We start from the raw sequence: 144,179 nt of genomic DNA, 5'->3' as shown, positions 1-144,179 counted from the left end.
GAACAAGAGAAAGTCGTTTGAACAGAGCAGGGAGATACTGCATGGTTTAAAATCAAGAAAGGTATACAACAAGTTTGCATCATTTCACCATACTTATTCAAACCATATGCTGAATAAATAATCTGAGAAGCTGAACTATATGAAGAAGAATGTGACATCAGGATTGGTGGAAGACTCATTAATAACCCGGGATATTGCAGATGACACAACCTTGCTTACTGAAAGTGAGGAGGACTTGAAGTTCTTACTGATGAAGATCTAAGACCACAGCCTTCAGTATGGATTACACCTCAGCATAAAGAAAACAAAAATCCTCACAGCCGGGCCAACAAGCAACATCATGATAAATGGAGAAAGACTGATGTTGTCAAGGATTTCATTTTATTTGTATCCGCAATCAATACCCATGGAAGCAGCAGTCAGGAAATCAAATAACTTATGGCATTGGGCAAATTTGCTGCAAAAGAACTCTTTAAAGTGTTAAAAAGTAAAGACGTCACCTTGAAGACTAAGGTGCATCTGACCCAAGCAATAATGTTTTCAATTGCTTCACATACTTGTGAAAGCTGCTCAAAAGGAGAATTAATGCCTCTGAAGTATGGTTTCGGTGAAGAATATTGAATATACCATGGACTTCCAGAAGAAGAAACAAGCCTGTTTTAGAAGAAATAGAACTAGAGTGCTCCTTGGAAGCAAAGATCCTGAGACTTTGTCTCAAGTACTTTGGACATGTTATCAGGAGGGGCCAGTCTCTGGAGAAGGACATCATGCTTGATAAAGTAGACAATCAGTGAAAAAGAAGAAGACTCTCAATGAGTTAGATTGACACAGTATCAGCAACACTAGACTGAAACATAACAATCACTGTGAGAATGGTGCAGGACCGGGCGGTGTTTCATTCTGTTCTCCACTATGAGTCTGAGTCAATGTGATGGTACCTAGCAACAAGAACTACAATACGTATTCTACATTTTATGTAATGTATTTTGTGTTATAATTACATACATTATATACATTATATATTTCACGTTATTTTATGTTAGGTTTTATGTTATATATTTCATGTTATAATATACAATCATATATATTATATAATTTATGTTACGTTTATTACAAAACAGACTCGCTATGAGTCAAAATTGGTTCAGTGACAAAAGGTTTGTTTTTGCTTTTTTTAGGTTCTATATATGATTATATATATGTTATATATATATGTTTCATCTTTTTATATATATATGTTGTTATATATATATATATCTGAAATTCATTTTGTTATTGTTGTTGTTAGGTGCTATCCAGTTGGCTCCTACTCATACTGATCCTATGTACAACAGAACGAAACACTGTCTGGTCCTGCACCTCTTCACAATCTTTGCTATGCTTGAGCCGATTGTTGCAGCCACTGTGACAGTCCATCTCATTGAGGGTCTTCCTCTTTTTCACTGACCCTGTATTTTACAAACATGATGTCCTTCTCCAAGGACTGATCCCTCCTAATAACATGTCCAAGGTATGTGAGACGTAAGTCTCGCTATCCGTGCATCTAAGGAGCATTCTTGCACTTTTTCCAAGACAGATTTGTTCATTCTTTTGGCAGTCCATGGTATACTCAATATTCTTCCCCAATACCACAATTCAAAGGCGTCAATTCTTCTTCGGTCTTCCTTATCCATTGTTCAGCTTTCACATGCATATGAGGTGATTGAAAACACCATGGCTCGTGTCAGGCATTCCTTAGTCTTCAGGTAACATCTTTGCTTTTCGACGCTTCAAAGAGGTTTTGTGCAGCAGATTTGCCCAATACAAGGCATCTTTTGATTTTTTGACTGCTGCTTCCATGGGTGTTGATTATGGATCCAAGTAAAATGAAATCCTTGACAACTTCAGTGTTTTCTCCGTTTATTATGATGTTGCATATTGGTTAAGTTGTTAGGATTTTTGTCTTTATGTCAAGGTGTAATCCATACTGAAGGCTGTGGTCTTTGATCTTCATCAGTAAGTACTTCAAGTCATCTTCACTTTGAGCAAGCAAGGCTGTGTCATCTGCATAATGCAGGTTGTTAATGAGTCTTCCTCCAGTCTTGATGTGCAGTTCTTCATGCAGTCCAACTTCTTGGATTATTTATTCAGCTTACAGATTGAATAAGTATGGTGAAATGATACAACCTTGACACAAAGATGTTTTCCTGACTTTAAATCACACGGTATCCTCTTGTTCGGTTCTAAGGACTGCCTCTTGATCTATGTACAGGTTCATTATAAGCTCAGTCAAGTGTTATGGAATTCCCATTCTTTGAAATGTTACACATAATTCGTAATGATCAACACAGTCCAATGCCTTTGCACAGTCAGTACAACACAGGGAAATATCTTTCTGGTATTCTCTGCTTTTAGCCATGATCCTTCTGATATCAGCAACGATATCCCTGGTTCCAAGTGCTCTTCTGAATCTGGCTTGAATTTCTGGCAGTTGCCTGTCGATATTTTGCTGCAACCACTTTTGAATGACCTTCAGCAAAATTTTACTTGCATGTAATATTAATGATATTGTCTGATAATTTCCATGTTTTCCTGGGAATAGGCATAAATATGGATCGCTGCCAGTCAGTTGGCCAAGTAGCTGTCTTCCAAATTTCTTGGCCTAGGTGAGTGAGTGCTTTCAGTGCTGCATCAGTTTGTTGAAACATCTCAATTGGTATTCTATTAATTCCTGGAGCCTTGTTTTTGCCAGTGCCTTCAGTGCAGCTTCCACTTCTTTTTTCAGTACCATCGGTTCCTGATCATATGCTACCTCTTGAAATGGTTGAAGGATGACCAATTCTTTTTGGTATAGTGACTGTGTATTCCTTCCATCCTTTTTAATGGTTCTTGCATCTTGTAATACTTTCCCCATAGAATCCTTCAATATTGCAACTCGAGACTTGAATTTTTTCTTTAGCTCTTTCAGCTTGAGAAAAGTTGAGTGTGTTCTTCCATTTTGGTTTTCTATCTCCAGGTCTTTGCACATGTCCTCATAATACTTTACTTGGTCTTCTTGAACCACCCTTTTAAATCCCCTATTCAGTCGTTTACTTCATCTTTTCTTCCTCTTGCTTTAGCTACTCAGTGTTCAAGAGCAAGTTTCTGATTCTCTTCTGACATCCATTTTAGTCTTTTCTTTCCTTCCTGTATTTTTAATGACATTTTGCTTTCTTCATGTATGATGTCCTTGATGTCATTTCACAACTTGACTGGTCTTTTGCCATTCGTGTCCAACACATCAAATCTATTCTTGAGATGATTTCTAAATTCAGGTGAGATATGCTTTTTTATGCTTAAGGTCATACTTCGGCTCTGGTGGACTTGTTCTAATTTTCTTCATGTTCCACTTGACGTTGCATATAAGCAATTGAGGGTTTGTTCCACAGTTGGCCCCTGGCCTTATTCTGACTGATGATATTGAGCTTTTCCATTGTTTCTTTCCACAGATGTTATCGATTTTATTCCTGTGTATTCCATCTGGTGAGGTCCATGTGTATAGTCACCATTTATGTTAGTGACTAGAGTTGCAACATTGGAGAATTCTGTGGAGACGATGAATAGGAAAGACAAGAGAAGAATTGATGCCTTTGAATTGTGGTGTTGGCACAGAATATTGAATATACCATGGACTGCCAAAAGAAGACCCTCAATGAGATGAACTGACACTGTGGCTACAACAATGGGCTCAAGCTTAAAAACGATTTTGAGGATGGTGCAGGACCTGGCAGTGTTTTGTTCTGTTGTGCATGGGATCACTATGAGTTTGAACCAACTGGACAGCACCTAACAACAACAACAACGTTTGTGAAAAAGGTATTTGCAATAAAGAAGTCGTCGGTCTTGCAAAAATGTATCATGCGATCTCCAGCATGGTTTCTTTTACCAAGGCCATGGTTTTGTTGTTATTCATGTTTTTTAAAATGGTTAGACAATATTTCAAAACCTTTTTTTTTTTTTGAATAATGGATCTTTCCCATCTTCTGAAATGTTGACTTAGAATGTATTAAATTCTTACTTACAGTTGGATCTGTACCTGGGCCTCCCAGAGTTTCCATGAATCCGTTAACCCCATTTAAATTATTGCTTCTTTGTAAGGTTCCTTTTACTCTGTCAGGAACACTGAACAGAGTTTTGTCTTTTCTAATCCTTGTTAGACTACTGGTATAAAGAGAAAAAAATAAAATTTAAAAAGCCAACTCTGTAGACACCTTCAGAGATTAGTTTTATAATACAACATGTTAGAACAATTACACCTCTACATTCCTGAAGATAAAATAAACATGTAATCTTTTATTTTGCTCAATAAAATTGTTTAGAAAATCATAAGTGGTAAAGACAACGTAAAATTTAACATTTTAATACTGATGTTGTACACTGTTTTACTTAACATTTGGGGAGAAACTGCCCCTCACTTCAACTAAAGAAAATAGTTTTTTTTGTTGTTGTTGTTAATGTAATCTGTTTTTGTAATGATATCAGCAAATAAAGGGATGCTTACTATTCAAAAAATATATACTATTTTAAAGTTACAATCTTTTACATATACATTTTTCCAAATAAACTTTAGAGAAGTTTTATAGTATTTTAAGAATATAGATAAAATTAATGCTGAACTAGCACTTAATTTTTAAATTGATTTACGAAATTTAACATACTTATAATACTGAGAGCTTCATTCATAAGATTTTTTTTTTAGGTCTCTTTATTTATTTACAGTCTCCTATCAGCCTTAAAGTTGTGTTATTTTCTTTATGCATACACACACACATGAACACATACACACATGCCTTTACAAATTATATCTATTTTTCCACATATTTTAGCTAACTGCTGATATATAGGTCAGCATATGAATTGTTTGTGTATTTATTCTAACAAGCCCCCTCTCTTATTAGTTGTAATAGTTTTTCAGTTGTGTTTTGAATTTCCAGGTATACTTTTTTATCTTCTGCAAATACTGACAATGTTTCCCCATTGTTCATAAATCATAACTTCTTTTTTGTCTTATTGCATTGGCTTGAAATGATAGGGAAAAAAATGAATGATACAATTGATTGTGAGATCATTTCTGATCCTTAAAGTTAATATGACTTTGTCTCCTTTCAGCTCCGTCTGAACTTAACTGTTTCAAGTAGGTAAATCTTTAAAAAATTATGTTAAGAATTAGAAAATTACTAAGATATTTTTTAAACTAGGGATTAATATTGAATTAAAAAAAACATTTTTTAGCATTTATCAGGAGACTTTATGTTTTATTGCCATTGGCTTACTGCTGTGATGACTTATTTTAATACTTTTCATTATATTACAAATGATTGCATTCCTAGAATGAAGCCAGTTCAGTCATAACGCACCCTTCATTTAGCATCCTATCAACAATTCAGTGTTAACATCAGAACTATAAAAAGTCATTTTATATTCCAATGATTTTGAATTCATGGAAGTAAGTGAAAACTTTAAAAACTTCGTTATCAAATAAAACTCAAAAAACCAAATCCATTGTCTTTGAGTCAATTCTGACTCATAGCAACTTTATAGGACAAAGTAGGACTGCCCTATAGGGTTTTCAAGGAGTGGCTGGTAGATTTGAGCTGCTGACCTTTTGGTCAACAGCCAAACTCTTAACAACTGCAGCAACAGAGCTCCCATTATCAGATAGCGGTAGTCTAATATCTCTATCAGGGTCTCAACACACTCAGGAAATGTGTAGAGTGTGTTTTAAATCGTACTCCTACTCACTTACCCCCACCCTGGGAGGCAGGGCCTGCCCGCTGCCCCAAAGAAGCTCTTGATCCCTTATCACTTAAACTTGCACTCTTTAAAACATTTCGTATTTCCGATTTTCTTTAATTGAAACTTGATTTTTGATCTTTAAATATATGCCATGTCTCTGATTTTCAGCATATTTCCAACTTTTTTTTTTGTTTGCTGCATAGGTCTTTCTTAAATTTTTTTTTTTCTTGAAACCCTTTTTTTTTTTAGTATATATATAGTATGTGGGTCATATAGATTAATTGGATATGTTCAAGTTTATATTAATGTTTAGCAAAAGTCAATCAAGAAAATTGAGATGTTTTGATGAACACAAAATTTTAATTAGCGTTCTTAATTGTACTCCTGATTACTAATTTTTTATAGCGATTTCTTCAGCTTTCACTGAAGAACATAAGTGCCTTATGTCTATCAAGAATCTTCTGATTCACAAAATTAAGCACCTGCAGCTGGTAGTAGCTTTGCTGATTGCTTGACTTGCAAATTCAAGTTGGGCTTCAATTGAATCAGTGTCAAAGAGTGCACAAAAGAAAGGTACTGTCATTGCAAAGCTGAATTGGTAAGGATGCCTAACAACACAAAATAGCGTCTTATATGATCTAAGTGTGTGATTTGGATAGAGTCCATGAATTTGTCCTATGTTTCCACAGTTCCACAGGTGGTTTAAATCTTCATCTTTTCACACAAAATATTTATCAAACGTAGCTTCAATACTATCTAATGTCATTTTAGTAAATATCAAATATCACAGTCTTGATCTCTCCCAGGTATTCACTGTAAGTTTCAGAACAATCTGGTTTTGTGTTTGTTTCTTAAAATCGCCATTTCTTCCCTGGCCCAATGTCTGAGACTAAGCATTGCAGTTTTATGACCCTGGTTGGTCTAATTAAGGTTATTCAGTTTGTTACAAGGCAGATTAGAGGTATTGTAACTTACAAAAGTAATGAATGTAAGCTATACTATGTGAAGTGCCTGTTCCCGTTGCTGCTGAGGCAATTCTGACTCACAGAGGTCTTATAGGACAGAGTACAACTGTCTCAAAGGACTTCCAAGGAGCACCTAGAGGATTCGAACTGGCAACCTTTTGGTTATGCTGAGCTCTTAACCACTGTGCCACCAGGACTCCGTGTGAGGTGCATTACATGTTAATTCATTTTTACAGAACTATTAGGTGACACAAGAATTGCATGTGGTTTTACATCAGCAAAAGTTCCCGAATGGGGCAAATGGTTAAGCGCTTGGCTAACCAAAAAATTGGAGATTCAAGTCCACCCAGAGGACCGTGGAAGAAAGGCCCGGCAATCTAATTCCAAAAGGTCACATCTACTGAAAACTCTATAAGGCACACTTACACTCCGACAGACGTGAGGTCACCAAGAGTTGGCATTGGCTCCATGGCAACTGGTTTGGTTTTGAGTTTTTATACTTGCGGATACACACAGGCTTCAATTTTTAAAATGATCAGCATAGAACTTCAGCATTCTGATCATATGGCCAAGCTAAACATGTGCACAGACAGGAGGGAGATGCTGGATTAAAAAAAAAAAAGTCATCTGGAAGTACTTGTTCATGGGTCACTATCTCCCGGGAGTTTCATTTCATTTACAACGCCTGGGCTTGTGCATTATTTTAAACTTGTTGTTGTTATGTGCTGTCAAGTTGGTTCTGACTCATAGTGACCGTATGTACAACAGAATGAAAACACTGCCCTGTCCTGTGCCATCCTCATAATCGTTGTTTTGCTTGAGCCCATTGTTGGAGCCACTGTATCAATCCATCTAGTTGAGGGTCTTCCTCTTTTTTGCTGACCCTCTATTTTACCAAACATGATGTCCTTCTCCAGGGTCTGATCACTCCTGATAACATGTCCAAAGTATGTGCGTATTTTGAACTTAGAATTTATAAATATTCTTTCTGTGGTAAAATCAGGATCAACCTCAGTGCAGTTCCAGAGAACCCTGGATTTTCTCAGAACTCCAAAGCAGACACATTGATGAAGATGAATTAATGTCTTACCTCTCTCTGGGTATTTGACTGTTAGTTGAATTACTCTCTAATACTGGGATCACGGGCAATGTGGACATCTAATACAAGATTATGGAGCAGGCTAACCTTCCTGTCCTTCTCCAACTTTGTTTCAACAAATAATTTCTTCTGTCACATTAAATTTGTGTTACATTACATTGGAATTGAAATTTTGTTTGTATTTAATTTAAAATTTGTTTTAGTTTTATAGTTACACAGGTGGCCTAAGCATAAGGCACTTATATCCATCTTCACATATATATATATATATGAAACATAATAAAAATCAAATTAAGTCAACATTGGGAGTGTGTAAGAATGTTGAAGGGGTTTAAGAATTACTCACACTTGAGAAACATGGTTGTCTTAATTATCTAATCCTAGAAATACAAGTGAATGGCTTTAACAAACAGAAATCTATTCTCTCATAGTCTAAGGAGGCAGAAAGTCCAAATTCAGTATGCCAGCCCAGGGAATGCTTTTTCTGTCAGTTCTTGGGGAAGGTCCTTGTCACCAAAACTTCACCTGGTCTAGGAGCTTCTCAGCAAAGGGACCCTGTGTCCAAAGGACATGCTCCAATCCTAGCACTTCTTTCTTGGTGCCACAAGGTCTCTCTCTCTACCCAATTCTCTCTTTAATATCTTAAAAGGAATTGCTTCAAGTTACAACCTAATTCTGTAGATTGAGTCCTTCCTCATTAACATAACTGCCTCTAGTCCTGTCTCATTAACATCATAGGATTTACAACACAAGACAATCATATCAGATCACAAAATGGAGGACAACCACCTAATATTGGGAATTATGGCCTCGCCAAGTCGAAACACATTTGGGGGGTGGGGGACGCAATTCAATCCATAACAATAACCGTATATCCTGCCTATAACTCATTTTCTCCATCGGTGCAATAATATTAAGAATAATAACTATCTGGGGTCTTCGTTGCTACACTTGAACATTCTGCAGGGTCTTTTCTTCTTGCAGGAATGGAGCATCATGCAAGGACATTCATGATTGTGTGACTTGAAGTTAGTCAGGGTCATATAGCTTGCTTTGGCTAATAAAATGTGTATGAAAGTGACATGAATCACTTCTGGGGAGAAGCCTTTAATTGCCCATGCTCTATTTTCCAACCTACTGCTCCTCCACCCCTGACATCATGGGGGCATAGTGGACAGGAAGATGTCAAAAGACAGAGCAGCGTGGAGTACTGGGCCAACACTTGGAAGGAGCTAACCTGGGGAGTCATGTAGGCCAACAAAGGAATTTTTTCCAAAAGGAAATAAACCTTTGCTATATTAAATTTTGAGGGCTTGGGGTTGTTTGTTATTGCAGCAAAATCTAGCTTATTCTGACTCATATACCACCATGTTGGATTTATGTAAGAATTAAGAGGTAACATATATAATCACCGCCCATCTGTTAGTTTTTTGTACTATGGGGCTTGTGTGTCTCTATGATGCTAGAAGCTATACCACAGGTATGTCAGATACCAGCAGGGCTACCCATGGTGAAAAGGTTTCATCAGCGATTTCAGACTAAGACAGACTAGGAAGTAAAGCCTGTTGATACATACTTCTGAAAATTAGTCAGTGAAAACCCCACAGATCTCAACAGAATATTGTCTAATATCATGCTGGAAGATGAGCCCCCTTGGTTGGAAGGCACTACACAATAACCTCAACAATGGGCTTAAACATACCAATGATCATGAAGATGGCACAGGAACGGGTGCCACCATATATAAAATCGAGTGAATGGCAGTGTCTTGTTTATGGATGTGGTTGTTATTAGTTACCAATGAGTAGCTCCAACTCAGGGTAAACTTGGGTATAACAGAACAAAATGTCACCCAGTCCTGCGCCATCTCCATGCTCGTGGTTAGCGTGCCATAAATGTTGACCTGTTACTATCTGTTTTATGATATAAACTTTCCCTGTCGGATGGCAAATTCCTAGGCTTGTTATTATAGTCATTTTATACGTGGTAAAGTGCCTGGTATGTAGTAGACTCTCAATAAATGTTGAGCAAAACTAGAAAACCAGTCACATCTGTTTCACTGACAAGTTCAAACCACATATGGAGGAAATTCAGCTCTGCTGGAATGATAGTGCTACAGTAACAATGACTTCTATATAAATTCCTATTTTAAAAAATCAACCCCACGCCAAATGTTGTGCTTCCCTCACACTTGTAACCTATAATAGAACCAACATGGCCAAGGCCCACATAACTAAGGAGTAGAACAACATGGGTAAGTGTGGCTGAAGCAAGTCCCTTGACCTCAGACTTCCAGTCAGATGAATCCTCAGGACCAAAAAGACCTTCCCTTCAAATGCACGGAACTACACTCTACAGAGGTTCCTTAATACCCCAGATGAGGTCTTTCTAGAGAAAAGGGATTACTAGCTGCTTATTTTGCATGTGTCTTATCTGTCTATTCTTAGCTCGACCTTGTCATCAGATAGATTCTGAAAGGCTAACAAGGTGTATATTACTCATTGGCACTGTGTGGCACCTGGGCCTGCCCAGAACTCTGGCTCCTTAGCTTTCATGGCATCGCTTTCAGCCCATCATCGCAGATGCAGAGCAGGAGGGGGCATTTCATAGATGCAGGTGTGTGAGCATTCAGGTGGTGGAGCCCCACTGCTCAACCTCCTCTCTTCCAGGTAGGAGCGTTTTTGTGGGATTCACACTGTGCTCAGCCTAGTTGTTGTGAATATGGGAATATGGGGTTCTTGTGAATATGGGAATATGAGGTTCTTGTGAATATGGGAATATGGGGTTTTCAGCAAGATACATTCCCACATCTCTCAAAGAGCAGCCACAACTTATTTTAAGATAAAAAATGATGAAAAAAGAAAAAGGAGGCTATGCAGTAAAATTTTGCCAAATTGGATTCTTATTTTATATTGACAATGTTCAAATAAATGAATAATAAAGCAATTATATAACCTTCAGAAATGACTTTATTTTCGAAGTCTTCTTTGCAGACTTAGATAGGCACATTCTCTGTGGTATTAAATCCTCTATATATCATAGTGACAGAGAAAAATGTGTACTTAGAGTGTAACTATTATAATGCAAATCACTGCATAGGTCAGAGGGGCTGTCAATGTAAGTGTTTCATGAAAAGGCTCAGATCAAGCCCTTCTAAGTACCTTTCTTCTTTTAAGTCATCGAATCGATTCCTGCTTATTCTATATAGTAGAGGAGACAATGATACTATCCTGAATACCATGCTGGAGAGATGATACTATATAGGTTTTAGTGAGAAGCAAATTCAGAGACACCTATTTAACTACACTTGTATAGAAGGCAAAGACGGGAAGGCTTATAGACTCTCTCTCACACACACACACACACACACACTCACATACACACAGAGACTCACAGACTCACATACACAGACTTACTCACTCACACAGATACACAAACTCACTCACACACAGAAACACACTCACATATATACACACACTCACACACACAGGCCCACTAACATACACACATAGATTCACCCACGCACACAAACACACTCACACTGAATTACACACTCACAGGCAGACACATTCATACACACACATATACATACAGACACACTAACACATAGACTCATTCCTCACACATACTTTCACTCACACAGGCACACTAACACACACAGACATACACATACACATTGTTTCTCACCGGTTCAGACCCAGCGATGTCTTTTCTCTTGGTTTAGCACTTTTGGTGAAAACGAACAATTGTTTTATGGAACAAAGAAGGCTCTATATTAAGCAGGATAACAAAATATGGACAATTAAAATATAGTGTCCTGGTTGAAAAAGAACCCATGATCAACCACAAATTCTTCACTACGAAGTGCATTTAGAGGAAAAATAGAAGCTCAGTTATAATCACCATTACATCATGCCTCAAATGCAGAGGATATTCGTTCTGAATTTTGGAAAAGTAAATTTTTTTAATAGCAAAGCTTTATCAAAAGGGCAAATGCCAAGTCACCGTGCTTCCTTCCGTGATTGCTGCTCAGTCTTGGGTGTTTCATATAATGAGGAGCAAACTGAAAATAAGGTGAGCGTGTTTTAATAAGGACCAAGGAAAAATCAACACTGGGTTCTGGTCTCATTTTGGTCTCCTGACAGGGTGATTATACAAACCTCCTCCAGTGATCTGAGGACTGGGGCAGCATGTCACCCCACACCGGCGTTGTCAAGGCCGCTCCACATCACTGCAGATGGCTCAGCAAAGGCCCTTTCTTTTCACGTGGAGCCTCCATGTGGGCCAGGGGTGCAGACAGGAGGGTTTGACAGGCACACCAGAGCCAGCTGGGCTGCGTACGGCATGGCCTCAGGTTGTTACTTGAGCCAGTCTCCACTCACGGGAGTCGGGAGCACCTTGTAGACATGCATGGGTTCACGTGGATTTCCCAGGCCCAATTTGAGTATGGCAGGCTGATTTTAGAGTTTGTAAAATTTCTACCAAGGTACTGAAGAAGAAGAAACAAAGATTTGTTTGGAAAGCATGGGGTGGTGAACGTAGGAAGAATATTTTCCAAGCCCTGAAAAACTTAAAATAATTACATTGCTATATGTCAGGTTTTCAAGAGTGATATTTGTTACTTCTATTTCTGGTAAAAGTAATTGCATCATGAGAACATGGCAGTACCCCACTTTAGTCTGTAGTTCCTGTCCTACATGTAATAACACTATTTCTAAGAAGAAAAATTAAGAATTTTGAAGAAAAATTAAGAATTTCATGTATAGAAAGTATAAATACTATGGTGTTTCCCTAGAGAAAATCCAAGGTCCCTTCATGTGGCTGTTGTCCCATAGCCAACACTTTTTTTATGAAGACCCATCTGTTTGTTACTTTCTCAAGTAGTCCATAGTGTGTCTTGAGAACTTTCAAAGTACTGTGTCTTTCTTGTTTCCAAGTGTGGAATTCTAGCTAACATTGATGAGACCAAACATTTCAAACAATAACAGATGTGAGGCTCACGGTAGATACCTTTTCCAGGTGGCTGCCCAGAATCATTTGGACGACTTTCGACATTTTGACAGCTTTGCACATTATAAGTTCTGCTACCCCAGTATTTAATAGAGAAAAGAAAAACAAACAAACAAATATTTCCTAGTCTTCCTCACTGCTGGAAGATCGGCATATGTCACAAGAAGGGTATAGATCTGTTGAGACAACAACCAAGACCTTGGTTTCTTCTAGAAGGGCTCTGTGGGGCTCCTAGTCACAGCCAGACATAGCAGTAGGAATGCTTTTCCCAGAAGAATCTTGAGAGTGGTTGGGCATCCCCTCTAACTATGTTAGCCTTGGCACTTACATGTGGGCCCTACTTTGTTCCGAAAACACCAAAACCAAACCTAACCCCTTGCCATCAAGTCTATTCCAACTCATAGTGACCCTACAGGACAGGGTAGAATTGCCCCCATAGGGTTTCCAAGGCTGCAATCTTTACAGGAGCAGATTGTCACATCTTTCTCCCGTGGCATGTTAAAAACACCGACCTTTCAGTTAGCAGTGGAGTGCTTAACTACTGCACCACAAGTGCTACTTTCTGAAGGTACAGGGGGCTACTAAGAATCTTTACTAAATCCTTTCTGCTTTAACCAGTTGGAATAGGTTCTGTTCTTTGCAGCTGAGTGCCCTGGCCTATGTAAAGTCTGTGTTCCTTAATATCCACCACTGAACTCCAGCTAACACTTAGTTTCGGTGGCGGGCTGTAACCTACATATTACCCAGTGTGACTTTCCTGTGAATAGGATACTTATTTAAACAAGTGGGAAGGATGTCAGCTGTTAGCAACACAAGGGGAGGCTCCTAAGGAAGGCACACATTCAGCCCCATGTTAAATTAGAGGCACTTGTTTGCATTTGCCCAAAGATCCTGAACCCAGTCCGAGTCTCAGGCATAGTCACTGGCCCCAGCTATGGTTGAGGACTGGGTAGCCCATGCACAGAGCCCATTGTACCACAGACCTGCAGTTCAGGGCTCTGGAGTCCCCATAACTGCGCTTTGCATCATGCTTTTAGAATGGGTCTTGATGCTTATCGTTGTTGTGTTGTTGTTAGCTGTCATCAGTATGCCCTGACCTCATGGTGACCTCGTGCACAACGGAACCGAACTGTTGCAATCCAGAGGGTTCTCACTGGCTGATTTTCTGAATTAGATCATCAGACCTTTCTTACTAGTCTATCACAGTTTAGAAGCTCTGCTAAAACCTGTTCAGCATCATAGCGACATGCAAGCCTCCGCCAGACGTGGAGTGGCTTTGCCTGAGGTGCATTGGCTAGGAATCGAGCCTGGATCTCCCACATGAAAGGTAAGAATTCTACCACTGGTCCACTAATGCTCTTGGTTCCATGTGCCTTACAACTTTGCTATGATCCTCTTCCTCACAAACTACTCTGGAGAGATGGAGTAAACTGACAGAATACTCTAACAACGAAACACTATGAGCACCTTGCAAATGACCTCACAATGGTTCTGATCTCAGGAACTGAGAGTCCTTGGTCAAGGTCACACAGTCTCACAGGGACCCACCTAGGACTTTGCTTCTATCTCACAACTTTATGAAAGAAAAAAGTAGAGCTCTATGGTTTTCCCCTGGTAGAGTAGAAAGCTCAACAAGTTTAATAAATGAATGACGGTTGAATAATAAGTTAATAAATGGGAGGAAAAAATAAGGACGTGGAGAACAAAGACAAATTGTAAAAATCAACAATAATCAATTCAACAATATGCATTTTAACTGTGATTTGTAGACAAACTCAGTTTTTCAATCAGAAAAAGAATAAGGCTGATGTATGAAAAATGTATAATCTCTGCCCAAGAGACAAAAGATTACAGTGTATTAATCACTGTCTTATGTAAGTCAGTATAAAGCTGTAAATGGAGGCCAGTTTTTTTTTTCCTTATAATTTAGTTTGTTTCGATAAAAGTCAAGCTCAGTCTACCCTATATGGACGTCTAGGAGAAAGTGGACAGACAGCAATTTAGAAACAAATGGCTGTTTTTTCTCCTTGAGTTTATTCAAGCTCCTGGATACCAAGAAACCTGGTATTAAATGCAATCAAAATATAGAACAGCAAATAATCCAAGTGAATAAAAGTGAGCAGACAGGTTTTATTTTTGTACAGCTGATTGCAACTGTTGACATAATGATCTTTTATAGTTTTGTGGCATCGGGACATGCTCAGCCTCTGATAATGAATGCTCATAAAATTACACCCAGGTCAGCATGGCTCATGAAACAGTGTCTACACTAGTAGTGCCGTGTTGACACCATGGGAAGGGAAGACTGCTAGGAGCTGGCAGCCCCCCGGGCTTCACAGCCTTCCTCTGCTCAGCACTCTCTTGCTTTCAGCTCTGAGACCTCACATTGGCAATGAAGACCACACTGAAATGATCTGAAGGGCAGACCACCAGGAGCTTGGATCAGTTTTGGTTCCATTCTTCTCTCAGGTCCTGTCTGAGGTTCAGACCTCTGACTACCCAGGCTCTTTGTCCCCCAGGGCTCTTCTGAGTTACTCATGGCAACCTTGGCAAACTTTTTCCCAGAGCTGGACCCCTGACTCTTCTGGCTTGTGGTCCCCTCGTTACTCCTGCCTTAGCTGACCACCTGGATGGCAATACTCTGCTTTCTGATTTACCATAACCCCTTCTGCCTTCCCTGACCATGGGGCACTTCTGCGTGCCCTCCCCTGGTATCAGAGGCAAGGACAGATTCAGCCTCGGCCTTTGAAGAAATCACATCATCACAATTCACATGTTCAAAGCCATCATTCTCATTCCAATAGACCCCAAAGCCAAGTATGCTTGCATAAAAAAGAGATTTCTTGTTTTAATCAGGTATATCAGAATTGCTATGGTGCTCTCAGGCTGATGGTTCTTGTTCTGCTCAGTGGGATGGAGGCTGGCACTCAACTTTGAGAAGGATAAGTCCTCGATGCTCCTCATTCATTCTCCTTTTCTGAGGGTTTCCATCATGTAGATTGATCTCCATCACTCCCTCCTCCATATCGCCTCACTGATGGCATCAGGATTCATGATTCTCTTTATCTATATCCATGCAAACAGTCTGGTCTTCCCCACCTCATGGGTGCTAATTTATATCTTGTTCTGCAGACCCTATTTTGTAAACCCGTATCCCACCCCTTCCCAACGTTGGAAATCTTTCCCTCTGTACTCTGGAACTCCAGGTCAACCCTTGGCAAATCCCCTCTATCTTCACGTTCTTACCTCAAAGACCTTCCTCACTTGGGCTGACTGAAACCTGGCTCTCTGGGGTGCCCAGCTTCCTCTGAATTCCCCTCCAGTAAAACCAGGGTTTTTTGTTTATTGTTTCTTCCCTCTCTCTCTTCTAACCCTCCTACTTCTGAGCCTGGAGGTGGTGTGCTCCCCATTGCTGCTTCACATTATTCTCTGCCACCTCCCTAAAAGGACCCTCTTTTAATTTTCCTGTGAACACACTACTCCTGCTTATTTTGCTTGTCCCCCTCCCAAAACTCACCCTTCTCCCTTCCTGGGGCTTAGTTCCTGGATCACTGTCACTATCTCCACCCTTCTCTTGCAGGATTCTTCATGATTCGGCAATGACCCTGGTGATCCTTAGAATAACCTGATCTTGACCTTCAGGAGACCTTGTCATCCACTTTGCCTCAATCACTCACCCCTGTGGTCACCATGAATAGGGAAACTGCTCCATGATCTCCAAGTCAAGTACTCTACTTGCCAACCATCATCTCCTATCTTTCTGCCCACTCCCTCCAAACCCTCACTTCAAAACTCCTTAGCCTTGCTCATGTCTTCAGAGGGCTTTTCATTGTTCCTCACCCCTCATGCCCCACTGTTCTCTGCGCCTACCTTATTGATGCTCACATTTTATCATCACTCCCCAGCATATACCTGCAATGCACCTGGATCTCTCAGCTTGTAAAAGTCATGGCTAGACCACCAAAACCAGCTGCTGTCAAGTTGACTCCAACTCATGGAGACCCCATACGTGTCAGAGTAGAGTTATGCTCCATGGGGCTTTCAGGGGCTGATTTTCTGGAAGTAGATCACCAGGCTTTTCTTGCAAGGCACCTCTGAGTGAACTCAAATCACCAGTCTTTAGGGTAGCACCCAAGTGCACTAGCCATTTCCACCACCCAGGTAATCCAGGCTAAACCACAAATGTATTTAGGTCTGCCAACTCCACACCTGCACCTTCGAACCTGGACATGCAATTATGCTTACAGATCTCTCTCACTTTTAATTCGTGACCACATCCTTGAAGTGCTTACTCAGTGCAATGCAGCCCACGGACCCTACTATACTGACCTAATCCATTCATTATCCTGCCCTCCTGGACTCCAGGAACTAGAGAGCCGTTCTGTACCTCCTCCTCCAACACCTATCTGCTTCTCCTCACTCTCAACTTACTATTTCTCTGAGGGAAATGAAGTCCTCAGCAGAGGAAGGTCACCTGCCCCAGTCCACGCACTCCCTAACTGTTCCTGTGCCTGTATTCAAAGCCCTCACTCCCATTACTGCAGATGAACCCTCTCCGCTCCTATTTCTCCTTGCCCTGGCATTTTTGTTTCTGTGTCCAGTGGAATTCCTGTGTCCTTTGTAGTGATTAGAGGATGTTCCTTGGAGGTTGCCCTAATAAAAGGACCATGCCTCAAATAAAATAAGACTTACCATTGTTCCTTAATTCATATGAAAACAAACACAGCTTTTAACTTTGTTTTGCTAGACTTCCTTGAGCTTTAACACAGACATGTGACTCTTTATTTGATGAGCGGTCATACACATCCTGAGGGCCCTGATGTCCCTGCAACTCATTTTAGGGGTTTGTACCCTAATATTTGTTGATGTTTCATTCAACCATCACACTGTGGAAAGATCTATTGTTCATCCTCATGCCCAAGTTCTGGGAGGAGCTAGGGCAGTCCCAACAGAGCCTGGTGGTGACAGATCAATCACTGATACCACTGATGGGAATGTGACCCAATCCAATGGACATTCGTCAGGGGCCTCTTTGAGAAGACTTGTGCTTGGTAATAACATATGGTCCCCTCCCTAGAGTCCTGCATAACCTCACCCGCAGGCCAGACATATACCTCTCCCTCCCCCGCATGCTGCTGCAGGGGCACATGCCAGGTGGCACAAGGACAGAGGGCCAACACATATCCAAGCCAAAGAGATCACAAGAGCCTTTGTGGAGGAGGTGGCACCTCAAGTCACCTTTGAATGGTAAACGCCCATGCCCTCACCACCATCTAGAATCCTTCAGCAGGTGCTTAGATAATGCTTCTCCTGCTCCCCTTCAGAATATTTCAAGCCTCCCCACGCTCCTCTGTGGGAACTCAGGTCTGTCTGAGGCCTCAGTACTGCAGGGGGGGAGACACATCTTCATTTCTCCATTTCTCAGCAAACTCTGGGAGCTTGTTCTGCTGGTTTTGCACTCAACAACATGCAGGTGTGTAACCCATGTTTCCAGAACTTTGGGATAGGAGGGGTCATTCAAGGTAACTCAAATATATGTCCAAGTCTAAGGCTTTCCTAAGGTAGCCCTGTGGAGGTTGCAGACAGACGCCCTGTGCACAGTGGGATGAAGAACGCATGCCTAGTCAGTGATTTTGGCCTCTTCTCTTTGTGCATCCTGATTTCCTACTTTTCCACAATGAGCATGTATTACCCATGCAATCAAAGGCAATAACAACAAAGTTGAGCATCAAGGCAACAGTTGGAATTTCTTTCCAGTCTTATTAAAGTGAAAACAAGAATCTTATTGGACGTAGACCCCAGTCCCAGGAAATATGGGCCACTGCTGGAGGGGTTAATGAAAAACAAGTAGAGGTAAAAAGTTCAGTCTCTGGTACAGGTGGACCGCACCACCTAGCCTGGTCCCCTAAGAAGGAGATTCCCAACTCCTGGGAGTTGCTTCTCAACTTAACTATACCTGGGACCACTTAGGGAGCTCTGGAAAGCAAGATGCCTTGGCCCACCCCAAACCAATCAAATGAGCATGAGTGGGGGTATATACATGTGCTCTCTACAAGCTCACCTGGTAAGATGGCCTCCTGCTCAAAGAACGTAAGGACCTCTGCTCCAGGGTCACCTGCACATTTAATCTCTGGAATTACTCTATTGGGTGGAAATTACCTTTCAGCCATATGGGCATTGAACCACATTTAATGTGATTTCATTAGTGTGCTTTCTGATATGACTCGTCCAAATCCCTCAAAACCAGAGGGGAACTATCTAAACTGGCTTACCTGCCCAGTCATAAGTTACGGAAGAGTAGACCGTATCTGACAGTTAAATTTTTGCCTCTATAATTGTGCTTCAGCTAAGAAATTTGGATTTCCCAAAATATGCTAATACGGCTGTTACTCAAATTAATTTTAAATTTAGGGAAAATAATGAGAAGGAGTCCCTGAGTGGTATAAAGAGTTAATGTGCTCAGCTGCTAACTAAAAAGTTGGAGATTCAAGTCCACCCAAAGGCACCTCAGAAGAAAGGCCTGTCGGTCTAGTTCCAAAAAAAAAAAATCGGCCATTGAAAATCCTATGGAGCACAGAGATATTCTGGCACACATGGGGTCTCCATGAGTCAGAACTGACTTCGTGACAACTGTTTTTATTTATTTAGTTTTTGTCTAATGTGAAAACAGTTCTGATCTACTGTTTTTTGTATTAGATAAAAAATGTGGTTCTGATCTACTATATTAATTTTGAATGTGTATGTGTGTGTGTTAGAGATAATAGCAAAAGACCTCTTTGAGGTTTTCAAAAAAGCAAAGGTGTCACTTTAACAACTAAGGTGCTCCTGACCCAAGCCATGATCTTTTGAATAGTCTTATATGTATGCGAAAGCTGGACAATGAATGAAGAAGACCAAAGAACTGACACCTTTGAATTATGGCGTTGGTGAAGAATATTGAATAGAGAGTGGACTGCTAGAATGAACAAATGAGTCTCAGAAGAAATAAAACCAGAATTCTCCATAGACACTAGGATGGAGGGACTTTGACTTACTCTGGATGCATCATCAGGGGAGACCAATCACTAGTAAAGGAATCATGTTTGGTAAAGTAGAGGATCGTCAGAAGCAAGGGAACCCACAATACCCACAGCAATGGACTCAAACATACCAATGATCATGAAGATGGCACAGAACCAGGCAATGTTTGTTCTGTTTTATACACGGTTGCCATTAGTCAGAGTCAACTCAGTGGCAACAAACCATAACAACATTATACATCCCTCTGGGGCACAGTTCTCTGACATGCAGGGGAGCTCCATGAGTCAGAATCAAGGGCAACTGCTTTTATAATTAATAGGAAAACAGTTTGTAAAATGTGGTTCTGATCTGCCATATTGATTTTGCGTGTGATTGTGTTAGAGATAATAGCAAAATTCTTACTGGTAGTTTTAAAAACAAAAGTATCTTTGCTTAAGCAATACAGGGTATTCACTGGATTTCAGCTGTATTAGAAAAGCTTTGCCCACCTTGGACATCTCTGTTTTTCCAGGTAAGAACTGGGCATCTTTTACTTATTGCAGACCTATTGATTGACAGTGACAAAGTGACTGCAACAGTGGGTTCTTATACAGCACCGATTGTCAGAATAGCTCAGGACAAGGCAGTGTTTCATTCTGCTGTTCATAGGGTTTCTTTGAGTTGGAACCAATGCAAAGGCACCTTACAATGACAACATATGCGTGTGTGTGTGTGTGTGTATACATACATATATATATATATATATATATATATAAATATATAAATATATATATATATATATTTCGAGTCCTGGTAGCACAGTGGTTAAGAGCTATGGCTGCTAACCAAAAGGTCCACAGTTAGAATTCACCAGCTGCTCCTTGGAAACCCTATGGGGCAGTTCTACCCTGTCCTATAAGGTCTCTATGAGTCAGAATCGACTCGACAGCAATGGGTTTGGGTTTTTTGTTATCTGTGTGTGTGTGTGTGTGTGTGTGTGTGTGTGTATACACACACGTATATATGTATATACACATACATATAAAAAAAAATTTTTTTATGTATATATTTAAAACAATCCATTGCTGTGGAGTCAATTTGTACTCATAAAAAAAAAAGTTGTCAAGTCAGTTCCAACTCACAGCCACCTTATATGTATATACATATATATATATATATGCATACATATACATAAAAAAAAAAAAACAGAAACCAAATCCACTGCCATCCAATTGATCCCAACCCATAGTGACCCTATAAGACAGAGTAGGACTGCCCCATAGAGTTTCCAAGGAGCACCTGGTGGATTCGAACTGCCAACCTCTTGGTTAGCAGCCGTAGCTCTTAACCACTATGCCACCTTATACATATGCATATATAAATATATTTATATTAAGATAATTCTTAGTGAAGAAGTCCTCTTGCCTTCTTTCTCCTTGTCCTTACAATGTTTTCAATATGCTCCTATTCCTGACATTTGCTTGTGAGTTTTTACCTTTTCCCTCAATAGCTTCTTGAAATTCAAAGCAAGGTTTATTCATTATTCATTGTTCATTCATTGTTTAACATTTGCTGCTGTTTATTATCAAGCAGCTCACTTTATAGGAAGTGAATAACACAGTGCTTGGTGCTTAGGAGGCATGCAATACACGTTTACTGACTGTGTGAACGGAAGTATAGATTCATCAGAGAGTAGGGGAATCAGAAGTAGAGCACAGGGCTCTCAGCATGGCCAGTTTTTGACCTTGACTGGGTCACTCCTACAATTATTTCCTTATCTCTTAAAAAAGGATAATAATAGTACATAGATTATGAAGTTTTGAGAGGATAAAGTAGGGGATGTGCATCAAGCAGCTGAGAGAATGTCTGGTGACTTGTTAAAAGTCATCAACTGTAGACCCCAGTAGTAAAGAGATGAGACTGACTGCTCTCCACAAAGTATGTGCTTTGTTTGGTTGGTTCTGAGCACATCCTAGCTTACTGACATTGTTGTTCTGGAAACAAACAGAGCTGGAGCATAGCTGGACAGTTCAGAACCTCCATCGTGCCTCACGTTGGGTCTGTGAGTTCCCCGAGCAGTGAGGGTCTCCTTATCACATGTCTACGCCCCATAGGTAATGGGCTGCCTGGAACAAGCACGATGAGTTTGAGTCATGGTTCTCTTTAGAAAGCAGCACAGCACTTTCTATTTCAGGATCTGCCTTTTTCTCAGAGCAGTTTCCCATATTCTTTCCACTCTGTGGGATCATGGGTGGCTCATTAAATCTGAAGAGCTGTGCGACCTTGAGATTTTCTCTTCCTTAGGAAACTCTCTTCTGGCACGCCACGTGATAGGCCTTGGAATCATCTGTGAGGTTAATTGAAAGATTGTCCCAGATGAGACTTCGTGTTGGCTGCGTGGCAGACATCTTTGCAGGAAGGAATTCAAGAAAATAGAAAACAGCATTTGATGGAACATAAAGACCGGGATCGGCAGAATCATAAAGGCTGTGGAGCGGCTGGCCAAGGCTGTGTGCGGCAGGCATGAGGAGGGCTGCGGCTGTGGCCAGCCATTGGGATGAAAAGGCTTGTCTCTAAGCTCACAGAAAGAGGGAGGGAGGGAGACTTTATGTGAAAGGCAGCAGAAGGTGGAAACCTGAAGTTGAATAAGAGAAGGGAAAAATGGGTACTCTATTTTTAAATCCTTGGCAGGGCCACAGATCCTGGTATCAGTGCAAACATGCCTGGTGGTGGACGCTCCCCCCAATTTCAGGTCTCATCTATCGTCTGCTTCCCAGGTGCAGCTGGGTGTCTTTCTGCTGCTGTCTGGGGGATGGAGCTATAGGTGGCTGTCAGATTCAGGTGCCCATTCCCTCCAGGTCAACGGGCCTGGTGTCCAGATTTAGGGGTCAAGGTGATGCTTCAAGGATACCTTCCTGTGCAACTCAGCCTCCAGGAACACTTCTAGTAAAATTGCAGAGAGCTTACCTGCATGGTGTGGAGTTAGGCTACATTATCTAAGCAGACCTCTATAGACCAAGTAACCAGGAAGACCACTGTGAACAGCGCAATAGTAATCATGCCACTGCAGGTTATATTGCAGGGTTTGAACTATCCAGATGGGCATTGTCTTTAAAACCACGAAGTTTGAACAATGGCTGATGATTCAACTCTCTCATATTGCAGAGGACAGCAAGAGGTTTTCAAATCATTATCTCTTAACTTCAAATCCACCCTGCTGCTGGTCTGGGTAGCAGAGACAATTCTGTGGTGTACCCTACTGAAAGATAAGCATCATATGGCTTGTTCACAGGACATGGGCTTTAAAGGTTCTTCTTCCCAGGGAGCTTAATACAAGCGAGCAAAGACGTTCCCCAAACACAGGAGCCCTACAGCAGACATGAAGTCACCGAGTCGCCACGGTGAAATATTTTTCTTGCAGCCACCAAACCCCCCAAACACATCACTGTCAAGTCAATTCTGACTCATAGCAACCCTACAGGATAGAGTAGAACAGCCCCATAGGGTTTCAAAGGCTGTAAATCTTTATGGAAATAGACTGCCACATCTTTCTCCCAAGGAGTGAATGGCTGGTGGGTTCAAACTGCTGACATTTTGATTAGCAGATGAGCGCTTAACCCCTGTGCCACCAGAGCTCCTTTTGTAGCCATAGAGAGGTGAATTATGTGAAATCAGGTTTCTCAGAGACTCAAATGTTTCGCCTTTAAAGAATGACATTTTTGGTGTGTGTCGGTGTGTAAAACATTTCTTATGCATATCTTCCAAAAATGATTACATACTTCCTTTTAACTAGTTCAGGAATATTCAATCACCATTTTGCAATCATGGCTTGCACTGTACTGTAATATAGCAATGCCTGGAAATCTAATGAGCTGTTTAGACATGGTTACCCTGAACTCTCTTTGTTGTTGCTAGTTGCCGACCAGTTGGCTCTAACTCGTGGTGACCACACGTTCGACAGAATGAAACGTTGCCTGGTCCTGCACTCTCTCCATGCGCGCTGGCATGCTGGAAGCCACTGGTGCAGCCTCTGTGTGTTTTGATTGCCTTACAGCCTAGGGAGCTCATCCTCCAGCACCAAACAGTGTTCTGTTGTAACCCACAGGGTTTTCACTGGCTAATTCCTGGAAGTAGAGCACCCGGACTTTCTTCCTGGTCTGTCTTAGTCTGAAAGCTCCACTAAAACCTGTCCACCTTGGGTGACCCTGCTGGTATTTGAAGTGCCGATGGCATAGCTTCCAGCATCACAGCAACATACTAGCTACGACAGTGCTGCAAACTGACAGATGAGTGGTAGGAACTTTTTTAATTAGGTTTATATAGGCATCGTATGGCTTCTACGTCTGCTTTGCTGATAGACTACCCAGCCTTAGTTCTTTCAAGATCAGTGTCCCTGGGACAATTTGTGTGGTCCTCTTTATTTGTCTAATTTTTTACTTTTAGTCTTGTTGGGGTTACTTCTATTGCATGAGTCCGAAGGCTCTCAATGAAGTCTGAGGGCTGTTTCTCTGAGCAAAATGTGCTTCATGCTGTTTCCTCGACACACGATATCCTGTCCCCCACTCTTATGGTCAAACTCCTCATTCTTCAATGTCCAACCCAGCTTTTAGCTCCTCTGTGAAATCACTGCATCAGAGTTAATCCTCTTCTCCTCTGAGCTCCCACTGAATGACCTTGTGTCACTTTATCAGCACATTATTCGTGTACGGTGGTCCATTGTATACACGGCTGCCTAGGTTCTAAGTCCCTTGTGTAGGTTGAGGATTTATTCAGGTTTGAAGTCTACAGTATCTCACCCTTTGCCTTGAGCCCAGTAGGGTCTCAATAACTGTTATACGAATTTGTGACATCTGTTATGAACAGCACATCTGTTGTGACATCTGGGTTTGGAGGTGATCAGCCAAACTTCAGCCTGGAAATCAGAAACCACACTAATTATTTTAACAGAAAGAATTTAATAGAGAGAATTGGTTAAACCGTTACAGGAGAACTGAAAAAGTAACATGGGAGCCCTGAGATAGCACAACCTGAGTAACTGCAGGAAACAGTTCCAGCTTTGCTGCTAGAAGAATAAAGGGAAGAGGTACAGGTTATCAGAATCTGAAAGCTTCAAGCACACCCTGTGGAGACGGGACTCAGACCCTTAAAGAGGGAGCAGGTGTCCTTAAGGGAATGAGATGAGGCTGCTTCTGAATGTATGCGGACTTCAGAAGCTGGACACTGCAGCCAACCACAGACCATTGCTGGGTTGGTGATGTCAGGAGCAGCGGTAACACAAATAGAAGGAAAGATGTTGAAAAGAGTTAATGTGCTTGTCTCTAACCTCCAGGTTAGAGGTTCAGGTCCACTCAGAGGCAACTCAGGAGAAAGGCCTGGCAATCTACTTCCAAAAGAAGTCAGACATTGAAAACCCTATGGAACACAGTTGTACTCTGACATACATGTGGCGGTCATGAGTCAAAGCCAAAGCCACAGCAAATGATTTTTACACATGAATAACCCTGAGCAGGGGTTCAGGTGGGAATATTTACCAGCATATGGATGGCCTTTGGTGATTCTGGTTCAACTGTCTTTCTTCTTTCTTTTCTTTTTTGTTTTCCTCTTACCTCTTTCCCTCTGTTTTACATTTTCTTAGAAGGGATTCCTTTTGACCACAAAATGGTAAGCTACTGGCACAGGCTATCTGCCCATATCTGCAGCTATCTACGGTTGATAAGATGGTGTAGGTTCAATATAACAGCCTTCATCTTAGGTTTGCTTGTTTGTTTTTAACTCCTCATTTCCTCTTGGTCCCAATCCCTGGTACCTGGTAACCCTTCTTTATCTGGTTGGATTTTCCTAGTCTAAATATTTCATGTAAGTGGGCTAATACAATATTTGTTCTTTTGTGTCTAGCTTATTCCACTCGGCACAATGTTGTCAAGTTTATCCATGTGTTAACATGCATAACAAGGGCTTCTCGTTATGTCTCAGTAATACTCCATCTTATAGATGGACCACATTTTCTTTATCCATTCATCTGTTGATGAACACTTAGATTATTTCACCTCTTGGCTTTTGCCCAGCTACTTTGTATTACATGTTTTCCCTTACAAATCAATCGCTTGTTCCAAAGCAGTTTAAAAACTACATGAAAGGGTTGATTCAAAAAACAAACTATAGAAATATAACAGGTAGAAACATCTACTACCTACAGGTCTTTGTATTAGTCCACTTTCTGCCATCATCACAACAACGTGGGTCACAGAGAATCCCAGCCTGCGCTGTTGCCAGAAGTATTGTGTGTACTGCAAACAAGAGGGCCACCTTCGTGAAAGTCAGCCTTTGTGCCTTAATGCTTATGTTATGCCAGTGATGCATTCATTAGATGAAAGTGCCTAAAACAAGGGGTCTGCATCTCACTTCATCCCTCTATGCAGCATCTAACCTAGGGTATACACAAATTGGAGGACTTAACACTTGGATCACGCTTTCCTCTTCTCTTTCTCTTTTTGGCAAAGTTCTCTTGTACTTTATAATCTCATTTGATAGAGGAGAATAAGGTGAGGATTATGTCATTTTAGAGACAAGGAAGCTGGAGTACCAAGAGAGGGCATTCTTGCTTAATACCACACAAGTGGATAGAAAGCCATGCCCAGGTATCTGCGTTCCAGCTTCCTGCCTTCTCCAGGAGATCACAGCTTGGAAGGAAATGGAATGAACAGGGTGGCTCAAGGAATCAAGCCTTCCTGGACTTGAGTCCCATCCATATTCCTCACTGGGACTTGGGGAAAGTTGCTGATCTGCCACCAGCCTCCATCATAAACTTACACTTAGAAAGAGCTAATCAAGGTATGCTAATAGAAATTGTAACCAAAGGATGCCTCTCAAAAACCTATTTCTGGTGGAAGAAGTCCAAAAACAAACAAAAAACTCTTGCCCATTCCTCAATTATGCAAACAATTGAGGAAAAATTAGGACCTTGTATTATTTTTGCATGCTAACTACTTTCTGAAAGGTGGAGTCATTCCTTGTGCTACAAAAACGGCAGCGACTGGACTGATCTCCTTAGGCCCTGACATGGAATGCAAGTTGCTACTAACGGCTCTGAGCCACAAACATCCTTAATGAATACATCGTAGAGCAAGCATCTGGGAAACAAAACACTTTTGTCCTCTTGCCCGTAGCTTGTGTTTAGATGGCCAGTGAAGCGGTCTGTTTGAGAGTTTCTCATTCCAAACAATGCTGGGCTTGTGAATGGCTGCCCAGACAGCACGCCTTGCCAGGGCAGCTTTCCTCCACTTGAGAGCTTCTGATCACAATGGGCACAAGCGACCTCCGATTATTACACACAGTTCCTCAAGAACGTGTGTACTATGCACAGGCAAGAGTGTTCTGTACCTTCTAAGCATAGTAATGCCTGAGATCAAGGTTGTTGCAAGAGCTAACAATTGCTGAGCACTTACCCTGAACCTGGTACCAGGCTACACCACAATGTGTTTTGCTGAGGACCCCAGGAAGTTTTGATGGGTGCACCTCTATCAGAAAGTCAAAGAACAGGTATTACTCTTACCTCAAAAAAAAAAAAAAAGCTCATCGCCACCAAGTCGATTTGGACACATAGTGACCCTATAGGGCAGAGTAGAACTGCCCCATAGGGTTTCCAAGGAACAGCTGCTGGGTCCAAACTGCCAACGTTTTGGTTAGCAGTCGTGCACTTAACCACTGCACCGCCAGGACTCCCAATCTTACCTCAAGCATCTTAAATTCTGCTTCATGCTGCTGTTAATAAAAACTCAAACAAGTTGAAGCATAAGGTTTATTCCTAGCAGTTATTCTTTACCCATATAGGGAGGCCGTTCTGATTCCAGAATCGGCATATGGCTCAAAGAAGCTAGTCACAATGGGACTTATGAAGAGACCCGGGCGGGGGTGGCGGGGGGGGGTTGGCGACAAAGATAGAAGATCAACCTTTGGCTAAACTTGTTATTGATTGAATCCAGCTCTACTCCTTTTACTGAGATCAGCTGATACCTGGTTTCAAGGTGGTCTCTGGTCCTCCACCCACCTGCAGCCAGGAGACTTTTTGACATTTAAATTAAGTAAGCCTGGCTTCCAAAAGGAAAGAAAAAATTAGTAACTTCAGGTGAAAAAGCCACTGGCAGGTTTTGTCAGAATTTGTATGTTAACATTTGGTTTCGCGGATAAGAAAAATATTAATATCAAAGTAAGATGTCTATTATTAATGTTTTTCTTAACACGCATAAGGGTCATAATCAGGTACCCGCCCACAGTCTTAAAATCCAGAGTGAAGGAAAAACCAGCTGAGGTTAAGATGCAGGCTTTAATCAGGAACCCAGGAGCCTGGCTGTGACCAGGAGTTCCCCTACGAGTATGCTGGGGTCTCCTAGGACCTGGAGGAGCAGAGGCTTTCCAGGAGAGGGCATAACCCACAGGCCTTTCCTTACCTTCTAAGAGATTCCTGGTATCAGTAGTCTCCAGCTCATCTTCCTGAACAGAGCAGCTTTGTAAAGATAAGTTAGCATCAGTAATGGGGCACAATTTAGATTCCAGGAAGTGCACAGAGCTTGTCACCAGCTAGAATGTCGAGTAGGATTCCTGGTTCCTGGAGGCAGGCAGCATCTAGTTTTTGTTTGTTTTTTTTTTCCCCCTCTCTTTTTTTTTTTTTTCTGTTTATGGATGACAGGCAGAGATGCGAGGCTCTTCCAACATGGAGTGTTTAAATTTGGTGGATTTTATGACTCTCGTCTGGGAAATAAAAATGAGAAGCGCATCTTTCTTCAGTGTGATGTTATGTAAATTAATTAGCTAGGAGCTCAGCATATGGAAAATTAAACATTTCAATAAATACATTAGTGAGGTCATAAATCTCCATCCAATTAACAAAAAAATCCACCTTCATTTTGGGCTCTAACATTCCCTGCCAGTTCACAAATCATTTTTGTGGATGAGTGTTTAAAAAGAAAAGTCTCAAGTGGGTACATTTACATAACGGCACTGCTATGAGTCGGAATCGACTGGACGGCAGTGGTTTTTTTTTTTTTTTTTTTATTAAGCAGAGGAGGGGGACAGGCTTTATGTTCCTCAGGCCTGAACCTACCGACAGGACCAAGGGGCAGTCCCCTCTCAGAGGCACAGCCACGTTGCCCCTAAAAGCGGGGCCTGCACCATCCACGGGCAGAGTGGCTGTGAGGACAGAGCTGCCGCTTATGAGAGCATGGTGTTTCCAGCAGGTACTCCTCAGCAGCACTGGTCTTCCTTACAGAATGGCTGCTTGCTCATTTTCTCTCAGTCTGGACAGTGGATGTTCTTTGAAAAAGTGAAATGTGCTTTAATATAGCTTGGGACACCACAAAGCCTTGATCGGGAAGTCACCTTCAACTGGGTTCCCATTTTCAGTTCCAGCGCATGGCCCTGCTGTCAGAAAAATAAGATTCATAGGAGCTCGGCACTCTTCCTTTATTTCCCACTGTTGTCGATCTGACCCCACACCCTACTTCTACAGGGCATCCTCGCTCCTCTTTTCAGCATGGGCAGCCCATTCCTCCTTACCTCTGACCAGAGCTGTCCCTCCAATTCACTTGACTATCTCCCTCCCCTGAAGTCCCTTCACATGCGTTGTCTTTATGCTCTGAATTCCAACATGTCCTCCTAATGAACCGTTCCCCAAGTATCCAACTTGCTGTCCTAACTAGAAATGCGTCCTTTGAGAGCAGGGGATGCATCTTCCCTATGAGTGCTGCATTATACACAAGGCGGGAGCTCAGGGAAGACATTTCATTTTCTATTGAACTGATGAGGTGACTGACTAGTGCGTCTCATGGGATCTAACATTACCCTTGGCTGAAATCTTTGAGTAGTTCTTGTTGTTAGTTCTTGTTGACTCAGCCGTGACCTGTAGAAATCTTATACAACAGAACAAAACATTGCTCAGTCCTTCATCATCTTCATGAAAGTTGGTATGTTTGAGTCCACCACTGAGGCTACTGTGCCAATCCATCTCATTGAGGGTTTCCCTCATTTTTGCTGACCCTCTATTTTACCAAACATGGTATCATTTTCTAGTGACTGGTACACACTAGCTCCTCAAAAAAACAGATATTAAAGATGGTAAGGTCTGTCACACAACAACAGATGATTCATTACCTATCAATCCAAGTTTCTGCAGGGACTAACCCCTCCATGTCTAAAAGCTGCCCACCAACTGCCTACACAGGAAGTGAGAAAGGCAGGGCATTTAGACATTTTGGTGAATCTACTTTTTGATTCATATATTTTTTCTCTTCACTTATCTAGAACTGTCCTAGCAAATGGTTTGAACTTCTCAAAGCATGTCTTTGACTCACGTAGCCCTAGGGCACAGCACGTAGATTGGTACCCAGGCTCGGAGCTAGAAGAGGGCATCTCAGAGCCCAGAGGGGTGACTCAGAGGCCTACATATTCAACTGCTGCACTCCCACATCCTCGGAGGTGACTTTGAAAGTCCTTCTCCCTGCTTCTAGAAGGAATGGAAGAGAAGTCATATTCACCAATATAATCAGGCATCGTTTGCTCATTGATTGAGTGGCTATGACTTTGTTTCACCACTTCTGTTATTATACTTTCCGTGCATGTATTTATAACAGAAATATGCTAGTGTCTGTCCCCCTCCCTCCACACAGGACAACAGAGTGGTTCCAGACTCCCTGTGCAGTGTGGCGGCTTTGTGCTTCTCTTTGCAGCAGGCGCTTCCATGCCTGGCACTTCGCACAATGTCTAACAACAAATCAACTATGAAACAAGAAGGAAAGAGTACTTTTGGGGAAAAAAGGAGTCGTGGTCTGACTCTTGTACTTCTTTTCCCTCGACAATTTCAAAGGCACCAAACACCTCTCTTTGCAGACTGCCTAAAAGGGAGTGCTGACTGTTGCGTGGTTTTGTTTTCTGCATGTTGTCGTTTCCCCACAAAGGTGCTGGCAGGCTTCCCCACCCTGGGCCTCCTCTCTTCTCATGCCTTCTGATGTCTTTCCAGGTTGGAGCTCCTGCTTAGATGAAACAGATGACTTTCTGGGCCAGCTTCTGCTCACAGCAGGCAGGAGCAACAGTGACTGATTGGTTGAAACATGAGGATTAATGGGTATTTATATTTCATTAAATTTTATGCTCACTGGAGAATAATGTATCACTCGCAGATATTGAAACATATGTCAACCCTATCCACTTACATATAATTCAATTTGACTTAAATGCATTGATCAAATTTTATTAAAGTCCAATATATCTTCCAAAAAAACCTGCTAACACTGTACCGTCCATCCACAGCCACCAGATGAAAGGAGGCGATTATGCTGTAATTCTATTTATGCCATTTTTCGGGAAAAGAAAGATTATAGTGGATAGAATACTCATTACAAGGTGACCAGGGCTGCCTGAAAGACTTGAGAGGGAGATTATTAAGTAAATTCTCAAGGGAGGGCCATATTGAAGTGGCCCCAGAGGGGGTCAAGCCTGAGTGCCTGGCTGCCAAAGGGCAATGGCATCATGACGAATGGCTCCCAGGAACAAGTCACCAGAAACACAAGGCTGTGTGCACACCTGGTTTGCAAAACACACCTTGAAAGTTCTAATTTATGAAGCGTGGATCTTACACATTGGTTAGATAATTACCTGGATCCTGCTGTCCTGCTGCAGAGCCCAGCTCTCCTGCTCTCTGCCTACCTGTCTTCTCTCTTCCTCTCTCCTGTGCCCATGTCTCCATCATTGCAAGTTTATTTTATGACGTTAATACAGATCTACTTACAAACACAGAAAGAAGCCTTAGTCCATGTAGAACAACACATGCCTTTAACAAATTTAATGAGGCTTTTTTGCTGTTTATTTTAAAATTCTAACCCAAACGTATGCATGTACTCTGACTTAAGCACAGTGTTTTCCAATTAGAAGGATGAGCATTTAATTGGGGATGTAAAGAACATGTAACAGAATATGAGTATTTACTCTTCTAACTTAACTCACTACATTTCTAACAAAATCAGTGAAGTTGGGACTGTATCCATTTAAGGAATTTCTAAGCCGAAGTGCAGGCCAGGACTCAACAGCTGAGATACGTGGAATTCATGAGGCCCTATTCAGGAAGTGTTGAATTAGTAAAAATGAGGGTAGCCCGACCTCCATGCTCACTGACCTCCACATCTCTTCCACAGTCACCCTGGGTCCTTGGGCGCCATTAAGTCAGTTACTACTCATAACGACAACAGAACAAAACACTGTCCAGTCTCTCACCATCCTCACAATCGTATTGCTATGCTTGAGTCCATTGCTGTAGCCACTGTGTCAGTCCATCTTGTTGAGGGTCTTCCTCTTTTTTTCTGCTGACCCTCTACTTTACCAAGCCTGATGTCCTTCTCCAGGGACTGGTCCCTCCTGATAACATATACAAAGTATGTGAGGTGTGGTCTTGCCATCCTGGCTGTACTTCTTCTGAGACAGGTACTTTTTTCTTTTGCTAGTCCCTGGTATATTCGATATTCTTCTCCGACACCATAATTCAAAGACCTCAATTCTTCTTTGGTCTTCCTTATTCATTGTCCAGCTTTTGCATGCATATGACGCCATTGAAAACACCATGTCTTGGGTCAGGCGCACCTGAGTCTTCAAGGTAAGACCTTTGCATTTGAACAGTTTAAAGATGTCTTTTGCAACAGATTTGTCCAATGCAATGCATCCTTTGATTTCCTGACTGCTGGTTCCGGGGATGTTGATTATGGATCCAAGTAAAATGAAATCCTTGACAACGTCAATCTTTTCTTCGTTTATCGTGATGTTACTTACTGGTCCAGTTGTGAGGATTTTTGTTTTCTTTATGTTGAGGTGCAAGCCGTATTGAAGGCTTCAGTCTTTAATCTTCATCAGTAAGTCCCTGAGTCTTCTTCACTTTCAGCAAGCAAGGTTGTGTTATCTGCATATTATAGGTTTTTAATGAGTTTCCCTCCAATCCTGATTCCTGATGCCGTGTTCTTTTTCATTTAACCCAGTTTCTCGGATTATTTGCTCAGTGTACAGAATGAATAAGTAAGGTGAAAGGATACAACCTTGATGCACACATTTCCAGACATTAAACCACACAGTGTCCCCTTGTTCTGTTTGAATAAGTGCCTCTTGATATATGTTCAGGTTCCACATGAGCACAATTAAGTGTTCTGGAACCCCCTTTCTTCCTAATGTTATCCAAAATTTGTTATGATCCACACAGTCGAATGTCTTTGCATAGTCAAGAAAACACAAGTAAACAACTTTTCTAGTATTCTCTGCTTTCAGCCAGGGTCCATCTGACATCAGCAATGATATCCCTGGTTCCATGTCCTCTTCTGAATCCACCCTGAATTTCTGACATTGCTCTGTTGATATATTGCTACAACTGTATTTGAATGATCTTCAGCAAAGTTTTACTTGCATGACATCTTAATGATAATGTTCGATAATTCCCGCATTCAGTTGGATCACCTTTCTTGGAAATAAGCATAAACATGGATCTTTTCCATTTGATTGGCCAGGTAGCTGCTTTCCAAATTTCTTGGCATAAACAAGTGAGCACTTTCAGCACTGCATCCATTTGTCGAAACATCTCAATTGGTATTGCATCAATTCCTGGAACCTTATTTTTCACCAATGTCTTGAGTGCAGCTTGGATTTCTTCCCTCACTACCATCAGTTATTGATCTTATGCTACCTCCTGAAGTGATAGAACACTGACCAATTTTTTCTGGTGAAGTGACTCTGTGTGTTCCTTCCATCTTCTTTTGATGCTTCCTGCATCATTCAGTATTTTGCCCACAGAATCCTTCAGCATTGCAACTCGAGTCTTGAATTTTTTTTCTTTTTTCAGTTCTTTCAGCTTTAGAAATGCCGAGTTTGTTCTTCCCTTTTGGTTTTCTAACTACAAGTCTTTGCACATGTTATTATAAAACTTTATCTTGTCTTCCGGGACCTCCCTTTGAAATCTTCTGTTCAGGTCTTTTACTTCATCATTTCTTCCATTTGCTTTAGCTGCTCTATGTTCAAGAGCAAGTTTCGGAGTCTCTTCTGACATTCATTTGGTCTTTTCTTTCTTTCCTGTCTTTTTAATGATCTCTTGCTTTCTTCATGCATTATGTCCTTGATGTCATTCCACAGCTTGTCTGATCTTGGGTCATTAGTGTTCAATGCATCAAATCTATTCTTGAGATGGTCTCTAAATTCTGGTGGGATATATGCAAGGTCGAACTTTAGTTCTCGTGGCCTTGTTTTTCTTGAGTTTCAACTTGAATTTGTATATGATCTATTGATGGTCTATTCTGTAGTCAACCCCTGGCCTTGCTCTGACTGATAATATTGAGCTTTTCTATTGTCTTTTTCCACAGATGTAGCTGAATACTTGTATTTGAATACAGGTGGTATAGCTTCCAGCCTCGGAACAACACACAAGCCCCCACAGTATGACATACTGACAGACATGTGGGGGAAAGAAAATCGAAACTTGTCAAAAATGAGATAGGATGCTTGAAGACCGATATCCTAGGCATTAAAAAAAAAAAAAAAGGCATTAGTGAGCTATATAATTCGCTGGTATGTGCCATTTTGATTCAGACAATCATATGGTCTACTATGCTGGGAATGTCATATTGAACAGGAATGGCATCACATTCAACGTCAAAAAGAATATTTCAAGATCTATCTTGAAGTACAACACTATCAGTGATAGGACAGTATCCATGCCACCACAAGGAAGAACAGTTAATATGGTTGTTATTAACTGGTAATAGCAACTGTTTAAAAATATCATTGGCTGTACATTGCCTATACATTCATAAAGGAATCAATAACAAAGAAGACTAATTTTACTCAAACTTACCTATATTGGCTGAAAGCAGAGAATACCAGAAAGATATTTACCTTGTTTTATTGACTATGCAAAGACATTCTACTGTGTGGAACACAACAAATTTTGGTTAACATTGTGAAGAATGGAAATTCCAGAACACATAATTTTGCTCATGTGGAACCTGTACGTAGGCCAAGAGGCAGTCATTCAAACAGAACAATGGGATACTGCACGGTTTAAAGTCAGGAAATGTGTGCATCAGGGTTGTATCCTTTTACCATACTTGTCCAATCTCTATGCTAAGCATATAATCCAAGAAGCTCGACTATATGAAGACAAATGGGGCATCGGGATTGGAGGAAGAGTCATTAGCAATCTGTGATATGCAGATAACACAACCTTGCTTGCTGAAGAGTGAAGAGGACTTAAGGCACTTACAGATGAAATCAAAGACTACAGATTTCAGTATGAATTATACCCCAACATAAAGAAAACAATAATCTTTGCAACTGGACCAATAAGCCACATCATGGTAAACAGAGAAAAGATCGAGGTTGTCAAGGATTTCATTTTGCTTGGATCCACAAACAATGCCAATGGAAGCAAATAAGTCACCTTGAGGACTAAGGTGCACCTGACCCAAGCCATGGTGTTTTCAATCACCTCTTATGCATGCAAAAGCTGGCAATGAATAAGGAAGACCAAAGAAGCATTGACACCTTTGAATTGTGGTGTTGGCAAAGAATATTGGATATACTATGAATGCCAGAAGAAAGAACAAATCTGTCTTGGAAGAAATACACCCAGAATTCTCCTTAGAAGCAAGAACCATGAGACTTTGTCTCATGTCATTTAGCCATGTTATCAGAAGGGACCAGTACCTGGAAAAGGACATCAAGCTTGATGAAGTGAAGGGTCAGCAAAAAATAGGAACACCCTCAACGAGATGGATTGGCACAGTGGCTGCAACAATGTGCTCAAATACAGTAATGATTGTGAGGATGGTGCAGGACCGGGCAGTGTTTCATTCTGTTGTACATAGGGACTCTATGTGTCAAAATTGACTCGATGGCACCTAACAACAACAATTCTAAAAATCAAAATATGGCTATAGTTTTGAAAAAGAAAAATTAATTACCCAAGAGACACTTGATGAGTGTTTCTTCGGGAAATAACTCTGACACTTCCAGTGAAGAAACAACCTGGTGTAAGAGTGACTTCATTCTTGAGGACAGCACCAAGGGCTTATTTTCTCATAAACACAATGCTCACTCAAAATTGGGTATACAGTCAAAAAAGTCTTGTGTTCAAACCAGGTCAAGTAATAGCATGTGGAACTTTGCAAGTAGAAGACACAAATACTATCATTCATTAATCAACCAATAATAACTTCTCAGATTCCCGTGCAGAGCTTGGAACAACATTTAGAAATTACAAAGACTAGCTCATTGTGTCAAAATGGCACGATTCCATTGAACGGGTGACCAAAAGGAGCTGTCCATCTACTTCCCCTGAGGTTGCCTATACAGTGATTCAGATGACACTAGCCTATCTGCATGGCAGACATTCTGTTTACATGTACATACAGAAGCCCATTGAGGGGCCTGAAGTTCTCAGATTCAGTGTATCCAAAGTTGCACTTTACAAAGTAATGTAAGAGAGAGAGGTAAGACTGAATGACCAGCAGCAAAAGGGAAGAACTCATTAAAAATAGCCCTGGAGCAGTAGATATACGGGCCACACTTCTTCAAGCCTCCAGGCACTGAAGCAGGTGCCAGGTGAAGATGAGGACCCCAGGTAAAAGACCCCTTCTCTTGCTGGTGACCCTGCCAGCCAGCCAACATTTCATGGCCTGCCATATGCATTCCAGGGAAATGGAGGCACAGGCTGAGTCTTTTTGTCACTGACTCGACTAATGCAACTCCTTTACTAGTTAATCTCACTTTACTACCCATTACGTTGAATTCAAGACCAGGATAGTTTAGTGGAAATACCCGTGTGGTTTCTGTACTCTGTCTTTACATACCACCTCTTCATGTACTATCTGGGAAACAAAACGGTCCACTGAGTGCCACGTCACCTTTCCCTTTGTCCCTTCAGTTAATAATTAGCTTTCATTAACCTCCCAACTTCACTTCAAGGGCCCAAATAGGCCATTATGTCACTCCCTCCAGCCTTTATTATGTCACTCCCTCAGGCTCCTTAAATTTGACCTTCTTTAGGTCACATCTTAAAGACTCCCTTAATCAGCAGGACTTGGTTAAGTCACCAAGGCCCTTGGTAGTCCAGGGTGTAACACACATCAGATGGCATCATAATCATTGACCAGTTTGTTTTTATTCCAGACATTTTGGAGGTCTTTTGACTACCCAGTCGGCAGTGACTAGGATAGGTCCCACCCCAGTGGCTGGTCAGTGTGTGCTCTGGTGCTTTGTTTAGGAGGTAAAAGGTAGTATATGACAGGTGCTGACAAATCAACAAGAGATTCAGCATTCCCTAGAGAAAGGATTATATAAGCTTCTTAAGAAGAATTGAAAAAGTCCATAAAGATTTGAAAAACTATTCAACATACAAAGGATGCAAAGAAAGCAAGGAGAAATGACTAGATAAATTCTAGCAGCCTAGTTTCATGGATACAGAGAAGCAGAGTGCTGAGTCCCTTCTGGCATGAGGAATATTTCCATCCTTCTCCTTCAACGCATACATGAAATAAAGGCCTTGGCTAGTTTGTAAAGACAAAGTAAAAACTTTGACTATGTCTCCTTCAGGACTAGAGACTTGACTGGCACTAACCCTGGTGATGTAGTGGCTAAGTGCTATGGCTGCTAACCAAAAGGTCAGCAGTTTGAATCCACCAGGAGCTCCTTGGAAACCCTACAGGGCAGTTTCTACTCTGTCCTATAGGGTTGCTATGAGTTGGAATTGACTCAGGGTCAATGAGTTCAGTTCAGTTACCTTATCTACAAGATCACTGCTCTTCCCTGAAGGACAGGACATGTAAGGGGATCATTTTTGGAAAAGCTCATTCCAGAGGAAAAACCACCACACCTAGTAGACTTCATGTCTAACAGGAATTTGATTCTTGTCTAGTGAAAATTTACAGTTTGCAGGGAAGGGAAACTCAGCAGGCAGAATTGCTTCTTCCAAGAAACTCAGGTAGGGAAGGGTGCTTATCTCCACCTACCCTGGTCCATCTCTGGCCCCACCGAACCACCCCTCTGTGCCCCACACCGTCCAGTTTCCTGTGGGTGGCAATGGAGTCCAGTATGTTCCTCGGATGTGTTTCCTACAGGATTCTTTCTACTCTTGTTTCAAAGGTTAATTAGACAATAAGGCTTGGAAACACTTGTTGTTGTGTTGTTGTGTGTTGTTGAGTTGATCCTGACCCACAGCGACCCGATAGGACAGAGCAGGACTGCCCCATAGGATTCCAAGGAGTGACCGGTGGATTTAAATTGCTGACCTTTTGATTAGCAGCCTGAGCTCTTGGCCACCTGGCCACCTGGGCTCCAACACTTACGTTAAAATTAAATAAGTTTATTTACTACAGATGAGAACCTTTAATACGTTCATGGGCATTGAGAACATACCCTATGCACAGTGAAACATTCCACAAAGCCAATTTTTCACAAAACACCTACTATGCAGGAGCACTGATATATCACAGAATACAGTTTGAAAAATGCTGAACTAGAATTTAAGTTCCTAAAAGACAGCAATTACGTATTCATCCTGTTATCTCCAATAATATTTAGTATGTCCAGGAAATGATTGTCAGATACAGGAAGGAAAGAACAGAGGAAGAGAGGAAGGGAAAAAAAGCTACTTAAGGACAAAAGCATCCTATGTATTCTTTTCTGCCAGCTCCTCCATATCCCTCTCCAATAACTGGTACAGAGCCTTGTGCTCAGTAAGCCTGTAATAGTTTCCTACTGCATGCATGAATGAATGAATTTTATATTGAAATGATAATACCATATATTGAAAATGCAGAAATTAATCTCATTTTATTTGTTGAAAAATGAGAAAAAATATATGAGCTTGGCCCCGGAGATGAGCCAAGACGCTTTATAGAAAATTACTGTGTGATGTTGATAGTTTTGTTCAAAGTATGCTGTTTAGAGCTGGCCTGAGAGTCAATACACATAGCCAACCAGGAGAAATGGGAAGAGTCTTTAAGGCAGTGTGTGCATGCGTGGTGTGTGTGGTGCGTGCGTGCGTGTGTGTGGAAACAGCGAGAGAAGAGCGAAAACGTACACTACATTATATTCCATCATAATTGGCTACGTTTTTAAAGACACATAATTTGTGGTGATTGGTCTTTATAAAAGAGCAGAAGGAAATCATGGCCATCACTGATAACATATGTGTTAATTACAGTTTTCCACCTTCTTTCCATTTGCAAATAAGGCTCATCTCAGTGTTGACTGCTTGACCTCAAGCAATGTGGATCCATGCCTGTCTTGCTTTCTACCCCATCCCCCATCCCATGTCTCCCAAAGGTCTTCAGGAACAATGTATCCTGAAGGTCAGCCCACTGGCTGGAGATCTGCAGCTGAGTCTTTAAAACAGGCCCTGGCTGCTGCATCCCCAGGTAGAAAAGTCCAGTGGGCACAGGTGGGGGTTCAAGTTGTTTCCTTCTGCTTCTCCTTCTCCACAGAGACTTTAGGTAGGTAGGGCAACTAGACTCCAAGTGTTGGTCACTGAACTTCACAGTCCCACCTCTGCGGTTACCCCTGGACTTTTCTGACCATGGTGCCAAGGGCAGGGTCATGGTATGAGGACAGTGTTCTGCCAGATAGAGCCCAGCACAGAGGAGTACTTGACCCTTGTCTTTTATGAGCCTGCCTCCCTTCAAAGGTGCAACCAATCACAGGTCATCTCACTGCCATCCCATAAAGCCACTCCCCAATACCAACTTCTGCCCCTTTGTGGCTTCTCATGGGCCGACTGGCAGGCAGTGATTTTACCTGTGAAATCACTGAATTAGTCAGAACAGAACTTCAATCACATTAACTCTTTAACTACGATGTGTAAGGCAGGAATCACTCCCATTTTTCATCTCAAATTCTCTATATTTTGTTGCCCAACATGGCCTCTCCCAGGATCTATAAAGAGATCCAATGATGTATACAGGTCCTCTAATAGCAAGATGTCAAATATAAGTTATACAATTATCTTAGTTATCTAGTGCTGCCATAACAGAAATACCACAAGTGGATGGTTTTAACAAAGAGAAATTTATTTTCTCACAGTCTGGTAGGTTACAAGTCCAAATTCAGGGTGTCGGCTCCAGGGGACGGCTTTCTCTCTCTGTTGGCTCTGGAGGAAGGTCCTTGTCCTAAATCTTTTCCTGGACTTGGAGCTTCTCAGGTGTAGGAACCCCAGGCCCAAAGGATGCACTCTGCTCCTGGTGCTACTTTCTTGATGGTATGAAGTCCCCCACTCTCTGCTTGTTTCCCTTTCCTTTTATCTCCTGAGAGATAAATGGTGGTGCAGGCCACATCCCAGGAAAACTCCCTTTTGGATCAGGGAGGTGAACTGAGTAATCCTTTTAACCACAGGCAGAGATTATGATTTATAACACATAAGAAAATCACAAAAAGGCATGGCTTAACCAAGTTGACACATATTTTTGGGGGACACTATTCAATCCATTACAACAATCCCCTGGAAAGGATCAAGGTCTATACATTAAATACTAAATTTATTCTGTCCAAATTTTGCTTCTTCTTCTCTCTGTCTCAGCTAGAGAAGAATCTGAATCGCAGGGTAAAGAGGGATCTTTCTGCAGGTACATCCTAGGCTCTCTGTCTGGAATGAATACAGCTTCTGGGGGCTTCAAGGAGTTCCTGGGTAGTGCAGATGGTTAATGGGCTTGCTGCTAAGTGAAGGGCTGGAGGTTCAAGTCCACCCAGAGGTGCCAGGGATGAAAGGCCTGGCAATCTACTTCTGAAAAATCAGCCATTGTAAACACTACAGAACACAGTTCTACTCTGACACACATGAGGTCACTATGAGTTGAAATTGACTCAGTGGCAACTGGTAGGCCTCACATTGTTTCAGACAAAACCCTATTCCTCGGGCCCCTCACTCTCTCAAGAGCCATTGAGACACACAGTGGCATCGTATCACAGATTTTATGGCCCACAAGTGAAGAACAGCCATTCCTGGAAACTTCCAGAATCCAAAACTTGGGTCTGCTAAATGACAAGACAGAGGCTCCATGGTGTCAAGACCAGTAGCCTGGCATCTGTGACCTGTGAACTTAAACTTGATTATGAATTGTATCCCAGCAAGAGACTAACTATGGCATTTAATTTTCCATATTTGGTGGTGGCGGGGCGGGGGGGGGGGGGAGTCAGAAATAATCCACCTTTCTGAGATACTGATGCCTTCTAACAATGTTTAGAATTGGCAGTGGCAGCTCCCCATGTACCAGCTCTTGTCTAAGGTTTCTTCCTTTCTCATCCAGCCCACACAGAACTTGTAAATTTCCGTTCTCCCCTTGGGTCCCAGGTCTCTGACCTCACTTTCTCTTGCTAAGGGAAGCTCTTCACTTCCTCTTTCAGTACTTTCAGCAGGAGACTCACTCTTTGCAGAGTCCTGAGCAGAAGCTGTTATTAACGCTTGTGTAACTGCATGCCTTTAAAAAAATAGCCTCAAAATATCCTGAGCAAAAATTGTTAGAACAAGGGAAACTAAGATGTAGCCCATTAAGATGGGAGATTTTAACATCTCTCAATTATTGTTGGATCAAGCAGGCAAACAGGTAGTAAAAAAAAAAAAAAAACAGGTAGTAGTGACATAGAAAATCTGAGCATCATAATTAAAAGGTAATCAAATGCTGAGAACTCTATAGAACCTTGAACTCCCAATATCAGAGAACACACCTTCTTCTTAGGCACAAAGAGAGCATTTGCAAAGGCCACACAACATATCAAATACCAAAGGACTCACCCATGGAGCTTGGCCAGGAAAAGCATACACCTGAGCCAGGCTTAACCCAGGCTCTGCCCCTTCTAGAATGTGATATCAGACAAATCCCATCAGTTCTCTGAGCCTTGGCTTATGTGTCTTTAAAGTGGCAAAAATAATAAAAACAGACATACACAGCATTCATACTGTACAGGGATCTGTTTTAAGAATAGAACCTGTTTAATCCTGGTGATAACCAGAGAATTGCTGTTTTATTGATCATAACTCATTCTACAGATGAGACACCCAGGCTGAAGCAGGTGAATGACTCATCCAAGGCAAAATTTAGGAGCACTGAGCCAGGAATGGACCAACATGCCTCCCACAGGCTGCTGGTACCATCACATGCGTTAGGACTGGTGACCTGTTCAGATGGAGACCTGGCAGAGAAGAAGTGCTCTATGAGGGTCCTTGTTTTTCCTCTTCCAGAGTATGAGCCCTTGGGGCTCAGAGAGTCCCTATTTCTCTGGTGTGTGGCACAGGCTCTTTGAAGCCAGAATCTCACAGGACCCTTGTTATACAGGGCTCAGACACCATGGCTGTAAAAACAGCAAATACTGCTCTTCCCCACGACCTCATACCTGAAAGACTTAACCCGGCCTAGTGGCAAAGTGGTTAAGAGCTACAGCTGCTAACCAAAAGTTTGGCAGTTTGAATCCACCAGGGGCTCCTTGGAAACCCTAGGGGGCAGTTCTATTCTGTCCTACAGGGTAACTATGAGTTAGAATCAACTTGATGGCAACGGGTTTGATTTTTGTTTGTTTGTTTCCAGCCTGACCAAAAATCCTCACAACTAGACCAATAAGCAACATCTGAAGTTGTCAAGGATTTCATTTTACTTGGATCCACGATCAACAGCCGTGGAAGCAGCAGTCAAGAAATCAAAAGAAGCATTGCATTGGGCAAATCTGCTGCAAAGGACCTCTTCAAAGTGTTGAAGAGCAAAGACATCCCCTTGAAGACTAAGGCGTGCCTGACCCAAGCCATGGTATTTTCAATCGCATCATATGCATGTGAAAGCTGGACAATGAATAAGGAAGACCAAAGGAGAACTGATGCTTTAAATTGTGGTATTGGCAAAGAATATTGAATATATCATGGACTGCCAAAAGAACGAACAAATCTGTCTTGGAAGAAAAACAACCAGAATGCTCCTTAGAAGCAAGAATGGCGAAACTGCATCTTGTATACCTTGGACATGTTGTCAGAAGGGATCAGTCCCTGGAGAAGGACATCATGCTTGGTAAAGTACAGGGTCAGTGGGAAAGAGGGAGACCCTCAAAGAGATGTATTGACACAGTGGCTGCAACAATGGGCTCAATCATAACAATGATTGTGAGGATGGTGCAGGAAAGGGCAGTGTTTCATTCTGTTGCGTATAGGGTGGCTATGAATCGGAACTGACTCAACGGTACCGAACAACAAGAACAACAACAGGCTGACCACACCTGGGAAGTCCGGGGTCATGCAGCAGCAGTTGCACCAGGACTCCAGTGCAGCCCCCTTCATTTATCCCAGCCATCATCTCTTTACAAAGGAGAAGAAAGGGGAACTCAGAAGGAAATTTTATGCCCTCCATATTTCCTCTAGACCAGAACTTCCCAAACTTGTGTGGGAAGGAAGACCAATATATTCCTAAAACAAAATAAAACTGAGTTACCATAAAAGTGAACTGGGGGGGGGGGAGGGAATAGAAGATATGTAAAATGCAAGCCCTAACCTTTAAGTATTAAATTTAGCAAAGAGGAAATTATTCTATACTATTGCTACATAGGAAACCCTGGTGGTGTAGTGGTTAAGAGCTATGGCTGCTAGCCAAAAAGTTGGCAGTTCAAATGCACCAGGTGCTCCTTGGAAACTCTATGGGGGCAGTTCTACTCTGTCCTATAGGGCAGCTAGGAGTCAGAAGCAACTTGACAGCAGCAGGTTTGGTTTTTTGGTATTGCTACATAAGTTATTCAACATGAACTCTTCTCATCCTGTACTTATCTTGACATGGTCTGGTAACAATTCAAGGACACACCAGCTATGAGGACCATGCTTTGAGTGACCCTGACCTAGGAAACAAGCTTTCTGAAGACAGGAGGGCTTCCATCTTATTCTCCATTAAGTCCTGTCTTCTAGCACCTAGGAGGCATGTAGAAAGTATTGAATTAGTGAATGGATTAACTAATGAATAAATTAATCATCAGTATTATGTGTTCGAACTTTACAAAAGTTTGAGAGATGCAAAGACATTGATAAATTATTATTTGCTAAGAAACTGTGGACTGCCAAAAGAATGAACAGATCAGTCTTAGAAGAAATACAACCGGGATGATCCTTAGAAGTGAGGATAGCAAGACTTTGACTTGACCACTTGCACACGTCATCAGGAAAGACCAGTTGCAAGGAAAGAACACCACCTTTGGTAAAGTAGAGGGTCTGCGAACATGAGGGAGACTTTCTGTAAGATGGGTTGACACAATAACTGCAACAATGGGCTTGAACATACCAAGGATCATGAAGATGGTGCAGGACCAGGCAACAATTTGTTCTGTTATACATAATGTCACCATGAGTCAGAGCCATGTCAATGCCAGCTAACAAGAAGAAACAAAATGTAAAATGTGCTCATGTAAGATCTCATGCAAGGAATTTAGTGTAACTGATTTTCTAAAGAGGACTTGGTTTAAACTAACTTGACTTAAACATAACCTCATGCCATGGACTTCAGGAAAGTATCATAACAAGAGTCCAGCACAACATGTGTGCTACTTCATGTAACACGATTTTATTGTGATTGATTTCCTTTTAAAATGTGTTACCTTTATAAACTTGCATGTAAAAATTCATTCATTCCAAAGGTGTCAGCTAGCTATGGCACAGGTGAACCAAAACCAGACTTGTTGCCATCGAGTTGATTCTGACTCACAGCAACTCTATAGGACAGAGTAGAACTGCCCTATAGGGTTTCCAAGGAGCAGCTGGTGGACTCGAACTGCTGACCTTTTGGTTAGCAGCCAGGCTCTTAACCACTGTCATCAGGGCTCCATGGCACAGATAAAGGTCCCATAAAAGGAACTCTCAGTCCTGGCCACAGTTTTCCTCTGAGCGAAGGTCTGCTGTCCACGAGCAAGGGTGGCGTATGGCTGTAACAGCTGGAGAGCAGGGTGGCCATGCTGATATAATGAGATCCCTTTGAATCATTAAATAGCATTACAAAGAAAAAATCCTTCTACCAGTGGTGCACCATATTTAAGATCATGAATCAATTAATTTTTAAAAGGCAGTGTTTGCCTAGTTAACCAGCACCAGCCAACACTCACTAAATAAGCGGGCAGAAGTCAGGATGACTTCATGTTTCAGACGTAAGCCCTCAGCAAAATTTTTGGCAAGCTATCTTGAGAGAAATAAAATTATGAGAAAGTGAAAGTCACCTCTCCATCATCAAAGGCCGTTTTCTCCCATAACTCACTCTCCTCCCTCTCACCAAAAACAAAACAAAAAAAAGTTTATTTTTATTCATCTAAGGATCCCAAGTGCCTCCACCTCCAGCTCTGTCCCAGGAACTAGAAACATGGAAGGTAAGAAGAAACATCCTGGGGATACAGGACGCTCACAGTCCATCTCAGAACAAGCAGGGAGCAAACCTGCTGACAATTTGTTACTAATGACAGGAGAGGAAACTGTTGGGAAACAAGAGGTGCCGTTGGCTAAAGGAATATTCATGTGTCCATCTTCTCTTGCCCAGCGTGAGATGGAGAATTCACACAATTCCTTTATTTTCATCAGGGGAGGTGGATAACCTTCAATGCTTTCTAATACTTCCTCTCCCATTCCCACAACCCAGTGATAACATGGAATGTAAAAAAAAAAAAAGGTAGGATTGTGTTTCGAGTTGTTGCTGTTTGTCTATGTAGTATGTTTTTTCCTGTCTTTTATTTAGTGCCTCTGTTATCATCACTATATATATACATATATATATATATTTTTTTTTTTTTAATTCTTCTATTATTTTGTCTTGGAAGAAGTACAACCAGAATGCTCCTTAGAAGCAAGGATGGCAAGACAGCATCTTACATACTTTAGACATATTGTCAAAAGGCATCAGTCCCTGGAGAAGGACATCAGGCTTGGGAAGGTAGAGGGTCATTGAAAAAGAGGAAGACCTTCAACGAGATAGATTGACACAGTGGCTGCAACAATGGGCTCAAGCATAACAATGATTGTGAGCATGGCACAGGATGGGGCACTGTTTTGTTCTTGGTACACAAGGTGGCTCTGAGTCAGATCAGACTCGATGGCATCTTAGAACAACAACAACAAACTATTTTGAGGAAAAAGAGAACTGTACTTTATGAATCTCTATATTTATCTGACTGGATGGAATCTGGAGATCTAAGTTGATTGTTATTACCCCTATACCCTTCTCAGAGCCCTCTAGCCCACCCCTCAAACACACACAGGCACACACACGTGTGCCCAGGGAGGGAAGAACACAACAGAATCCAAAAAGGAGGGTGAAGTCAATTGGGTTTCTAAATAAAGGTATGGGGGGAGGGGCATTATGTGCACTTTTTCATTTTATTTTGTTTTTAAATGCATAGCCGAATCAGCAATCTTGAAAGGAAGGCTTTTCTGGTTTCTATGAACCCGGCTGTTTAAATAAAATGTTGTTTTAAGGGAGAGTTAGTTTTTGACGTTGTTTTTTAAATTAGTTGAATACCAAGAGTTAACCCAGAAAAAACGGATTTGGAAGAAAATGTGTCTAGCCAGGAAATAAGATTAGAAACAGCCCTTCTGGACTCTGGGGAGAATAATATTCCTCAGAATTAGAGAAGGCTCCATGTAGTCAAGACAGGTGTGGGCCCCCCTCCCCGCCCTTCACATGGCCCTGCTGTGTAGTCTGGGGCAGGAGGGAAGAAACGGGGAAGCTGTTTTTCACTAGGGATCCTCAAGAAGAGCCGTGCCTGACGGCCTTGCGGGAGCCTCTGGAGACCAGGCCAGCATGGGAGGCCCCAGCATGTAAAAGGTGGTTGGTGGTTGAGGGTGCCAGTTAGAGGGGCTGCAGGGAGTCCAGTGTGTGGGAAGGAGAACACGAGGGAGTTTCCATGCCCAAAGAGGGGGCACACAGGGCTGAGAATGGGCAAGACCCATGGGTGCTCCCTATTGTGACAAGGGTGTGCTAGTCAGGAGAGCCATGGGCAGTGCAGTTGGAAAGCCCAGGAGGACCACGGACTTGGCCGGAAGATGAGCAAGAGAAAAGCTGATGGCCACAGACCCCGATCAGCCAGTGCAGGGGAGAAGCCACCCAGGGCTGGCCCCCCATCAGGACTCCCCAGCATTCCCACGGGAGAGCATGCGGATGCACCTTTGAGGAGAAAGGAGAAGGGAGACTGGGGTTTGACTAGAAATCATGGAGTTTGACTGAATTTACCTGTAAAATAAAACTGTGGAGTCTTTCTTTTTCTTTTTTTGCTGTCATCAAGCAGAAATGGTAGTCAGAAAATTCCAAGTCAATTACTGACAGATGTAGGCGGTGACATAGCTGAAGGCAGACATTTCTGAAAGGTGGCTGTTCCATGAGGCCAACTTCTTTCTCATTGCCAGCCTAGACAAGGGTTCTCAAAAACTCTGACAGGGCCAGATTTCAACAACATTTCAGAATCCTTACAATTATTTTCAACACTTGTGGAAGCAAATAAGGCAAAACTAGCATTTAAAATAAATTAAATTTGCCAAACTTGCATGGGAGAAATTAATTTTCAAACAAGATGATAACGTAGATAACAGTTGCAACTGTGGAGTTGAAAATCCTATAAGGTCGTGTTTTTCAAATGATGGGTGTCAGGACCCTGAAAGGTCACAGCCTTGAGAACCCTACAGAGCAGCTTTATTCTGTACACATGGGGGCACCCTAAGTTGGCATGGACTAGACGGGAACTAACAACAATAACTACCAAGATTTTGGTGGTCCGTGGGTAATGTAAACGGTTTGCTCTCACCTACTAACCTAAAGTTTGGTGGTTCCAACTTGCCCGGCAGCCCTGCGGAAGAAAGACCTGGTGGTTTGCTTCTCTAAAGATTACAGCCAGGAACAACCAATGGAACAGTTAACACATGTGGTCACCATGAGTCATAATCGACTTGAGGCAACTTTTTTTTTTTTTAAAAAAACAGCATTTTAATAATGAAATAAAACAGAAGAGAATAGAAACATTGGATTTTATTTCAGGTAGTAAAACTAAGTATGATTGGGTGGCACCTGTTTGTGTTATGAGTGTGTGTGTTTGTGTGTGTACTAGGTTACAATGTGCCGTGTATTTCTAATTGTGGGTTGTAATCTGAAATCTGAAAGCCACTGAAATAATGTGCCACCCCTGAGATAAATCACTTGTACCTGTTTTTGACCACAGAAACTTTCCATTTGCCATCTTGATTTAGCTTGGTATTTCCATTATTGCTGTATTGCAAACCACCCTAACCCAAGGCTTGGGGCTGAAAACAACACCCATTTCATTATATCCCAAGATCGTATGGGTAAGGAATTGGGCTGGGCTTAGCTGGGTAAGTCTACTCTTCCTTCTGGCATCGACAGAGGCCATTCAGTGGTATTCGGGTGGTGGATCGCTGGTCTGGAGGGTTCAAGAAGACTTTATTCACACATCTGGTGGCTTGATGGGGATGCCTAGAGGCCTGGGGTCAGCTGGGCCTGAGGTATGGTGGCCTCAGGCTAGTTGGATTTCTCATGAGGCAGCTCAGGACTGCAAAGGCCTGTGTTCCCAGTGAACAAGGTGGAAGCTGGGAGAGCTTTCACAATCCCAGCTCAGAAGCCACATCACATCATGTCTGCCCTACTCTGTTGTTGGAAGCAGTCAAAAACCTACCCAGATTCACAGAGAGGGCATCCAGAGTCTCCACCATTTCATGGGAGCTGTGTCAACAAATTTGCCACCATGTCCTCACAAGATGGCCAAACACTCCTGGTAAAATTAGATGTTGTAAGGATGACACGTGCTTTAGTGAGCTACAATCGGTAGGTGGTCACCAAACTGTTCTGGACTTAGAAGACAGCAATGTTGTTGCTGTTAGGCGGCAGAGGTTCCAACCCATAGCGACTCCATGTACAATGGAAAGCACCACTGCCCAATCCTGCTGAATCCTCAGAATTGTTACTATGTTTGAGCCCATTGTTGCAACCACTGTGTCACTCCATCTGGTTGAGGGTCTTCTTCTTTTTTGCTGACCTTCTACTTTACCAAGCATGTTATCCACTTCTTAATTCTGAATTTTTAATCACCAATTCATGGTATGTTAACTTGAATTATTGCGTGACTTGAAAAAGTCTCTTTGAATTGGTAAACACTTCTCCTTTTTGCAAGTCCAGTAACAGAGGTGTGTCCTAAATATCACATCTCACGCAGCTGAGTAAAACTTCGTCAAGGAGGCACAACCTATTGCCATATCCCGACCCCAGACTATTAGGGTACAGCAAGTCCTCTAACCCACGGGGTCTAGATTTGAGCTTGGGAAGATTGGTGAGTCCCTGAAATTCTGTGCATGGTGTTTCAATATATGTGTGGCTTATTCCGTTTTTTAGTACAGCCAACAACTCACACACGATTACTACTAATAATTAATAATAATAGCCATTGTCTGTGTGGGCCGTTGGGTGATTTCTCAGATCTTAACCTCAACATAACCAGGAAAACTGAACTGTCTACAGCTCTGTGTAAACCGCCACCCCACAGCCCCACTTATTTAGAAATTATACTTCCAAACGAGATGACTAAAAACCATGAAAGCTTTTGTGAACAAATTCCATTTTGCTTTGTTTTACATTTTTAAAACAATAGAGGGCAGGAGTTTCAAACTGATTTCAAAAATCTCCTTATATTTGTTTCCCCTAAACTAAGAATGTTCTCCTATTCATAAGATATTAGCAGTGACCATCAAAAAAGCAGTCTGCAGAGGCATCCCTAGTGTCATTTATAATACAATGATATAATTTTTTATAGGGTTTCGTAGATTTTAACAACACAGTTATTTAAAAGCATCTTTCTTATTCTTAATTCCCACCACTTTTTCTTTTTTTGGCTTTGAATGAGGAAAGCTGTCTGAGCTGTTTTGACTCATCTCTTCAAATAGGTAGATGGATGATAGATATTTAGATGGACGATAGATATTTAGATAGATAGGTAGGTAGGTAGAGAGATAGACATTTAGATAGATGGGCAGATAGGCACACAGACATTTAGAAAAACAGATATTTAAATATTTACAAGATATTTAGATAGATAAAACCCACTGCCATTGAGTTGATTCCGACTCATAGCCACCCCATAGGGTTTCCAAGGCTGTTAATTTCTACGGAAGCAGACTGCCACATCTTTCTCCCATGGAGCCACTGGAGGTTTCAAACTGCCGACCTTTCAGTTAGCAGTCAATTGCTTTAACCACTGCACCACCAGGGCTCCTTATTTAGAGAGATAGATAAAAATAAACAGAGCTGAGATCTTGTACTGCATAATTCTTAAAGTGAAGGATTACAGGTTTGTGCTATTTAGCGAAGTAACAGTCCCATAAATTTAACAATAAATTAACATGCATTAAATGCTTCCTGTGTGCCAGCCCAGGGCCCTGTCTGAGCTAACTCCACACCACACTATGAGACAGACACAGTTGTTCTCCTTTTTTAAAGGTGAGAAGGCTGTGACTGAGAGCCTAGGAGACACCCTGGATTAACAGCTGTATGTGGAGGTCTCCAGAGGGCAGAGCTGGCTCCTGTGCAGGAGTTACAGGTGTTGGGAGAAGAACCACCTCCAGCTGAGACATCTGGGTTTCCTTAAAAAACAAAGTGTGCTTCATTTCCTTTTCTATCTACTGCTCCCACCCTCCAAATCAAGGTCTCTCAACCTATGCACTGTTGGCGTTTGGGACCAGAAAATTCTTTGTCCTGGAAGGCTGTCCTTGCATTATAGAACATTTAACAGAATCTCCTGGCTTCTCCCCACCGGTATCACCCTCCCCACTTGTGATACCAAAAAAAAAAAAAAAAAATGGTCGACAGACATAGCCACGTGTCCTCTAGGGGACAAAATCACCCCTGTTGACAGGCTCTATTCCAACTGACCAAAGTGCCTCTTATTAGTATCTATAGTTAAAAACATGCATTTTTCAAAATACAATTTTCATACATGTGGGAAATGAAGAGAATCCACTCATCTGAATTTTCTTTCTTTCTTTTAATTTCCCCAGAAGAAAATATTTCCCCTACAACTGATTCTCACTCTGACGGGAAGTAACCATTGGGTTAAAATCAGGTCACCTTCCTGTCCTGTGTCCCGAGTCCAGAGCCAGGGTTTCCGATGAGCTTGCCCTTGGGGGTTTGCCAACACAGCGCTTGAGTTTGGTAAAGGTGCATGTGGCTGGGCCAAGGAGACAGGACCATTAGCTCAGGGTGCCTCTGTGTGCTCCCCTTCCACCCCCTGAATAGTCCTCAGGGCCACAGGATGCTGTCCCTCTGCTTGAGAACCACACAGAACAATTTCACGACACCGCTCCGCCAGCTGTTGCAGGTACAGGCTGTCTGGATATTTAGATGCTAGAGTATCTAATAGGCCACCATCAATGTTTCATAGTAAGAGACTCCATAAATTATAAACAAATATGTCCTTTCGTCTAGTAGAACAGCATAATGATCAAAGAGACACAATAGAAATGTACTTGCTTCTGCAGTCGGCATATTCCCCCAGCTCAGGGCTGTGGTGATGGACAGCCAGGGAGCTGTCAGTTTTTGTTCCATCTGTCACACTGCACTTACCTCCTGTTGTTTTAAGTAATCAATACGGGGGCTGGAATCACCTACTGCTATGTCCGCTACCTCCTATTTTGTCCACTCATAAATTATGGATCGCTGCACAACATCAAGTCTACAATTTCGATTGCATTTGCTAATCATTGATCAATAATTCAGGAGCCTCTCCTTCTTTCAGGGTCCCTGGTTTCCTGCAGCATATGGCACTGGGCTGACAGCAAGCCGGGGAAGAGTCCCTTACCACAAAGAGCAGCCGCGAAAACAACTTGTTTAAAGTTGTTTTTTCTCCTTCCCCCTCTGGTTTTTTACGAGGTTGACTTTGTATTTTTGTTTTGGGGCTGCCTCTCGCTCCTTACCTTTCAGGACTTCGGGGGACACAGAACAGAGGAGCAGAGTGTTTGTTCAGTTGGGGTAGACATGGAACTTAGCAAAACAGCCTCTTTCTGTCTTACTTGGCTGTTCCCTGTTCTTGCGTTTGTCACTGAATTGAATTTCACTTGGGGGAGCGGTGTTTCCTGCCCCCTGGTTTACATCGCAGGATTCTGTGTCTGTGAGCACACAGCTAGGACACAGGTCACTCCATTGTGCCTGGCAAATTCTCACACACACGCATTGCAAATCTGAACGGTGACACCACACCCTTCCGTGAACTCCTAAAAAAAGGCAGGGTGAATTTGAAAAACTCATCTATTTTAAGGGTTTGCTCTTACTGTTTTTTGATTTTTTTTTTGTTGTTGTTGTTTTTTCTTTTAAATCCATTTCAATCCAGTTCTTTATGTTACTATTTGTGTCTTCTCAAGGAGATGATGAAATTTAAAAATAACAAATCCTTTTACCAATCAGTCTGCAATTGTTATCTCTAATCGTTTTGGCTGGGAAGAATCATTTTGTTACTAACCTCATGAAGAACAGTGAAGGTCAAACCCTCCTCCACTGAAAATGGAGCCTGGAGGAGGTTGTGTATTCATGGAGAAATGGAGAAGGGAGCGGAAGGCAGCTGCTCAGGTCCTGGGCAGAGCACTTGGAGAGAGGTGATCTAGCTTCTGGGAACCATTCAGTGAAATAATTTCGGGAAAACTTTTCCCACAAAAGGCGGCCACTGAGGGCTCTGAGGTTGCCCACGCTCAGGGCACAGCCTACCCGCCACCCTCGGAAACACGGAGCAAAAGGGCAGGAAGGGCTGCTTTGTCATCTGCAAGCCTGCAGGGTCCCCTACCTCGTCCTTCCCTTTGCAGGGAGAGAAGACAGGCCATACAGCTGGCCCTTCCATTGAAGCCTGCTGGGGCCTAGCCCATTGTCACAGCCCAGCGGGAGATTGGCCGCTGGGAGCTTCTCAATAACTTTTAAAATTTAAAAAAAGAAAACAGCGGGAAGGGCCAGAGAGGAGGGAGAGAGGAAAAAGGGTTAAAGCCATCCTGTGGCAAGAAACAGGGCAGAGGAATAGGGGCAAAGGAGAGGGAAACAAAACTTTTATTTCAAGTGGGAAAGAGAAAAGCTAGAACAGAAAATGGCTTTAAAAAAGTAAGTGAGGATGAAGAAAGATTATAACGGGACTGAAAGCAGAGACAGAGATGAGAAACAAAAAACGTTAACCAAAGGTCCAGCAAAGAGTTTAAAAAATACCTGCACCTTTGCGTTTCTGTTTTCACCATTCACCCTCTTCCTTCTCTTCCCACCTCCCTGGTTCTCCAGGCCCCCTGCACCCAGCCACCCTGGTTTCCTTGGGAGACCATGACTGGTGCTTGACTGGAGAGTGCATGAGGCTGGTTTGGAGCTGAAAATAGAGAATAAAATAAAACGTTATGTCCCACACCGAGATACCTTGGCATATGCATCGGTGACCTTCAAGCCCCAGCCTCTAATTAGAGCAGGATTCAGGGCAAACCTCTTTCTGCTGACTTATCAGGGAGAAAGAAGTGGTGAAGTTGCTGGGATGTGTGTATGTGTCTGTGTGCATGCGTGTATATGTATGTTTACATGTGTGTATGTGTGTATGTGTGCATATATGCATGTCTATCCGTGTTTAATTTTTTTAGGACAAAACGAATTTCCCAAGAAAATCAGTAGCTGAAAAACAAAACAAACAACAAAAACTTTCTGTGTGGGGTAGATCTATTTCAATCCTTCCATTTACTTTTAAAGTAAAGCCCAGAGGTCTTCCTATCACTGTTGAATTATTCCAAACGCCTCCATGCCAACTCAGTAGCACAACGATTTCAGTCACTCGAGAGGTCCTCTCAACTTCTGGTACTAAAACCCTTGGAAGACTGTGGGCACTGAGGGCTACTGATCAGGAAAGGTGTGGGCTGACACTTTGCCTCCTGAGATGCGGAATTGGGGTTGCCAAACTTCTCAGGAGGGGGGCCTAGTTCCCCTGAGAGGAGGAGGGCGAATGATTTGACACCATCACGTTTTGAGAAACAAACGTTTCCCCTCTTGGATAGACTTTTCTCTCCACCAGTCTAGGAGCGGTGATGATCACCAACATTGATGTCATCACCAGCCTTGGACCATTGTCTTCAAACTGGACTGAGCAGCATCCGAAGGAAGAGTTCAGAGACACACGGTCTTGTCAGAGGAACATGCCCTGCAGCTGAAAGTCAGTGTTTCCTCAGCCTGGAGACTTGGTCCAGACGAGGGAACTAATTTAAGGGTTGGGAGGGAGAGGCTGCTGTTGAATCCATTGGAAATCCCACATCCTTCCTGATTCCAGGCCATGAGCATTCTATATCAAACAAGATCAACCCCAGAGTGCGCCTCTCACCACTGTGCCTCCTGATTGAGATGTGGACTCCTTGAAAATGCTCATTAGTTAGTTCCACGGTAAGTCCTGTGGTGCGTTGTCAACCCTGATTGTTCCCAAGCCTCACCATCTACATATTTTCTGATTTTTTTCAGTGGCAAATGCCTTTTTCTTTAAATAGGTAAATAATGCACTTTGTGGGATCAAACTAAACATGGGTGATACTACTAGTATCCAGTGACTTTTTAGCTTTTTACTTTCTTTTCAATGATGAAATCCAGATTGTCCCTGGCATACTCCATTTCCCCTTTCAAAAGCAGAAGTTATCAGGAATTTTCGAGATTCTGAAAATATATATATATATATATATATATATATATATATATATATATATATATATATATATATATATATATATATATATATATATATATATATAGGTAGGGTGTCATTTCTTCCAACTAATATAATCAACCAGCTACTTTCAAAATTCAGCCCATCTGGGGAGACTGTTATTCGGGTTGACCAGCCTCCCAAAGGGTAATTGGCCTATGGGATAATATTAACTACTCTAATAACTCCCCCCCAAAATTGGATTGTGCTAGCCTTTAGGTTGTGCATCTCAAATAAGCTCAGAAAACAAAAGAACAAAATTTGTGCTCTTACCTAAATACATCCCAGCCATTCTGGCCTCAAAGCCTTTGCTATTACAAAACTCTAGTCCCAACCTCCACTTGCAAAGTCCAGCCCAATACCACCCACTCCACTAAACCTTTTTAGATTCCAGACCTGTCGTCTGTCATCCCCCAAAGCCTCTTCCCTCCCAGACCTCCCATCATACTTTGCTGAGAAGCTCAAGTTAGCCTTGTGCAACCGAGGGTTGGGTGGGAATGCAACCGTGGGGACAGAGACTAAATGCATTCAGCGCTGTAAACTCCTAGGTCCGTGTGGGCGTCTCACTTACTCTAGGTGCTTCATGCACGGGTCCTGGACTCAACTGACCTCATTAGCTTCACAAAGTCAATTCTTGTGGGGAAATCTCCTCTTTGTCCAGAGAGAAGGACCTGCCCTGCTGTCATGTCCAATGCCATGAAAGCAGACTCAGACTCATTGTGATTACTAATGCTGTTGTCGTTGGGTGCCATCAAGTTGACTTTTGGCTCACAGTGACCCTGCATGACAGAGTAGAACTGCCTCAAACAGTTCTCTAGGCAATAGGGTTGCTTTGAGTCAGAACTGACTCAGTGGCAGTGGATTTGCTCAGGGTTTTCAATCTTTACAGAAGCAGATTGGCCAGGTCTTTCTCCTACAGAGCCTCAGGGCAGGTTAGAATGGCCAGCCTTTGGATTAGCAGCCCAGAGCTTAACCATTGCACCACCAGTGTTCCTTATGACTGCTAACTGATGTGTTTAACTTTAGTCTTTTTTTCTTGTTCAAAAAATACGAAATTTTCTTTTTACTTTGTTAAAGTATTCTATTTCCCTTAGCTTCTCCTGTGTGCGTGTGTATATGTGTGTGTACATATGCATGTGTGTGTGTGTACATGTGGTATGTATGTGTGTGCACATGCTGATGTGTGTCCATATGTGCACATGCGAGTACCAGTGTATACGTGTGATGAAACAGTGTCTTCTGAGTCGAGAAGAGAGAGAAACACCCACGGTCAAGTCCCTAATGCTGCCCATCTCCCAAGCCCTGGATTCTTTCCAACTTCCAGTGAAACACATCCAAGATGTTTTCCCAGGATGGAGGCTCCTTGGCCTGCAGGCCTCCAGACCCAGAAAAGGGTGGGAGCCTGGGGCCTTGGGAGGTTTGAACGAAGTTTTCTGTGAAGCTCAGATGGAGTGGAACCGAATGGCTTTTCTCAGCCAATTTACAATGATTGGTTTTGGCTCCCCCTTGCCCAAGCCTTTTCGTTTCCACTGTGGGTTTTATAACAACAAAAAAGCAGCTGTGGAACTCACAGTGTCAACCTTGCAGATGTTTTCTGAGAGAAGAAAGATGTGTTTATAAGGTACTTTCTACTTCTTGTTACCTTTAAAACTCAGCTCAAGTAAAAAAAAAGGGAAGGTAGTTTTCATCGTATCCCCCATACTCACCTTGGTCTCTGGAATTTCTGCAATCACTAATATGATTACATCATGTCACCATTCACTCCATAAGCCTGGGTGTTGAAGTGCTTCTGGACTCTGAGCTTGGGTTAGCTTCTGGGCAGTCAGCATCGAGGGACCCAGCCCCAGCTCATGAGAATCTCCCAGTCTCACTAGGGAAGGAATCACTAAATCAAGACCAACAACTCTACCGGTCTCACCAGGGCAAGTCTACAGTAAGTTTCAGGCACAGAGGAAAGAGTCCCACTGCACGGCAGAGCTGGGGCAGAGTCCAGAGACGGTGGCATTACAGGAAGGGGGAAAACACGGCTGAGTTGGCTCTGTTCAGGACAGGAGGAAGAGTAATCCAGAGGACAGCTGTCCCCAGGCAGTGGGGAGTACTGGAGGTCTCAAGGTGTCAATGTCTCCTCCTGTGACCCCCCCACCTAGTAGCTATGGCCTGCCTGCTGTCATTCCAGTGATAGTCCACACAGCTCTACAGAGTGTTGCTGTCTTTGTACAAGTGAAAAGTTTCTCCAAAGAGGCACTAGGATATGCACAAAGTAGGTGATTCATTGACCTTCCTGGGGTTTAAATTAATTGTGGAGCCTGGGAAGAAGCAAGTCAAGTTCAAATCCTTCTTAGTTACAAGTCCTACCTTCACATCACCATTATTTATGTCAAGGGGAGAGCGGCTGTGAATAGTCTTTCTAATCTGTAAAGTGTGAAGAAATTGATGACATTACCAAGGTGATTATTTTCTGTCCTGCCCTTTGTCAATCCCTCTCAGTCACTGATAATCCAGCCCTGCACTGTCCAACTATAGCTAGAGGCGCTTGGGCTACTGGGCAGTGGAATGTGGCCAGTGTGACTGAGGATCTGAGCTTCTAATTCTAATTTTAACCAATTTAGATTTTAAAACTGAAGCAGTGTAAAATATTTTCCCACTAAAAACAACTTGATCTTTTTACGAAGGCTACGTATAACTTGAGGATTGAAAAATTGGTGCCCAACTTGAAATGTGATGTGAATGTTATATACTGTATGTTGGAGACTTAGTCCAAAAGAATAAAAAAGAAAAAAAGTGAAGTAACTCAGTAATCATTTTTGTATTAATTACACATTGAAATGATAATATTTTGGATATACTGTGGTCTTTTTCACGTGTTTCTTTTTACTCCTTTTACAAACAGCTACTAGAAAATTTAAAATTAGTTATGTGGTTCACATTATGCTTCTACTGGACAATTCTGATCTAGAAGGAAGGAAGCGAGGTCTGAAGGTCAACAACAGTAAACTTAAAACAGGTCAAGACTGCTGGATTCTCCATGTGGATGACTTACTACAGAGTGAATTGTCCAGTATACACTGTCTCTTTCCTTTGCAGGTACTCAGTTATGAACTAGAAGAGTGCAAAGACTCCAAAAGGCAACAACTCAGGCATGCTTGGGAAAAATCCATTTTCTCATTTTCCCTTCATCTCAGTGGTCTGCTTTCTCTCCCAAGTGCAGAGGTATACAGAACGAGACATAGGAGGCTTCAAAGTCCAGTAAAACCCCGTTATGGGCCACTGATGGTGGTTTGCAGGCCAGCCATGTATACCTAGATTTTCCAGGAACAGCTGTTATGCCTTGATGAATTAACTCTCCCCAAAAACATTTAATATTCAATCATATACTAATAGGATTTAGGTGAAGAGTTGTCGGGGATTGATGAATAAAAGCAGACTATATAGCCAGTAGCACCAGAAAGTTTTGTGAGAGACCTAACACATTTTTAAAGTTTACTTCTTATTTCATATGCCATGGCCTTTGGAAATTTCTGAACAGAAGATATTAAATACAGGATATTATTTATTTATTTATATCCATAAAATAGTAACTGGAAACAAGGGCTCCTGGACAACCATTCTTTTTACTAACATTTTTTAAATAGCTGTTGTCAGTGATTTGTATATGTTTCTGAAGACCCTTTCCAGCACCATCCAAGGATGAAGAACTGGAAGACTGCCCTGCTTTTATCAAAACGTAGCCCAGGGCCTAGGCATACAAATCAAGTGGTTAATCAAGGGATTGATGCTTTAGAAGAATTAGTGGTTGTCCGTATACAGGACTACTGTATTTTTTTAATAACAATTTTATTGAGATATAATTCACATACCATGAAATTCACCCTTTTAAAGTGTATAAAGTAGTGTTTTTTAGTACATTCATGGGGTTATGCAACCATCGTCACTATCTACTTTTAGAGTATTTCACCATCCTCCCCCCCAAAAAACCCATGCCAATTTGCGGCCGCTCCCTATTTTCCCCCACCAGCCTCTGGCAACCACTAATCTACCTTCTAATCTTGAATGTTGTGCATTTTTAAAAGACAGCAGAAAGAGCAGGTTAGCATGTGGGGTTAGTCTTTTGGGATGTAGCACAGGGGGAGCCGCTAAATGTGTTCAAGTACCAGATGTAACATAGGGCAGGTTCAAATAACTATGATGAAATGGAATTAGGATTCACACAATTGCTCTGCCTAAGTCACAGGCTGTTCTTTGAATGGAAATCAAATTTCAGGGACTGCTATGATTCACTTAGGAGTGTATAGTCAGGATTGGGGGCTCCATTTGAACCAAAAAGAGAAGGGAAAATGAAATATTCTAAGTGACGGTCATGCTCTGAGTAAAGAAAACATTGGTTGAAGATGTTGGGGTGAAGATGAAGGCAGGTAGACAAGAGGCTGAAAAGCAACGGTTATCTAAACACACGTGAAGTGGCTGGTACTGAATTTCACAGTGCAAACATGCCTTGGAGTACACAGGGCAGTGCTTCATGATTCTGAAACACTCTTTGGTTGTTGTTTCTGCTTCTGGTATAGTGCAACCACTAACCATGACGACAACAAAAAACATAGTGGGCAGGCAGGATGCTTGTTGAGTTGTCACTGCTGCGTGCCAGGCATTTAACTGCTTCACTCATGAGCCCTATTGATAGTGTTAACATAGAATTTAAAAGTAACATCAGAAGATGTGAGAATGTTTTTATTCAAATAGAGGAGGGAACGATTTGCAGCTAAGATCTCATAGACACCACTGCATGCCACCTAGAACAGTGAAGGTAAAACAACTCAAAACGCCAAGTGTTGGTGAGGATGTAAAACAATTGGAACTCTTATATTTTGATGATGGGAATGAAAAATAGTAGAGCCACTTTGAAAAACAGTATGGCTGTATGTTACTAAATTAAACATTGCTTACCACCCAACAATGCCACATCTAGGTATCTACGCAAGAGAAGTGAAAACACGTGCCTTCTCAAACACTTGCAGGTAAAAAGTCCCTAGCAGCCTTATTTGTTTATAATAGCCCAAACCTGGAAAGGGTCCAAGTGCCCATCAACTGTTGAACGTACAACCACTTTGCGGTACATCCCTACTATGCAGTATCACTCAGCAGTAAAACTGAGTGAACTACAGATGCATGCAACAGCGTGCATGAATCATGAAAGCATTTTACGAAGACAAAAGGCACCAAAGACCCATACCGAATAATTCCATTCATATGAAAATCTAGACAAGGCAAAATAGCAGGACAGAAGGCAGAACACTGGCCAGGCTTTGGGACAGGGGACCCACTGCGAGTGGCAGGAGGAGACATTTTGGAGTGACAGTAATGTTCTATAGGATAGGAGTAGTGGTCACACAACTGTATAAAATTACCAAAACTCATTCAACTGTGTATTTCAAATCAGGGGATTTTGTTGTATGTCAGTAAGGTAAAGGCAAACTCAAAGTCACTTAGCATGACTAGAAGAAGTAAAAAGAAACCAAATAATACTGAAAAAAATCTCATAGATAAGGTCATCTGTGCTGCGTCCTGATTGAAATGTTGCATCTACCGTGGTTACTTTGATTGGGACATTCCTCTAAGTTTGAGGTTTCCATCCCCTGATGATCCTGCTAACTTTGGTTACAGACCCTTCAGAGGGCCCTCCCAGGACACATTGCTAGCCCTTCAGCTGGTCATCAAGGATCACACTCTATGTCCTATGCATCCTCAGCCCCCCATTACAGGGGCTGGACAGCAGCGTGGACACCTGACCAAAGCTAGGCTAATCCCCCAAATGAAAACCAAACCCATTGCCACTGAGTCCCTACCAGCTCATAGCAACCCTATAAGACAGAGTAGAACTGCCCCATAGGGTTTCCAAGGAGCAGCTGGAGGACTCAAACGGCAGACCTTTTGGTTAGCAGTGTCGCTCTCAAACACTGTGCCACCAGGGCTAATGCCCCAGGAATTTAAAATTGGGATCCAAGAGCCTTTGAGGATGTCTACATATGTGACGGACTGAGGTAAGACCTCATTTTCCTGGAGAGAAGCAGAGATGAAAACACAGGATGCAAGAACTCCCTAGGATCCCAAAGGCCTTCCTGAAGCACATTTTTACTGCAACCAACAAACCTTGGCCAAAGAAACTGTGCCATCATCTGGGTGATCCCCCTACCCTGGTGGGGCCTTAAAGTCACCAAAAAAAAAAAAAAAAAAAGGATGGATAGAGACAAACTTATCGCCATCAAGTAAAGAATCTTGATTAAAAAAAAAAAAACAACAACTGTTTCTTTCAAGTCAAGTCCAACTCCTGGTGATCCAACGTATGTAAGAGTAGAACAGCACACATAGGGTTTCCAATGGCTGCTTTTTCAGAAGTTGATCACCAGGCTATTCTTCCTAGGTACTTCTTGGTGAACTCAAAGCTCCAGCCTTTCAGTTTGCAACTGAGCCAGTTAATCATTTGCACCACTGAGGGACTTCTTATCCAGTTGCTGTCCAGTCAACTCCAACTCATGGTGACCACATGTGTAGGTATATCTTGTGGTCACCTGTACCAAAGAGAAGGTGCCTAGCCTGGAATGTGTGTCTCCTGACTCCTGGCCCCACCTTCTTTCCGGGGATCTGCTGCCTCACTGTGCTTCCATTTTTCACTCTCCTGCTTTATAAACAAAATTTAGTACTTGTTACATCAAAGAGGAAACCCTGGTGGTGTAGTGGTTAAGTGCTACAGCTGCTAATCAAGAAGTCAGTAGTTCGAATCTACCAGGTGCTCCTTGGAAATTCTATGGGGCAGTTCTACACTGTCCTATAGGGCCACTATGAGTTGGAATTGACTTGATGGCAGTGGGTTTGGTTTTTTGGGGGGTTTATATCAAAGAGTGAACACAAGTGCCAAAGTCATGATTCTAAAAGTCATTTGAAAGGTCCTTGTTATTCAAAGTCTTCATTATTTGATACTACGGTGTTCATTCAAATTCAGTAATGCCATGAGTGCCCCGGGAGATACATATGTCCCCAGAAGTCTGCATGTCCCAAGTGGAGCTTCCAGATGTGATGGAGGTCTCCCATGGCCTTTCCCTTCATGCTTCACAAGGCAGTTTTTTTTCCTTTGGCTTTCCAATAGCACCTGAGATCTCGTCCACAGCACAGGACCTGTCCTGATGTTTCTGGAAGTTGCTTAAAACCCTACCTACTTCTGTTCAGTTAAGAGAGAAGAACTAAGATAAAAATTCTCAGTCACTTTGATAAAAGCAAAATCAGACCCAGTGCCTTCTAGTTGATTGTGACTCGTGGGGTGTGAAATTTCTCCCATTCCTATGTCTTATCTAAGCATACTTCTTGGTGGTTTGTTTAATGTTCTATTTCTGTCTTGGTTTGTCTTGGCATTCGCTCTCTTGCATGTCCAATACTTTAGTAGAAAGCAAGAAGTTCAGTTCTCCTTGTTCTCTGTGCACTGTCTAGTCAGTGCTTTGCACAATTAAGTGCTTAATAAATGTATTTAAGTGATAATAATGGATAATGATGACTGTATTGATGATAACGATGCTGAACTTCCTCCTGGGAGGAGTTTATACACTCGGAGAATTGGGCTCCCTGGAATTAAATTATGAAATGGAAAATCAGTTACTTTATATCTTTGGTGAACCACAAGATTAGTGGCTTAATGAAGGATAGGATAATTAATGGTGTAGTGGATGAATTTCTGCATTTTTCATGCTAAGTGTTCACCTCTAGTTAAAAAAAAAAAAAACTAGTTTAGGAGAGTTCAATTCTGGCCAGACCGTGTCAATTCTAGCTATGTGCTCCTAGTGTAAATTCAGAACAATTTAGCTCATTTCTGAGCTAAATTAGTACAGAAATGCAATAGTCAAGATGGTGAACTAGCTTTTAGGTTGCTATTAATTTGGCAGTAAAAAGAGAGCTTAATTTCACCAGTGTTAAACTTTTGTATCATTCCTCCTGAAATACATATTTCTGACTATTGTATCACAATGCCTTTCCTGTTACTGCACTCAAACTACTGCATTTATGGCAGAGAGCCTGTGATTCTACAGAGGTCGTAAATGGATTGGCCACAGGTGGGCCCCCACTGATGCCCCGGAGGGAGGGAGAAATGGAATCGCGTGGGCAGGACTGGCCTGGGATTCCAGAGGCCCTCTCTGAAAGTTTGCATAATTCCAATCAGTTCAAATCCACCTAGATGTGGTTCAGAATAAAGTCCTGATGATCTGCTTCTGAAAGATCACAACCACTGAGATCCCTATCGAGCAAAGTTCTACACTGACGCAGGGGCAGACTGACCAGTAAGCGCAGTATGCACCAGATTGCATTGAGCAAGGTACGCATGGGCTTAGTTGTATTTACTTGCTGATCTGTGGTGACCAATTTCACATGATTTTTAAAACATCAGTGGAGGAACGGTAAAATTGTGCACTGCAGATTGGTGGGAAGGTGCAGCTGTGCCCGTGCGAATCTTGCTTTTTGGGTAATCCAGCTCTGACTGACACATGTGGGGTCACCATGAGTCCGTATAGACTGAAGGACAATGGGGTTGTTGTTGTTGTTTTAGTTGTTGGTTTTTTATGCCTTCACTGTTCCTCACCTTTTCCCTCTTCTAAAGCCCGTGCTTGAGTGATCAGCATACAACCAGGACTGGAAAAGAACGAATGCTCACAATGACGGGCCCCTCACTATGTACTCTGCTCTCCCCATGTCTTAGCTGTCACCAGAATCCAGGAGGTTTCTGTCATCAATCCTGAGTACAGATGCAGACACCGGCCAGGACACCTGGCTCCAGAGTCTGTGTGCCCCCAAACACTGCACTCTGCTTCTCTGATAGCAGTGTGTGGAAGGGGACAGTCAACCGGGCAAGTGGTTTTGCATGAGGGACCCCTCTGGGAGGCAGAGATGGCCTGATGTCTGCAATAGAAGACCTGATTTCAACCTGGTACAGGGTAGGCACAAATGCCAATTTTCCGTCTCTTCCAGGAAATGCCCCTTGCCCTACATTTCACAAGGGAGGGAGTTTTTTTGAAACTTTGCCATACATAAGGACTAAATCATTTTGGGGGATCAGTATCATTAATTTTAGCCACTAATCATCTTTCCTCTTTCTGTTACATAGTCAGGTGAAGAGCTTTTAAGGAGGGGAGAGTGGGGGGACTCCCTTTGTGTACCCCCCAATTCTACAAATGGTCAAGATCAATCTTGCCCACCACCCCACTATACAAAAAAAAAAAAAAAAAAACCTTTGCCATCTAGTCGATTCCTACTCATAGCCACCCTATAGGACAGAGTAGAACTGGCCCATAGGGTTTCCAAGGATCAGCTAGTAAATTCCAACTCCCTACAAAAAAAAAAAAAAAATTTTTTTTTTTCATCTTTCGGTCAGCTCTTAACCACTGTACCACCAGGGCTCCCTTCCTTCTAAATATATGTATATATATATGTACACACATATATATACATATATACATAAAACCCCAAACCAAACCCAGTGCCGTCGAGTCGATTCTGACTCATAGCAACACTAAAAGACAGAGTAGAACTGCCCCACAGAGTTTCCAAGGAGCGCCTGGCGGATTTGAACTGCCGACCCTTTGGTTAGCAGCCGTAGCACTTAACCACTACACCACCAGGGTTTCCATATATATATATCTTTTCTCCAAGGAAGCATATTCAATTTTCCTGAATCAATTTCAGGATGGAGAACTGAAGTGAACTCCCTAAAAAAATGTACTATAGGCCTGGTATGTGGTGGTGAAGAAGAATCAAACATCAGTCTCTAATTAAAACTCATAAAAGAAAAATTGAATTCCAACCTTTAACAATGCCATTTATTGCCATGGATAAAAAAAAAAATATATACTGGTGGAAAAACGTTGAGGAAATTTTGACCATGGTGAAAACTAATTTGAAAATCATAACTTGTGAGGAATTTGTACTACAAATGAATTATAGGGATGCAATTCTATTCTGAATATGTGCACTAGCATATTCAAATAGGAAATACATGGTCCAGAATGTGTCTTTTATGTTAAATTTATAGAAAATTCCAGAGGGATTAATTTTGAAACAGCAATAGAGAAATGTGCAGTGCCACACAAACAAAAAAAAAGGTGAAGTTTCTGTAATTAAGATTTTTTTTTAAATGTAAGGATTTTCAAAGCTGGACTTGGGTGGAGTTGAGGAGGTAGGATGAGGAAACACTACGGCCAAGGTGTTGCCACCAAGCCCTTGTTTTAAGCATAGAATAGGAGGTGTGTATTAACCTTCCAGTCTACTCAAATGAAAGAGCCTCCATTGGTTTCGTTAAGAATTAAGTTAATTGGGTTTGGTGTAAGGTTGGTGTCTTTCTGCTGGAAACTTTCCCAGGCTGTCCTCAGAGTTAGTAGCCACCCAACTCCCCTGCCACCCTGTTAGCCCAGACTTTAATTAGCTCTGGCGTCCTCCTCATAATGATAAATGCAGAGATGATGAATGGAAATGCAAATGATGGTGAAGTGGCTCAGCCATCAGCGCTGAATATCATTAATACCTTCCCACTGTTAAATCGATCACTGTCAGGCCTGGATGCCGCGTTCAGCGGGGCACATGGATGCCTGCCAGAGTGCCTTCCAGAACACCGGCAGGCCAGACTTGGTGGGGTTTTCCTCCCCATATGCTTTTATTCATCTTTTGCTGAATATTTGTTTGGCAACCAGAGTTCCAATATATCTCCAGCTGGGATGATAACTATTTTGGGTCAATAAGCAAATAGCTAATTTAGAGCAAAATAAATACCAATAAGAAACTGTTCTCAGAGCATCGAGATCTGAAAGAAAGTCAATACAACGGATATATCCGACCTGTTTGAAACCCAAAAGAGCTACTTTGAAGCTGTGAGCAATGTCGTCTTTCGAGGAAATGGTGATCTATAATCTCCATTTAAGTCACATTTATTTTTTTTTTTACCTTAGCTTTGGAGGGCAAAGTACTGTTATGGTCACAGTTACAGGGTTGTTTCCCATCTGAAACTGGTGATTTCACAAGAATGAAACACCTCTTCTTTAGCTAGGAACCCAGGAAAATGCCTTTCAAATGCACGGTGCTGACAGCCTTGTCACCACTCTCATCACGGCTGGAAAACACTCCCTTGTCCTTGGAAGAAGTCAAGACTCATCTAGCCTCTAAAGTGGGTTCTGCTTTTGTCTTTTTTTTTTTTTTTTTAATTCTGCTTTAAGTAAAAATTTACAGCTCTAGTTAACTTCCCATGCAAACATTTACACACATGTTGTTTTGTGACATTGGTTGCAATCCCCACAACATCACAGCATGCTCCCCCTTTCCACTCCCAGTTTCCCTGTGTCCGTTTGCCCAGTTCCCATCCCCTCCTGCCTTCTCATCCTGCTTTTGGACAGGAGCTGCCCATTTGGTCTCATATATTTGTAAGGCACCATGGTTAGAAAATCTCAACGTGGGAGTAGCATGAGTTGGATTCTATCTGTTCCCTTATGTGTGCTGCCTGAGCTCACACAGGTTTTCTGTCCCTTCCTCCCCCTCACCTAATCATCTCTATGCTGAGATCCAGCTTTCTGTTGGTCAAATCATATGACAGATTCACAAAACGAGGCCCCAGGTCTTCACAGCCAAGTTCCTGAAGACTCTCACAATGAGGACAGTGGCAGACACCAATGTTACCTGCAAACCCTGCCCCCTTTCAAGCCAAAATATGGTTGATTTTTGTTTATATTATCCAAGATTTTCCATATCAGCTGCTGGAGAGGTGGGTATGAGCACACATACAGACTCAAATAGACTCAAAACATATAATCTATTGTGGCTGTATTAGCAATTTCTTCCTGTCTTCAGTGCAGACTTTCAGTAGAGTGAAGCAAGGAAGAAGATCAACAAGCTCTTGGTGGTCTCTTCAGACCTGCCCTTTCTGCAGTGTTCCCCACCTCAGAAACTGGTAGCACCATCCACACAGTCTTTAGGACATAAATCTGTGGCCACTGGTGACACCTAGCTCCTGTATCCCTCCTCCAAGCCTGCAGGTCCATCCTTTCCAAAATATGCCCATGTCGTACTGGTCTGCTTTTCTGTATCCCTCCCAGTACCACTCTTGTTGCATCCTTCATCTCCCACATGAACAACTCCTAACTGTGCCCTGGTTTCCCTTCTTGCTGTCACCCCATTCCCTTTTCAATCCAACCCGCACGCAGCACCTGCAGTGATCTTTGAAAATCATATGTTTTATCAAAGAACTCCCATGCTTAAAATATTTCAGAGGCATTACTCCTTCCTTAGAAGAACATCTAAAACCTAGACATGCCTCCAGAGCCTCACAACATGCCCTTGACTCTTTCTAATCTCCACACTTGCCCAGCCCTCCTTCTTCTTGCTCTAGCTGCACTGTTTTCTTCTTCTTCCTCCACCTCACCAGACCATCTATGTACTGAGATCTTCTACACATGTTTAATTTGCCAGAGCCCTTGTCTACCTGTTCTTCAGATAACCCCTATTCAGTAGTGATAATGTAATGTAATAAAGGATAAGTCCTATAGGATGCAATGCAATGAATTATAGGTGGCTCTAACTTCTTAACGGACATGTAAACTTCCCATTTGTTTTATGTTTTGTGCCTCAGTTTTCTTACCTGTAGCATGAAAATAATAATAATTATCTACTGCTTAGTTTAGTTTTAAGGACTAAATGAGCTAATATATGTAAAGGCACAAGGACCAGTGCTTTGCACATAAACCTAAGAAATGTTCAATAGATTTACCTTTTATTATTTTGATGATTTTGGCATGAATATCATTCATTTGCAGGAACCTTCGTAGATCTGATATAAATTGTGTTTTCCAAAGTTAACTGCATCAAATGCTCTTTTGCAATGTGGCCTTGTCCCAGCCTCATTGTGAGGCAAGGTTTATTTCTTGACCCTATTGAGTCTGGGTGGCCCCTGTGACTGCTTTGACAATAGAGCTCAGCATACATGACATCCTAAGAGAGTGGAGGTGCCCTTTAACTAGCCTGGAAGCTTCCTCTTGAAAAGCTTGCTCTTGGGATGTTCCCTCCAGGAGACCAGCCACCATGTTGTGAGAAGACCAAGTGATATGGAGCAGCCACAGCTGACAATCCCAGCTGAGCTATCAAGATACAGCCAGAATCAACTGTTAGCTGCGTGTTGTGCCATCTTGGATGTCCAGCACAGTCAAGCCTTAAGGTTAGCCCAGGCCCAGCAACATCTGACTGCAACAGCATGAAAAACCCAAGCACCAACTATGTATCTGGTCCCTGGCAACATAGAGCACCAGAGAGGTAAAAATAAACTGATGTTTTAAGCTGCTATGTTTTAGGGTGGTTTGTTACGTGGCAGTGGGAATAGAGGCACTAATTGAAATTAGCTCTACCTCTATTTACTCTCTTATGGCATTCGTTAGTCTGTTTTCTCTCCCTCCTCCAACTGTAAATGCCCTAAGGGCTACAGTCAGTCATTTTTGCCTTCAGCGCTCTATGTAGCTCAGGGCTTAGCGGCAGCTCAGTGAACATTTGTGGAATAAATGAGTGTGGAAATGCTAAACTCTGACATTTGACAGTATCACCTTTTCTCCTGGTCAGCAGGATGGTTTCCATGAATGAAGATATCTGGAAAGCCAAGACAGTTGTCTTCAGGGAACCTCATGAACTGAGAGAAACAGACGCTCCAAATCCAGCAATGTGTTCTGCTGTTCTGCCATGTTAAAGCTATCAATTTTTGGATTGAATTTAAAAATGATTTAAATGAATTTTAAAAGTTTATATCAGGGATGAATAAAATTTCGGAAAGGAAACTCTTGAGAGGCAAAGCAAAAAAATCTCAAGATCGTTTTTTTTTTTTTTTAACTTCAATAGAGTCACTGTGTTTATCGGGTTAATCAATTTATAGACACATCAGCCTAAAAGGACAATGAAGATAAACTGTTCCATTTCCCCCCTTATAGGATTATCTCTAGCTGTGAGGTATCTTTGAAAATTACTGTTTTATTAAAATTAACTTCTCAGCATTCTATTTTTAACAATGCTTTCTTCCTGAATGGAGAAAACCTAAAAGCAAGTTTATTTAAGTCAAAGTCATTTCTCTCTCTCTAAACAAACAAATCAAAAAAGTGTATTAATTTCCATCTGATTGCAGGTTAAATATTTTATTGTGTTAGTATAATGAAAATAGAAAAATGAAAGGAGACAAAATGTTTTGTTACCTTGGTGCCTATTAAGGCTTTGGGATCCTTTCCAGAGAGCTCTAGCCAATTTCAATAACATCAGGAACACGGGGAAATAAATTAGACATTTAAATTGTGAGATTATAACATACTGATGGAAGAGCTGGGAAGAAGCCAAAACAAATTTTAATGACAACACAATAATCTAAGCAGAGTAGAAAACATTAGACTCTATGAGCTTTGGAAGACTGTAAAGAGACAAAATTGGTAAACACCTCTAAGGTAACAAAGTATGTAAGCTAGTAAACTGTAAACAGCATAAATGGTGTGTGGAGTTAAGAAATTTAATCTAGAAAATGCAGAATGTTTAAAGCAGTAAATCAAAAGCATAATTGGATACCATTTCTGATAGTGTTATTAATGGATGTTATGAGTAACGATAAAAAATGATAATCCTAAGGAAAAAATTGGAAATTTCAAAATTAGGGGTGCATGACATGCTGCCATCTATGACCATCTGCAATGGGTCTATTTTAGTTAGAAACGGACTTAGTTCTGTGACGTGACCATGGATGAGTCAGTCTTGGATGACAGAATTTAACTTGTCTGATTTTCCAAACAATGAGTCTATTCTTAATACAATTAGCAACTCGCTAGAGGGGAGAGCATGAAGAAAGTTGTGGTTTCTGTTAGAACGAATTAACCCCATTACCACCTTCCTGAGATACGCGACGCAGGCATTTAGACGTGACTAATTACAGAAACAGGGTCACTATGAGTTGGACTTGACAGGACAGCAATGGGCAATGCGTTGGTTTTCTTTCTGTTGTTGTTTTTTTTTTTTAATTACAGAATAGGGAAGGTAATATTCTGTCCTTTTTTCTGCTTCACCTGGTTACTCTGCAATCCTTGAACATACCCATCAACTAAACATCCCATACGAGACATCTCTTACAGCACAAATGGTTGAGAGAACACAGTAGAGGGAGCCTAGATGGATCTGGAAATATCATTTGACTCCATTTTTTTTTAATCAATTACTGAAGTGTGATTTATATACAATGAAATTCACACATTCTGAGTGTACAGTTTGATGTCTTTTGATGGGCATATATACCTGAGAAACTACTTCAATCACAGTATAGTGATTTCCATATCTCCAGAAAGTTCTCTTGTCCCTCTTCCCAAACAATGGACCTCTTGTCAGGTAAACATTGATCTGATTTCTATCCATATAGATTAGTTTGGTCTGTTTAGAATTTCATATAAATGGAATCAAATGGTGTTTATTCACTAGTGTCGGGCTCTTTCTACGTAATTCCTGTGAGACTCGCCCATGTTGTATGTACTAGTAATTTATTTTTGGTGTTGTTATTGACTATATTCCTATTGTATGAATGGACTGCAATTTGTTTATCCATGTATTTATTGATAAACGTGTGTAGTTTTCCAATTTTTACTGTTATGAATAAAGCTGCTGTGAACATTCTTGTACGAATCATTTAAGGATGTGTGTTTTGATTTCTATGGGGTAAGTATTTAGGAGTGAGACACATGATAAGGGTATATTTAACATTATACTTGCTCTGCAAAATGTCACACCCTTTTTATACTCCCAAAGCAGGGTATGAGATGTTCATTTGCTCTGTTCTCTTCACTATTTGGTACTGTTAGTCTTTTAATTTCTAGTATCATTCTAGTGGATGGGATTTAGCATATCATTTTGAATTTAATTGGCATATACCTGAAGAATAATGATGTTGAACACTTTTTATATGCTTCCTTATTGGTCGTCGTGTATCTTGTTTTGTGAAGTGTCTATTCAAACAGATTGCTAATTTTTTAATTAGGATATTTGTCTTGTTTTATGGGTTTTTGTTTTATTCGTGTGTGTGTATATGTGTGTGTATGTATATATTTATGTATATATATGTGTATGTGTGTGTGTGTGTGTGTATGGAAACCCTGGTGGTGTAGTGGTTAAGTGCTACGGCTGCTAACCAAATGGTCTGCAGTTTGAATCCACCAGGCGCTCCTTGGAAACTCCATGGGGCAGTTCTACTCTGTCCTATAGGGTCGCTATGAGTCAGAATCGACTCAACGGCAGTGGGTTTGGTTTTTTCATATATATATTTATGTATATGTGTATATATATATATATTAGCCCAGGTAGCATGTGTGGTTAAAACGCTTGGCTGATTACTTAACAAGGTTGGCATTTAGAATCCATCAGCCACTCCACAGGAGAAAGAAGTGGCAGTCAGCTACCCAATAGATTTACAGCCTTGGAAATCTTATGGGACAGTTCTACTCTGTCCTGTAGGGTGGCTGTGAGTTCAAATCAACTCAGTGGCAGTGGGTTTGGTTTTATACATATTGTGGATACAGGTTTTTTGCCAAATATGTGTGTTGTTAATATTTTCTCTTAGTCTGTGGCTTGCTTTTTCATATTCTTAATATTGTCTTTTGAAGAATGTAGTATTTCAAAGTTAACGAAGACCAATTTATTTTTTGTTTGTTTTTCCTGATATCAGTATAGCCACATCAACTTGCTTATCTTTTCGTTTGTTTGTTTGTTTTCATTATATATCTAGTCCATTCTTTTAGTTTCAGTATTTTGTCTTTACCAAAACATATGTTTTGTAGACAGCATTTAGTTGGGTCTGACTTTTTTAACCAGCCTAAAATTTCTGCCTTATAACTTGCATGTTGAGTTCACTTGCATTTAATGTAATTATTGACACGGTTGGGCTATATCTACCATTTTGCTCTTCATTTATCAATTACCCCTTCTTTTTTCATTCTTATGTTGTTCTATTCCTATTTTCTTTGTATTAATAAAACATTTTAGTATTACTTTTTATTTCATCTATTAGCTTCTTATCTACAACTCTTCTTTAATATTATTTTTAGTGGTTCCTCTGTTGTTAGGGGCTGTGGAATCAGTTCTGACTCATATAGACCTTATATAGAACAGAACGAAAACTGCCTGGTCCTGCACCACCCTCACAATCGTTGCTATGTTTGAGCCCATTGTTGCGGCCACTATGTCAATTCATCTCATTAAAGGTCTTACTCTTTTCTGTGGACCCTATATTTTACCAGTCATGATGTTCTTCTCCAGGGACTGGTCCCTCCTGATAGCCTGTTCGAAGAACTTGAGACCATCTTCACTTCTAAGGAGCAGTCTGGCTGCCCTTCTTCCAAGACAGATTTGTTCATTCTTCTGGCAGTCCACAGTATATTCAACATTCTTTGTAAACACCATAATTCAAATGGAACGATTCTTCTTCAGTCATCCTTATTCATTGTCCAGTGTTCCTGTATAGGAAGTGATCTAAAATACCATGGCTTGGGTCAGGGGCACATTAGTGCAGCTTAGATTTCTTTCTCCAGTACTACTAATTCTTGATCTTATGTTACCTCCTAAAATGGTTGAACATTGACCAATTCTTTTGATACAGTGACTCTGTATATTCCTTCCATCTTCTTTTGATACTTTCTACATCAATTCATATTTAGCTGATAGAATCCTTTAGTAGGGCCCCTCCAGGTTTGAATTCTTATTTCTGTTCTTTCAGCTTGAGAAATGCCTAGCACATTCTTCCCTTTTGATTTTCTAACTCTAGGTCTTTTCATATGTCATTATAATTTTTTACTTTATCTTCTCCAGCCTCCCTTTGAAATCTCCTGTTGTCCTCTTTTACTTCATCATTTCTTCCATTCACTTTAGCTGCTCTATGTTCAAGAGAAAGTTTCAGTGTCTCTTCTGACCTCCATTTTGGTCTTTTCTTTCTGTCTTTCCTGTCTTTTTAATGAGCTTCTGCTTTCTTCATGTATGATGTACTTGATGTCGTCTCATAATTGATCTGGTCTTAGGTCGTTAGTGTTCAATGTGTGTCAAATCTATTTTTGAGATGGTCTCTAAATTCAGGTGTAACATACTCAAGGTTGTGCTTTGTCTCTCATAGGCTTGTTTTAATTTTCTTCAGCTTCAACTTGAACTAGTATACGAGCAATTGACAGTCTGTTCCACAGTTAGCCCCTGACCTTGCTCTAAATGATGATATTGAGCTTCTCCATTGATGCTTTTCACAGATGTAGTCGATTTGATTCCTTTGTATTCCATATGGTGAAGTTTATGTGTATAGTCACCATTTATGTCATTGAAAAATGTATTTTAATGAATAGGTCATTGTCTTAGGCTCGGTTCTCTAGAGGAGCAAAACCACTAAAGTGTAAAATATCTATATAGATAGATTTATGTAAAGGAAATGGCTCCTGCAGTTGTAGAGGCTAGAACATTCCAAATCCGTGGGTTAGGCCGGAGGGTTCTCCTGATTCATGCAGCCGCAGGGGCTGGCTAATCCAAGATAGGCAGGTCGGGGAGTAGGGCTCTCACTCGAAGACTGGGAAGACTGAGTCCCAAGATCGACAGACAAGACCGCAGGTCCGCTGCTAGCTCAAGTCTCAAGAACCAGGTCACACAAGCAGGAGCCAGCTGCAGGATCCAGAGCAAGCAAAAGCCCACAAATCTTAACAGAAAGTCCACTTATATATTTGATGCAGGCCACATCCCCAGGAAAACCTTTTTTAACTGAGTGGCTACTCACAGCAGATCCCATCATAGAGGTGATTACATTATATCAAATCTCATCATGGAAGTGACCACATCATCATGTTGCTGTTGTTGTTGTTAGGTGCTGTTGAGTCTGTACTGACTCCTAGCAACCCTATGCAGAACAGAATGAAACACTGCCTGGTCCTGAGCCATCCTCACAATCGTTGTTATGCTTGAGCTCATTGTTGCAGCTACTGTGTCAATACACCTCGTTGAGGGTCTTCCTCTTTTCCGCTGACTCTGTACTCTGCCAAGCATGATGTCCTTCTCCAGGGACTGATCCCTTCTGACAACATGTCCAAAGTATGTAAGATGCAGTCCCACCATCCTCACCTTTAAGGAGCATTCTGGCTGAACTTCTTCCAAGACAGATTTGTTCGTTCTTTTGGCAGTCCATGGTATATTCAATATTCTTCTCCAGCGCCACAATTCAAAGGCATCAACTCTTCTTTGGTCTTCCTTGTTCATTGTCCAGCTTTCACATGCATATGATGTCATTGAAAATACCATGGCTTGGGTCAGGCGCACCTTAGTCTTCAGGGTGACGCCATTGCTCTTCAACACTTTGAAGAGGTCCTTTGCAGCAGATTTGCCCAATGCAACACGTCTTCTGATTTCTTGACTGCTGCTTCCATGGCTGCTGATTATGGAGCCAAGTAAAATGAAATCCTTGACAACTTCAATCTTTTCTCCGTTTATCATGATGTTGCTCATTGGTCCAGTTGTGAGGATTTTTGTTTTCTTTATGTTGAGATGTAACCCCTACTGAAGGCTGTGGCCTTTGATCTTCATTAGTAAGTGCTTCAAGTCCTCTTCACTTTCAGCAAGCAAGGTTGTGTCATCTGCATAACGCAGGTTGTTAATGAGTCTTCCTCCAATCCTGATGCCCCATTCTTCTTCATATAGTCCAGCTTCTCGTAATATTTGTTCAGCATACAGATTAAATAGGTATGGTGAAAGAATACAACCCTGACGAACACCTTTCCTGACTTTAAACCAATCAGTATCCCCTTGTTCTGTCTCAACAACTGCCTCTTGATCTATGTAAAGGTTCCTCATGAACCCAATTAAGTGTTCTGGAATTCCCATTCTTCACAGTGTTATCCATAGTTTATTATGATCCACACAGTCGAATGCCTTTGCATAGTCGATAAAACACAGGTAAACATTCTCCTGGTATTCTCTGCTTTCAGCCAGGATCCATCTGACCACAGCAATCCCACATCCTCTTCTGAAACCAGCCTGAATTTCTGGCAGTTCCCTGTCGATGTACTGCTGTAGCCGTTTTTGAATGATCTTCAGCAAAATTTTGCTTGTGTGTCATATTGATGATATTGTTCTATAATTTCCACATTTGGTGGATCACCTTTCTTAGGAATAGGCATAAATATGGATCTCTTCCAGTCAGTTGGCCAGGAAGCTGTCTTCCATAATTCCTGGCACACACGAGTGAGCACCTCCAGTGCTGCATCTGTTTGTTGAAACACCTCAGTAGATAATCCATCAATTCCTGGAGGCTTGTTTTTCACCAATGGCTTCAGAGCACCTTGGCCTTCTTCCTTCTGTACCATCAGTTTCTGATCATATGCCACCTCTTGAAATGGTTGAACATCGACTAATTCTTTTTGGTATAATGACTCTGTGTATTCCTTCCATCCTCTTTTTTTTTTTTTTAATAACTTTTATTAAGCTTCAAGTGAACGTTTACAAATCCAATCAGTCTGTCACATATAAGTTTACATACATCTCACTCCCTACTCCCACTTGCTCTCCCCCTCTTGAGTCAGCCCTTTCAGTCTCTCCTTTCTTGACAATTTTGCCGGCTTCCCTCTCTCTCTATCCTCCCATCCCCCCTCCAGACAAGAGTTGCCAACACAATCTCAGGGGTCCACCTGATATAATTAGCTCACTCTTCATCAGCATCTCTCTCCCACCCGCTGACCAGTCCCTTTCATTTCTGATGAGTTGTCTTCGGGGATGTTTCCTGTCCTGTGTCAACTGAAGGTCTGGGGAGCATGGCCACCGGGATTCCTCCAGTCTCAGTCAGACCATTAAGTTTGGTCTTTTTATGAGAATTTGGGGTCTGTATCCCACTGATCTCCTGCTCCCTCAGGGGTCCTCTGCTGTGCTCCCTGTCAGGGCAGTCATCGATTGTGGGCCGGGCACCAACTAGTTCTTCTGGTCTCAGGATGATGTAGGTCTCTGGTTCATGTGGCCCTTTCTGTCTCTTGGGCTCTTAGTTGTCGTGTGGCCTTGGTGTTCTTCATTTTCCTTTGCTCCAGGTGGGTTGAGACCAATTGCTGCATCTTAGATGGCCGCTTGTTAGCATTTAAGACCCCAGACGCCACATTTCAAAGTGGGATGCAGAATGATTTCATAATAGAATTATTTTGCCAATTGACTTAGAAGTCCCCCACAAACCATGTTCCCCAGACCCCCGCCCTTGCTCCGCTGACCTTTGAAGCATTCATTTTATCCCGGAAACTTCTTTGCTTTTGGTCCAGTCCAATTGAGCTGACCTTCCATGTATTGAGTGTTGTCTTTCCCTTCACCTAAAGCAGTTCTTATCTACTGATTAATCAATAAAAAACCCTCTCCCACCCTTCCTCCCTCCCCCCCTCATAACCACAAAAGTATGTGTTCTTCTCAGGTTTACTATTTCTCAAGATCTTATAATAGTGGTCTTACACAATATTTGTCCTTTTGCCTCTGACTCATTTCGCTCAGCATAATGCCTTCCAGGTTCCTCCATGTTATGAAATGTTTCACAGATTCGTCACTGTTCTTTATCGATGCGTAGTATTCCATTGTGTGAATATACCACAATTTATTTACCCATTCATCCGTTGATGGACACCTTGGTTGCTTCCAACTTTTTGCTATTGTAAACAGAGCTGCAATAAACATGGGTGTGCATATATCTGTTTGTATGAAGGCTCTTGTATCTCTAGGGTATATTCCCAGGAGTGGGATTTCTGGGTTGTATGGTAGTTCTATTTCTAACTGTTTAAGATAACGCCAGATAGATTTCCAAAGTGGTTGTACCATTTTACATTCCCACCAGCAGTGTATGAGAGTTCCAATGTCTCCGCAGCCTCTCCAACATTTATTATTTTGTGTTTTTTGGATTAATGCCAGCTTTGCTGGTGTGAGATGGAATCTCATCGTAGTTTTAATTTGCATTTCTCTAATGGCTAATGATCGAGAGCATTTTCTCATGTATCTGTTGGCTGCCTGAATATCTTCTTTAGAGAAATGTGTGTTCATATCCTTTGCCCACTTCTTGATTGGGTTGTTTGTCTTTTTGTGGTTGAGTTTTGACAGAATCATGTAGATTTTAGAGATCAGGCGCTGGTCGGAGATGTCATAGCTGAAAATTCTTTCCCAATCTGTAGGTGGTCTTTTTACTCTTTTGGTGAAGTCTTTAGATGAGCATAGGTGTTTGATTTTTAGGAGCTCCCAGTTATCGGGTTTCTCTTCATCATTTTTGGTAATGTTTTGTATTCTGTTTATACCTTGTATTAGGGCTCCTAACATTGTCCCAATTTTTTCTTCCATGATCTTTATCGTTTTAGTCTTTATGTTTAGGTCTTTGATCCACTTGGAGTTAGTTTTTGTGCATGGTGTGAGGTATGGGTCCTGTTTCATTTTTTTGCAAATGGATATCCAGTTATGCCAGCACCATTTGTTAAAAAGGCTATCTTTTCCCCAGTTAATTGACACTGGTCCTTTGTCAAATATCAGCTGCTCATACGTGGATGGATCTATGTCTGTGTTCTCAATTCTGTTCCATTGGTCTATGTGTCTGTTGTTGTACCAATACCAGGCTGTTTTGACTACTGTGGCTGTATAATAGGTTCTGAAGTCAGGTAAGGTGAGGCCTCCCACTTTCTTCTTCTTTTTCAGTAGTGCTTTGCTTATCCGGGGCTTCTTTCCCTTCCATGTGAAATTGGTGATTTATTTCTCTATCCCCTTAAAATATGACATTGGAATTTGCATCGGAAGTGCGTTAAATGTATAGATGGCTTTTGGTAGAATAGACATTTTTACTATGTTAAGTCTTCATATCCATGAGCAGGGTATGTTTTTCCACTTAAGTATGTCCTTTTGAATTTCTTGTAGTAGAGCTTTGTAGTTTTCTTTGTATAGGTCTTTTACATCCTTGGTAAGATTTATTCCTAAGTACCTTATCTTCTTGGGGGCTACTGTGAATGGTATTGATTTGGTTATTTCCTCTTCGGTGTTCTTTTTGTTGATGTAGAGGAATCCAAGTGATTTTTGTATGTTTATTTTATAACCTGAGACTCTGCCAAACTCTTCTATTAGTTTCAGTAGTTTTCTGGAGGATTCCTTTGGGTTTTCTGTGTATGTAATCATGTCATCTGCAAATAGTGATAACTTTACTTCTTCCTTGCCAATCCGGATACCTTTTATTTCTTTGTCTAGCCTAATTGCCCTGGCTAAGACTTCCAACACGATGTTGAATAAGAGCGGTGATAAAGGGCATCCTTGTCTGGTTCCCGTTCTCAAGGGAAATGATTTCAGGTTCTCTCCATTTAGAGTGATATTGGCTGTTGGCTTTGCATAGATGCCCTTTATTATGTTGAGGAATTTTCCTTCAATTCCTATTTTGGTGAGAGTTTTTATCATGAATGGGTGTTGGACTTTGTCAAATGCCTTTTCTGCATCAATTGATAAGATCATGTGGTTTTTGTCTTTTGTTTTATTTATGTGATGGATTACATGAATGGTTTTTCTGATATTAAACCAGCCTTGCATACCTGGTATAAATCCCACTTGATCATGGTGAATTATTTTTTTGATGTGTTGTTGGATTCTATTGGCTGGAATTTTGTTGAGGATTTTTGCATCAATGTTCATGAGGGATATAGGTCTATAATTTTCTTTTTTTGTAATGTCTTTACCTGGTTTTGGTATCAGGGAGATGGTGGCTTCATAGAATGAGTTGGGTAGTATTCCGTCATTTTCTATGCTTTGGAATACCTTTAGTAGTAGTGGTGTTAACTCTTCTCTGAAAGTTTGGTAGAACTCTGCAGTGAAGCCGTCCGGGCCAGGGCTTTTTTTTGTTGGGAGTTTTTTGATTACCGTTTCAATCTCTTTTTTTGTTATGGGTCTATTTAGTTGTTCTACTTCTGAATGTGTTAGTTTAGGTAGGTAGTGTTTTTCCAGGAATTCATCCATTTCTTCTAGGTTTTCAAATTTGTTAGAGTACAATTTTTCATAATAATCTGAAATGATTCTTTTAATTTCATTTGGTTCTGTTGTGATGTGGTCCTTCTCATTTCTTATTCGGGTTATTTGTTTCCTTTCCTGTATTTCTTTAGTCAGTCTAGCCAATGGTTTATCAATTTTGTTAATTTTTTCAAAGAACCAGCTTTTGGCTTTGTTAATTCTTTGAATTGTTTTTCTGTTCTCTAATTCATTTAGTTCAGCTCTAATTTTTATTATTTGTTTTCTTCTGGTGCCTGATGGATTCTTTTGTTGCTCACTTTCTATTTGTTCAAGTTGTAGGGACAGTTCTCTGCTTTTGGCTCTTTCTTCTTTTTGTATGTGTGCATTTATTGATATAAATTGGCCTCTGAGCAGTGCTTTTGCTGTGTCCCAGAGGTTTTGATAGGAAGTATTTTCATTCTCGTTGCTTTCTATGAATTTCCTTATTCCCTTCTTAATGTCTTCTATAACCCAGTCTTTTTTCAGGAGGGTGTTGTTCATTTTCCAAGTATTTGATTTCTTTTCCCTAGTTTTTCTGTTATTGATCTCTCGTTTTATTGCCTTGTGGTCTGAGACGATGCTTTGTAATATTTCGATGTTTTGGACTCTGCAAAGGTTTGTTTTATGACCTAATATGTGGTCTATTCTAGAGAATGTTCCATGAAAAAAATGTGCGCTAGAAAAAAAAGTATATTTTGCAGCAGTTGGGTGGAGAGTTCTGTATAAGTCAATGAGGTCAAGTTGGTTGATTGTTGTAATTAGATCTTCCGTGTCTCTGTTGAGCTTCTTACTGGATGGCCTGTCCTTCTCAGAAAGTGGTGTGTTGAAGTCTCCTACTATAATTGTGGAGGTATCTATCTCTCTTTTCAATTCTGTTAAAATTTGATTTATGTATCTTGCGGCCCTGTCATTGGGTGCATAAATATTTAATATGGTTATGTCTTCCTGATCAATTGTCCCTTTTATCATTATATAGTGTCCTTCTTTATCCTTTGTGATGGATTTAAGTCTAAAGTCTATTTTGTCAGAAATTAATATGGCTACTCCTCTTCTTTTTTGCTTATTGTTTGCTTGATATACTTTTTTCCATCCCTTGAGTTTTAGTTTGTTTGTGTCTCTAAGTCTAAGGTGTGTCTCTTGTAGGCAGCATATAGATGGATCGTGTTTCTTTATCCAGTCTGTGACTCTCTGTCTCTTTATTGGTGCATTTAGTCCATTTACATTCAGGGTAATTATAGATAAATAAGTTTTTAGTGCTGTCATTTTGATGCCTTTTTATGTGTGTTGTTGACAATTTCATTTTTCCATATACTTTTTTGTGCTGAGGCGTTTTTCTTAGTAAATTGTGAGATCCTCATTTTCATAGTGCTTGACTTTATGTTAGTTGAGTCGTTACATTTTTCTTGGTTTTTATCTTGAGTTATACAGTTGTTATACCTTTTTGTGGTTACCTTATTATTTACCCCTATTTTTCTAAGTAAAAACCTAACTTGTATTGTTCTATATCGCCTTGTATCACTCTCCATACGGCAGTTCAATGCCTCCTGTATTTAGTCCCTCTTTTTGATTATTGTGATCTTTTACCTATTGACTTCCATGATTCCCTGTTATGTGTATTTTTTTTTTAATTAATCTTAATTTGTTTTTGTGATTTCCCTATTTGAGTTGATATCAGGACGTTCTGTTTTGTGACCTTGTGTTGTGCTGATATCTGATATTATTGGTTCTCTGACCAAACAATATCCTTTAGTATTTCTTGTAGCTTTGGTTTGGTTTTTGCAAATTCTCTAAACTTGTGTTTGTCTGTAAATATCTTAATTTCGCCTTCATATTTCAGAGAGAGTTTTACTGGATATATGATCCTTGGCTGGCAGTTTTTCTCCTTCAGTGTTCTGTATATGTCGTCCCATTCCCTTCTTGCCTGCATGGTTTCTGCTGAGTAGTCAGAACATATTCTTACTGATTCTCCCTTGAAGGAAACCTTTCTTTTCTCCCTGGCTTCTTTTAAAATTTTCTGTTTATCTTTGGTTTTGGTGAGTTTGATGATAATATGTCTTGGTGTTTTTCTTTTTGGATCAATCTTAAATGGGGTTCGATGAGCATCTTGGATAGATATCCTTTCGTCTTTCATGATGTCAGGGAAGTTTTGTGTCAGGAGTTCTTCAACTATTTTCTCTGTGTTTTCTGTCCCCCCTCCCTGTTCTGGGACTCCAATCACCCGCAGGTTATCCTTCTTGATAGAGTCCCACATAATTCTTAGGGTTTCTTCATTTTTTTTAATTCTTTTATCTGATTTTTTTTCAGCTATGTTGGTGTTGATTCCCTGGTCCTCCAGATGTCCCAGTCTGCATTCTAATTGCTCGAGTCTGCTCCTCTGACTTCCTAGTGCGTTGTCTAATTCTGTTATTTTATTGTTAATCTTTTGGATTTCTACATGTTGTCTCTCTATGGATTCTTGCAACTTATTAATTTTTCCAGTATGTTCTTGAATAATCTTTTTGAGTTCTTCAACAGTTTTATCAGTGTGTTCCTTGGCTTTTTCTGCAGTTATCCTAATTTCATTTGTGATACCATTAAGCATTCTGTAAATTAGTTTTTTATATTCTGTATCTGATAATTCCAAGATTGTATCTTCATTTGGGAAAGATTTTGATTCTTTTGTTTGGGGGGTTGGAGAAGCTGTCATGGTCTGCTTCTTTAAGTGGTTTGATATGGATTGTTGTCTCCGAGCCATCACTGGGAGACTAGTTTTTCCAGAAAATCCGCTAAAAAAAAAAAAATGCAGTCCGATCCCTATCAGAGTTTTCCCTCTGGCTCAGGCTATTCAGATGTTAATGAAGCTGCCTGGGGAGTGTGGGGGAGGGAACAGAGAAATAGGAGAGTAGCACCTCAGAATATAGCCAGAGTTGCTTGTCTTGCTTGGAATGACTATTATATCTGAGACTCCCGCGGGGCGCGTCGCCTATGTGTGCTGGCTGTGTGGAGGTTGCCCCCGGGGGGTCTGGCCCTCTGGAGTCACGGTCAGATCCTCTGCTTCCAGCCCCATGCCCAGCGTCAAGGCTCCCCTACTGGGACGGTGCACTCTCGACTGCAAAATCAGTCGCTGCCTCCCGAGGACTTCTCGTCCCTCCAGCCGCATGGCTGTGCTGCCCCCGAGAACCAGTTGGGCCTCCTCCTGGGGTTAGTTCAGATGGGTGGAGCAGGTCCCCATGCTTGTGCCATGACCGAGTGTCCCGGCTGGGAAGCTGTTCTCCCCGCTCCAATACCAGTCGCTGCCTCCCAGGGACTTCTCCTACCGGTTGCGTCCCACGCCGCCCGCGCGACCCGGCTGGTCCCCTTCCCGGGGTTAGTTCAGGGGGGTGGAGCAACTCTCCGTGTTTATGCCGTACCTGCGTCCAGTCCAAATCCCTGCGGGACGGTTCCCCATCGCGGACGCTGCTCTTTCTGCTCCAAGACCAGTCACTGCCTCCCGGGGACTTCTCCTACCAGCTGCGTCCCACGCAGCCCGTGGAACCGGCTGGTCCCCCTCCCGGGGTTAGTTCAGGGGGGTGGAGCCGCTCTCTGTGCTTGTGCGGTACCTGACTGGTACGCTGGCTCCAGGCTCTGGAAACAATCGCTGCTTCCCCGTATTAGTTCATTCTCCGTCTCTAAATCTGTGTTTGTTGTTCAGGGTTCGTAGATTGTTATGTATGTGATCGATTCACTTGTTTTTCCGTGTCTTTGTTGTAAGAGGGATCTGAGGTAGCGTCTGCCTAGTCCGCCATCTTGGCTCCGCCCCCTCCTTCCATCCTCTTTTGATGCTTCCTGCATCGTTTAATATTTTCCCAATGGAATCCTTCACTATTGCAACTCGAGGCTTGAATTTTTTCTTCAGTTCTTTCAGCCTGAGAAACGCCGAGTGTGTTCTTCCCTTTTGGTTTTCCATCTCCAGCTCTTTGCACATGTCATTATAATACTTTGTCTTCTCGAGAGGCCCTTCGAAATCTTCCGTTCAGTTCTTTTACTTCATCAAGTCTTCCTTTTGCTTTAGCTGCTCGACACTCAAGAGCAAGTTTCAGAGTCTCCTCTGACAATCATCTTGGTCTTTTCTTTCTTTTCAGTGACCTATTGCTTTCTTCATGGATGATGTCCTTGATGTCATTCCACAACTCGTCTGGTCTTTGGTCACTAGTGTTCAATGTGTCAAATCTATTCTTGAGATGGTCTCTAAATTCCGGTGGGATATACTCAAGGTGGAAACCCTGGTGGCATAGTGGTTAAGTGCTACGGCTACTAACCAAAGTTTTGGGAGTTCAAATCTGCCAGGTGCTCCTTGGAATCTCTGTGGGGCAGTTCTACTCTGTCCTATAGGGTCGCTATGAGTCAGAGTTGGCTCGAAGGCACTGGGTGGGTGGTGGTGGTGGATACTCAAGGCTATATTTTGGCTCTCGTGGACTTGCTCTGATTTCCTTCAGTTTCAGCTTGAACTTGCATAGGAGCAATTGATGGTCTGTTCCACAGTCGGCTCCTGGCCTTGTTCTGACTGATGAGAATGAGCTTTTCCATGGTCTCTTTCCACAGATACAGTCAATTTGATTTCTGTGTGTTCCATCTGGTGAGGTCTATGTGTGTAGTTGCCGTTTATGTTGGCAAAAGAAGGTATTTGCAATGAAGAAGTTGTTGGTCTTGCAAAATTCTATTATTCAATCTCTGGCATTGTTTCTATCACCAAGGCCATATTTTCTAACTACTGATCCTTCTTTGTTTCCAACTTTCTCATTCCAATCGCCATTAATTATCAATGCATCTTGATTGCATGTTCGATCAATTTCAGACTGTAGCAGCTGATAAAAATCTTCTATTTCTTCATCTTTGGCCCTACCAGTCTGAATAAGAGTCATAGTAACTGGTCTTCCTTGTAGGCATATGGATATTATCCTATCACTGACAGCGTTGTACTTCAGGATAGATCTTGAAACGTTCTTTTTGACAATGAATGTAACACCATTCCTCTTCAAGTTGTCATTCCCAGCATAGTAAACTATGTGATTGCCCAATTCAAAGTGGCCAATACCAGTCCATTTCAGCTCACTAATGCCTAGGACATCATCATATAACTGCCAAACTACTGAGAGTCATGGCCCAGCCAATTTGACACATAACCTTAAGGATCACAGTCACAGATCTTGCAAAATTCTACCATATGATCTCTGGTGTCCTTTCTATCACCAGGGCCATATTTTCCAAAAACTGTCTTAATTTCCAACTAGTGCATTCCAATCATCAGTGATCAGAGGTAGATTAACCAGTAAGCAAGTTATACATGAGTTTAAGTAAGGCAGGCATGGGCTTAATTGTGTTTACTTACTAATCTGTAGTGTACAATTTCACATGGGTGAAAACAGGCGAAATTGTACACTACGGATTACTAAGTAAGCACAATAGCCCATGCATACCTTCATATTTGGTAATCCTTCTCTGCCAGTACTTACCAATGCATCTTGACTACATGTTTGATCAATTTCAGACTGGAGAATTTAGATTTTTGTTTTCGATTTTTTTCCCCTTTGGTATTTGTAGTTGGTGCATAAATTTGAATAATAATTGTATGAACTAGTCTTCCTTGCAAGCATAGGATATTATCCTATCACTGACAGAATTATACTTCAGAATAGATCTGGAAACATTCTTTTTGACAATGAATGCTTTGCTGTTCCTCTTCAATGTGCCATTCCCAGCATAGTAGGCCTCACGATTGTTTGATTCAAAATGGCCAATACCAGCCCATTTAGCTGGTTAATGCCTAGGAGACTGACCTTCAAGCATTCCATTTCATTTTTGACAACTTCTAACTTTCCTAGGTTCATACTTTGTACATTCCACATTCCAATTATTAATGGATGTTTGCAGCTGTTTCTTCTCATTTTGAGTTGTGCCACATCAGCAAATGAAGGTCCTGCAAGCTTGACTCCGTCCATGTCATTATGTTCAACTCTTCTTCGAGTAGGCAACTCTTCCCAAGTCATATTTGGAATGTCTTCCAACCTGAAGGATTCATCCTTCGCCACTATATCAGACAATGTTCCACAGCTATTCATGATGTTTTCACTGGCCAATGTTTCCTAGTCTGTCTTAGTCTGGAAGCCTCTCTGAAACCTGTCCACCTTGGGTGACTCTGCTGGTATTTGAAATATTGGTGGCATAGCTTCCAGCATCACAGCAACAAGCAAGCCCCCACAGTATGACAAGCTGACAGGCGAGTGGTGGGTGGTTGCTCTAAGGCAAATAACATGCATCTTCAATTAACAGTGTCCATGCAGATTCAATATAGTACCTCCTCATTTCTACTTTACTGTTGATATATTCCGCATCCCACTTCATAAATATAATAATTTTGCTGCACGTAATAAAATTAGCTATACCCCATTTTTTGTGAAATTGTTGACTTTTTTACTTCTACAAAAATAAAAACCTAACCTTACCATATTATTGCTTTTTCTTTAGAAAATTCAATTGTCTTTTAAGTAAATTATGAGAAGAAAGAAAATAAACATATTTGTCTACTCAATTTTCATTTCTTATAATCTTCTTTCTTTCCTGTACATCCACATCTCTAACAAGTTTAACTTTCCTTGAGCCTTAAGAACATCCTTAATATTTCTTTTTGTCGAGATTTGCTGGCAACAAATAATCTCAATTTTTTTTCCCTTTTAAAATGTTTTTATTTCATTCCTATTTTTAAAAGATATTCTCAGTAAATCTTTCCTCTCTCTCTCCTTCTGTGCATGAAAAATGATGTACCATGGTCTTCTGGTCTCCATTGTTTCTGATGATAAATGTGTAAACACAAATAATGAAATTTTCTGTTTTCATCTAGTTGTTTCTAAAAGCTTAAGATAACTGAATTTTCCTCCCATTTACCTGCTTTGGTGTTGAGGAAGCATGACTTCTTTCTGACATTCACTCATTTCAATAATTCATTCAATTGTTAACATCTTGAAGACAAGTTCTAGGCTAGGTATAAACTCTTATTCCTAATTTATAGAAGCTTTCCAAGGAAAGTTGAGAAGCAGTTTCCATTGTCTTACCAGAAACATAATGAGATCCTTGCTAAGTGGCTCTCAATTCTGAGAAGGGCTCGTAAAAACACACATTTCTGGCCTGCCTCAGGCCCTCCCTCCAGACCCTTTCAACATAATGCTATACTTTGTCTCAAATCATATTGCTAATAATCACTCTCTTATCCTTTTTGAAAGTACAAATATTTTCATATTTGATTTTAAGTGACGCAAACATGCCACTTTTAATTCTCTCCTTATGAATTCTGAGTGTCTTTTCCTGGAATAGTACAGTGGTTTAGACTGTAGTTTGAAAACCCAGTTGCCAAGGCTTACATCCTAGCATCATAGCTCAAGAGTTGAGTGTCCTTAAGAGATTTACTTAGGCAACCTGTGCATCTTTTTCCCCCCCATCTGTAGAAAGGAGATAATATCTCCCTCATATAGTTATTGGGAAGATTAAATGAAATTATATGTCTAGTGTGGTTGGAAATTTAACCTACCTTGCCTTTAAGCCATGCCAAAAAATCTATTTTCTCTCTATTTCCAATAAAGAATCTCAATGCCCTCATTAGTCCCTATCATTTAAAAAAAAAAAAAAAAAAACAAGGTAGCTTTAAACCCTAAAATTGCCATTTTAAAATATCTTATTCTTTTTTCTATGTTAGCAATGTTTTTCTTTTATTTTTTAATACTTTGCCCAATCAAAGTTAAATCCGCCACCAGGGCTCCTTTAATAGTCTCTCTCAGATGTAGGTCTCTTTGGAGTAATTTGCCATTCTTTCAGATTTCCTCCCTGCCTTTCTCCTCTAGTTCAAGATGACACTTGAGTATGCAGGGTGGTGTACAGGTAGTTTCAGTGAACTTGTGAAGATGCAGTTGAGAAAGAGCTTGTTTTCCATGCTGGGTCTTTGTAGTAGAGTGCCCCATTTAGAGAGCAGCCTGATGACCACGCAAATAAAAATGATGCCATCTGGCCATATGGGGAAAGGTGTTGGAACCCTTCTCCAGGGTCAACCTCCTGACGAGTCACATTGCTGTCAAAGTCCCCACCTCTGTGGCTTCTGGTGCCATCACCTATCTATCAGCTAGCTCTCTTAGCATCCCCCCATCACATGCAGGACCACTAGATCACTTGCAAGCATCACTGACAGCCAGTGCTCAGCCAGTCTCACCCACCTGGCCCCTGTTGTTCAACCCAGTGATGTGGCCACATTCTGGTCTTCTCTAAGAAGTGTGACATTGTCCCTGAATTGAGTGTGAACTCCCTGAACATATCTGAATGTATCTACCCTGCTCTGTACCTCTTCCCACACCCTTTCTCCCTTCCCCTGTTCTTCCAGACATCCCATTCCACTTCTTCTCTGAAGATGTTTCCTTTATATCAAATGCTTTTTTTTTTTTTTTTTTAACTGGGCTCATCACTGAAACCATATAGGGACCCTTATCCACATGGTGAAAGAAAGGCAAGGGTTTGAGCAGCCTGTTGCAACTTTTGTCAGACTTGACAACTTGGAATGAGGGACAACTATGAATGAGTGCAAAACCCAAACAAGACCCGTTGTCACTGACTTGGTTCTGACTCACAGCAACTCTGTAGGACAGAATGGAACTGTCCCATAGGGTTTCCAAGGGATGGCTGATGGATTGGAACTGCAGACTTTTGGATAGCAGCCGAGCTCTTAACCACTGTGCCATTAAATATGCAAAATATTCCATCCAGATCTTGGGGATAAACCCAGCTAAACATAAGAGTTTGATTAAAAGTCATCGTCCTTGGGCTGCCAATTTATTGATGGAGCTTTCCATACCATGTTCAGTAAGGGTCTTCATACCTGGCCGCTTCCCACTTTCTATAATTGGCCCTCTGTCCTACTCTTTGTATCAAGGAAGCAATGGATCTTGTGTACCACTTAGGAGCTCTGTCCTCTTAATTAAAATAAATCACAAACATGTGAAAGTTGTCTGATTTCCACTAAGAGTGTGTTATAAACAAGAACGCCATCACTAATGGTTATTATCTACTGAGTGGTTACTGTGTGCCAATCCTTCAGAACAGACTGCATTGTAAGATTCTCTCCTGATCACCCACGCTTCACATGGAGAAAGAACCTGAGGCTCCCAGGAGTTGAGCTACTTGTAGAAGGTCACAAGCTTAATAAGTCAGGGAGCCAGTATGCAGTGAGCCGTGGAGCTGGATTGATTGACAACTTGATGTGTTAACTCTCAAAAATACATTAGCATCACATATGCAAAGCTCCAAAGGTGAAACTTCAGCAGAAGCTTCTCCTGGTGTGTTTCAATCATATCACATAACAAGTGACATTGTGAGTCGAGGATGATCCTTGCAAGGGCCCAGTACACCTGTCTATTCCCTGCTCACCAGTTGCAGGCATAACAGAAAAATAGCACTTTATTATTCCACGTCTTGTCCTTTTTTTCCACTCTGACTCCTCATAAATACTCTTCTGTAAACAAAACAATTTTTATGTACAAATTAAAGACAGGACTGTAGAGTTTTTAAAAGACTGTTGTTGAGGATTCAGGACACAGCCGATGTGTTTATCTCATTTAGGAAGCAATTAAAATTTGTGTGTGGGGGGAAATGTATTTTTGTGTCTGTGTGTTTGTGTACATATATTTATATGCTAAATTTATATACTAAATTGAAATCAGTAGATCTGAAAAAATCCATCAAACAGGTTGCCATCCTGTAGATTCTCACTCATAATGACCCTATAAGACAGAGTAGAACTGCCTCATAGGGTTTCCATGGAGCAGCTGATGGATTCCAACTGTCAGTCTTTTTATTACAAGCCAAAGGCTTAACTACTGCTCCCCTTCTTTTTCTTAGACTTACATATATGCATGTATATACGTAAATATGTATTTAAAATACACAAGCAGCAACAGGGCCCATGTGGGGCTGTACACCACCCAAATCCGGTGCCACTGAAGTAGATCATGACCTGAGTAGTGCTCCCTGGAGGGGCACAGTGCACAAGCTACACACCCATTAGTGATTGCCCTTGTTGTATAGAAACCCTGGTGGCGTAGTGGTTAAGAGCTATGGCTGTTAACCAAAAGGTCAGCAGTTCAAATCCACCAAGCGCTCTTTGGAAATTTTTTAGGGGCAGTTCTACTCTGTCATATATGGTCGCTATGAGTTAGAATCGACTCATCTGCAACGGTTTTTTTTTGTTTGTTTGTTTGTTTATAGGACATCATGTTAATAACGGTTATCTCTCAGTGGTAGGATTGTGGATGGCCTTCCACCTAAAAAAAAAAAAGTTACCATTGAGTAGATTCTAACTCTTAGCAACCCTATAGGACAGAGTAGAACTGCCCCAAAGGGTTTCCAAGGAGCACCTGGCAGATTTGAATTGCCAATCTTTTGGTTAGCAGCCAAACTCTTAACCACCACGCCACCAGGGTTCCCACTTAGCCTAAAGGTCGGTGGTTTGAACAGACCCAGGAGAGCCTCAGAAGAAAGGCCTGGCAATCTGCTTCAATAAAGGTTACTACTGCGAAAACTCTGCGTAGCAGTTCCGTTCCGTAACATAGGATAGCCGTGAGTCAGAATCAACTCAACAACAGCGGGTTTGGTTTTAAGTTTTTCTTTTAAAAAATAGGCTCCTTGATTTTCTCAATTTGTTTCAGGGATCACATATTGTTTGTATAATCAGAAAAAACATAAAATCAATTTTATTTTGAAAAACAAAGAAACCAATTGTATAAGATAAAATTATGGTTTTGCCTTTCTTTTTTCCTGTGTGGTTTATAGCAGATCAGTGAAATTCTAAATGACATACATACAGGGCATATATCACAAGAAAAGCTTAAGCATGATTATTTTGTTTAATTTTTTTAAAAGCATCCATAAGTACACCTTAAAAATATATATATATGTGCGTGTGTATACATATACAGCAGATCTGCCTATTTACATGTGAGTGTCTAGTGGTGACTAAGTTTTGTGGTTAACTTTACTTAACATCAAAGAACTCGTGGCTTATTTGAAATAGGAAAACAACAGCAATACTTTTATTTTTTTTCCGTTTGCAAAATGTTGACCTCTGCCATTATGAAAGAAAGACAACCTGCTAACCTAATAGGCCCTTTATTTGCTAACCAAACCACTCATTAAAAATTAATTGGATCAAAAGTTCATAGGCCATTATTGCTGTGTCAATTAGACTCACAGAGCCTGGGAGACTGAAACGGAATGACCAGCCCAGGTGATAAATAATTTCCAGTGGCGACTCCCCTTACCGCAGGCAGCCTGTGTGGAGGTCACGGTCCTGGCCGAGGTGCCCAGGACAGGCTGCTCCTCTGACAAGAAAAGATGCGGCCTCTCTTATCGGACAAGCTAATTTAGGCTCCGTAACCTAAAACGTGTGAAACACCATCTCAGGGCAAACAGGAGATGCCGCTGCCGTGTCTTTCTTTCAGTCCTACAAAAGACTCTGCACTCCCCGGGAGAAGCGAAAGAATTAAGCGCGTGGTTGGAATTGGTCACAATTGTCACGGTGGGCATGGATGGGTGGTCTTTTGTGGTTATGAGGTGTAGTGGCTGACGTAACCATTGGCTGCTGCTTGTCAACCCTGAAAATGCAGGACCTCCTGACAATGTTACTGAAATAATAAACCAATGAACCATTTTCAGATAGTCATTAGTCTTAGTTTAACCCATTTATTGATTTCCCCTCTTCAGTAAATGAAAAAGGCTGAGAGTCAAAGTCTGAAATGTTACGGTATCTCAGAGATGGTTATTCCACACCAAACTCATTGAATACTCTAATGAGCCATGCTGTTTTTATCCAAGTGGTAGAAGTCTCAGTTAAAAAAAATAAAATAAAAAGATACGATCAACCAAATTTCAAATGAATCGAAGCAGGAGTTTTTATTATAAAAAAAATCCTTTTTAATCAACATAAATACAGTTTATTATTTTTTTCAGCATTGTACCCAGTTTATAGTTATTCCCTCTCATCCAGCAACTGTGGCCTCCCAGAGAGCAGGGGGCATGCTCTTTGAACTTCATGTTCTCCTCATACTACAACCATGGCTACTAGTTGAGTAGTCGTGGTAATAGTATAATGACATTGAGCTGATTCCAACCCATGGTGACCCCACATGTTACAGAGTAGAATCGTGCTTCCTAGGGTTTCCATAGCTGTGGCCTTTCAAAAGCAGATCACCAGGCCTTTCTTCCCAGGTACCTTTTGGAGGGTTCAAACTGTGAATCTTTCAGTTAACAGCCAACCACCTAACTGTTTGTAACACCCAGGGACTGCTGTTGTCCATATACCTGTCAAATCAATTTCCACTCATAGTGATCCTATAAGACCAAGTAGAACTGCCCCATAGGGTTTCCAAGAAGCTGCCAGTGGATTCAAACCGCCAACCTTTTGGTTAACAGCCTAGCTCTTAACCACTGTGCCACAAGGGCTCTTGTCCATATAGTCCCTGCCCAATGGTAGATGTTTGATGAATTAAATTCAATGAGGGCAGCAGGTCAAGCTCAGGGTAGCAAAATTCCTTATGAAACTGTGGGGTTAATGACTCTTTATTCAAAAATTCACTTTGCATTTTATTACGTGTTCTGGCATTGGGCTAAGGTCAAGTATAATGATGATCTTCCTCTGGTAGCCTTATGAGCCAGATCGTGGATGCTTTTGGGATGATGCCACCTCTATCCTCCTCCCTCAACACATCCTCCCCAGAACGGTGCTGGTCCTTCTTTCTTCTCATCAAGAACTGAGAGTAAAAACCCTCCTTTCCCTCCTTCCCCCGCAAAAGAAGATGGTGCTCAGGGTCATACACCTACCATCATGGTCACTTGGGACAAGGCATACTGTGGGGACCTCTGTCATGATTACACCCATGTGGAGCCAGGGTCCAAAGTCTGAGGTTGCGAAAAGGGTCAGTAACAAGGGTAGGAAGAGGGAGTCTAACTTACCACTTTGGAACAGTGACTTGGAAACCATGGCCCCATTTTCTGAAAAGTTAATAAGAATCGTATCACCCTTCCTCCAACCAGGGAGAAGGAGAGCCCCCCAGGCCCAGCAGGGCCTGCCCTCCCACCCCTTCTCATGCCACCAGCCCACACATTTTCTCAGTTTGACTGTGCCTTGTCTTGAAGGACACCTCCCCCAATCTCCTTGCTTATATCAGTATAAGGTGTAAAGCAGCAAACAGTTACAAATGTTTGTTGAATAGAATTAAATTTCAACAGAAGAGGGAAGTCAGAGAGGGCCCATCTTTGGGCTTGATTAGATATGTCTTATTAAGGATTGCAAACCAACTATAATTCTGCCTGGGAAGACTAAATCAATCCAAATTTTGGGTTTATTTATGTTACGTAAGGAGCACTAGTGCTGCCATGATTAAAGTGATCAGTTGCTAACCAAAAGGTTGGTGGTTCAAAACTACCAGCATTTCCACGGGAGAAAGATGTGGCAGTCTGCTTCCACAGAGATTTACAACCTTGGAAACTGTATGGTTTCACTGTGAGTCAGAACCAACCTGCCAGCAGTGGGTTCAGTTGGGTTACATCACACACAGAAGCAAAGACTGTCTGTGCTTCTGCCGCTGTAACGTGGCCAGGGACTTTGCATAAGCAAAGGTCGAAATCTCAGGTAAAGTAAAGACAAGGATGTCTGAGGTTCTCAGACTTGTGACTAGCTTAAGTGCCTACAGTCTTCAGTGGTGGCCCAGCACCTAGGCAGCCTTTAGTGGGCACTTTGCCCCACAGAGACGAGGAGGTCCTTCAGATCTACTGCAAGCTTCAGAATGAGCTTAAGTAATGACAACCCAATGCAAGCATTTAGGGATCTAGGACATCAAGAATCCTAAAATATATATGCATTTTTTAGAAAAGCATGGAAAATGTTAAGGTGTCATATTAGATATTGGGCCATTTATTAAAGGTTTGCTTTGCACATAAGATGAGAGCAGGAGCTGGAAAACACATTTGAAACCTGCAACACAGGTAAAGAAGGCAATCTGTGCCTTGGTGATGTATTTCTTCAGCTCTTACTCTAATAGCATGTTGCCTTAATGAAACCATGGACTCCTGAGAGAGAGGAAAGGAGAAGGGGCTGCAGAAATATGGAAATAAATATGCACATTAAGCATGGTGTGGCGATGAAGTACTTACGGCTTGGTACGTAGACAGAATATAGTCTACTCTTCCAAAGCATTTAAGTGGTTCTCTAAATTTAATAAAGGCATTCAAATCATTGTGTGGGATTCTCTACATGGTGCAAACAGCTGACACTCTTAGCTGCTAACCAAAAGGTTAGAGGTTTGAGTCCACCCAGAGGTTTCTTTAAAGAAAGGCCTGGCAATCCACTTCTGAAAAATCAGCCATTGAAAACACTGTGGAGCACAGCTCTACTTCAACACATGTGGGACAACCATGGGGTCACCATGAGTCAGCATCAACTCAGACCAACTGGGAGGAATCATCTTGTATTCCTTCATAATCGATACTAAAAACCAACTACTCTTATGTATGGATCTGAAAATTTTGCTGTTTTATAGGGTTAAAAACATTGAGAATCACAGTTTTAAAGTTAACATGCCAACTTGGGCAGCTGATGTTTAATTGGCATCCGTAAGGTTATTTTCATGGTACATTCGTATAGAAAAGTATATAACTGTTTGTCATTTGCATCAATTTCCTGCCTCTCTGTTATGAACACATGAGGACAACATAAAACACTGGTCAACTCCTCAGCACTCAGTCATGGCCTCCATAGGAGCAATTTACATTATAAACACAAAACCTAATGACAAAAAAAAAAAAAAAAAAATTCTCCAGAAAGATTAGAAATATCTCCTACAATTTGCATTGTTAATTTTTTTACTAACTTTATTTTCACTGATAATGGCAAAGATAGAATTTTAAAAAATTAAACAAATACCTCACTGAGATATTTATTTTATTTTTTCATCTGCCTGAAATTTGAAACATCTGCCTTGGTATATAATAAGAGACTGAACTTCCAGTAAAAAGTAAACTATTGAGTGTGTGTTTCCTATTTGTCCAGACTCCAGTTTAAGCCTCCTGGGTGAATCCTTGCTTTATTTCCAGTGTCAAAATGTGACTGTCCAAATCTCAGTCAAACCTACGGTGCCCCCTAAGGTTCTCACTGCCACCCAAAGCCCAGACATCTGCTTGGGCCTGGGCACAGCTGAAGGACACACTGCAGCAAGGGGCCACTGGGTGCTTCTGTCCTCTGGAGCTCAGCAATGCACAATTAGGCCAACAACCTTCTTCTTTTTTTCAGGGAACACACATCATACTACACAACTTTTGTGACATTGCCCCGTGGTATGTCAGCCCTCTTCCATCCATGCATGTATGAAGACAGTGCCATAGGTAACATTGTAGTCAAAGTTCACACTTTTCACCTCAACACTTTAGAGTGAACCTCACTGAAATACAACTAGAATGCTCCCTAGAAGGGACGATGACAAGACTTCGGCTCACTTTCTTTGGACATGTCATCAAGGAAGGTTAATCTGTAGAAAAGGGCATCATGGCTGGTAAAGTAGAGGGTCAGTGAAGATGAGGGAAACCTCAGTGAGATGCAATGACACAATAACCACGACAGTGGACTCAAATGTACCCACAATCACGAAGATGGCCCGAGACCAGGCAACTTCTGGTTCTGTTACACACGTGAGTTGGAGCCTACTCTACAGCAACTAACAACAATAAGGGTTGTTGCTTGTGAAGTGAATAAATTGGGGGAGGGAGGGCACCTTTACAGGGAAGAGACTGATAAGCGCACTCAGAGATGAAAAGACAAACCAACAGCTAAAAGCAGTTGACAGAAACTGCCCTTCCCTTTTCCCCTGCCTTTGGCTAATCTCCCTATGAATATTTAATCATTATGAATCCAAAGTACACATTTTAAGTTCAGTGGGTTCTCTGAAAGTTGTGTATCAGCCTCAGTTCGGTAAACAGGATGCAAGACAGGTAGGGGAGTTGGGAGGGTAGTTACAATGGTGCTGGAAACAGCCACCCAGAATTTAGTAACAACAGGAATCTGTTTACTAGGTCCAGGAAGGAGGAACCAAAGGGGGGAGATGTTACCAGAACCCAGGGATGATGGGGGCTGATGAAAGCTGGAATCCCATGGGTGCTCCCCAGCAGGGGTTGGGGCTGAAAATGGGGTCCTTCTGGGGGGAGTAAAACCTCAGATTACCAATGGAGATGTCACCCGCAGCAGAAAAAGAGGAGGCGGAACATCCTGGCTTCTTCTTCCAAGTTCCCATTGACTACCAGAATCTTCTATTCTATCTGCCATTGTGTGACTGACGCCAGTTGCCTGCGGACAAATATCCTGGAGGGGAAGATAAAGTGCAGAGCAGAGCACACTGGAGGAGTGAGTGTCAGTCCAGACACACTCAGATTCTGCTCGGTATCAAAATATTTACCCAAAGCGTGAGAGTGGTTGAAGCTCTACAGAGTCCACAAAGTTCATAGCAACCAGGACAAGCTGTTGTTACTGGTTGCTAGCTCCGGCTCATGGAGACCTTACGCATAACAGAACAAAATGTTGCCTGGTCCTGCGCCATTTTCACGATCATTGGTATGTTTGTGTCCATTGTTGTGACTATTGTGTCAATTCATCTCATGGAAGATTTTCCTTGTTTTCACTGCCCCTCGACTTTAACATCTTTCCTGATGATGTGTCCAAATTAAGCCATGCTGAATTCAAGACTAGGATGCTAGCGGGGGTCTGGTTGTAGTCCTGGGATCTTCAGTATTTTTTTTTTTTTCAGAAAATGATAGGAGATCCCAAGTGTTGGTTTTGCGTCTGAGTCCTTCTAGCTTGGATGAATTCTTTGTTACATCACTTTTTGTAAGTAACTACTGTAATTCCCAACATACCCAGGGGTAAGACTTCTGGTAAGCAGAATACTCCAACCTCCAGCCACAGGTCTGGAGGTCAGCCAGGAGAACACTAGAGCATCCATGAGCGGCTGTCAGAAAGCTCACATACTTCCCTTTGTTAGAGAAGTGCAGACCCTCCCTCAGGACAGAATCTGTGGTCTCTGTACTAGAAGTAAAATTAATGTCACAGATCTACCAGGTATGGCTATAGATCTCTGCTGGCAAGGTGGCTCTGCCCCATCTCACGGAGGACATGGGCGTCTGGTTACAATGCGCAATGGTGGATGTGTCACAGACTTGGTGCAGAGCAGGAACACCAAAGAGCAGCTGTCTCCAAGGGAAGAAAGAAAAAGAAACCTGACCCAAGAAGAATAGCTATTTGGGATAGTTTAGACAGCTTAAGAGGCCCCAAGGGCACCTTGTCAATATAACAAAATATGATAATTATGGTTCATAATGATGACCTTGAGTCATCAAGAAATTATTTAATCATGTTCTCATAATTCTGTTTCCAGAGTTCATTTCAGTTCAACAAATATTTATCATGAGCTAATTATGTGTTTGGTACTGCACCAGGCACTGGGGGGTTGAAAGTGGTGGAAGGGCACAATAATTAACATTACAAGATCCCAGCCTTAAAATGACATGCCAATTAGGATGTATTTGATTGCAAGAAGGAGAAAACTCAAACTAGAGGTATTGACTCTGACACATGGAGACCCAGAGGTGAAGCGAACTTCAAGTTTGATTCTGGTCTCAAGGACATCATCAACTCCCTCTCCCTTTTCAAGCTTAGCTCTGCCTTCCTTGGTGAGGTGAACTTTGTGCCAAAACTGACAGTTCCTGGTGGTCACAGGAGCCCTGCTCTTCTCACCCAGCTTTCCTTCTTCCCTCCTTTGTGACAGTGGAGGAGAAAAGCAGATTCTTATAGAATACTTTTTGTAAAAGATTTCTTAGTCACCCAGCAAAGCTCTGATTCCAACCAGGTGCCGGGCTCTGAAGCAGTAACAATCAACTACGATCAAGATTTGGGGTCTATGTTTGTCACCTTTGTCCAGGGCTAGACCTACCTGAAGATAATCAAGGAAAGTACCAGGAGAGAACACAAAGGTCAACAGGTAATTAATACTATGAGCAGAAATTGAAATTGCACACACAAAAAACTCAATGTTTGTTTACAAAATCACCATTTTATAAGAAATGTTTGGAAGATAATTGTTAAAAGAGACTTAAAGAAAAACAAACAAAAAAACTTTCATGACAGTAAAGGAGAAGCTTTCAGCTTCTTGGAAAACTCACTCACCCAGAAAGAGAACCAATGGAAGACTAAATAGCACTAACGTGCAAATTAAACCTGGTTCTTATTAACGATGCGTCACCGTAAAGCATTTGCCACAAAGGCAGCCAATATGTGCCAATTAGCTGTTTCAGAGAATCTCAGAATTTCCTTGTCATCTTTTTTGTGTCAAGTGAGAGAGGCATGTCAAATTAAGTGTTTAAAAAGAATGAGACAATGTGTTCTAAGAAATTATTTGAATTGAAATAATTATATTTTTTGTCCAAAATTTTAAACACAATTATTCCTTTTGTCAAGGCTTTGAAACCCTCTCCCTGCAACACCATAAAATGTTAAATAATATAAGTGAACATATATGTACCCCTAGATGAATCAAGAAAAAGGAAATTTTCAAGTGCTGGAAACAAAAAGGAAACTCAGAAATGGGGCAGGAAGCTCAGGATGACAGCACAGAGCCCCAGAGAGGAACTGGGCTAGAACACAGGCCCCCAGGGATTGGGGCTGAGGTCAGTTTCCACGTGAGGCAAGACTTAGGGAATGTGACCCTTATGAGGATATGCCTCTGAGTCCTCCAGAGCCCCTGGGTGATATATATGCTCCGTGTGCTTGGCTGCTAACCAAAAGGTTGGAGGTTCTTGTCAACCCAAGGGTGCCTCAGAAGAAAGACTTGGTGACCTATTTCTGAAAAATCAGCCGTTGAAGCCCTATGGAGCAGTTGTGCTCACACACATGCGGTCACCATGAGTTAGAATTGATTCAATTTCAACTGGATGGTTTTTCATACCTCCAATTGTGGGGTATGTGATTGGCCAAAGTGCCACTGCTGTGATCCATGTCCACTGCTATATCTGTGCTGAGGTCAAGTGTTATGGATTGAATTGTGTCCCTCAAAAGATTCAAGTCCTAACTCCTGCATCAGTAAATGTGACCTCGTTTGGGGATTTTTTTTTTTTTTTTGGAAGATGCTATCAAGTTAACAAAGTCATACTAAAAGTAAGGCAGGTCCTAACCCTAATTCCTTGAGGATGGTGCCTAAAAACAGAACAGGACATACATGGAAACAAAGTGGCACACAGGAGGAAAATAACATGTGAGAATTGGGCTACAAACCAAGGAAAGGCAAGGAATGCCCAGGGCTACCAGAAGCTGGAGGACACAAGGAAGAATCTTCCCTAGAGCCTTCAGAGAGAACACGGTTTTTCCAAAACCCTGAGTTCAAACTTTTAGCCTCCAGAACTATGAGACGATACAATCCCTATTCTTTAAAGCCACCTACTTTGTGGTATATTGTTACGGCAGCCCAAGAACTAAGAAGCCAAGCTTCCCAGGGCTTGCCCAGGTCTGAAAGACTTGTTACTCCTCTGGCAACTGATGTTGGCTTAAAGTCTCTCCAATGGCCTTGCCCACCCTCCCCTAGGCTGCTTCCACTCAGTCTCCTTCCCCTCGCTTTCCCAGGAGTTACTCTTGCATTATGGTCAAACAGCGCAGCAGCCTTACCCAGCTCTCTGCCTACTTTTTCTCTCAAAGATATTTACCCTAATAAAATTCATGCACATGTAGTTCTATCTTGGCATCTGCTTTATAGAGGACTTGGGCTCACAGTTTTCATACTGTGGGAGGTGGAGGTGAGGAGCAGTTACTGAGATGTCTGCTGAATGTGAAGATCCATGAGGGGCCAAAAAAAAAAAAAAAAAAACCCTCTACCCACAAGCTCAGAGAAGCAAGAAGATGGCTGAGGTTGTAGTTATTAGTTGCTGTTGAGTCAAGTGGTGGTCCCATGTGTGCAGAGTAGAACTGCTGCTCCATAGGGTTTTCAAGCTTGTGACTTTTCAGAAGCAGATTGCCAGGACTTTCTTCAGCCAGAAATTATACATGCATATTAAATCCTCCTGAGTCTGTGTGTCTAACCACGACTTTTTCTCTGACTGTCAGACACCTGTAACCACCTCATTTGGACATTCCAAGATGTCTGCAGCCTCTCAAACCCATACTTCCTTCCTCCATTTCTAACCTGCTCCTTCTGTGTTGTTTTGAGGCACAACCACCAAACCTCAGTTGCTCAAAGACAAACCTGGAAATCTTTTCCCTCCGCCATCACTACCAGCCTCCAAACAAAGTATAATCAGAGCCTGTTGAAAGTACCTCTTTGCCTCCTCTTTTCTGTCTTTCCTTCTCATTCTCACAGCTGAGCTCTGCTTCAGTCAAGTGGACCATGATTTTCTTCTCTGTCCCAGAGGCCTTCACTGCCCCATCTCTTTCTATCCCACCTGCCCCATGTTATCCTCTATCCAGCCTGAGCATTCTTTCTAAAGCACAGATCTGAACATTTCATTCCCCCAATAATGAGGACGCTTGTGTCCATGGTAAGAGATCCAAGCTCTTTAGCATGGCATATAGATCATGCAGAAGACTCATTAACAACCTTCAATATGCAGAAGACACAATCTTGACAAAAATGAAGACAGATGACTTGAAGTACGTAATGATCAAGATCAAAGACTACAGCCTTCAGTATGGACCACACCTGAACACAAAGAAATGAAAATCATTACAATTGGACAGATTGTTGTGACTAGGTGCCATCCAGTCCAGATTCATAGCCACCCCATGTATAGAAGAACACTGCCCAGTCTTGCATCATCCTCACAATCATTGTTACGTTTGAGCCCATTGTTAGACCACTGTGTCAATCCTTTTCGTTGAGCTCTTCCTCTTTTTATTTGACCCTCTACTTAACCAAGCATGATGTCCTTCTCCAGAGACTGGTTACCTCCTGATAATATGTCCAAAGTACTTGAGATGAAGTCTCGCCATCCCTGCTTCTAAAGAGAATTCTGGTGGTACTTCTTTCAGGATAGATTTGTTTGTTCTTCTGGAAGTCCATGTTATATTCAATATTCTTCCCCATAATTCAAAGGGCATCCATTCTTCTGTCTTCATTATTCCTTATTCCTTTCCATTCCTTATTCATTGTCCAGCTTTCACATGCACATGAGGCCACTGAAAATGCCACGCCTTGGGTCCAGTGCACCTTAATCTTCAAAATGACATTTTTGCTTTTTAACACTTTAAAGAGGTCTTTTTCAGCAGAGGACAGATTAACAGCATCTTAACAAATGGAGAAAAAATGTAAATTGCCAAGGATGTCATTCTACTTGGATCTGCAATTAACACTCATGGAAGCAGCAGTCAGGAAATCAAACAATGTAGTGCATTGGGCAAATCTGCTGCAAAAGACCTCCTTAAAGTTCTAAAAAGCAAAGATGTCACTTTGATGACAAAGGGGAACCTGATCTAAACCAAGGTCTTTTTAATTGTTTCATATTCATTCGAAAGCTGGACAATGAAAAAGTAATTGTGGTGTTGGCCAAGAATATTGAGTATATACTGTGTGCTTCCAGAAGAATGAAAAATCAGTCTTCAAAGAATTATAACGAGAATGTTCCTTAGAAGGCAGGATGTCAAGACCTGGTCTTGATCACTTTGGACATGTCTTCAGGAAAGAGTAATTACTAAAGAGGGCATTATGTCTGCTAAAATAGAGGGAAAACGAGGGAAACCCTCCGTGAGACTGATTGACACATAGCCACAACAATGAGCTCAAACATATCAGACAGTATGGAAACGGCACAGTGCCAGGCGATGTTTCCTTCTGTTGTACGTGAGATCACCGTGATTCAGAGCTGACCCTACAGCAATGAACAACAACAACAACTCATCAAGGTGGCTGCACATTTGCCCCTCAAACTAAAACCCAAAGGAAAATTATCCAGCCCAACACTTGGTCATACACAGCACATTTTTGTTCGGTTGTTTTTGATTCTTTGTATTTGTACGCCCTCACTCTTGGGTATATACTAAAATTCAAAGCTACTGGAGAGGCTGCTGTTTCAGCCCATGAGCCATAACTAAGCCTTGACCCCCACTGTTAAAAGCAATGCATGAGAAATTAAAACACACTGGGAGGCCCACACACATTTAAATTTATTCCCTATCACTGGTGCTTTAGTCTAGAAAGCAAAACAGACAAATGAATAGCGCAGCACTAGGGATAATACCAGCCTCTTCATTCACAGAGGTACTAATTGCTTTTAACAAAGGCATTAAAAATCTCTCTTGATGAGCCTCATGGTATGTGCACCCCTTCATTGCTATCCATTACTATGTGTAACCTTAAATCACCCCTGGAAAGCCCTAGGTCTTGAACTGCCTTAGGTGAGGATATTTCAGCCTCTGTTTTCAAGCATCACAACCTCTCTGGATCTCTTCCAGACAATTCTCCCTGCTTACTTACTCTCCATAATCCCCCTATTCTGTTAGAATGGCAGGCATTTTAGAGAACAATTTTCAAAACAAGCACTTGTAATTTAACAATTATAATAATAACAGATCATTCCTAACTATTCTAGCAAGGCAGTACTATAGGATGATGAGGACATGATCTGGAGTCAGACAACATCATTCTTGCATTCCAGTTCTCCAACAGCCCACTGTGAAATCTGCACCAGTTGCATACTCTCTCTAAATTTCTACGTTTTTTTTTTTTTTTTGTTTGTACAATGGGGATAAAAATTATCCCCACCTCATAGGGTTGTTTTGGGCCTAGAAAGACATAATACATGTGAAATATTAGCACAATGCCTGCCATATTGGAGGGACTGAACAAAGAGCTATTATTATATTCCTATCCATTAAAGAACGTTTTCTAAAATAAATCTGCTACTCGGACTCTCAATAACTAAAGCTCTTTCTCTACAAATGATTGATGCGAAAAGATGAGATATCAATCCCAAGTGGTTCCTCTTTTATTAGAGAAATGCATTTTTATCTAATAATTATTTTACAGACATGTGAGGAAAGCCACAGGGAGGAGGGTGGTTTTCTTTGTTTGTTTTGCTTTGCCTTTCACTTCCAGGGGTTTCTCATTTTTTGGACCCTTGAGTAGGCACAGTGTTAGACTGGATATGAACTTCCCTTACTTTGAGCAGCCACAAATGAGCTGTGTCATATATACAAATACAGAGGGCACTAATACAGAGCAAAGAAAGTCAAGGATGCTTTAGGAATTCGTACGTTCCTGGGCTTCGTGATGCCGAGTTACAGTGTCTCCAGACTTGAGTTCATTTCCATCTCTTCTGTGACTCTCAGTTCACTCGCTCACTCACTCACTCACTCACTCACTCACTCACTCACTCACTCACTCACTCACTCACTCACTCACTCACTCACTCACTCTGTCACTCTCTCATTCACTCACTCACACACTCACTGTCATTCACTCACATACTCACTCTCACTCACTCTCTCAATCACTCTCTCACTTTCTCACTCACTCTCTTTCTCACTCACCTCTCACTCACTCACTCATGGAGTGTTTACTAGCCACTTACTCTCCTTCAGGTGCTATGATAAAAAAGATTCTTCCCACCCACCCAAGAGAAGCTGAGTGGTCCACTCTGTGCAGTTTGTTGTCTAAGCACTTTTGGCCACAGATTCTTCCCTACACATCAAGAGAAAATAAGACTCACTGTATTTTCAAATTGTTCAAAATCCCTTTCCCCTAAATGAGGTAACTCTTCAACAGCAGAATACACATTTTCATTTGCAAGCTTACTGGCTTTGAGTTCCAGACATGAGTTAATTACAGTAATCAACTTATCTCCCAAATAACATGGGAGTAGAAGCTAAAATGTTGGTGAAGAATATTAAATACACTGTGGACTGCTTTATTTTTTTTTTTTTTTTTTTGGACTGCCAAAAGAACAAAACAAATCAGTCTTAAAAAAAAAAAAAAAGATTCAACCAGAATGTTCCTTCTGGTTGAGGATGGTAAGACTTCGACCTGTTTATTTTGGACACATTTAGGTAGTAGATTAGAGGTGGGGGGGGGGCATTTTTTACTAGCTAATAATTTACTTACCAAATTATTTGACTCATAACTGAATTGCATATTTTTTTGGCTATTGAGGCACTGAGTCAACAGTTAGAGAGTTGAAGCCCATGTTTTTCTCTGAAAAGTTTGAGATGATCCCAATATCTTACCAAAGATGAAGTTTTGCCCGTTTAGAATATTTCAGCACCACATTTGTTTGTGAGCCCCCATTCAGCTGAAGAGTCAGTGGAATATAAAATACACGCATCAACTGTAACCAAAATAATTTGAAAAAGAAAATACTAGCCAACATATTTAGAGCAGCTTGGCTATGTTCTCTGCTGCAATGTATATGGCCTGTTCTTCTTAAATCAGAACATCGCTGCTCAAAAAGAAACTTAGCAATAAAACATCAAAGAAAATGTAATAAGAGTTTGGTAATGCAAAAAACTATCTCTTTTCCTTATTTAGGTTTTTCACCTGGAGGAATAACAGAATCTCTGTCACTTTCTGCTACTAATGGGATAACAAAGTTACAGCTGTCTTACGTGACACTGCAGCCTGTCCTGCCATAAGCCAGTGGCTGTATCACAGGGCAGTCTGAGTGAGCAGGAAAGCTGGCTTGCAGTGCAGAGCCACTATACTAGGCCATACAGCCCAGTACACAACTGGTCCCTATCAGATGCTCATCTTCATATTTTTATGACACTGAGCCAGTAGGCCCACTCAAGTGATGCCAAAAAGCCTGCCAAAAAGTGAATTCCAGCCCCACCAGTTCCTGGGGTATAAGTGAGGTGCTGGTCACACAGCTTTGCTAAACTAATGGTGGTCTCCAGTACTTCTGTCCACAGGGGAGCTTGGCACCCTGGAAATGGTTTTTTTATAGATTACACTATGACCCCCAAAATGTGTGTTGGAATCCTAACCCCTATATCTGGGATTTTCTATGTTACGTTAATGAGAACATATCAGTGTAGTGTGTGTCCTAAACTCAATCACTTCTGGATTATATGTTTTTGCTTTTTAGTAAAGCAAAAAGAAAGTTTTATTCTGAGTATATTCAAAGAGCCAAAAGTGGGAAAACGGACAAGCATGCTGCCACAGCCACGTCTATCTGAATCCAAGGAACGTTACAGAGTCATTAGTATATATATTAACATTACAAATGGGTAAAACCATTGAAAGCTTCACCTTTTCACAGACTGGCTCGAAATTGTGATCCTACATTTTAAATTGTCTTTCTTAACAATAATTGGTACGGGTTTCAGTAAAGACAGTCAGGAGGGTCTCTGTTGGTCCAACAAGTCTTCTATCCACTAAATGCTAACAGAAAAGATAAGAGTGGAAATATTAGTTTATGTGAAAGTTTCCCTAAAAGATGTTTTCCTAGATTGTTCTAATCATTGTCTTTATACCTCAGGGCCCAGTTAATATGTCCTTGCAAGCCCCTATGAGTCCGGCTCCAGCTGGGTTGCATTCTTTATTTTCAAGGACAGGGAATAATGGCTCCAATATTGTTTTCTAAATCAGATATAAGGGGCAGGATAGACACAGAAACAAGCAAGCAAAAAAGGTGGGAAAATAGATGCCACATGAAGACCACCAAGGAATCAAGGAACACTAGGGCTATAGAAGTTGAAAGAGGCAAAGATCTTTCCCCAGAGCTGACAAAGAGAAAGGCTTCCCCCAGAGCTTGTGCCCTGAATTTGGACTTCTAGCTTCCTAAACTGTGAGAAAAATAAATTGCTGTTCTTTAAAGCCACCCACCTGTGGTATTTTTGTTACACAGGCACTAGATAACTAAGACAACTACTGTTGTTGTGTTGATTCTGACTCATAGCCACCCTATAAAACAGGGTAGAACTACCCTACTGCATAGGGTTTCCAAGGCTATAAATCTTTATGGAAGCAGAATGCCATATATCTTTCTCCCATGGAGCAGCTGGTGGGTTCAAACCGCCAGCCTTTCGGTTAGCAGCTGAGCAGTTAACCACTGTTCCACCAGGGCTCCATACCTAAGGATTTCCAGTTCTCAGGAATGGTTCGTTTTATTCTTCCTGCACTGCTGCATCCCCCACTAGCCAGTAGCACAAGCCTGGAGCCTCCTGGCAGAACCTCCTCTTTGCCCGAAGGGTGTCTCAGAGAACACCAGGGAGGGCGGGAGGCCAGGTGAGATTGCCATGTCTTACCTGGGACCCAGCACACTGCTCCTCCCAGGAGTGTTGAATATCCTCACAAAAATGCCTCTGTCTGCTATGTGCATTCAGCTCCCCATGTTTTGCCAACAATTCTTTGTTTGGACATAGAGCAGTCACTACTTGCTTGTAGAGTTTTATAAAACCTCTCTAAAAGTCTTACATAGTCACATCATCTTGCCCTAACCATCCTCCATGAAATTATTCCTGCCTAAGTCTGTGTTGATGGAGATAGTCCGGACACTCGGGTTTGTCCCCAGTGATCCACTCCCCAGCCATCCCTGACTGGTTAGGCTGAGCACCTACCCAGGCTGGGCCAACTGGATGCTCTCCAGGTGGAGTGGGTGCTGCTGGGTGTGTGTAAGAGGCTCAGGTGATGAACTGTAAGGCAAGTGGTGTGAGGCGGGGTCTGGAATGTGGAAGCCAGGTCCCAACAAACCCCACTTACAAAGAACAGAGAAACCAGTTTGCAAACTGTGCTGGACTGCATCCCATTCCTGACTGGTCGCCATTTTAGTGCATTGTCTGGTTTCTCTTCAGATGGTCTCAGGTCTCTCCTGATTAACCACACCTTCTTGAACCTCTTCAGTGTGTTTCTGTTAGTGTCAAGCACATAATTCCTGATCAGGGCTTTCCACATCTCCGTGAAGAGACATGTAGCTCAGCCTTGCTTACGGTCAACATCACACCATGACACTGGTTCCATTGGGTACCTATCTACCCTCCACTAGGACAGAAGCTCCAAAAGAACAGGACCTGCCTGCTCATAAGTGTATCTCTACGCCCAGAGCTGTGCCCAGCCATCATAGATGCTTGACTTAAGTGTTTGTTGAATAAATGAATGAATAAATTGACCACCATTACAGCAGCTTGGATAATATCACACCTCCTTTTCCAATTGTCATCTCCCCCTTTATTTAAATGACTAACAGAACATTCGAGCCACTTCCAAGGGGGACAGATGATGGACAGAGTAATCAGACTCAAAAGAGGATCAAGGCTTTTCTTTTACAAAGCAAAAGAATACAAGAAAAATCCATTCCTGGCTTTGAAATTAGTTCCCTGCCCCTGTCTACATTTCAGAGAATTCAGGCCGTGCTTTGGCCAAAGCAGAAATACCATTTGCTCCCACCCTGCATGGGCAGGCCCTCCAAGACCCAAACAGTTAACCCAGAGCAGAAGCCGAGCCCTCTGAGGGTGGGGAAAAAAAGGGTTACAGACGCTTCCCTGTGCAGGGGTCCATTCTCAAGTGTCCGCAAAGAAAATAGAGAAGCTAAAAGACCTCTAGCCCTGAGGACTCTGTGATGGCTGCTCACAGCAGTGCACTCATGTGCCACTGAGTGCAGCAACATGTCTTCTAGAAGCTTCCCCACACCAGCGGTCTGTCCTGCGAGATCCTCCTCTAGGTCCCTGCAGCACCTGTGCACACTAAGAGGCAGCATAAAACACACTTGATTGTAATCACTAATTTGCACTCCTTCCTGCCCCAGTAGGCCTTGAGCTCTTTGAGATATACTTTGTGTCCTAGCAGTTAGGAGATGGCTGGCTGGCTGGCTGGCTGGCTGGCTTGCTGGCTGGATGGATGGCTGGCTGGCTGGATGGCTGGATGGCTGGCTAGATGGCTGGCTGGCTGGATGGCTGGTTGGATGACTGGAGGGAGGGAGGGAGGGAGGGAGTGGGGTGGAGGGGTGGAGGGGTGGTGGAGTGGAGGGGTGGGTGGGTGGGTAGGTGGTTGGGTGGTCGGATGGTTGGATGGATGGATGGATGGATACAAATAAAATCTCTAAAAAACATGGATTCTGAGATCACAGTTTAAGTCCCTTCTCACGCAAAGCTGCCATTTCTACATGGGGAGATACATCACTGAGTGGGGGACTAAGAGAATCCTGAACCACCTTCCCTGGTGCCTAAAACCCTGCTTGGGTGTAATGCAGGGTCTCTATCATCTTTTGGGGCTACTATTTCATCCCTGTCCTCTGGGAACATGCAGACCAGTGGAGTCAAGGGGATGAGAACAGAAGTAATCATACAGCATGCTGGAAAATAGCGTAATTTAAAAAAGGATAAATAAGATACTTTGGAAGCAAGGAGGGTGCAAGAAAACTTTCAGGTAAAGAGCTGCAAGGAAAAAACCACCCAGGGCCAAACTTTAAAGGCAGTGTCGGATTCTTATGTTGGATGTACTGCTATGTTGGAGAGCGCATTTCCAGAAGAGGAAAGCAAGAAGAAACACAGAAGGCATGTGTGGGATATTATGCTGAGGAAGGGGCGGCCAGCTAACCCCTCTAGTTGGACTAGAGAACTTGAGGTTTGCTTAGTACAGGGTTACACACACCCAGTCTAAGGTGAGTCCTGCTGGTGCAAACCCCAGCTCTGACCCTCCTTTTGATGCCTCATAGGTCATGTCTCCTCTCCATGTCTCTGTCCCCTTCTGCAGTGATTGTATCTGCCTGGTAAACTTGTATTAAATAAGAGAATACGTATCAGGCACTCAGAATGGCACCTAGACCCTAGTAAGGGTGTTACAAGTAATAGTGGTGGGAATGTTGGCATTGCCACCAGGTAACAGTGGGTATCGCAGTCTGAGACAGTCTGGGGGTGACTTTCAATATCGGGCTGAGAAGTTGGTCTTTTTATAGCAACTGAATTTAAACAAGTTCATAGCCAGAAGTCAGTCAAAGCCCAGGTCATCCGAAGACCACAGTGCATTTCTGAAAAGTGTGGTTGCAAGGTCACTGCTGGACACCTGACCTCAATCTGGTGTCACCTACCTGAGCTGCTCCTCTTTTTTTGCCCCGTGCTCATCAAAGATAAGAATTTGCTGTTTCCCCTCAGTTCCTCTGAAAGATCCAACCTATTCAAGGATGTCACCAGGATCCATGAATATTAGTGGGCTAGAGGGCTCTCAATACCACCCATCTGTCATCTGTCAGTTTGTCCTACTGTTGCTGTGATGCTGGAAGCTATGCCATTGGTATTTCAAATACCAGCAAGATCACCTACAATGGACAGGTTTCAGCAGAGCTTACAGACTAAGAAAGACTAGAAAGAAAGGCCTGGAGATCAACATCCAAAAATTAGCCAGTGAAAACCCTATGTATAACCGCAGAGCATTGTCCGACATAGTGCTAGCAGGTGAGCCCCCAAGGTAGGGAGGCACTCAAAATACATAGTGGCCACAACAGTGAACTCGATCACACCAACGATTGTGAAAATGGTGCAAGACCAGGCAATGTTTTATTCTGTTGTACGTGGGGTCGCCAGGAGCCAGAGCTGACTTCACAGCAACCAACAGCAACATCAAGAGGGCCCTCGTGGTGCAGCAACACAAATAACTGAAATCAACTGGGGTGTAATGTGCCCCACTCTGGACACGGATGCAGTGAGGCTTTGGCTGTCCCCACTGTCCCTTTTAGCCAACCCCTCACATCTTCCCTCCTGTGTTCCCTAAGATATTCAAACTACTAACCCACCTCACTCTCAGATAAATTCACCATACTTCCTCTTCTAAAATAGAGCCCCTTCACTCCCTGTCCCCTCACCACGTTTTACATTTATTCCCAGAATTTGTCACCACCCACTATATTATACATTCATTTTCTGATGTGTTTATTTCCTTCTTTCTGGACAGAGCGTAAGCCCCAGGGGAGGGCAACTCCGAGTGTTTTGTTCACTATTGAGTCCCCAAAAGCTAGGACAGGGCCTGGCTGTGGCCAATAAATATTTATTGAATTAAATTGATGAATATGTGAATCAATGAACAAAAGGTATTCATTGAGTACATAAATAAATATAATTTATTTGTATAAATAAATCAAAGGTGGCACTGCAATTGTTAAAGAATGGGCTGTTTAAAAATTAACTTCTATTTGAAAATAATAATAAAATTACCCCCTTACCTTACGCACATCTGAATGAAGCTTCAGGTTATAACGATATTCAAATATACCAAAATCAAACCAAACCCATTGCCACTGAGTCAATTCGGACTCATAGCTACCCTCTAGGATGAGTAGAACTACCCCATAGGCTTTCCTAGGATCAGCTGGTGGATTCAAACCACCATCTTTTTGGTGAGCAAATATAGAGAATGTAAACGAAGAAAATACAGGTTAATTTGATAATTTTTAACAAAGAAAGTTTTCCTTAGCAAAATACAAACCCCAGAACTTTGACACATTTGACACTTTAAGGTTAAAACAAACTCAAAGCTTCTGAATGCCCAGAGAAACCATATGTGAAGTGAAAATTCAAGGAGGAATTTAGAAGAAAATATTTGCAACATATTTCATGGGCAAAGGAGTTCATAAGCAAGAATTCACACAAATCAATAATAAAGGGCAAATCATCCAGTATAGATTGAGCAAGGACTTGAACAAAGAAATCCACAGAAGTAGAAACACAAATGACTACTAAACTAAAAAGAGATTCTCAATCTCACTAGCTCTGTCTCTTTCTCTCTGCAGGCACACTGGAGTTGTTTCTTTGTTGTCGTTAGCTATTGTTGAGTTGATTTCCATTCACGGCGACCCCATGTGTACAGAGCAGAACTTCTCCGTATGTTTTCCAGGCTGTGTCCTTGCAGAAGCAGATAGCCAGCCTATCTTCCTAGGTGCCTCTGGATGCGTTTGAACCTCCAACCTTTTGATAGTAGTTGTGAGCTTAATCATTGGCACCGCCAGGACTCCATAAACCAGTTGCCATAGAGTTGATTCCAACTCATACCGACCCCATTTGTGCAGAGTAGAAGTGCTCCACAGGGCTTTCAAGGTTGTAATCTTTCAGAGGCAGATTACCAGACCTGCCTTCCAAGGTGCTGCTAGATGAGTTGGAACCACCAAACTTCTGGCTAGTAGTCAAGCCCTTTGCCGTTTGCACCACCCAGTGACTCTGTGGTTCCTTGAATACACACTTTTCCTTATGACCCAAGGGCCTTCGTTCCAGCTGTCCCCTCTGCCTAAAAGTGCATACCCTTACCCATAGTGTTATGTCTTCCTCAAGGAAGACTTGCCATCCTGACTAAGCCAAGTCGTCCTGTTTTATGTTTTCAAACACTGTCTCTCTCCTACAGCAATTAACATACTCGACATCAGATAATTTCATATCAGTCCTAAAATGTCTGCCTCCTCAAGTGAAGCACCAGCTCTGTTGGGACAAAGAGTTGGCCATGGTCTCTTTGCTGTCCCCAGCAACTCAGTGGCCACTTTCTGATAATGTGGTGAGTGAACAAATAGGTCAAAGAATGAATGAATAAACCACTTCTGAAATTAAGAGCTGCTGGGGAGTCACTTGATGACTGTGTCTTGGAGCAATTCTGTTCTAGACATCAGGGGCCCCAGAGACTCCTGAAAGAAGCATCTAAACTGGGAACACCATGCTTTACCAGCCCAACTAGCATCTGAGGTCTAACCAACCCACATTGGAAGCAACCAAAACCAAAAAAAAAAAAAAAAACCCAAACTCGTTGCCATCAAGTCTATTTTGACCCACAGCTACCCTTAGGACAGAGTAGAACTGCTCCACAGGGTTTCTAAGGAGAGACTGGTGGATTTGAACTGTCAACCTTTTGGTTAGCAGCAGAACTCTTAACCACTATGCCACAAGGGTTTCCACTGGAAGCACAGAGACGAAAATATCTGTCTCCTGGAAGTTCACTGGAGGAGGAAACAACAAAACTTCACAATGCGCGATGCCTCTGCCTGTGTCTTATTAACCTAGCCCACAGGCGAGCACCTGGTTCTATCTCCTCTAAACACCCTGAGAACAGGGAGAACCAAAAAAACCAAACCTGTTGCTGCTGAGTCAATTCCAACTTCTAGCGACTCCACAGGACAGAGTAGAACTGCCCCATAGCGTTTCCAAGGAGCGCCTGGTGGATTCGAACCGCCGATCTTTTTTGGTTACCAGCCACAGCTCTTAACCACTATGCCACCAGGATTTCCAAGGGTAGGGAGAGAACTTCTCAATTCATTTTCCACCTGGAATTCGGGACCATTTTCTATTTCTCCAAACATTACAGGCCCAATTTTAGTCCGATTTTTCCATCTTATTAACTAGATCCTAACACTCCAGAAAATTGAGGAGGTTTGTGTTCAGGTGAATACCTTCACAACCCTCTCTGGTTATAGACACACGCCAAATCCATGTGAAAGTTGAAAGCAGTTCAAGGTTCTGTCACCTGGCCCACCGAAAAAGCCACCATGGCCTCATTGCACACCTAATATGATGTTTGTGTAGGTCATTACTTTTTCAGATTTTCTCATATTTCTGTACAAATTAGGGAAGATAAATAGTTCAACAATGTGAATTAAAGTGAAACAAATCCACCTGAAGATTGCTTTATGCTTTTTCATGAACTTTAAGTAGCAATTAGAATAATAACACTTAGCATCTTCAAAGCCTCTGTAAAACAGGAGCAAATAAATCTCCACGACAGCACCTCTCTTTAAAACATGAGGCAGCAGAAAGATGCATTTTTATCACCCATGATTTGCTGATTTGCACATGGAGCAACTAAGAGAAAGTGTTGTATCGGTGCCCAGAACCACAGAAGAGTTGTCCTGTACAGAGCAGGAATCTCAGCCACCAACGTGGTCCTGCCTGGTGTTGGGCATGGGCCACCCAGGAATATCAGTGGCCTGGCTTGTTTGCCTGGTGTCTTCCTTTCAGACTTGCATGCACTTGGGCCATCTGGCTGGACCCTCCACAATGTCCTCTGACACGTTAAGTCCACACAGGGCTCCTCAGCTGCACATTTCCATTTCCTGTCCCCAGTGACTCACAGTGACTCCCAGTCTGCATGCCTTCTCAGATCAGTTGCTGTAACCATCTTTTGAACGAGCAAATAATAACCCATCTGTTTCAGAAAGCTCCTTTCTGCTTTCAAGCACTGTCTGGTCTCATAGTGTGCCTTGTCCATGGGCTGTTGGGTCACCTTTGTCCTGTGCTCCCTCCAGCTCCTCCACTTCCACAGAGCAGAGCAGAGTTCTGGGTGGGAGGTCTCCGAGGATGTTGGAAATGAGGTCTTTGATGCAGTAGATGGCACTCTTACCTCTGAATCAGCAGAGCATTCATGTTTCTCTGCACACAAACACCTGAGAAAGAGATGATAACCCTCTTGCATTTTGAATTCACGGTGGCAAGATCTCCGAGTGTCCTCCCATGAAGGAAGTCGTAAGCTTTTTGTAAACTCCCTCATGGAGTTTGCCCACTACATTCTTCGATTGGTCCAACCTCTGGAAAATGTACAAAAGTCCCGAAAAAAAAACTGGAAGTGGTTCTGGCTCTGGAATATTTCTTCTACCAAAAGCCTTTCCAGAATATTCTTTCAAGTTGCCTAGGTATGAAGCACCAGCCTAATCAATTTGCTTCTATTAACATAAGCCTCATCAGATGTCTACGCATTCTGAGGACAGACTCTCCTCAAGCTTGATAATTTACTTAAGCAATTGTTCAATTGTGTATTTCTTGGTAAATGCTGCCTGTCCTGTATAACACCAATTGTTTTGCCTGATTACTTAATAGACAATCATTCAATGACTTTGAAATCACTGCTATTTTCCCTATTTGTTTTAGTTTTTTTTTTCCTAGAAAAATGTTTGTTTTTCTAATTTCATTCTTCTTGAAGTCTCCTAAAGCTGTGAGGATAAGACAAATTAAAACTTCAAAAAGGCTTCTTGCCATGGAACTGGAAATATTCACTTCCATTAGCTGGAAATATTCACTATGAACTGGCTAATGAATTTCTTCCCATGTAGTTTTGGTGAGCCTTCCTTCAGGTGCCAAGTTGAAAAATCCAATTTGATTTGACATAAAGCAACAGAAGAACTTATAAAAAGACACATGTCCCTCAGAATCTAGAATATGGGAGCAACTCAGGGGCAACCTGCAGCCAGCGGCTGACATTCTGTCAGGATTTCCCCTCGCTTTGTCCTCTGTAGGGACTCTGAGGGCCTGTCTCACTCTCTTATGCTACCATCAGCTTTCTTGAAAAAGCTGACTTTCTGCTTGGGCACCCTGAAGAAAATAGCTGCCACCCATAGCATCCACGTTCACCATTCCTGCTTGTCTGAGAACAGCCAGGTAAAGCCAGAACCTGTGGCTCCAGTCCCAGTTCCCAGTTAAGGCTCACAATGGTCCAGCTGGGGTCTTGTGATATCCCTGCACCGATCATCTACACCAGGGCTCAGGAACACGCGGCCCTAAAGGCAACTCCTGAGATACCCAGGTGGACTGAGCAACTTCTATTCACTGGCTTTTCCCATTGTGTGGGGGAATTTTTAAATGTTTGCAAGCTTCTCTTAGAAAATCATTGCTCCCAAAGAAGCAGGATATTGTGTGTGTGTGTGTGTGTGTGTGCACGCAGGTGTATGTGTGCACGCAGGTGTATGTGTGCATATGTGTGCACATATACGTGTGTGTTGGGGTGGGGAGGAGGGGAGGAGTTCAAAAACGCACAGGAATAAGGGCAGAAGAAGAAATTGGTTCTATTGCACGTGTTGTATTAATAATTACGTAAGTACATTATTTTTTTAATGAAGGGTGAAATTACAGGATAGTTCTGGAATCTGCTTCTTGTCTGTCGTTCCCTTCTTTGAATAATATCTAGTTTTAATTATGATGAATGCCTAGATTATTTTTTCTAAAAACTTGGACACATTGCTGGGATTGGCACGTTCATTCTTAAATCGCCTGATTATGGATTTTCCTTCACTGTTGGTGGAAGGAATCTCCTATATTCCAGACCTGAGTTTGTGTTTTCCTTAAACGAACATTTTGAAGTAGCTATCGCTCTAATTGACTCGATGGGAACGGGTTTATCACTCTTTCTGAAGTCCCTAGGGGGCACAAGTGGTGAAGCTACTAACTGAAATGTTGGGTTCGAATCCACTCAAAGGTGCCTTGAAAGAAAGGCCTGGAGATGTAATTCCAAAAGAAGACCAAAAAAAAAAAAAAAACCTATTGCTCTTTTGCCGTGGAGTAGTTTCTGACTTATAGCGACCCTATAGGAGAGGGCAGAACTGCCCCATTGAGTTTCCAGGGAGCAGTAGCTGGTGGATTTGAACTGCTCACTTTTTGATTAACAGCCGTAGCTCTTAACCACTGCTCTACCAGGGCTGCCCAAGAGAAGACAACCATTGAAAATCCTATGGAGAGCAGTTCTACTTTGACACACATGGGGGCGCCACGAGTCAAAGTCGACTCTGCAGTTGGTTGGCTATCACTCTTTCCAAAGAGGACGTAGCAAGGATCAGTGAGAAAATAAATGACTGGATGCTCTGTAAGCCCTCTGCTTTTCCCACGGCTCAGCCCGCTGTTCTCCAGGTCCCCCTAAGGAAAGCAGCCGTATCTCCCATCTCCATTGCCCAACGGTCTCAGGGGGTGCTTGGGCATGAACAGCGCTCAGCACCCAGGGCGTGCTCAGACGCGCCTTCCCTTCTGCCAAGCCAGTTGGCTTACCACGTTTTTAGCGGCAGAGATTGTGAAATTTCTTTCTTCATAAATTGGCTTACATCAACCGATTAAAAGACGAGATCACTTTGCCGGAGTTTGCCCTGAAGCTTGATGGGAGAGATTTCCACACACGGGCTTTTCCAATTGCATGGGGAATTTTCAAACTTTTGGAAGCCTCTCTTAGAAGTCATTGTTTGGGGATTTCTGGTGTCTTATGGTTTCTAATTTGCTTAAATTATAATCTGATGCCACATGTTACTTTTCTCTCACCAATACAATGTTTAAAAAAACATTCTGTGTTCATGGGTATACCTTATATCCTAACCTGAGGTGAACTCACCTTCTCTCCCTCTCCTCACCTGTCTCTTAACAGCAGATCACATCATGTACTGCACACTATATAAGCATTTAATTAAATCTGGGGAAGAGCTGATTGATGGAAAGAAAAACAAAAAAAAAAAGGTGGGCAAAGAAGGTAGGAGGTTTGAATGCTTGGCACTGAGAACAAATTGCAGTCTAATTAATAAACAGGAAGAACTTGAAGTCATACTTGGTGTGGAAACCATTTGATTGTCATCAGAGATCATGGAGATAATACACATTACTAGAATAGAAAGTTGGAAGGGTGTGGCTTGTTCAGAAATGTGTGGCCAATGAACAGAGGCTGCCACCTTATATTCTGAACAGGATGTGTATTTGAAAGACAAATGAAAAGAGGAAACTTTTAAAAGTTGAACGTGTGCAAAATTCTCTGTAGAGTAAAATCTCTAAGAAACTGCTTAATAGAAGATTTCGGTGAGGCTCCTGTAAGCATGAGCTCATAAAAGGAAAATGAAGGTAATGCAGGCAGTGAATCAAGGGGACCAGATTCAGCTGCATTAAATAAATTAAATGACACCTCCACCCGAAATATAAACACACACATGCAGGTGCACACGTGCACACACACATCACACCACCCACAGATGGGTAATGACCAACTGACTCTGTGTTTTCCAAAGTACAGTAGCTCCTCTACCATCCCCATCTAATTAGGAACGCTGAATTTTATCTTATTTTTTTCACCGATGAGAGGAGACCACACTTAAGTGTCTCCCCTGCCCTCCTCAGACTGAATAAACCAAACCAAACCCATTGCTGTTGAGTCGATTCCATGTCCATTTCCACCTGACAGCTCTCCTCTAGAATGATGGCCGGGCAGCACCCTTCTGTGGACTTGTCTTTGAAGGAGATGTTTCTCCCCTTCCCAGACAACATCTGCTGCTAGTGCTCACGGACTGTCAGGTCTGGCAATGTTAATGTTGACTGACTGCAGGTCAAGCACTAACTAGGAAAGTTGCCACCAGAAAGCAGGACACATGTAGAACATTCTCACAGACGGACTATTAATATTTCATTTCCATCACCAAAAGGAAGAAGTCCCTTGTAAAAGACATAATAAATAAAAATCAAAAGGATCACTTTTCCCTCAATAGACACATTCATAACTGCTCTTGTGAAATAGAAAAGCACATGAAAGATGTTGAATGTTGCCATCCAGAATGTCATGTTAAACCAGTGCAATTAGGGAAATTCTAGTAGGCTGCAACACATTATTCCTTTGCATTTTCTCATGCTCTCACCAGATTACAACTGTAAATATATTTAGATCATTCAATTGTAATACGTACCAGTGGAATGCCATCCAATAAGTCAAATGGTCAGAGTGTTCAAATACGAGTGACCGATAAGTTCGAACTCTAACTTTTCGTTAGCAGCTGAGCGCTTAAACACTGTGTCACTACGGCTTCTTCAACATATGTGCTGAAAGGGTATAAGTGAAAGAAAAAGCCCAAAATGCCACTGACAAGAGATACAGGGCAGAAGGGGACAGACAGGCAGATGGTGGGAAGACTTGGATCCCTGGTGGCAGAGGTTGGGGTGAGGGACAGAAATGGTGAGTTAAGGTTTGAGAAAGAAGAAGCATTATCTGCGTGTGGGTGGAAGGAGGGGTCCTCCACCTATGTGGTCTTTACAGATGTCCACACCAAGGGTGAGTCGAGAACCAGTGTGTTTGTGTTTGACCAAAGCATTTACCTGAGCAATTGCTTTGACCGGCTTAGTTCTCAGGAGGTGAAGGAATCAGAGTCAAAGAGACATTGTTGAATGGTAGAGAGGCAGCAGAGCTTTAAACCCAGGGTTTTGACTCTAAATCCCCTCCTATTCCACTATAGCCCCTTTTTGTTCTTATATGGGGCCCTTCCACCCTCTTCCCTGCCCCGTGCTCCCTCCCCCTAACCCACATGCATACGCACACATCTACATGCACACATACATGCATGTGCACATACGTGCATGCATACCTTCTTGGAGCTTGGTATCTCCCAGGGCTAAAGTAACAGGAGGGAGCACTTTGCAAACTCACTCAAGGGTGAGAAGGAGACCAACACCCAGGGAGCATAATAAAGGCTAAATGATATGTACCTGGAGGTCAACTTCAAGGTGAAAAGTCTGGCTTTAGATCTTCTGCCCAGGGGCAAGCCCATGGTAAATTCTTTGTCCCTCTCTTGTTTCTATTCTCAGAATTCAGAGAGGAAACTGTTTCAAGCCAGTGATGGACAAGGATGAAGGGATCTCAAACGACATTGCCATTCTCATAGCTGTACACAAGAAGAACCCCTGTGCAGGGTCAGGGAGAGAGGCTTGGTAAAAGGGTGAAGGGAGACAGGGGCTTAAGGAAAACAGCTGGATAGGAGGGCACAAACTGAGCAGGGACCACAAGCCCACTACTGAGAGTCTACAGCCAAGGTCACCAACTATGAAAAGGGCAGAGGACAAGCGAGTCATTAGGCATGTGTGCTGGTATGCTTTGGATGGTATTGCCAAAGAAGAAGACTCTACCACCCATGGGAATCTTTGTAGGTGTTTGACTTTCATACTGTGAAGGTCTCTGTCACTCACTGGATCACCTCTCCTTCCTTAATGAAGGGCTAGTGCCAAGGCTACAAATATCCCTTCTACCTGTCACATTAACATTAACTATCTGTTGTTCCCCCACTGACTGTGGGAGATATGCAAAGCATGAATAGTAGTAGAGTGCCTGCTTGGAAGTCACTGGTAGTCTCAGGAGAGTGAACACAGAAAGAGAGACCCTCCTGTACTTAGTAAATGTTCATTGTTTATGCTCATGTTTATTGTTCTGTTGTTGTCTTTGTTAGGTGCTGTCTAGTCGGCTCTGACTCACAGCAACCCTACGCACAACAGAACGAAATACTGCCCGGTCCTGCGCCACTCTTACGATCGTTGTTCTGCTTGAGCCCATTGTTGTAGCCACTGTGTCAATCCACCTCATTGAGGGTCTCCCTCTTTTCTGCTGACCTTGTTTTCAAGTATTAGCCAGTGAAAACCTTATTGTTCTAGGCTCCAGAAAAACCACAGAGAACAAAACAGACACATCACTGCCCTCACAGAGCCTTGCGTTCTACTTGGGAGAGATATAAAATAAATACATAAAGTATGTAATGGTTAGAAAGTTGTGAATGCTGACAAGAAATACAAAGCAAGCAAAGGAGGTAAAGTACAGGATTGGGTAGGAAGCAATTTGCAATGGTAACAATCGTGGTCAAGGAAGCTTCTCTGAAGTGGTCACGCTCCACTTGCTTAATGTTCCCTGTGTTGTTGTTAGTCAAGTTGGCTCCAACTCATGGAAACCTTATGCGTAACAGAAAGAAACATTGCTGGGTCCTGCACCATCTTCATGATCTTTGATATGTTTGAGCCCATTGTTGTGAGTATCCTGCCAACCCATTTCCTTGAGTGTTTCCCCCATTGTTGCTGACCCTCTACTTTACCAACCATTAGGTCCTTTTCTAACAATTAATCTTTCCTGATGACATGTCCAAATTAAGCAAGATGATGTCTCATCATCCTTGCTTCTAAGGAGCATTATGGTTGTATTTCTTCAAAGACTGGTTTGTACATTCTTTTTGCAGTCCAGTGTATTCAATATTCTTCACCAATACAAATTTGAATGCATTAGTTTTTCTTCTGTCTTCCTTTTTTATTGTCCAGCTTTCACAAATGTACCAGGCAATCAAAAAGACCATAGGTTGAGTCAGGCTCAAAAAGACATATTTGCTTTTTAATGTTACACGTGTTATTGTTGTTGTTAGGTGCCGTCCAGTTGATTCCAACTTATAGCAAGCGACCTGATGTACAACAGAACAAAACACTGCCTGCTTCTGCACCATCCTCATGATTGTTGTTATGTTTAAGGTCACTGTTGCAGCCACTATGTCAGTCCACCTCTTTGAGGGTCTTCCTCTTTTTCACTGACCCTCTACCAAGCATGATGCCCTTCTCTAGGGACTGGTCCCTCTTGATAATGTGTCCAAAGTACATGAGACAATGCCTCACCATCCTTGGTCTAAAATGCATTCTGGTTGTACTTCTTCCAAGACAAATTTGTTAATTCTTCTGTCAGTCCATTATATATTCAGTATTCTTTACCAACACCATAATTCAAAGGCGTCAGTTCTTCTTCTGTCTTCCTTATTCAATTGTCCAGCTTTCTAATGCTTATGAGGTGAGCGAAAATACCGTGGCTTGGGTCAAGTGCACCTGAGTCCTCAAAGCAACATCTTTGCCTTTTAACACTTTAAAGAGGTCTTTTGCAGCAGATTTGCCCAATGCAATACATCCTTTGATTTCTTGATTGCTACTTCCACAGGCATTGATTGTGGATCCAAGTAAAGTGAAATTCTTGACAACTTCAATCTTTTTAATCTTTCTGTTTATTTTTGGTCCAGTTGTGAGGGTTTTTATTTTCTTTATGCTGAGGTGTAATCCATACTCAAGGCTTGTAGTCTTTCATCTTCATCAGGAAGTGCTTCAACTCCTCTTCACTTTCAGCAAGCAAAGTTGTGTCATCTGCATGTCACAGATGATTAATCCATCTTCCGCCCACCCTGATGCTGCCTTCTTCTTCATGTAGTCCAGGTTTGTGGATTATTTGCTCAGCATACAGATTGAATAAGTATGGTGAAAGGATACAACCCCTATGCACACCTTTCCTGATTTTAAACCATGCAGTATCCCCTTGTCCTGTTTGAGCGACTGCCTCTTGGTCTGTGTACAGGGTCTTCATGAACACAATTAAGTGTTCTGGAATTCCTGGTCTTTGCAACATTATCCATGATTTGTTATGATCCGCACAGTCAAATGCCTTTGCATAGTCAGTAAAACACAGGCAAACATCTTTCTTATATTCTCTGCTTTCAGCCAAGATCTATCTGACATCAAACAGTCATTTTGGAGGGCAATGACTGAGTGGAGCCAGGCATAAGAGCTGTATAAATCTAAATTCACACCACTCATTTGGGAATGAGGAGGGAGCTTCTCAGGAGGAAAACAAGACTTCTCCCTCCTTGGCTCTCTAGACTCCAGAGGTAGGCAGACTTCCTGTGAGTTGCCTGTATTCTCACCACTTATGCATTTGGAAGAGTTTCAGGAAAGTGCTCTAATGTGCCTGTAAGAAAACTCCTGATACTCTGGTGAAGAAATCAGTTTGGAGACGTTATCTTGTGTTATCACATAGGAAACTCATTGTGCTCCCCATGGTTCTAGATAACCCTGAAGAGATAACAAAACTCGTGTTGGTCTGTCACCTGATCCTCCTCAATGCGTTCCATTGGATGAGGTCAACCTTCACGTTACAAGAACATTTAAGGAGGAGGAAGGAGGGGACCAACAACCTGGGGCCTGCCTGTCTGCATTGTGCCAGCTGTGTAAGTGGTATCATGTAACAACAAGTCCACCTGCTCAAGGGGTGCTGGTATGCCCTCAGAGCTGGCACTGGACCCATAGCTTGGCAGGAGTTTGCACGTCTTCTGTTTACCAGTCATGGACTATTTTCCGTGCAGATGTTCTTTGAAGCAATACTTGGATTTTCTTGATGGCCCACCCAGTTGAAAAGTGTGCTAGTGGCCTCAGGTGGGCCAGAACTAACCCAGGTTCCCATTTCAATGGTGAAACAGAGCAAAATTGACCACACAACACCACATCCGAGTCCTCAGATCAGAGCTGGCCTAAGCTGGCCAGGTCCCCATAGCCTGGCAAGCTGAGCAAGGAAGTGTCTTACTTTCAGTCCTGTCACACCCCAATTGTCTAGCTTACTTTGGACAAGTCACTAAGTAAGATCAGTCGCTGGAGAAGGACATCATGTTTGGTGAGGAAAAGGGTCAGCAAAAACTAGCAAAACCCTCAATGAGATGGACTGACACAACTGCCACAAGAATGGGCTCAAACATACTGAAGATCATGAAGATGATGCAGGAAACGGCAAGATTTTATTGTGTTTATATGAGGTCACCATGAGTCAGAGCCAACTCAATGACAACTAACAAGAGCAACACACATATGTGGTCAATGGGTCAGTGAATGAGTCAAGCGGTAATGAGATGGACAGAAAGACAGGAGAATGCAGTGTGGTAACGGGAGTTATTTAAGACTTTAAAGTGTTCTACCTTTTTTTTAACCAACATGCTAGCATTCAAAATCACACTGCATAGTGACTGAAAGGACACATATCACATTAAGTCATTAACTTTGTAGTAGTTTGTTATAGCAGCAATAGAAAACTAATGCAACTTCCATTCCTCTAAAACCAAGGAAATATATTTAAATCTTTTCTTAGTCTTATAAAACTTATCTAAGCGTAACTTGTTCTCAATCTCTTCCTTAATCTTGCACTTTCTCGTGCTTGTCTTCACAAGAAAACGATCTTTGTTCTCAAATTTGTCTAATCGCCATTGACCAATTTCTTGGTTCATTCTTTCGCTCAGCAAATACTAGAGAACGTAATCTGAGGCAGCTTCTCTGCATTTGGAACTGAGATGCAAGGATGCATGGAGCATGATCTCCTTCAACTAGATGGTTGGAAAGAGCCAAACCAGGAACAAATCATGAAATAAAGAGCAATAGGGAAACCCCGGTGGCATAGTGGTTAAGAGCTATAGCTGTTAATCAAAAGTTCAGAAGTTTCAATCTACCAGGTGCTCTTTGGAAACCCAATGGGGGCAGTTTTACTCTGTCCTTTATGGTCGATGGGGACCCTGGTAGCGTAGTGGTTAAGTGCTACGGCTGCTAACCAAAAGGTCGGCAGTTCAAATCCACCAGGCGCTTCTTGGAAACTCTGCGGGGCAGTTCCACTCTCTACTCACTATGAATCAGAATCAACTCGATGGCAATGTGTTAAGGTGCCTACCAGCAGATAGGCATCATATGCATACAGTGCCTTGGTCTTTTCAACCACCTCATATTCATGAGAAAGCTGGACAACGAAAAAGAAAAACAGGAGAAGAACTGATACATTCGAATTGTGGTTTTGGAGGAGACTGTGGAATATACTGTGGACTGCCAGAGCCCACCAAAACGGCTCTATAGAAGAAAGAACTGGTGATCTGATCCCATAAAGGTTACAGCCTAGAAAACTCTATGGGACACTTCTACTCTGTCATATGAGGTTGTTATGAGTCAAAAATTGACTCAACAGCTCCTAACAACAACAGCAAGGAGAATGAACAAATCAGTTTTAGAAGAAATACAGGATGGAAGAGATTCAGGAAAGTGCTCTGATGTGCCCTGTAAGAATGCTCCTTAGAAGCAAGGGTGTTGAAACTTCAGCTTACTTACTTTGGACATGTCATCAGGAAAGATTAATGACTGGAGAAGAAAATCATGGTTGGTAAAATTGATGGTCAGTGAAAACGAGGGGAACCCTCAGTAAGATGGGTTGACACAATAGCCTTAGCAATGGATTGTAACATAACAACAATCATGAAGTTGGAACAGGACTAGGCAACATTTCATTCTGTTATTACATAAGGTCACCATGGTCAACTAACATCAACAACAGAGGTGGGTCAAAAGCAGAAGGATGTGTGTGAGAAGGATACACCTGCAGAGGGAACAGCATGGGCGGAGATCTGCTGAGAGGACACGGTGGGTGCCAGACCCGGGGCCTTAGCACTATGTACCTGGAGCATCAGGCTCAGAGACAGGAAGCCCACAGACGAGGGCAAGTGGGGACAGGTTTGACCCACGGGAGTCATGCATGCAATACTTGACAGGCTTTCTGTGCACAGTGGAGAGGAATCCAGGGATTTTAGGTGGAGGTATGACATGGCCAGAGTTGGGTTTTGGGGTGCTTGTTTAAGCTGAGAGAAAACAAAAGATTGGAGGTGGCACTGGAAGCAGGGAGGCCCGTTAGGTGAGCCAAGGCAAAGTCCCCATGGAGCAGAAGGCCTAGAGCCAAGAGTATAGATGGAAATCTGGGTGACATGATAGAGAGGGTGGATACCTGGCATCTGGCTAGGGCAGTGGTGGGTAGAGGCGCTGCTTATTAAGACTATAGGTGGTTGCAGAAAGGAAGGGCACTTGTGGGGACACATGAGGAACTCTGTCCCCGATGCTGCAGGACAGTGGTGCTGCAGGACTGTACATCATGGACAGTTCACAGGAAGCTCGAGGCTGGGGGTGGAGACAGATGACACCTCAGAACCTGGAAGCCTCTGAGGCCCTGGAGCCTGGACGCTTCACAGGAGGAACTCACAAAAGAAAGTCCTTGGAACAGCCCTAAGTCCAAAGTAGCAGTGAGTGGGAAGAGAGGTGAGTTGGTGTGAGATGAATTTTAAGCTGAAATCCACAGGATTGGCTCATGGGGTGGTTGCTGGCAGTGAGTTAGAGAAAGGGAGGAGGAACAGGGAAAACTGAACAGTGCAGGCTTGAGCACCTGGGGAAGGTGATGCCATTCACTGGGGCAGGAGGCAGGAGGACAGGATGAAGATAGCAGCTAACTGGTATTTGGTGAAGACAGTCTGGAATATTGAAAACTTCCCTATTGGAAAACTCCATTTCTAGAGTTTTTGCTTTGTTTTCTGGGTGGGGGTGAGACCATCAAGCTCTAGTAATTTGGCCGATGTATGCACACAGCACACTCCCTGACTCAGAGGAGTGTGGCTAGGATGAACACTCTAGACCTAAAGTCATGGGCTTCTACCCTCATGCTCACACTGGCCTTGTGGAGACTGGTCCTGGGACCACAAGGACACATTCTGTTTATGGGTAAAGATGAGCCCAGAGATAAGCTTCTATAGGGGAATTAGAGGTTTTTCTGCTGATGGCTCTTACCACAGAAGCCTCAGAGATTCCTAACAGCACAGAGAGTTCTAGGAAGAGGTGTGAGAGCCCGCCTGGGGCACCAAAACTCACAGTCCTTGTGGCTGGTGGGGCCACCCATTACCTCACCTCTGTCGACTTCCATAAGTCAGCAATGTCAGTGTCTAGCTTTTGCTGCTGGTGTCTGGCCTTCAGTTCCAGCATTTAGCTCTAAAGGCTGAGGTTTAATTGGCAAAGCAAATATGATGCATCCTGGTCACCAATGATACAGGTGCATCTGGACCCTTGGCCCCGCAGAGCCCACTAGGCTTCCATCTCTCAGCCAAGCTGCTTTAGACCTGAATGTGGGCCTGAAACAAACTCTTGCAGCACACACCTACTAAAGTCGGAAGCATTATGTTATTACCATTAAATAATGATAGTGATAACACTGAGCTTACCTATAAGTCAGATGTTATAAATTTCAGTCTTCACAGTGGGAAATTATACACCAAGTGGCCATGAGTTGGAGGTGACCTGATGGCAGCTAACAACAACTGCAACAATTGGTAAGGAAGTCAACTTCATTCTTGAAACCTACAGTTAGTAATTTCATTTCAACTGCAGTAGAAACATCAGGAAGTAGTATGGAGATCCATTTCTTTTTCTAAAACTTAAATTATAAAAATTCCATATACAAATAAGCTAATTATAATTGAGCCAAAGAAAATGATCTTCCAAGTTTTCTGCGGAAAGAGAAAAAAAATCCCTAAAATTAACTGCAGTTTTATGAACTTCATTGTTTTTATTGATGCTATTTTTTTTTTTATTTTTTATAGAGCTGTATATATTTTATTCCTGGTGAGAAGAGTACTGTTAGGACATGGAGGCTTAACATTTACAGTTTCTTTTAATTGCATGAAACACATAAGCCTTTAATAAATTAATATGACTATACCTTCAGGCACTTTTGCAACTCTTCCTGTGAGGAAGCCACTATTCCAATTCCAGCCTACTCAACCATTTCTCTATAATGATGTCATTTCTAATTCACTTAATACCTTAATTAAACCAAATGAGCAACATTGCCAAAAGACGAATATCTTGTAAGGGATTTCTAATGACAATGAGTTTTGTAAATGATTAATGTATGGACAGGTGTAACCTTTGACTCAATCATTAATTGAAATAATTTTAATTTATGAGGGAAGAGAAAATGTTATGAGTACTAGATAACAACTCTAATCATTCAAAATCTACTTGCTTAAAAGAAAACCCCTGTGTGTGTGTGTGTGTGTTGTGTTGTGTTTAAGATGTTAAATTAGGAATTTTTCATCAACAAAATCTGGTACTGTAAATATTCAGGAGTCTGGTAGATTATGCTGTTATTGTTAGGTGCCATCCAGTCAAATCTGACTCATAATGACCCTTCGTTCAGCAGAACGAAATGCTGTCCAATCTTGTACCATCCTTATAATCCTTGTTATGCCTGAGCCCATTGTTGCAGCCCCTGCCTGTGTCAAGCCATCTCATTGAGGGTCTTTCTTCTTTTTTGCCAGCCCTCTGCTTTACTAAGCATGGTGTCCTTCCCAGGGACTGATCTCTCCTGATAACGTATCCAAAGTATGTGAGAAATATTCTCACCATCTTTGCTTGCTGTGATTCCTAGTATTGTGTGGTTGTCCACCATTTTGTGCCTGATGTGATTTTCCTATGTGTTGTAAATCCTACCTCTTTGATGTTAATGAGACAGGATTAGATGCAGTTATGTTAACGAGGCAGAACTCAATCTACAAGATTAGGTTTTATCTTAAATCAATCTCTTCTGAGATAGAGATAAGCAAGCAGAGGGACAGGGAGACCTCATTACCAGCAAGCAAGAAGAGCCAGGAGCACACATCCATTGGACCCAGGGTCCCTGTGCTGAGAAACTATTAGACCTGGGGAAGAGTGATAACAAGAAACTTCCCTCATAGCTGACAGAGACAGAAAGCCTTCCCCTGGAACTGGCACCTTGAATTTGGACTTACGGCATCCTAGACTGTGAGAGAATAAATTTATTTTTGTTAAAGCTATCCACTTGTGGTATTTCTGTTATAGCAGCACTAGAGAACTAATACAGGTGGATAAAATGGTGGCTTCCAATATAAAACAATGGATGTCTGAAGACAGTAGAATAACATATGCAAAAGACTGGCACTTTAAAAATATATATATATCAACCCAGAATTCTACATATATCAAAGTTATTTTCAAGAAGAAGAAAATAAAAATATGTTCAGACGAAAGAAGACTAAGAGACGATGTTGTCAGCAGACTTACGCTATAAGAAATTCTAAATAAAGTTCTTCAAGCTGAAGGGAAATGATAACAGATGGAAATTCAGCAATTCAGAAAAAATAAATAAATGAAAATAATTGGACATGTCAAGAAAAACAAAAGAAAAAAATTGGATCATCTTGAGGTTTCTTTCTTAGAAACTATAATTTGTTGATGCTGTATTTTCTTATTCTTGTCTTTTTCTCTTTGTGCATTCGTCTGTTTATATGCTTTACCTATTTTTGAATTTTTTTCCCTTCTGCTTTTCTTTGATAACCCTGAATAAGTGTTTGTCATTGGTTCTGACCCTTCTTATCCCTTGTTGTTGTTAGGTGCCATCCAGTTGGTTCCAACTCATAGTGACCATACTCATGGCGACCCTATGTACAACAGAACAAAACACTGCCTCGTCCTGCACCATCCTCACAATTGTTGCTATGCTCAAGCCCATTGTTTCAGCCACCGTGTCAATCCGTCTCATTGAGAATCTTCCTCAATCATTCTAAGACATTATTGTTCCTGTCATTCTCTTCTGAACTCTATTAGATTCCTTTTTGCCTTCGTCTCTTTTCTCTAATCTTAGTATATTTTTGTTACATTGTGTGAAAGAACAAAGAAGATTTGAACATACATGGCTTCTACATCCTTATGTAAATTTTTTTTCAAAATATTTTCTTCCTCTTCAAAGGTATTATGCTTGTATCACTTATTATACAAGGTAGGATTCTTTCCTAGATTCCACATTGATTTTCCTGATTTTTTCATCTTAAAAAGAAGCACATCTTGGGATGTAAAATTGCAAGTGGTTTTCTACACTGTTCCCCTGGATGCTGTTGGAAATATCATTATTCCTAAATGGAAGAGATAAAAAAAAAAAACAAAACACTAGTGCCAAAATGGAAGAGATAGGAGCAGTAAATTCAGATTCTGCAGTCAGTAACACCAGGGCCAAAGGAAGACAGGAACGAATCTGGAGACTGGATAGAACCAGCTACGTTTGCCCTTTATTTTTCCTCCTTTGTTTATTGAAACTGCTGTTCCAGGCACTGATATTCTCTAGCTAGTTTCTTATGCAGTGAGTCATCTCTTCTAGGTTTCTTGTGGGCTTAAACCCACCCTTCTACGGCTTTGTCATGTCTGTATTTGAGAACAGCCCCACTGGGTCAGGAAAAGAAATCTCCAGTCTGACAGCGACTTAACATGTCGGGAGAAATTTACAGCCAGAAGCCCAGTCATACTTGAATTTTTGCTTGGTGTCATCTCTCTTGTCCTAGGAACTTGTGGCATAGCTACTTCTGAGTGTTACTGACCTTTCCCCAAAAGCAGGGAATCTAAATAGAGGTTTCCTTTTTTACCTTCAGTTGTAATGGCCTCTTTTCATAGAGGGAGGGGTGTTTTACCACAAAGGGGACATGTGAGTCTTCATGAATTCTTTTAATCTGGCCCCATCTGCTCTTTACATAGAAGAAATTCGTTAAATGTTTTGGCATTCTGATGATACCCTTTCCAAGATTCTATTTTTGACTTCCTTTGATTATCACCACTAGTTTTGGGGAGAGGAATGTTGGACATCTGGGCTTACACTGCCATCTCTAGCAAAAATGAGTGTTCATCTTTTTAAAGAGAATTATTTCCTTCACATAAAATAGGGAGCTTTATGAACTATATTTCCAAAACAATGATTTTTTTTTCTGTGCAATTCTGTGTTGTATTTCCAACTCATTTATGGAAATATATAAATATTATCAACGAGAGTTTCTTTTCTTGCTTAATATAGTCATTACTGATACCTGAATAATTTATTTTAAAACACACACAGATGCTCAGAATTTGCTTGGCTCCAGACCCTCCTAGCCAACAGACACTGAATCCACCTTCCATTATAAAGCAGATAAATTTATTAGATTTACAATGTATTTGTTCCTTTTTTCAATAAGAGTGATAAAAATCTATCTGCCCCTACCTACATCGCAGAGATATTCTAAAAACTAATGATATTATAGTTCTTAAAAGTACTTACTTACTGAGAAAATACATAAGTATATTACATAAAGGGTTTTCTTTTTTTCCTTTACAATTCTAATTTATTATCTATTTTAGGAATTAGCAGGTAGTTATGGCAAGAGTAATATTTTATATCCAATTTCAGAAGATACTGGTGACTGCAACTGACATTACCTTAGCAATTCCTCAGCAAATTTGTCTAGTTCTAAGCCACTGGGAGAAAAGTAAGTCAGGGCTGGGTTTTCCTAATTGTCTTAGTCATCTAGTGCTGCTACAACAGAAATACCACAAGTGGATTGCTTTAACAAAGAGAGCTTATTTTCTTACAGTTAAGTAGGCTAAAAGTCCAAATTCAAGATGTCAGCTCCAGGGGAAGGCTTTCTCTCTCTCTGTTGCCTTCTCATCAATCTTCCCCCAAACTAGGAGTTTCTCTGAACAGGGACCCCAGGTCCAAAGGAAGCACTCTGCTGCCGGCACTTCTTTCTTGGTGGTATGAGGTCCCTTTGTTCTTTGCTCGCTTCTTTCTTTTATATCTCAAGAGATTGCCTCAAGACACAATCCAGTCTTGTAGACTGAGTCCTGCCTCACTAACACAACTGCTGCCTATCCTCCCTCATTAACATCATAGAGGCGGGATTTATGACATGTAGGAAAATCACACAATACCGGAATCATGGCCCAGCCAAACTGATACTCAAGTTTTTGGGGGGACATAATTCAATCCATGACACTAACTTTTTCAGATAGTCTCATTCTTCTCTGGGTTGGAGAAGCCAGGAAGATCTGGGATGGTTGCATTAAACACCAAAACAATAAGCTCAATATTTACATCACTACACAGATTATGGAAATAAATCACATATATTAACCCATAACATACGAAGAAGAAACTTCATCATAGAGCCAATGAAACCAAAATCTATAAAAACTATTTATCTAATTACACCATAATCTACTGTGCCAAGTGTGTACTTTTGATATTGTTTATTGCCTGTCTATATTCACAAGGTTTTTCTATAGATTCTTTTGATTAAATCATCAACTTCTTAGCTAATAGGCTGAATTCAAACATTGTTCATGGTTTATAAGAGTCCACACTATTACAGAAATAGTTATGAATGTCATGGGATGAGTAGAGTAGATAGATCACTCCCCATGAGATGAATTATAAGGACCTATTTCTGAGTGTTAATTTAGCTTGCTTTTCTGACATAAAGATAACTACAGCACCAACTGTAATATATGTGTATGGATCTGATTTGCTGATGCATTATAAATAACGTATACATTTAGTTTCATTAAGAGTATTAGGTTCTGCTTTGTTTTATTTTAAAATCTTTTCAGATTTTTTAATAATGTTGGCTTCACAAAATGCGTTGGGAAGCATTCCCTTCTCTATTTCCTGAAATTGTTTATATAAGATAAATAATACTTTTTCTCTAGTTCTTTATAGGACTTACCAATGACATTATATGAGCCTGGAGTATTCTTAAGGTCCCCGAGTGACTCAAATTGTTTGCAACTGACTACTAGCCTAAAGGTTGGCAGTTCAAATCCACTTGTTGAGCAGTTCTACTCTGTAACACTTGTGGTTGCTGCAAGTCAAAATTGATTCAATGGCATCAAGTTTGTTTTTTTTGTTTGTTTTTGGGTTTTGGCATGTTCTTTGTGGGAAGGTTGTTGATTACAAGTGTAAGTTCTCCAACATCTATAGGGCTATTTATATTTTCTGTTTCTATTTTTAATGGGTCAGCTTTAGCAAATTGTAGTTTCCAAGGAATTAGTCCATTTCACCCATGTTAGAGAACTGATTTTCATGGAAGGGGGCACATCTATACATATCCTAGAAATGTTAAAAGGCTGTTTTGTAGCAATAAGGGAAAACTGTCAGAAGTTCAAGCCAAATTCAGAGAGAATGTGGAGTGGGGGATATCATTGCTGATGTCAGATGGATTTTGGTTGAAAGAGGAGAGTATCAGAAAGATGTTTATCTGAGTTTTACTGACAATCAACTGTGTGGATCATAATGAATTATGGATACCATTGAAAAGAATAGGAATTCCAGAACACTTAATTGAGCTCATGAGGAACCTGTACATAGACCAAGAGGCAGTCATTCTAATAGAACAAGGGGATACTGCGTGGTTTAAAGTCAGGAATGGTGTGCATCAGGTTATATCCATGAACCATACTTATTCAATCTGTATGCTAAGCAAATAATCCCAGAAGCGGATTATGAAGAAGAATATGGCATCAGGATTGGAGGAAGACTCATTAACAACCTGTGATATGCAGATGACACAGGCTTGCTTGCTGAAAATGATGATGACTTGAAGCACTTACTGATGAAGATCAAGGACTACAGCCTTCAGTACGGATTGCACCTCAATGTAAAGAAAACCAAAGTCCTCACAACTAGACCGATAAGCAACATCATGATAAATGGAGAAAAGATTGACGTTGTTAAGGATTTCATTTTGCTTGGATCCACAATCAACACCCATGGAAGTACTAGTCAAGAAATGAGAAGACGTGTTGCATTGGGCAAATCTGCTGCAAAGGACTACTTTATAGTGTTCAAAAGCAAAGATGTCACATTGAGGACTAAGGTGTGCCTGGCCCAAGCCTTGGTATTTTCAATCACTTACACATGTGAAAGCTGAAAAATGAGTAAGGGAGACCAAAGAAAAATTGACACCTTTGAATTGTGGTGTTGCCAAAGAAACCTGAATATATCATGGACCTCCTGAAGAACGAACAAATCTGTCTTGGAAGAACTACAGCCAGGATGTTCTTTGGAAGCAAGGATGGCGAGACTTCGTTTCATTTACTTTGGACATGTCATCAGGAGGGACCACTCCCTGGAGAAGGACGTCATGGTTGGTAAAGTAGAGGGTCAATGAAAAAGAGGAGAGCCCTCAACAAGAAGGATTGACACTGTTGCTGCAACAATGGCCATAAACACAATGATTGTGAGGGTGGTGCAGGACCCAGCAGGTCTCATTCTGTTGTACATGGGGTCACTATGAGTCGGAGACTTCTCAATGGCACCTAAAAACAACAATATACCATTTAGACTCTTAATGTCACTAAGGTTTGTAGTTATGTCTCTTCTTCCATTTGTCTTCTTAGAAGTTTATAAATGTTTTTAATATTTTCAAATAACCAACTTTGACTTTGTTAATTTTCTCTATTGTTTTTATGTTTTCTATTTCATTAATTTTTCCTCTGATTATTATTCATTTTTCTTCTACTTACAATGGATTTCATTTCATTTTAATTTATTTTTAAATTGGAAATACAGGTTAGTAAGTTTAAACTTTTCTTCTCCTTTACTATAAAAGTGTTATCCAATGTGAATACGTTTTGTATCACTTATGTAAGACTGTTTAAATAAAAGTGTGCATAAATACACACATAGTTACACATACACACATCTAGGGATCATCCAGTTCATGCTGCCACCTATACTATGTCCAAATGATTATATGTGCAACTTGCTTGACACCTTTTCCTGATTTTAGGCATTTGGGCTAAGAATTTCTCTGCACTTCCAGTGGCACTGTTTGATACCCTTGAATTCTTAGCTTATAATCTTCTAGACCGCAAGTACTGTTGGCTTTTTGTCAGTGTGCAAACACTCAGTTGCTAAACAGAATTGCTTACCTAATCTGGGACAAGTTTTATGTCCAGCAATTTTGATATCAAGTTCATGTTTTATTTAACTACCATCACCTTAGTGCACTGCGTGAATAGCTCCCAATCAAAATTCTCACATTGTGCTTGATCATAATGAAGTTTACTTCTTATAAGGTTATGAAAACTGCATCATTACAGAAAGGAGATTGGTCCCTGAGTAAAAGGAATCTAAACAAATTGGGACTACTTTTTTAATAAAATATTCTATTACTCTAATGGAGTCCTGGTGGCACAGTGGTTAAGAGATATGGCTGCTAACCAAAATGTTGGCAGTTTGAATCTACCAGCCACTTCTTGGAAACCCTGTGGGGTGGTTCTACTCTGTCCTATAGGATTGCTATGAGTTGGGATTGACTCAGAGGCAATGGACCTTTTTTTTTTTTTTTTTTGGCTTTTGTTTTTATCACCCTAATATTAATGTTTCCTGTTCATGTATATACCATTTAAAAAATAATTCAAAACTCTACACATTCCCTTGGTTAAAAGATGAAGAATGTCTGTGCGATACAAAGGATTTGGTGAGTCTAGAAGTGGGTAAGCATGAGCTAAACTTTTATGGCACCTGTTAACCCATGTTGGTGTTTTTCCTCATCTCTCATATAATGATCCCCAATGATTATTAATTTACACCCCATAGCTAATATGTGACCTTACTGACCATTTCATAATGCATAAAAATTTTTTTCGGGGAGTTCGTAATCCATCCAATATACATTGCTAATAAGAAATCTTTCATTCAAAAGATTGAATGCCTTAGACTTACATTGAAACAAGTAAACAGATTAGTATGAATCAACCATGCTTACAGTTCCAGCCATTGAGTCTTAAGTGTTTCCTCTGTCAGTTGTTTTTTTGTTGTTGTTTGTTGTTTCTTTTGTTTTCCCTCCACTTTGAAAACATCTGGAGGAAGCTTTTAAGTTCCTTGGACAGATGTGTCTTATCTTTCATCTTATCTCAGCATAACTGAAAATAGACTTAGCTCCATGCCCAGCACATTGGGAGCACTCAATAAAGATAAGTCATAATTGTCCCATTATTTTTTGAATGCCCTTCTTGCTGTCACTGATTGGCACTTTCACCTACATCATTGAACTCTTTCTTCTGGGTACCCTGCAAGGACACTTCAGTCCTCTGATCATCTGCCTATTATGGCTAGGACCTGGACAGCAAACGGTGGTCTTCTGAAGATGTATAACCTGGTTTACTTTCAAGTAATGGAAGCTCATTCCCATTCACTGTAGACACCATTGACTGTTCATCTTTTAGATAAAAATGAATATTTATATACTCCAAAAATAGCCCTGGAGTGGGATGAATAAAAGACCCTACATAAACACACAATGAGAAGCAATGATGGTAGAGCAAGGTGGAGGAGTGTGGGATATCATTACTTCATGAACCAGTTCTTGTGTAGCATCAAGAAGAATAAAGAGGAAAGTGACTGACAATTTTTCTGGTGGACACGGACCTTGGGACTCTTCTGTGGGCATGTGCTGGAATTGCACAGTGGCCTCCTGGGGAGCACACAAGGCAAGCACCTGCCTCAGGCCTCTGCAGTCGCTGTGTTCTGCTGGGGATGCTCTGTTCCAGGTATCTGCATGGCTCATCCAAAAGTCATCTTTTCAGTGAGGCCCTCCCTGACCACCTCACCCTGAGGGTTCATGTCCTCTTCTTTGCATCTTTCTATTTCCTCAGCATTTATCACCATATTACAGACTGTATATTTTACTTATTTATAAGGGCATACTCATTACTGTATTCCAAACCTGGCACACAGTTGGTGCTCAATAAGTATTTACTAAAGGTTTGCAATCTTACTCAAAGTAGTAATCATGCTTATACCAAATGTGGAGTAACAAGAAATACGAAAAAGTCACTTTTTAAAATATTTTAATGATCTTTTCACGAAACCCAATCTGACCAAACTCTGAAAATAATATTAATCATGAGCTAACACACAGAAGTTCCTTACTGCTTGTATAACACTTTGCTAAAATATATAAAAGGTGATTCAAAAAGTAATGAAGATAAACAAGTGGCCGACAAGAATGTCAAAAGATGCTCAATGGTGTTAGTCATTGGCAAAATGCAAATCGAAACCATAATGAGTTACCATTTTACCCCCACTAGAATAGCTACCACGAACTGCCAGAAGAATGAACAAATCTATCTTGGAAAAAGAACAGCCAGAATGCTCCTTAGAAGCGAGCATAGCGAGACTTTATCTCACATACTTTGGACATGTTATCAGGAGGGACTAGTCCCTGGGGAAAGACATCGTGCTTGGTAAAGTAGACTGTCAGCAAAAAAGAGGAAGACCCTCAATGAGACAGACTGACACAGCGGCTGCATCAATGGGCACAAGCATAGCAAAGATGGTGAGGATGGCACAGGACTGGGCAGTGTTTCATTGTGTTATACACAAGGTCATTATGTATCGGAACCAACTCATTGGCTTCTAAAAGCAACAAAAACAGAATGGCTATGATCAGAAAAATAGAGAGCAACAAGTGTTGTTAAGAATATGGAAAAATTAGAACCCTTATCCATTGCTGGTGGAATTGTAAATTGGTGCAACCCCTATGAAAAGAGTTTGGTTCCTCAGAAAGTTAAATTTAGAAATTACCATTTGACTAAGCAATTGCACTCTTAGGTATATACCTGTCTTAGTCAACTAGTGCTGCTATAATAGAGATACCGCAAGTGGATGGCTTCAACAAAGTTTATTCTCACACAGTCCAGTAGGCTAGAAGTCCGAATTCAAGGTGCTGACTCCAGCAGAAGGCTTTCTCTCTCTGTCAGCTCTGGAGGAAGGTCCTTGTCATCAGTCTTCCCTTGGTCTGGGAGCACCTCAGTGCAGGAACCTCAGGTCCAAAGGATGCACTCTGCTCCTGGCACTGCTTTCTTGGTGGTATGAAGTCCCCAACTCTCTGCTGCTTCCCTTTCCTTTTTATCTCTTGAGAGATAAAAGGTGGTGCAGGCCAAAACCCATGGAAACTCCTTTTACATTGGCTCAGGGATTTGACCTGGTAAGGGTGTTATATCCCACCCTAATCCTTTTTAACCACAGGCAGAGATTATGATTTATAACACATGAGAAAATCACAAAATGGGGGACAATCACACATGGCCTAACCAAGCTGACAAATCTTTTTGGGGGCGATACAATTCAATCCATTACAATATCCCCCAAGAAAATTGAAAGCGGGAACGCAGATACCTGTACGCCAATGTTCAATGCAGTACTATACACAATAACCAAAAGATAGAAACCACCTAAAAGTTCATCAACCAATGAATGAACAAAGTGTGATATATATACATGTATGTATACATATATATATATATGGAATATTACTCAGCATAAATAGAAATAAGTCCTGATACTTGCTACAAGGATGAAACTTGAATACATTTTGTTGAGTGAAATAAAAGTCAGTTACAAAAAAGACAAATGTTGTATGATCTCACAAGAAATATCTAGGATTGGCAAATGTAGAGAGATCAAAATTTATTAGAGGTTACCAGGGTCTAGGAGGGAAGGAGGAATCATTGCCTGGGCACTGAGTTTCCGTTAAGAATGATGAAAAAACTGGAAATAGATAGTGGTGACGGTTGCACAATATGATGAACATAATTAATATCTGTGAATTATACATGTGAAAACATATTAAAATAGTAAATACTTTGTTATATATATTTGTGCTACAATAAAAAATAAAAAGAAACGAGAAGCTGTTACATCTTCAGTTTTTCTGCATGAACAGTCCCTAAAACACAGATACAAAACAATCTTTCCATGAGTTAAACAAGCAAATATGCGTACAGAACAGAACTAAACTGACCCCATCCCAACCGCTCCCCATGTGTGGCCATTCCTTCTCTCTTCCCCAATTCTCAAGGAAACCTAGAAAGTACCCAGAGCACACACTTGTGGATGATCTAACCTTCCCAGGTAAGTCCCTCCCCTGCCTCTACACCTGGAAGGGTTTTGGCAGGAGTTTTCACCTCCCACAGGAATTCTCCATCTTCCCAAGCCTGAAATACCCTGGGAATGACAAAAGGCATAATTTTGTTTTTAATGGCCTTGCCTTTGATATTCATTTGTACCTCTTCAGTTTCAACTCTGTATAAATGATTATACCTCACCTAAGCTACTCTGTGATCTATTACATTGGACAAATCTTCTGCAAAAGACCTCTTTAAATTGTTAAGAAGCTAAGGACCTGGGTGTGCCTGACCAAACCCATAGTGTTTTCAATCACCTCATATGCATGCATAAGCTGGACAAAGAAGAAGTAAGGCCTAAGAAGAATTGACTCCTTTGAGCTGTGATATTGGTGAAGAATATTGAATATACCATGGACTGCCAGAAGAATGAACAAATCTGTCTTGGAAGAAGTACAGCCAGAAGGCTCCACAGAAGCAAAGATGGCAAGACTTCGTCTCACATACTGTGGACATGTTACCAGGAGGCACCAGTCCTGGAGAAAGACATCATGCTTGGTAAAGTAGAGGATCAGTAAAAAAAGAGGAAGACCAGCAAAAAAAAAAAAGAAGAAGATTGACACAGTGGCTGCAACAATGGGCACAAAAATAGTAACGATTGTGAGGATGGCGCAGGACCCGGTAGTGTTTCATTCTGTTGTACGTAGGGTCGCTATGAGTCAGAACAGACTCAACAGCACCTAAAAACAACAAGCTACTCTGCATAATATTGAAAAAGCCTCCTTTTGTGCCATAAAATGATCCCGTGCTTTTGGAAGGCTCAACTCCAAAACGTGTACCATACAGAGATATTGACTATGTGTTTAACAGCATACTGAAACCCACAATGAGGGGATAACGTTTGTTCTTAAGATGTGTGAAAATCTGACTTCATCTGTGGGATATTAAATACATACATTTTGCCTCAGTATCAAATGTAAATCACTACTAACTGGAAACTCCTCAGGCTATTCACTCATTTTGAAAGAAAATTAAAGTAATATGATGATAAATCAATAATTTTTAAAAACCTATTAATCACGGAATGTGTTTCACAACAAAACTAATGGCAATAGTTTATTTGGGATTTCCTGAATTATTGTAGTTTTTCTAATTTTAGAACATTTGGAGTACAGAATTAATTCTTCTAAACTCTAGTATGTGCAGAGTGCCAGAATTTCCAACTCTAGATTCTAGGACATGGATAGCATGGTAAAATAGACTTTACAAGTGAATCATTTCTTCATACTATGTGACTTTAAATAGTTCTGTTTCAGTAGGATGCAGTGAATGGTTGAATTACAGCCATTTTACTCATCTAATCTTCCTCTCATCACATTTCTCCTGTTATCTGTTTATTCTATCATGGGCTTTGAATGTTGTTAATTGTTGCCTGTGTCCTACATCAGCGATTGACAAACATTGTCTGTAAAGGGACAGGGAGCAACTATTTTTTAGTTTTAGTTTTGCAGGCCTCCTGATCTCTTCACAACTACTCTACTCAGCCATTGTAGCGTAATAGTAGCCAAAGACAACATGTTGACAAATGGATGTGTCCCAGTAAACATTTACAAAAACAGGTTGTGGGTCAGATTTATCCCATGGCCCGATGTTTCCTGACCCCTGTCCTAGTGGGATAAGATGTTATCATCCTAAAGGGGCTTCCAGTGCTAGGGAAAAAGGGAGATGTATAAAACAGCCCCATGAGATATTACTGGTGCTGCAAGTGATCAGGCCCGTGGCAGCGTACCAATGAGCAGAGGTACAAAGGCATCAAGAAGAGGGGAGACCCATGCTGAGTTTTAATTTTAAGTATTTTAATTAAAATATAATTCTGTGTTATCATAGCTCCCATTTTAATTAATCAGCCAATTAAAATGATTTGAACTGGGAAATTCACTGACTAAAAGTAGTCTGAAAGTGATAAAGACTTGAGAAAGGCTTTGAAAGGTATTCTTTAGACATGATTTTTTTTTTTTTCTATTTATTTGACAAACATTGAGGCTCAACTTTGTATCAGGTGTGCTTCTAGGGATATGGAAGACAGCAATGAGCAGCATAGTCCCTGCTTTCTTGGTGCTGGCATTCTAGTGAGGAGACAGACAATAAACAGACAAACATACATGAGTGTCAGGGGTGTGTCCTCTAGGGGATGAGAGTGGGAGAGGGTAGAGCCAGCTGAGCAGTGGTAGAAACGCTCTTTGGAGGCAAGATCTTGAGTAGCAAGAACAAAACCCCCAGGCAAGTGCATCTATGGGTTGGTCAAAAAAGAACAAGATTTGAGGACAGCTGGAGGAGAGAAAGGGAAGGAGAGTGAAGGGGTAAGAGTCTAGGAAGGAGCCTGGGGCTGGATCACAGAGGGCCTTGTAGGTCATGAATAGCACCATGGGATGTGTATCAATGTGATGGGAGCCACTGGAATCTTTTAGAAAGGGAGTGTCATGTCTTGATATACTTATAAAAGGCTCACTCTGTATGATGTGTGGAGAACAGATTAAGGAGAGGAATATATGGGAATTAGTAAACAGTTTAAGAGGCTCTTACAGTGGTCCAGGTGCACAACAACGGTCACCTGGGCCAGAGTGCAGAGATGACATCCCATTTATTCATCTCAGATGTCTGAATTATATTGACATATAGATGAAGGGCCTCAACTTATGGAACGTATGAGACCCAGCAGCTGACAAAAACAAAGATCACCCCCCAGGTAGCTGTTTAGTTTTGTGTAACAAATTAACCCCAAACTTTGGAGCATAAAAGAATGAACATTTATTATCTTACATAGGTTCTAGGATCTGGAATCCAGGAACAGTTTAGCTACATGATTCTGGCTCAGAGATTGTCACAAAATTGGAGTCAAACTGTCTATTGGAGCTGAAGTCCTCTGAAAGTTTCATGAGAGCTAGAAGACCTGATTCCAACATGACAAACTCACATGGCTGTTCGCTGGAGGCCTCAGTTCCTCACCATGTGGACCTCTCCACATGGTTACTTGAGAGTCCTCATGACATAGTGGCTGACTTGCTCCCAAGCAAGTGAGCCAAGGGAGCAAGGCAGGAGCCTCAGTGGCTTTTATGACCTGATCTTATAAGTGGCACATCATCTCTACTGAGCATTCTACTGCTCACACAGACCAACCATGGTACAATGCAGGAGGGCACGACACAAGGGTGTGAACATCAGGATGTTGAATCAATGGGCTCATCTTGGGTGCTTGCTCTGCTCCCCATTTTGATTCAACAAGTCTGAGTGAAGCCCTAGAGGTATGTATTTTTAATAAGACCCCAGCTGATTTTGATGCAGAGAGTTTGTGGGCACCACTTTGAGAAACACTGACGTAGGCAAAGAAGTACTATTAAAGAATTCAAACTGAAGAGAAAGCGGTGAATGAAACTTTAGTCCTGAAAAGAAAATTCTCCTTCCACTGCCACTCCCAAGGCCTACCATTGCCATCATTTCCACAACTAACTCAGATGCTGCACAATTTAGCATACGAAGTCAGTTCAGTCATTTTAAAATCCAATGACCACTGGTTTCCTGAGTAGAAAAACAACCAGAGCTGTGTCTTCTCAGTTTCTGAATGTTGCAAACAGACACAAGCCAATTTGATTGTGCACAAGTTTTTTTGGTAGCTAACAATAGCCACAAAAAAACTTTAGGTGGGTGAGAGCTGACTACACCTGCTCTTCATCGTTATTCAACATTTCACATTTACGACAATAGAAAAGTATCTACTATCAGACTATTTTGACATTAAAAAGGAGCTCAGGCAAGAAGAGGTGAAGGAAGAGGAAGACAAGTTTTGTGAGAGGGTCAAGGGCCACCAGCAGTTCATATTTCCCTGGTAGGGCAGAGGAACCTGGCTGGGTGATGGTGAGCATGTGTCAGAAAGGTGGAGTGCAGGAGGCAAGGGCAGCAAGGCCTCGAGGAGGCAGTAGGAGCGGGACTGCAGGAGTTAGACTGGGGACCTGAAGTCTCTTCATCCAAAGAGGCCTCTCTACCACCTCTGCAGCCTCTGCCAAACCCCGGTGATTGGGCCTCACCAGCCGGTAGGCTTAGGAGATGGCTGCCGCCAAGGCCTTTCTCTGGGGCTTGTCTCCAGACCAGCAGAGAAGAAAGATGGAGAAGCGAGGCTCAGGGATCTGGGCAGAAGCCTGGAGCTCCACCAGGTGACAGTGGGCCCCAACTGCTCTGGAGGAACACTTAGTTGTGCTCATGTGAAACCTGTGCATAGACCAAGAGGCAGTCATTAGAGCAGAACAATGCGATACTGCATGGTTTAAAATCAGGAAATGTGATCTGTATGTTTAGGAAATTATCCAGAAGCTGGGCTATATGAAGAAGAATGTGGCTTTAGGGTTGAGGAAAAGCTCATCAACAATCTGAGATATGTAGATGACACAGCCTGGCTTGCTGAAAGTGAGGATGACTTGAAGCACTTACTGATGAAAATCAAAGATTCACAACTGGGCCAATAAGCACCATCATGATAAAGGGAGGAAAAGTTGAGGTTGTCAAGGATTTCATTTTACTTGGATCCACAATAAACACCCATGGAAGCAGCAATCGAGAAATCAAACTAGGTATGGTATTGGGAAAATCTGCTGCAAAAGATTTTTTAAAGTATTCAAAATCAAAGATGTCATTTAGAGGAGTAAGGTGCAACAGACCCAAACCATGGTATTTTCATTCGCCTCACATGCCCTGGACTATGAATAAGGAAGATGAAAGAAGAATTAATGCTTTTGAATTATGGGCTTGGGGAAGAATGTTGAAGACAACCATGGACTGCCAGAAGGATGAACAAATCTACCTTGGAAGAAGTGCAGCCAGAATGCTCCTTAGAAGCAAGGATGGCAAGCTTCATCTCAGGAGGGGTGGGTCCCTGGAGAAGGACATCATGCTTGTTAAAGTAGAGCAAAAAAGAAGAAGACCCTCAATAAGATGGATTGACACAGTGGCTGCAAAAATAGGTTCAAACATAACAATGATTATGAGAGTGGCGCAGGACTGGGTAGGGTATTTTCTCTTGTACATAGAGTCGCTATGAGCCAGAACCGACTCAACGACACCTAACAACAACAACATACAAGGTGAGGAGCATCTCTAAGGTATTTTTGCTAACCTGCGTATCTTGAACATCAATGAGAGCTCATTTCTAACTTTATCAGTCTGACTAACAAGCCACAGTTTTCACCAATTAAAAGCCATCTCTGACATGCATGATGCTAATTAGCAAAGTTCTGGTGAGATTGAGATATGGACTGTGGCCTTGGTTAAATGTTGTCTGACCTCCCCGGATGAGTGTGCGAATTGTGACACCTGCTGAACTGTAACACACTCCCCATACAGCATGCTACCTGTATTACAGTCCCTTGAGGTAAACCACCAACATTGTAGCTCCAAGGTTTGCCCAGGCAGAACGCTTCAGACCCTCCCCGCCATGAGAAATGGAGGAGGAAGTCAAAGGAGTATTTGCTATTCTTGAATATTTTTTTTCCTGAATATGATTTTTTGAAAATAAATGCCAGATTTCCCAAACATTAAGAAAACTCTGACTCGTTCATGTAGAGAAGCAGTTCTTGAGATGAGAGAAAATGGCAGGGAACTATTTTTCTTAGTCCTCCATCTTTCTTTTGGGATGAAAATCTCACAGGGGCCTCCTCCTCTCCAGATCATACCTAGCCCCTGCGTTCCTTCCCCAAAGGTCTCGGCAGCCAGTTAATGGGAGGATGGACTGGACAGTGGGAGGAGGATAACACAGTCAGGGAGAGGGAGCCCCAGCTTGATTTCCCAGTCCCACGTCCACTTCCCAAGGCTTTTGTCCATTTATCTCAGCACCAATTCAGAGTCATGCTCGTGAGAAAGAATGGGGCCAATTTCTTCCTTCCCAATCTGCAGTCCAATTTCCTCATCCCTGCTTATTGATACCTGTGAACTGAACCCTTGGTATTTGATAATACACATTTGCAACTCTCACCAATCTGAGACAGCATTTCAGCTTGACTTTTCCTGGAGCGTGAGTCATCTAGACAGACAGTCCAGAGCACCTTAGCACTTGCCTGCAGTTCCTCCACCCTGAGAAAGCACTGAGGTTACTGGCTTCCAGTAGGTAGCCAGGATGGACTTGGCATTCAGGTTTTGGGCAGGGACAACAGGCGTATGGGTAGAGCCCATGCTTTCAGTCCACTTCTTTTGCTTCTTTAGAAAGCGATAACTCTGGAGACAGTGATAAAAATTGTAAAAAGGGAACTTTAAGAAACCCAGAAGGAACCCTGGTAGCAAAGGAGCCTGGATAACAAAACAGTTAAGTGCTTGGCTGCTAACTGTAAGGTTGGCAGTTCAATCCCTCCCAGCTATTCAGGGGGCAAAAGGCCTGGCAATTTGCTTCCATAAATGTTACTGCCAAAAAAAAAAAAACCCTATGGGGCAGTTCTACTCTGTCAAATGGGGTCACTATGGGTTGAAATCAACTTGATGATGCCCAGCAACAGCAATGAAATCCAGATGGACATCTTAGTACAGACGGATCCACTCATCTCTCCCACTCGTCCACAGGCACAGTGTGTATTGAGAGGTACAGTGTGTAATGAGCCCAACTCTAGTCTGCAAAGGGCTCAAGACAAGAGTGAACAACCTAGTTCAGTGGGTTTCCTAAGAATCCAATTACTTTTTTTAAGTTTGAATCCAAAGGCGGAATCTGCAGGTCTTTAAGAAGTTATGATTCGTGCAGAACAGAATGACTAAAGCCAGCAGCTACTGTTTGCATTTCTTCAAGTGGGAAGGTTCCACCAACATATCAAAGACCATTTGGCACCAAGACTTGAGCTGCTAATCAAGAAAACTAGTTTTTCTTAAGTTTTATTTTCAAGCACAGAAAGTGGATATAGAGGGGAAATTTTTCATTTCCTTTTTGTGGGTGCTTTACTTCAGAAAAGATCATTTTAAGACAATTGGACTTGTACCCAAATCAGATCTCCTAGTCCTCATCAAATTCTGAGAAGCCTTCAGAATTTAGAAATAAATATTCTTCCCTTGAATATCAAAACTGAAATGTGTCACCTCATTCTGGCATCTCTGACTTGGGAAGAAATGTCAGGGGAGGCTGCTGAGCTCTGAGCGTAGTTAAAGAAGATCCCCCCAAAGTAATTCTCAAGTCATTTTCACAAGAGGGCTTAGAAGCATCGCTAACCCCCAATCATTTAAAATAAATCATAGTGCATGTCAATTAACCTGCAATGACAAGAGACATATCTTTTTAAATCTAAGAATCAGACCCAGAAATCATTAAGGAAGGGTAAAATTATGGGATAAAACATACTTAATTTGACAGTAGATTCCCGAGTCTTGAGTCTATCTGTATCACTCTGAGACTCCAGGAAAACTATTTAGGCATCTCCTGCTCTATAAATCATGACACTTGCACCTATTTCAGGGCTTCGTCCTGAGAATAAGAAGCCCTTGTTGTGTGGTGGTTAAGCACTCAGCTGCTAACAGAAAGAATGGCGGTTTGATCCCACTCAGTGGCTCTGCAGGAGAAAGATGTGGCAGTATGCTCCCATAAAGATTACAACCTTAGAAATCCTACGAGGCAGTTCTCCTCTGTCCTAGAGGATTGCTATGAGTCAAACTCAACTCCACAGTAAAAGGTTTGGTTTAGTTTTACTGGTCCTGAGAATTAAATCCGTCAATACATCTAGAACACTTAGAAGAGTGTCTGGTTCCTGGTGTGTGCTCAAAATATACCCTTTAGTTTTCTTCAGTGAGGCATTGGTGGTCCAGTGGTAGAATTCTCACCTTCCATGCAGGAGACTCAAGTTTGATTCCTGGCCAATTCACCTCATACACAGCCACCAACTTTTGTCAGTGGCGGCTTGCATGTTGTTATGATGCTGGACAGGTTGCAGTGTAACTTCTAGACTAAGATGGACTAGAAAGAAATACCAGGTGATCTACTTCCAAAAACCAGTCGTTGAAAGTCCAATGGGTCACAACAGTCTGATTCACAACTGGTCATGGAATGGTGCAGGACAGGGTAGTATTTTGTTTCATTGTGCATGCGGTTGCCATGAGTCAGGGGCCATCTCAATGGCAGCTAACAATAACAACAACAAACAACAATACAATTAAAAGTTATTAAAAACTTCAAGCGTATATGATGAGGACATGTAACATATAATGACAACATTAGTATCATTTGGGTTTGGCATTTTTAAATGCTTAATGCACTAAAGTGTTATTTCTTCAACCAGAAGGGGGGAAGTCATGGAAGAAAGGAGCCATGACACCTACTCATTTTACATGACCTTGACCTTTTAGCACAGGTCTCTGGAAAAGAAAGAAGGTAAATTGTTGAGACATAAACAGTCTGTTTCCAACCTCTGCCTTCCAACAAAACATAGAGGAGTAAGCCAGTCAGTGGTCACCTCTTACCTTTTAAAGGAACTTTCTACCTGCTTGTCAATTAATTCCACAAAATAAGAAGGTAACTTGTGAAGGAAGATGAACATCTATTGTGTCAGTGCATCCAATGACTTCAGCATCCACTCCCCTCCTCACCAATGACTTCTTATGGCTATTTACTTTTGGCCAATAAACAATCTCTGATCTTTCCTATCTTAAAAGCTAAATATTT

The sequence above is a fragment of the Elephas maximus genome, chromosome 2 (genome assembly GCF_024166365.1).
Source record: "Elephas maximus indicus isolate mEleMax1 chromosome 2, mEleMax1 primary haplotype, whole genome shotgun sequence".
Taxonomy (NCBI): Eukaryota; Metazoa; Chordata; class Mammalia; order Proboscidea; family Elephantidae; genus Elephas; species Elephas maximus.
The sequence above is the reverse complement of the archived record's forward strand: the minus strand, read 5'-3'. Positions refer to the sequence as shown.